The sequence below is a fragment of the Rattus norvegicus genome, chromosome X (genome assembly GCF_036323735.1).
Source record: "Rattus norvegicus strain BN/NHsdMcwi chromosome X, GRCr8, whole genome shotgun sequence".
NCBI classification, from domain to species: domain Eukaryota; kingdom Metazoa; phylum Chordata; class Mammalia; order Rodentia; family Muridae; genus Rattus; species Rattus norvegicus.
In genome coordinates, this window is record NC_086039.1 from 120,686,006 (window position 1) to 120,830,184 (window position 144,179).

The following is a 144,179-nucleotide window of genomic DNA, read 5'->3' on the forward strand; positions in this document are numbered from 1 at the left end:
GCATGGATAGGGAGGTGCTTCCAAAACACCACTCCGAACTACGCAGCTTTTTGGCAAATAATGAACATCTGAGCAAAAGCAAGCTAGTTTTCTTCAGTGGTGTCGCCAAAAGTAGATAACTGTTGATTCCATGGAAAACCTGCCAGCCATTCACATACATACAGTAATAAAATGAATAGGATCTAAATTCATCATATCTCTCTGTGAAATTGCCAAAGAATGTGTAATGATAACAAGATTATTTTTAAAAAGAACATTAATATCAGAATTCGCAAACATAAATTTTAGAGAGCAGATCTCAACTCTTATGTTCCACTCGCTCTTGAGGACCCTCAAGACCAGGCTTTTTTATATTTCCCATGTCATATGAAAATTTGACTCTGACATAAGTAACCTGGGTTTTGGAATGACCTAGAACAATCTTTTCATGGTCATCTTTCTTGCTTCATTTGCACAACATTGTGAACCTCTCCTTCTTCATTTTCTGTCAAACCATATATCCTGGAGACGGCTCAGTGGTTTAAGAGTCCTTATTGATTTTGCAGAAGCCCTGAGTTTGACTTCCAGCATCCATGGACTGACTTACACCCAAGGATCCAACACCCTCTTCCAGCCTCCATGGGCACTGGGTGCATAGACTACACTGACAAATATTCAGGCTAAATACCCATACCCATAAGACTGAAGTGAAAATAAATAAATCCTTAAGACAAGATACTATGTTGGCCCCTTTGTTCTGTCTACAGCCCACTAGAAGCGCCTGCTAATGTAGATGAATAATGCAGTTATGATACAGTATATGCTGGAGTTCACAAAGAAATAAACCAGAACTTTGGAGACACTAATATTGTTCTCTTTCAATTTCCATTTCTAACAGTCTTGAGGGAAAAAAAAAACCCAAAGCAAAACATTTGAGTATCTACTTAATTATGCCATTAACCAAACACAGGAAATGCAATAAAAAACAACAGGGACAAGGGAGATTCCCTTAGGCATACCTGGGAACGGAGGCAACTGCTAATCAACACCAGCCAGTTGCCAAACTGTAACAGAACATCAGATCCTTCCTCCCCCACTGTCATTTTGTTCTATCGAGAAGGGGTTTGTTGTGTTGTAGTTCGGGTTATTAATAAATAATTCTTCTGCCTCAGCTTCCCAAAATATTGAAATTATAGGTGTGGCCCAGCTCCATTTTTTTTGTCTTTTTTTTTTCTTTTCGGAGCTGAGGACTGAACCCAGGACCTTGTGCTTTCTAGGCAAGCGCTCTAACCACTGTGCTAAATCCCCAACCCCTCCATTTTTTAAGACATGGTAGAAATACAGGTTTGCTGAAAGGATCTAGTGTTTACATGTTTATATAAAGATGTCTCACTGCAAAGTATGCAACACTGCTATATTATTTGAAAGGAAATTACTTGAAAAGTGTAAGTTCAGGACAGGCCATTTGGCCATTCTTTTTTTTTTTTTTCAAAATGCAAGCCATAAATATTCTTTGAGAGTGCTGTGCATGGTGTTTCACACCTGCCATCCCAGCATTAAGAAAGCAGAGGCAGAAAGATGATGGTAAGTTCAAAGCCAATTTGGTCTGCATTCAGAGTTCAAGGCTACCCAAGGCTAGAGTGAAGCCTTTTCTTAAAAAGAGTAAAGCAAGGGCTAGAGGGATTGCTTAATAGTTAAGAGCAGGGCTGGAGAGATGGCTCAGTGGTTAAGAGCACTGACTGCTCTTCCAGAGGTCCTGAGTTCAAATCCCAGCAACCACATGGTGGCTCACAACCATCTGTAATGAGATCTGATGCCCTCTTCTGGTGTGTCTGAAGACAGCTACAGTGTACTCATATGCATAAAGTAAATAAATCTTTAAAAAAAATAGTTAAGAGCATCGGCTGCTCTTCCCGAGGTCTCAGGTTCAAGCCCTAGAACCCATATGATGACTAACAACAGCCTATAATTCCACTTCCATGGGATCTGACAGTGTCTTCTGATGCAGATACTGCACATGCAAGTCATGCATAGACATAAATGCAGACAAAAGACCGATACACATAAATAAAAAATTTTAAAGCAAAAGAAAACCAAAAAATATATTCTTCCAATATCAAGGTAAAAAAAAATAGCCTCAATCATCATAGACTGGTCACTGGGACAGCAGTAACTCTATTATAAATAAAGTTATAAATGAATAAGTTATATATATATATGTATTCCTAAATATAATCTGCTTACTCCATAATGTTTCTAGGGCGAACCATTTAGCATTGGACAACTAATTGGTATGCTCTTCCCTGGGAAGGATAATTTTTCCTGCTCCTAGCTTTCCTCAGCTTTCCAGTTGCCTATAGTTGTGTAGGGTTGAGGCCTTATGGGTATTTCAACATCCAGTGTGCCATGTCCATTGGTGTCATCTTTGTTTAGCACAAGTTTGGATTCTCATGTTAGAGAGACTGTGTGTGTGTGTGTGTGTGTGTGTGTGTGTGTGTGTGTACGCACGCGCGCGCACAATAACAATAACAATTAGTGAATAAACAGCCCATGAGTTTGAAGTAGAGGGTGGATATATGGGAGGGTTTGGAGGGAGGAAAGGGGAGGAAGAGATGTAATTAAATTATAATTTTAAACAAAAAAAGTTACTGAGCAGGAGAGATGGACTGGAGGTTATGCGTGCTTAGTGCTCTGCCAGAGAAACTGAGTTTAGTTCTTGGCACCCACATCAGACAAGTTATAATCCCTTGTACCTGAGGACTAACAGCTTCTTCTAGTCACCTTCCCAAGTGGAACTCTGTCTCTCTGTCTCTTTCTCCCTTTCCCCTCACCCTCACACAAATAACAAAAAGAAGTCTTAAATATTAAAAATAAAAGTTTTGTACTTTTTCCTCTTTAATCATCTCTTGGTTCTACTAGTTTTCTCTAGCTACAGCTAAAATGCCTGTAAAAGAAGCAAGGAAGAAGTATAGAAGATCTTTCTGTCCTCTCCTTTTAAATGGAATCTTTTTTTTAATTGAAAGAACTTGAAAATCAAATAAACATGTGTTTGATTCAGCCCTAACCACCAAAGCCAAGAGTTTTCACCCTTGACTTAGCACAGAGTTCAATGAGACTTGGAGAGACCTCTGCCCTATGTTCGCTCAGTGATCAAGTTCAACACCATTGATTTCAGCTACCACCTACACAGGCTCCTATTACCTACCTTTCTTCAATCCAAACCTATGCCTGAGACACAAACCCAAATATCTGCCTGCTACATTATTGGCTATCTTCACTAGGATGTTCCTGTCGTCTGTGCTTGGACAGCAGGAGTCTGTATGTGAGTCACCATTGTTGGTGATTCTAATTCAGTAGTTAGATATACTACATACAGCAAGGCCTTGCATCTCTAGTGAGTTCCCAAGCAAAGCCAATGTAATTGGTGGTCCAGGGCCCATGCTTTGGGGCATAGTTCCATTTAAATATAAAGTCTTGTCTGCAATTTTGCTCTTCCCTGCGTGCACTTTCTATGTCCTGTCTACCCAGCTCTGTAACATGTGCCTTAGCTATCATGGAATGTAGACCCTCACTCCCACAACCTTGATGTGAGCCCACACACCCATACTTTCTTCTATGGGAAGGCTCCACACTGACACCGTTCAGCGTCCACCTTTCTGATTGCAGCCTTAATGCTCCTGCCATTGCAATACTTCCAAAAAGGGAAAATGATCTCGAGGAGAGAGAGCGCAGGCTCTGTGTCCAGACTGCTAGATTTAAATCCCACTTCTATCTCTCATTAACTATGTGATTTGGGACAAGAAATTCCTCCATGTATAATTTTCTTATACAGAATAAGACGATAATGTAACTTGGCTTTTGAGAGGGTCTTAGAGAAACAAAGTGTTTGTAACAGTCAATAACTGCGTAATTCTCAGATGTTGCATCATTCCTGGCTATAGCATGGTTGAAATGTTGAGTGTGAAGAGATAGTAGAGGAGAGAAGTGAACAGACCAGATCAGAAAGGGCAGGGTTTCCTGGAAAATTGATGGAAAGTAGCATATAGGAGATTTTCTGATAAGTGCCCTTGGCATCTATACCCAAAGGGGAAGGAAAGCAAATACTAGGCAGTAGGAGAAGCTCGCCTGCCCTGTGTTCTCAGCTGAACTTCCACTCCTCTCTCTTAGGGAGTGGGGCAAGAGAAAGAAGCTTTATATCCCCGTATTAACCATTTACTACCTGCAGGTTGCACAGATAAGGAGGTGTGACTTGGGTAGGAAGGTCTGTTAAACCCAGTGCAATCTCAGACCATCTACTTCCAGACTCAGAGCTGCCAACACTTGAGCAACCAGAGACAGAGTGCTTGGATCCTGACTGGAGGTTGAAGGTGAAATCTGAATAGTGTGCCAGTTAGGTAAACCTTGCTTCAGACTTTGGACTTACTTTCGCTGTCAACAGGGAATAATTACAAGGCTTTTCTTCAGGATGGGGCAAATTATGTCATATCTCTAAGCCTTCACTCAAATAACTTCTAATTTCTTTGGAACCAAATTGGAATCATCTGAGCAGGTTTGTGAAATTGTTCGAATGGAGATAGAGGAATGGTAAACATTTAGATCTAGGCTGACTGTGAATTCTGACCTGGTTCTTTCCTAGCCAAGTAACATTAAGGAAGTTCTTCATCTTCTTCTCTCCTTAAGTTTCCTCAGTTGTGAAATGGGGGTAATATAACCAATATCCTTACGGAGTTTCATGAACAACACATGGAATTAATCCACAAAGTATTTAGAATATTACATGGCATAAATTCCATGCTCAGAAGTTTCAAGATTTCTCAGGTCTCCATTATTTCCTTCTCTGTTGCTGTGATGAAACATTGACCAAAATCAACTCCAGAAAAGGGATTATTTCATCTTACCACTTCCCAGAGGGAAGCTGGAGAAAGAACTCAAAGCACGAGCCTAGCAGCAGGAACTGAAGCAGAGGCCATGGCGGAGTATTGCTTTCTTGCTTGCTCTCCATGGCTTGTTCAGCCTGTGTTCTTAAACAACCCAGAGACACCTGCCCAGGGGCAGCATTGGCCACTTTACATTACACCGTCCTACATCCGTCAAGAACCTGCACCATAGACTTGTCTACAGGTCAATTTTGATGGAGGTATTTTCTCAGTCGAGGTTCTGTCTCCTCAGATGACTGTTAAATAACAACAAAAAAATTTTTAAAAAAGGGGCTGGGGATTTAGCTCAGTGGTAGAGCGCTTACCTAGGAAGCGCAAGGCCCTGGGTTCGGTCCCCAGCTCCGGAAAAAAAAAAGAACCAAAAAAAAAAATTAAAAAAAAAACCCTAGGGGTTGGGGATTTAGCTCAGTGGTAGAGCGCTTGCCTAGCAAGCGCAAGGCCCTGGGTTCGGTCCCCAGCTCTGAAAAAAAGAACCAAAAACAAAAAACAAAAAAAAAACAAAAAACAAAAAAAAAAAAAAACAAAAAAAAAAAAAACTAAAAAACCCCTAACCAGCTTTGCACAACATCCTTGGAAAGAATACATTTTTTTTTATTTTTTTTATTTTTTTTTATTATCTTGAGTATTTCTTATATACATTTCGAGTGTTATTCCCTTTCCCGGTTTCCGGGCAAACATCCCCCTCCCCCCTCCCCTTCCTTATGGGTGTTCCCCTCCCAAACCTCCCCCCATTACCGCCCTCCCCCCACCAGTCTGGTTCACTGGGGGTTCAGTCTTAGCAGGACCCAGGGCTTCCCCTTCCACTGGTGCTCTTACTAGGATATTCATTGCTAACTATGGGGTCAGAGTCCAGGGTCAGTACATGTATAGTCTTTAGGTAGTGGCTTAGTCCCTGGAAGCTCTGGTTGCTTGGCATTGTTGTACATATGGGGTCTCGAGCCCCTTCAAGCTCTTCCAGTGAAAGAATACATTTTAATAAGTGTCCTTTTCTGCAGACTCTGTTGATCTTCACTGAAGAGACTCCATCTTTACCCACCTGAGAGAAATGAATTCTACCCAAATGTACTTTTTCTCTATAAAATCTCTATAGGTCACACGCACCCAACCACATGTCCACCTCCATGTTACTACGTGTAATAACATGTCTCTGCCGTGTGCGGTAAGGGCTTTGCATCCCCGACCAGAGCACAGAGCCTCACCAAGACCTAGAACTGAGCAGAGGCTAGTAAAGTGGAAAGCGCTTTTGGGTGTCCGCCATGCAAACAACAATTACTGCTCCTATCTGAAGTCCCAATACCACGGCGCTAATCAAATCCTAATCAGAAAACTACTTGGCAGCTGTACCACTTGCTTTTCTGCTTTTGACACTTTAAATGCTTCTCCTTCCTTTTTTACGATAAGAAAAAAAAAAAATACGCTCATTCAAAAAGGAGAAAGCAAAAGCTACCGTAATCTCATACTCAAAGATAACTATTATTAACATTTTACTTCCTCCAGCCCCTTTCTCTTATGTGTGTGTGTGTGTATTTAGCATAGTGCACTTCCACAGTCAAATAAATTCAATTCCACAAATATTTACTGAGTGCCTACTCTATTTCAGGTGCTGTTCTAGTTTTTAAATTTTACTAATTTTATTTTGTATATGGCTGTGTTGCACATGTATGTCTGTGAACTGCTTGTATCCCTTGTGCTGGAGAAGGCATTGGATACCCTGGTTGTGAGCCACCATGTGGGTTCTGGGAATCCAATCCAGGTTGTCTGGAGGAGCAGCTAGTGGTTTGAACCTCTGAGCTATCTCTTCAGTCCCCAGGTCCTCTTAAATATAGGAGACGGAACAGTGAAGAAAATAGACACAATATCTGTTCTTGAATAATTTATATTAAAGTCAAGAAATTAACAAAAATGAGAACTAATAGTTATATAAGTTATACAGTAATATAACTTCCTAATAAGGAAGCAGTAAATGTGATAAGGAGAGTAAAATGGAAACCAGGGGTGATGGAAAACATGTCTAATTCCAGCACTGTAGAGGCTGAGACAGAAGAATAAAGAGTGCAAAGTCAGTCTGGGTGACAGAATGAGTACTGTAGCCTTGGCTACATAGTAAGACTGTCCCCAAATGAATGGATGGATGAATGAATGAATAGGCGAATAGAGAAAAGAAATGAGGAGTAGAATGCGATATTTCAAGAGTAGAAAGGGAGGGTGTGACCTGTGATGGAACCCAGAGAAGAGCATTCTGAGCAATAGGAATCATAAGTAGGCTCTGACTTGAAAATAAGCCTGATGAATGGCTGTCGGAGAAGTCACTGTACGTGGAGCACAAGCATCAGGTGGGGGGGCAGTGGTCAGTGAAGGCCTAAGGTTCTAAAGGGAACTGTGGGTGGGATGGAACAGATTCTCCTGAGCCTCGCAGGATACTGTCAGGGATTTGTTTTTACTATGTGGTTTCCATGTTTTTCCTATTATGTAACATTGTATGTAATTTTTCTATATCAATCTGTGTTCAGATTTCTGAGCATGTCCCTAGGAAAATTCCTTGAAGTTATTGTCCTCATAAAATGAATGTTAGGAATGATTTGAGGCATTTGTTGCATATTGCCAAGGGGCTTTCTAGAAAGCCTATGCCTAGTTACAACATAAGTGAGTTCAATAAATATTTGAGGGCCTACTATGTATCAGACATGGTCTAGGGACTTGAAATAGGTTAGTGAACAAAATGAATCTAGTATTCTAGCAATTTCCTTCTTGCCGGCATTTGCCAGAATATTTGTCACGCATATGCCTGCCAACTCCAAGTATTTCTGTTTTTAAGAACTCCAAGGGGAGAGAAAAATGTACTAATAATTGGAATGATGAAAACTGATACACTGCTCCTTTGGATTTGATTAGCACTGTGGTTGAATTGTCTCCTATACATTTTCTAACTAATCAGGCAATTGTGCTAGCTTTCTTGAAAAGCCTTTTAGAACCATGAAAGATTATTTAAGGGAGGCAGTTTGAAATTGATAAAAGACTTAACAGGTATCTTGGGTCAAGTAGATAGGATCTAGGGGTTACTTTCCAGCCACAAGTATGTACAATGAAAGTCTCATGTTGTGTGTCTGTGTGTGTGTGGGGGGGCGGTAAGTGACAAGGATCCTTGGTTATTTGAGAACTTCTACGGAGGATGGCACCTATCCATCTAGCATGAATTCTAAGAAAAACCAGACAGGTGGGATGCTTTTGAACAATCTCAGTGTCCCGCTGTTATCAGTAGCCCATTTCATTTAACATTAAATCAAAATATGTATAGTTTTAAACTGTATCACCTGAGGTTTTACAGTGCAGATTTTCTATTCTTCACATAAAGCAAAAGTTCTTTTCCTGGGTCTGGAAAGATGGCTCTGAGGTTAAGAGCACTTATTCTTGCAGAGGATCCTAGTTCGGTTCCCAACACCCACATGGTGGCGCACATCAGTCTGTAATTCCAATTCCAGGGGACCCAACACCATCTACTGGTCTCTGTAGGTACCAGGCATGCACATCCTGCACACACATAAATGTGGACAAAATACTCACACACATAAACTAAAATAAATAAATATTTTTACATTTTAAAAACTTCCTTCCCTTAAGCCATTCCCCTTCCAGAAGGACACTGATCTGAATAGCAACTCTCTGGCCCACCATGCAAACAGTTTCTACATCTTTAATAGTAGTTACCTTGGAGGAAACAGAATGAAGAGTGTGAAGAGAGGGGATTTACTTTTCTTTTGTGTTTTCCATAGTTTGAACTTTAACAGTCTTGCTATACACCCCAGGGTTATCTTGAACTCATATCCTCCTATTTCTACCTAGAAACTACTGGGATTAAAGTTATGTGCTGCCAAGACTAGTCTGTAAATTTTAACTTTGAATAAATATAACTTCAAAAAGTTTGAGCAGGAGTTGCCTGAGGAACCTAATGACTTCCTTTCTTTTTTCTCTTTAAAAATAGTATTTGTGCAACAATGCCAACCAACCAGGGCTTCCAGGGACTAAACCACTACCCAAAGACTACACATGGACTGACCCAGGGCTCCAACTGCATATGTAGCAGAGAATGGCCTTGTTGGGACACCAGTGGAAGGGGAAGCCCTTGGTCCTGCCAAGGTTGGACCCCCAGTACAGGGGGATATGGGGGGGGGCAATAAGGGGGATGTATAGAGGGAATACCTGCATGGGGGAGGGGGAGGGGAGGGAATGGGGGCTTATGGACAGGAAACTGGGAAGAGGAATAACATTTGAAATGTAAGTAAAGAAATATATCTAATAAAATATTTTAAATATATATAATATATAAAAATAGTATTTGTACTAGAAAAGAGTAGGTCAATATGTTGTCATTTGAAAGTACTTCTAGTATGATAAAATAAAATTTGTATGTGCCCAAGTTTCACTTTTGTTACTGCTTTTTTTTATTTTTTTACTGCTTTTATTATATACAATTAAGTACCTCTTCAGTCTGTAATAATGAACATATATGTCTTAGTCAGGGTTTCTATTCCTGCACAAACATCGTGACCAAGAAGCAAGTTGGGGAGGAGGGCATTTATTCAGCTTACACTTTCCATAGTGCTGTTCATCACCAAAGGAAGTCAGGACTGGAACTCAAGCAGGTCAGGGAGCAGGAGCTGATGGCCATGGAGGGATGTTACTCACTGGCTTGCTTCCCCTGGCTTGCTCAGCTTGCTTTCTTATAGAATCCAAGACTACCAGCCCACAATGGGCCCTCCCACCCTTGATCACTAATTGAGAAAATGCCTTACAGCTGGATCTCATGGAAGCATTTCCTCAAGGGAAGCTCTTTTCTCTGTGATAACTCCAGCTCAAGTTGACACACTAAACCAGCCAGTACAGTATATGTTTTATTTATTTATTTATTTATTTATTTATTTATTTATTTATTTATTTATTTATAAAATAAACCATCTTCTCAGGTGCTTAAAATGACTTGTGCATCTGGGCAGTGATGGCTCATGCCTTTAATCCCAGCACTCTGGACACAGAGTCAGGTGGATCTCTGAGTTCGAGGCCAGCCTGGTCTACAAACTGAATTCCAGGACAGCCAGAGTTACATAGAGAAACGAACAAGGAGGAGGAGGAGATAAAGACAGAGGGAGGGTAAGAAAGATAGGAAATAAGGAAGGAAGGAAGGAAGGAAGGAAGGAAGGAAGGAAGGAAGGAAGGAAGGTAAAGTGCTATGTGCAACTTGTGAAAAATTAATAACATTATCGTGTTTCCTTTCAGGCTTCCCTTTAAGTAATTTTAGGGAATTAACAATGTATATAGTTTTGTACACTATTTTCTCCCTGTATACTGAAATGTAAATATTTTCCCATGGTGTGTGCTGTTTGAATAGTCCAACTATGATTTTATCACGATATAAGTGAATTAATTAGCCACTTTATTTAAACTTGGACATTTGGGTTGTGTCCAGAGTTTCCATATTAAAAATGAATGTGTAACGAACATCTTCCTAATGAAATCTTGGTCCTCATTCTAAGCAGGATGGATTCCTAGAAGTGGATTACTGGGACAAAAATTCTATTTCTAGAAGTGGGTTTCTTGAAAACACTTATGGTTAACAAAAGCTTATGCCAATGTTGGTGTATGGGAGCATGCTCAGTTTCCTGCCAGCATGCTATCCCTTTCTGCTCTTTATTCCCGTCCTATAGAAAGATGGCAGATGACAACGTTATTTCTGTGTATTTTTAAATTGCGAACAAACCTGAACATTTTATATGCTTTTATTCACCACTGATACTTCCTCATTTTTTTTCCATTATGACTAGAGGATTTTACTAATGATTTTCTTTTCTTTCTTTTTTTGCTACATGTCTGTGCGTGTGGTCTGTGTTTGAGTGTGCATGTGTGTGTGGGGGGTACATTTGGGTGGATGGCAGAGGTTGAAGTATATAGTGTCTTCCTTGATTACTCCCACCTCAGTATCAGGGCAAAGGAGAGTCTAGCCTGCCGCTCACTCTCCAGCTCTGGCATTAAAGGCTAGCTGCCAACCCCTCCTGGCTTTTCTATGGGTGCTGGGGATTGGAAATCTGGTCCTCACACTTGCATGCCAGTGTGTTTTGCCCACTAGGCCATTTCCCCAGTCCCTTAACGATTTTCCTATCAATTGAAATGAGCACTTCAAGACAGAATTCTTTTGCCCTATTAGTTTCAAATGAAAATATTTTTTCACGAGCTTGTTATTGTTTTAGAAATGTCTGCTGCTCACAGGACTCTGTGAAAGGGATAACTGGATTATAACTGTACCTGAGTGCTCTCAGTTTGAGCTTGTTTCATGATGATTAAGTTGAAGAGTTTTGACAAAAGATCTGGAGGGGCCGGTTTAGCTAATCCTAAATTTAGCTCTGGAGAAAAATGTGTGGGCTGGATATAAAGATTGTTTGGCTCATTACATTTTAAGAAGATGGGGTGGGGGGCAGCAGGGATTAAATCAGTCTTTGCCAAAATTTTTCAGAATTTAGCCAGTATTCAGCACAAATCTCTTGCATGTAAATAGTGGTGGTAAACTATGCACAGACAAACAGGATTCTATGGGAAAGTAGTGCTCTGGTCTGCAGATGGTTGCATGGCTTGGTTTTAATTACTCTCCTTTTTCTTCTGTTACCCTCCCTCAATTACAATTTAAAGGGTGGGGTACAGCCAGATTAGGTCTCTGAAAAATAGGTGCAATTCTTGTTCCATAGAGGCCTGCTCCCAGGTAACCTGTTGGCATACCAGAGGCCTAGGTATCTCAAAAGATAAAACCTAGCATCCTTCCAAACTCCAGCATTTATCAGGGACTATGCTCAGGGTTACCATGACTCCAAAGGTAGTTTCCACAAACTTCAGATAGAAGAATGCTGTCAAGCAGAGAAACTTTCAACATTATTCTGGTATTTTTATAGAAAAAAAAGCTCAACAACAGAATGTCAGTGGCTGATTGCTGATGCCTTGTGACTAAGCATAATCGATGATTGCAAAAGGGAAAAAAAAAAGAACAAACTCAAATCTGGCTATCTGAGCTCCACGTTTTAAAGTGTTGGCAGGCCTGTTACCTGACTGGCAGTACTTCGGGTGTTAGTTAGTTCTGCAGCTTTGGGGCAAGAATTGGAGGAGAACCATCCCAAAATGGATATTTGAGTAGTCTAGGTCTGTAAGATGAAAAGGAGTTGAAGGCCTGATTTTTGAGTATCCTAAAACAGCTTCCTGGCTCTAAGGGTTCGGCCAGGAGAGAGACTATAGGGGCTTTAAAATGGAAGCAAAGCAACAGAAATGCGACCCCATTTTAACAAAGGAGCAGGCCCCCAGGAGCAAGCCCTAGAGGCAAGGCTCTCCCACAGGGTCGGCTGGAAGCTACCCACTGTACCCAGGAGACTGAACTGTGTGTCTGTGAACTGCACTACGCTCAGAGCGAGCCGTGAAACCGCGGAACAGGCCCAGCAGGTAGAACGGAGAGGTGGGCTGGGCTCCGTGGCCCACAATGACAGAGCTTTTGAGGGAGAAAGGCCAAGACCCCAGGCTAAGGAGCCTAAGCTGAGGTCGAGACTGCGGGAGCCAGCCCCAGCCAGTCCGAGCAGGGCGGGGCGCTTAGGTGGCCGCGAAGGCGTGGCGTAGAGGCTCCGCCCCTCGAGGCCCCGCCCCCTCTCGAGGCTTTTCTTGCAGAGCCACTGAACGCTGCGCGCCACTGTTCGCTTAGAGGGCGGAGGAAGCCGACTGTTCCGGATCTCTGCATAGCAGGGCCCAACCTTTGCTCCAGAGATCATGGCTGCCGAGGATGTGGTGGCGACTGGCGCCGACCCCAGCGAGCTGGAGGGCGGCGGGCTGCTTCAAGAGATTTTCACGTCGCCTCTCAACCTGCTGCTCCTTGGCCTCTGCATCTTCCTGCTCTACAAGATCGTTCGCGGGGACCAGCCCGGTGCCAGTGGGGACAACGACGACGACGAGCCGCCCCCGCTGCCCCGCCTCAAGCCGCGTGACTTCACCCCTGCCGAACTAAGGCGATACGATGGAGTCCAGGACCCGCGCATTCTTATGGCCATCAACGGCAAGGTGTTCGACGTGACCAAAGGCCGCAAGTTCTATGGGCCGGGTACGGAGGCAGGGCCAGGGGGTCGTGGAGACAAAAGAGGGGACCCTGGCGTGGGAGCGGGGCGGGAGAGAGACCGAGGGAGGTGGGGCGCCCCCTTGGGAGGGTCGGAGGGAAGGCGGGGAGCTCCGGGAGCGTGCCCGGGGCAAGAGGAGCTGGGGGTGGGAGGTGCTTACGGGGGGATGGGATGCCCGAATGAGGCTGAAGCTTGGAAACCGCGGGTGGGAGGGACAGCAAGGCTCGAAGGCCCGGGATGTTGGTGAAGTTTTCGAAGGTAGCGGGCTTTGGGCTTTGGATTGGGGGTCCTGAAAAGACGGGGAGGTTTCGGGTTTGAAAAAAAAAAAAGGAAGGTGTCTCCAGAGAGGCCCAGACACTTGAGAAGACGTGGAGGCCGATGACGCCGAAGGAGCCATGGTGGAATGTAAGGGTGTGCAAAGAGAGAAAGTGGAGAAGGGGATTAGTGTCAGGTAAAGAAGCATTGTTCCTGGTGGAGAATGTGTGTGTGTGTGTGTGTGTGTGTGTGTGTGTGTGTGTGTGTTACACTGTGCATGCGCAGTGAGTGTGTTTGGTGTACACCGTTTGGTGGGGGGGGTGCTTGGAATGTGACATGTGTTAGGTATGCCTTTGGTATGTGTTATATGCTTGTTATGTGGAGTGCACTGAGGCTGGATGATGACCAAGCAAACAAGCTTGATGGAGGGAAGGAGACTAGTTGAGGATGCATTAAGAAGAGCAGAGTGTGATGGACCATGGTAAGATGGTGAGATGGTCAGAAACATCATATTTAGTGTTGGGTTAGGGTGGGGAGACTGGGAGGTGGAAAAAAATAAAATGAAATTAAACCAGGGGCCGGGTTGGAAGGGAGGGTTGAGAGGGTCCTAAGAAACAATAGGGTAAGGCCATGAAGCCCGATGGGTGGGGGGATTTCAGGAAAAGCCAACCAGGGGATAAACAAGGCATGGACCACTAGTGAACTGTGGGAAAGGATCCCTAAAGATGTTTTTCCAAACTGGATTGCCTATCACAATCACCTACCTGATGCTTGTGAAAAGATACACATTCTTGGCCTGACCAGCCATAGTCACACTTACCTCTCTGGGGGAGGGGAGAGAGCTAAAAAATAATCTATGTTTTAGTACTCTCCTGTGGGGAAATCAGCCAGGTTTGGAAAGCCCTGCTTTCTAGAACATTTAGAGGGGAAGAAGAGGTTTTCGCTCTTCCAATATGGATTCCTCTAAGCACTAGGAACTCAGGGGGTGTGTTCACATGCTCATTGGTCTGAGAGGGAAGGCTAGTCAGCACTAATCCAAACCAGACATACCCACTCCATTAAGTCTCCAAAGTCCAGCCAATCAAAATCACATGTGCAGAAGGCTTTTAGCGAACACTCGCCCTTCATTTCTGCTTTCAGACATTTTAGAAAATCTATTTTCTGTAGGCATGTAACTGCAAAACAATGGGAAAACTGCTTGTCACTGTACTCGCACATTATCCATAAATAATCGTGTAAATACCCATAATTATTAAGCTAAACTCTAAGGTAATCAACACAAAGGCATGAGGCATCGGCATATGGTTGTAGTTTGCAAAGTCATCACACGGATCCTCGGTGCTTTCAGAGAGCACGGCTGGAGGCCATTCCATTCTAACCAGGTAGGTTATAGTTTGCAGAGTCATCCTGAGGGACATGGCTGTGTATACAGGGATAGCTCCAACTAGGAGTCAACCTGCACTCTACATTCAAGCCTAGATGTTGTCTGTCACTGACCAGCTGTGTGATCTGGCGCAACACATTGCTGTCTCAAGGCCTCACTTCTGGGAAAATAAAAAGGCAAGCACACCCCAATGTGAGGAGCCCGAGTTGCTACTCTCCATTATTGAAAGGGCTCAGGAACACTAATGACATCATAGTGGAAATATTTTCTGGTACAGAGCACACCTAAAATCAAGTCATTTGGGTGTCTAGTACTATGTGCACAGCACCATTGTGGGTGCTATGGAGTAACAGTGTGAGTTTAACAACATAGAGCTCTGTTCACCAAGCATCTAATTAATATGCTTTGTAGTGAACAAAATCTATTCTCTAAAGACTTAATATTTGCCTTCGATCTTGTTTAAGTAGGCATTACCAGTCCAGGAACTGTAATTTCTAAAATGGTTAAGAGTCCAAACCAAAACAGTTTGCTTGTTTCCAAAAGCACGAGGTGCTACTCTTTCTGTTAGCAGTATACATTTAGTGAAAAGCCTGTGAATGCGTTTCTTTTTAAATCTTCTCTAGTGGCAGTATGCAATGAGGAATGAAAACAGCCCCCATTTTAGAATCTTAGTTGCATTTACAAGTTGATCCCAAGGGCTTGAAGTATGTCTCAGCAGTAGGGTGCTTTCCTAGAATATGCAAAGACTGAGTCCTACAGAAAAGGGATCATAAAATTGAATATGTTAGAAAAGCAGTTGGGTGGACTAAAGTTTCAGATCACCAGATAGTAACCAAATACCAGGCACTCTGCTAGTTGACATAATGATTTTAAGGTCAGAGTTGCTCTCCAGCCTACTTTTGGGAAAACGAGGCATTGTTTAAAGTACCCTGAATTCTTTTCATTTGCTTGTGCCATATTTAACTAACACTAAATAAACACTTTAGGTGAATTCAGAATGATCCACTGCTCTCAGACAAAACCTTGCTATGATGTTATACGTACATAATAGCATTTTCCAGGTTTTATGAGATTACTTGAAGGCACCGATTGCAGCCTTTTTCAGGGAAGATTTTAGTGTTTTCACCACTGTTGGTTCTTATTTGTATGCTTATACTTAAAAAAAAAAAACAGTTCAAACCTGATCTCCCTTGTTCTTATTGATTGACAGTAAAGGTTATATAACGTGGGTAGGTTTTTGAACCACTGACATTTGTAAAATCATTGCTCCTACAGAAGCCTTACGGTTCATGTCTTGAAACCAAAGATCATTTAAAGCACATCAGAATGTGTTGCTAAGGAAATGTTTTCATTTACACATTAGTGTTTAAGAAACCGTAACTTTTGACTGCCTTGGCTAAAGCACCTAGAATAGAGCTAACCTGTAGATACAAAGTCTGAGCTGAATTCTAAACCTTGATGATTATACACTCAAGGCCACCCCCGAATGAATCACTTATGCTTATATTAGCTATGTGCAGGACATAGGAGATTTCAAATGCTACACGTTTTAATTTCATTTTACTTATTGAAGTGACAGGAAGTCTGTCAACATCCTTTATGTAATGATCAAAGCATCAGTATACATGTAGCTTAAGAATGGAATAGGAAACCAGGAAGTGATATTCATTTAATCCCAGCACCCAGGAGGCAGAGGCAGAGGCAGATGGACCTCTGTGAATTTGAGGACAGCCAGAGCTACACGGAAATCCTGTCTCAAAAAACCCACCAAACAAAAAAGAATTAAAAGGAGGCTTTCAGTGTTGAAAGCAAGGAAGCCATCTTTTGCATGTGAGACACAGAGGTGTATATATCTAGTAAATATCTTTGGTTTCATTTTGTCTTTGAAGAGGGGCCATACGGGGTCTTTGCTGGAAGAGATGCATCCAGGGGCCTTGCCACATTTTGCCTGGACAAAGAAGCACTGAAGGATGAGTATGATGACCTTTCTGACCTCACTCCTGCCCAGCAGGAGACCCTGAATGACTGGGACTCTCAGTTCACCTGTAAGCATTTCATTATATTTTGCCTGGATCAAATTTACACCAGTAGTGCAGGTTTATGATCAAACACTAGTTATTACTAAGCACCCTGAAATTGGGCGCGTTTTGATTAGGTTCCTGAATCTTGGAGGGGTCAAGTTCGTGGCATAAAGGAATGGAGGCAGTGCTGAGTCACTTGCTGTGATGGCGTATCGAGTTTAGCTTGTCCTCTACACATACGAGCTTTTGATCTTGATGTGTGCATTTTTGCATGAAGGTATATAGATTCTATACTACTAGCATTTGAGCATGTAGGGGAAAGGACAGTGGCCCTTTTGCCTACAGGAAGAAGGATTTTCATAAGCCCTCTCGTCCCACTTACTGTTTAAAAGCAGCCCACAGCTCTCTTGAAGAATGGGAAACCTGTGTTCTGCCAAACAGCTTCTCATTGACTCTGATGTAGCCTAACTATAAATTAGGCCTCATCTATAAATGCTGCTTATAATCTGACCAGCAAACAATGGTGTCTGCATTGTTTGTTTTTTTTGTTTGTTTTTTTTTTCCGGAGCTGGGGACCGAACCCAGGGCCTTGTGCTTCCTAGGTAAGCGCTCTACCACTGAGCTAAATCCCCAGCCCCAATCTGCATTGTTTTTTAAAGAAAAAAGAAGCACTTGTTTCAGGCTTTTATGTATGTAAGGGAGGGAGGGTAAAGTGTTTACAGTTGAGATGGAAATAAGGGGTGAGGGGTTGGGGATTTAGCTCAGTGGTAGAGCGCTTGCCTAGGAAGCGCAAGGCCTTGGGTTCGGTCCCCAGCTCCGGAAAAAAAGAACCAAAAAAAAAAAAAATAAGGGGTGAAATTCAGATCATGGAAATGCAAGAACAGGCTTCAGCCAGCCCCAAGTCCCAAGGGTTAAACGATCATTTTAAGATTACTTCCCTGACATAGATTTGAACTATAATAATCTTTTCCAGATTTTATGAAATGTATGTGAAGACCATGCCCACTTGGTTTAAGGAAAATGTTTTGGTGTGGAGGGGAAGCTTTTAATTTACCGATCCCCTCAATCAGTTAAATCGTGCACTCTGTTTTGGCTCCATCCAACTATCTTTTTCAGAATAGCCCGAGAGAGTTCTTGGTTAATGAGTAGCCAGATGTGACACTACCTTTTGAGTTTGGATCTTGAACAGACCAAGTACAAGTACAGCTTTCAAGCCAGGACGCAAATCTTTGGACTTTGAGAACAGCCTAGCTACCTAACATAGTCACTAACATTTGCCCAAGATGCCTGTGTAGTCATAATCTTCTGTACGAGACTAGTGAGTTATGATTTATAATCCACAAAGCTCTGTGCTCTAGAGCTTTCTGGCATCAGTGGGGAAAAAGTCATTCTTATTCTTTTGCCCACTACTCCTTTTGCCTAACCCAACCTGTTATGACACCCCAGCTATACTCAGATCATTGTGGAGTCCACTTAAGCAGGCTTCCCAGGTGCCGCTTGGCTTTTATTTATCTCGCAGTCCCAAGCCACCACCCCCCAACACACAAATACACTCTATACTATGTTCAAATAGGGAAGTTTCGGTTGCTCCCAGCGATTATTTCACAGAAAAGCAGCTTTAGTTACCTGTTTAGACAGGTTCCTTACTCCTCTCATTCCTCCCCATTTCAAAAAGGAAATGTGCATTAACCCTGGATTCACTTGGTTATAATGGAGCTTGCTAATCCTGACTTCACACCTCTTGGCTACATCTTCAGTCCCTTCCTAGTCCCTTGCCATTCCTTTAATTACTCATAGCTTTTTCCCACACTGGGGAACATGTCTGTCTCCTGCTGTCCTGCCTATGTACTTAACAGACCCCGACCCCTGTCATGGACTAACAGATACTCCAAGTTGCCCCTAAGCACTGCTTCAGCTTTCTATCCCTCCCGGATCCTTGTCTGGTACTAATTTCTCAATTCTGTCTCCTGCTCTGGCTCTCCTTTCATGTGGCCTTCTAGGGTGGCTCCTTTTTTGCAGTCCTCATTTTGGTTCGCACGCTGTCCAGATGCTGCTTCATTAATGGATCTTTCCAGGTTTCTTTGAAGCTGTCCCATATCCTTTTACTTTAATTCTAATGGTCTTACCCAACTCCTCTCTGTGGTTCCTTCATATCTGACTCTGCATACCAGGCCTCCTGGTCACCCTGCTCAACTGCTCTTACTGAATTCTGCCCTACATAGCTGGGTGATAACATTGCTGGAGTGCTATTTTGCTGTGTCATTCTTTCTCTTACAAACTTTCAGTACCTTTGCCACCTATAGGTGAAGTTCAGATTTCTCAGGATGGCTTTTCAGGTCTTTCCTAATATTCCCACACACTGATTAGCCAGACTTACCTCCTACTATTTCCAAATGCCAGTTCTGCTCCTGACAACATGTTCTCACTGTTTCCCAGATATGCCCTGTCTTGTCTGTGTGCCTTTGAATGTGTTCTCATTTTTCTGGAAATACCTTTCACCCAAATTCTGTCCATACATTTCCCAAAGCATATCTTTATTCCATGTATCCCCCCACCCCCAATTCATAGCAAGATCTTACTATAAATACTTCCTACATGGTTACTACTTTGTATTTTTGTCTTTTGAACAAAATTCTTAATTCCATTTTTGGCAAAGAGTATGATATAATAATCCCTTTATATCTATCCAGAAGCCTAAGACATTGCTGAGTATAATGTGTGGACCTCTCATAAATGCTTTAAAATGAAATGTTGTGATTTTTTTTTTGTAAGTCATGAGAATGACCGATTGTCTTTTCCTTTTCCTTTACCTCCAGTCAAGTACCATCACGTGGGAAAACTGCTGAAGGAAGGGGAGGAGCCGACTGTGTACTCGGATGATGAAGAACCAAAAGATGAGGCTGCTCGGAAGAGTGACTGAAGCAGTCAGTGGAGCATATCTATTTTTGTATTTTGCAAAATCATTTGTAACATTCCAGTCTGTCTTTACAACATGGTGATTTCAATATTTAGAGAAGTTTTGAACTTGTAAGTTTTTTAAGTAACATCACTAGTGACACCGATAAAATCAACTCGTCTTAGAATGCATGATGTGTTTGTACGTCACAAATCCAGAAAGTGAACTTCAGTGCTCTAATGCAAATGGTAAAGCTGTTTCTCTTCTATCTGTAGTTAAAACTGAATTACAATTTTATTTTCCTGAGAGGGAAAACTTGGGTTATCCACAAACTGGCCAAAATGGCAAGTGCACACACACACAGTGGCCAAAATGGTCAATGTACTAAGAATGAAGAGAGAAGGTCTTAGCCATGCTATAGTCTGAAAACAAGCCCATTTTACCCAACAGACTTAACTGCATGATTTTTGTTTTATCTACCTCTAAAGCAAAACTGCAGTGTTCCAAAGTCTGTGGTATTGATTCAAAACAGAAGTCCAGTAACAAAATGAAAACTCAATAATGGGTTTAGTTGGGGCAAACACATTGCCTGTGTTCATGGACTGATTTATCATCCCTGTCCCCACGTGGACACTCCCACACACAGTAACTCTCACACACCTGGTAATTGGCAGTTGGAACTACAACAGAATCTGAAAATTCAAGGTAGAACTTTGCAAAAGAAAAATCTGTTGCTTGTAGCAGGGCAATGGTTATGTGGTTATTGGCCAAATGTAAAATTTGAGAGCAATATACAGGACAGGAACAGGTGTGCGCTTTTCAAAAGCTTCCACTGACATCTCTGAAGAATGAGAAAACACTACATGGCACTAGCTGGGTGATTTTGAAAGGAAAATACATTCCTAAGGTAACAGTTAAATCCTTCTGTTGTTACAAAACTCGTAGTCGCTTCAAAAATAGTAGTCAGGTGTCTAGGTCTTGGATAATACTCTTGGTTAATACTAAACCTAGCTTAAGTAGACTCTGCAGTTGTATACATTTGTAAAAGTATTATCTGAACAACTAGTGAGGTTTCAGACTCTTGTAATTGTAGTTAAATAGTCATTGTATTTTCTTGTGAGCTGTGTTTAATGGTTTTACCTCAAATCAGAAAAAAAATGAAGTGCTTGGGTCAGTTAATAAAACGGTTTTGCCCAATATAGAGGCTAACTTGCTTTAATTTTTTTTAAACCTAAGAACTGGGGATGGGAGTAGTGCGGTACCATGGCTGATTCCAGTCATGACATGGCTGGTGCACTCAGGAACACACAGCAAGATGAAGCCAGCCAAACTCCAAGCCCCAACTGAAGAGCAGTTTATAATCCCAACTTGCTGAGGAGCTTTTGGTAGTGGATGGCAGCTACAGTGGGGCTCGTCAGTTTTCTTTGAACGTGGCTGCTAGTATGTTCCTCATGCTCCAGTACCTTGTACCTGTGTGCACATACAGGTAGCAATAATTACATGTAGTGGGGTAGCTTTTTAAAGACTACTGGGGACATGCTGGGAGGGTTCAGGAGAGCCAAAGTTTAGATATGATCATGACACATGGTATATATGTGTAAAATTCGCAGAAGAATAAGTTTAATATTCTTAATCAGATTTTGTCATTTGACTGTAGCTTAAAATGGAGTTTAACTTTTGGGTGTTCGATTACGTTAAAGGCCTGCCTGGGCTATGTAGTGAGAAGGGGAAAGGGAAGGAAATGGGAAGAAAAGAGGCAACAAGTTGAGAAAGAGAATGCAGAACTACTCTATTGTGAATTGTCAAATTCTGCCTCTGAGTCAACTTTCTAAACTGAAGTCTAACATTGTCATTGAGTGTTAGGAGAGTTTAGGGGGGTTATGGCAGCAGGAGTGTGGCTCTTCCCTATTTTTTATTTGGGAATTTCATACATACAGTGTGTTTTCATTGTACTCACTCCCCGCCTTGTTCTCTCAGACTCAGTCCTATCCCTTCCCAACAATATGTCCTCTCTTGCCATAACCAAGTTCAATTTATGTTGGAAATACACTTATAAGCAAGGGGCCATTCACTAGAATGTGGCCAACCTACCATGGGACACAGAGTGTTTGTTTTTTGATTCAGAACAAGCATTCACTTATTCCTTAATGTTTCTGAAATGAGTTTGTGGAACCCAAAAAGGAACATTTCAGCTCTAAAGTGCCCAGAGTTAAAGGTACAATCTGTCTTCATTAGAATACTTGGAAGCAGTTTACTACTTATTTTATGTACAAATACACTTAACTCTGGAATGATCCATTATGATTCTAAGCTCCCTAGATTAGGCTCCCCATTCTGTACCCATATAGTTTTGGACATCTATAAACTTTAAGTTTCACGCACAACTGAGAAGATGAAATGAATTCCTGTAGTATCAATTTTGCTACCATTTGGCAGCACTGATTACACGTGCTGTGTCAAACAAGGTGGTACACATATGCAGTCTGAGCATTTGGGAGGCTAAGAGGATAAGGAGTTCAAAGCCAGCTTAGGGTACAAGTGAGACCCTGTCTCAAAAACATGCACTGAGTGTTTAGCTCTAAATAGGACCTCACCCCACCCACCACTAAGGTTCAGGGGTCATCACTTAAGAGGAGGCAGAAAGAACATAAAAGCCAGAGGCAAGGGAAAATACTGTGAAATGCTGTCTTCTGGACATGAGATGGCTACTGCAGGGATTCACCGCAGCTGTGGTTACCTGCCCAAGATCAAGCCAGCCACAACCCCAGTGTAAATGGTATAGATGATCCCCCGGCCCTACCCTATACTGAGGAACCATTGGCAGAGATTGTTGCTTGGGAGAGGGGGAATCATTCTTTGCGATGTGGTCACTGATAGGTTTCCCATGCTTCCACACAGGTACATATCCAAGGCACTAACCAGATTTACACTGGGCTATCAGAGAAGGAAGACATTAAGTTGGAAAGGAGTGTTAGGAACACCAGGGAAATGGAGAAGAGACATGGAAGTGGGGGGCAGATAAAACTCTTTCATTGTATACATGTATGAAATTCTCAAAAATAAGTTTTAGATGTACCTAAAGAAGGATGATTTTTGAGTCTAAATGTGATTTCAGTTTATCCAAAATGAGTAAGAAACTGCTTTCGGTTCCTCTGAACCTGACAGACAGTTCCTATCATAAAGGAGTAGAGTTAAAATACTGATGAGTTGAAAATGTTATGGGTGTGCACTGATCTACACAGTACAGTGATCAGTCAATAGTCACTATTGTCACTACTGACAATTTTATTTTTAAATATATGAAAATTAAATGTGCGTCATTTATCTAACAATGCAAATAAGCAAAGCAGAGCGACATTAGTGTGACATACCCTACTACAGATAGAGACATCCTCCGAAAGTGGAAGTGATCACGTTTATTTTAAAATTAACACATTGAACAGTTTTGCAACAAAAACACATTGATTTGGTTGTGTTTTCAAAATGCCTAGGTTACATGGCTTTCTACCTGAGAAATTCAAACAAATGAACAAAGCACTTAGCAGACTTTTCCTTTACAGGATTAGCAGCACACACAAGGGAAGCATACGGAAACCCGTCTTTAAATCAAACAAGTTCAGGCCCTTTGTTTGAGAAGACAAAAAGAAGATCCGAGTAAACACTTTTCACAACTTAAATAACAACAGTATCAAGAACAAAAGTAGTCATAACAGTGTGTTCCATTACATTCTTTACAAAGCCGCCGAGTGACAAGCACGGAGTAAGCTATTATCTTTCTTGTGGAAGGCCTACACCAAAAGGGTTGACACAGATCTACAATGCATTGCCACAGACAGGTACAACACTCCAGGGGTCAGCGAAAGCAGTATTTTTACTTGGAAACCCTAGGTGAGCATTAAGCAAACAAATCCAACAGGACAAAGGTGCTGCATCAAAATGACTTAGCACTGTGTCTATTACAGGGAGCAAAGACCCAAAGTTCTGCACATGCTGCTTAAATCTGCAATTTTCTTTTCTTACTGAGCAAAAATGCCTAAAATCTTTCAAGAAAAATTGATCAAATGAGGGAAGAAACTGAGTGGGGTTTTTTTTTTTTGTTTGTTCGTTTGTTTCAAAACAGTCAGCTGCTTTCTATTACAAACCCATAATGTTTTCTGTTTCAATAGAATAACATGTGGGGAGGGAAAGGAGGCAGATTTTTATTGGAGGAGAATAATGTGTTGCCAGAAAACTCTCTGACAAGATCTGAGCTGTTAGTGATTTCAGAGGCTACTTCGGGCAACATTACTTTGAACAGGAATAGTCACTGCTAGTCCTCAAAAAGAAAACAAAAAAAGGCACTGTCACCACAGGAGCGATCTTTCGGAGTCACTAAGTCAAACCTAGTTTAAGAGTGAAACCAACTACTGGCTTCAAAGGGAGATTGTTCCTTTCTTAGTAATCATGTGGCTCTGTTCCATTCCTTTCTGAACTTCCAAGTGATTGAACGATCTCTTCATAGGAAGACGCAGATCAATGAAACAACCTGTGGCTTTTACTTCAGGTACATCCTAGTCATAACCACCGCAGACACCAGGTTGCTCAAGAGGCGGTTTAGGGGCACACAGTGTGTGACAGGATCGTAAGTAACCCCACAGACTGACATCCTACCTGCCTCTGCTAGCAGATGCTTTCCTGCAGAACGTCAAATTGAGACTGAACTGAAGTCGCCATGAGAATGCTAGCCTTCGCCAATTCTGTGAACTGGAAACAGCTATTCCTGTTGTTGCAGACAAGTCTCTGAACTTCACTACTCGCCAAATGCCAGGTCAGGTACAGCGTGGCTGGGAAAATGAAGGTCAACACGCTGCCCTGAGGTCTTGAATCCAATGTAAGGCAGAGTTGTCCAGGCTTTCTACAGAGCATGCGCTGTGCTAAGGGGTTAGTCTGAAGGAATCTACAAATATCTCGATTTAAAAACACATTTAAGAAGTCCAAAACGAGTCAGCAAAAAGATAAATCACTTATTTAACATCGTTTACAAATTCCGCAAACAGTTTTTCCACAGCTAGAAAACTGTGGCCTTTTCCTTCAAGTCTTCCTAACGCCATGGCATTGTTAAGGATTGAGGAGGCACTTGTTACTGTTCTATAAAAGTCAGTGTGGGGGATAGTCAGTGACTTTTTACAAACTGATGTCACCCAACCCTGAGTGAAAGGATTACATAGCCTGAAATAGAATACTGTCACAACTTTTCTTCCCAAGTGCCGTTACTGATGTGCCAGGATGTTTTTGATATTTCCTTTGCAAATCCCCCTGATTTTATAAATTCAATCCTGGTGCTTTGATGGAAAGATATGGGGTCCACAAAACAAACAAGAAAACTTCTAACGGTCCCAGCTAGTTAACCATTAAAGGGCAATCGGCCCCTTTTAGATTCTTCCTCTAGAACTGTCTGTAAATGAATGACTCCTTCAATACTATAAATATATCCATTTCCTTCTAGTGGGTCTTCATGAAATTCTAAAGTCATAAAATGTATTATATGTTCTAACCTCCAGAGCTCTTCTTTATCTAGAATTATTATGAAGTAAAATTTAGCAAGGTTTGTTACCATACATAGTGCTTCGGACAAAAGATGCCTATGTGTCCACTATTGTCCCTTTGAAGATAGATGCCAGATGATGTTATGACAGCAAAAGAGCCATTGAAGGCCAAATCAGCCATCTTAATGCTAATCTGCTCCTTTACTGGCACCAAATTAAAGCTTAAAGTAAAATGTGTCCTTGGATCAAGAAGTTTTGCAATTATGTTGTTTCACCAAGCTTTAGAATCTAAGGTTTTCTAGGTCGAAAGCTTGCTGACATACATACCTGCAGTCACTCTGACCCACACTTTCAGCTTTGGCAAGAGGAACAAGCTTTTGCACTTGACTCTCTTCTAGTTCTTGCTCTGTGGTTGCTAACAACATAGCTATATTTGGTTTGAAGTTTTCCTTTTTGTCAACTGTTTCTTGTAAATAAGGGTGTTCCTGATCAAAGTGGCCATCAGCACATTTTAAAATACAAGGAGCCAGAGTAGCTGTCTCCTAAGTACCTTCCATACTCAATGTGCTCCTGCTTGTCGTCGTGACTGACATAGTAATTATCAGGATCGAGCATGTAATCTTCAGAACTTTCATATCTTTTAAACCTTCTTACATCCTGGTTATAGTCTGACTTCCATGGATTCTGTCTTTTCCTGGAGAAATATCCCAAACAGAATGCTCTAGCACGTTTTGGCGGCATTAATGGCATAGGAAGGGGCCTGTATTTCACATTTTGGTCAAACACACTGCTACTAAGTCTCCTTCTCTTCCTCGTGGTGTTCTCTGCTTCATCACTGGAACTGGACTCATGGTAGTAACCTTCATCGCACATGTATTTGGGGGCTACTTTTCCCCTAGTTTTGCTTACATTCTTGTCGACTCTAACGGAATCACATTCATCCTCAAGCCACGAATATCTCAGTTCATACTTGGACCTTTTACCTGGTGCCCTAACTTTGTGTTTAGAGTATTTTTCCTCACTGTCATATTTCCACTCTGAACATAAGGTCTGCTGACTCGATCTGGTTTTCTGTTTGCCCCTACCGATTCTGTCAGTACCAAGAGGTCTTTTTTCCGGGGAGCTATTATAGACAGCCACAGACCTTTCCTCCTCTTCGTTCATGCTAAGAGTTTCACTGAAGCACTCAGAATCACTACTAATTTCCTCCAAGAAATCTGCCAGTGGCAAACCTACATCTACTGACCTTAATGATGAGGAAGCTGGACTTTTTCTGGTGTGTTGAGAATCTCGGACTCCATGACTATGGATCTTTTCCACAGGATAGTTCTCTCCCTCAGGCAGAGACAGGTGCTCATCAGATTCACTCGAAATGTCTTTGTAATGGTTTTTTAACTTCTTAGTAAATTCTTTGGCGTAATTCATCTTGCCTGTCTTCTGTGGCGTACTCTCAGGACCTTTCATATACATCTCCGGCCAGCCCTGCTCTTCGTCCAGTTCCTTCTCTTGCAGGCTCTCCACCTCACTCAGACTGTCTGAGTGGGACCTCTGTTTTCTTAAATAGATCTGAAACCCATCCCCCTTAGCGTAGACATCTCTCTGCCACTGACACGTGCTCGGTAGGTGACTTGCTTCAAGACAGAATCGGGCATACTCTGGAGTCTGATAATAGTTTAATAGATAGTCAATAAATTCATCTGTTTCATAGATCTTCTGTTTCCTGCCACGGTTTCTCACAACTTGTCTAGAAGAATGGGATTCATTAGCACTGCATTGGTCTTCCTTTTCAAGGGACTGATCTGGAGTCACTGTACTCTGCAAGGAATCCTGGTCAGAGACCAAACTGTAATCACACCCATCAGTTAACCCTTTTCCAGTTTCCTCTTTCCTAGCTGAATATCTTATTTGTTTCGCTCCGGGGCTGTGTGAGGATTTCTGTAACTGAGTCTTAGTTCTTTTCTTCACTTTTTGTTTTTGTTTACCGTCAGACTTGGGAATCTGATGCCTTGGCATTTCTTTCTGGTCCAGAAGATGCTGAGTGTTTGATTCTTCTTCCTCTGGTGATTTCACTGTGGTCCCTGGGGTATGATGAGCGTCAGACTCCATAGTATCAACCTCCTGTGGATTACACTGTGTGGATCCCTTTAAGAGAAAAAGATTTAATGATCTCCCATGAAAACTCAAATGGGGCCAGAAAGATGGCTCAGAAGGTAAAGGTGCCTGCCTCTAAGGCTGAGGATCTGAGTCCCAACCCAGAGACCTATACGAGAGAAAGGACAGACCTGACCTCAGCAAATTGTCCTCTGACCTCCCCACACACTCACACAGTGGCATGTGAGCCATCCCCATTCACACACAAAACAAACAAACAAAAATATACATAATAATTCAAAACAAAAGACAAGGAAATTAAAAATTTCCAAAAACTGGGCTGGTACTGCTCTGAAAAAAAAAAAAAAACCAACCCAGGATGGGTCCAAATTAGGAGTAATACTGTATGAGGAAACTACTAAATTAAAGCGTTTTGATCTAATAAGAGCAATTTTTATGACCATTCTTATGCCATGGCACTTAAAACACCTAACTTTTTATTTGCTCAAAAAATTGACAAGTCTGTTTTAAGTCTTGCAATGGCTGCTAGAGAAACAGAGGAAAACGGAATGCTTTGTAGCCCTCAGAGGAAACCCTAGTACAAGAAAAGACACATGGGTGAAACAAGTCCAACAAGGTAACTGACTTACTAAATAAACTGTCCCTCTATTTCATACTCCGATCTTTCTCTAGGGATTGCAAGTTGATGATGTCTCCAAGTGGAGCCACCTGGCCTGCCTCGTTAACAGGGAAGGCCTGGGGAACGAAGGTTCAGTTCAGTGGTGGAACATGTGCACCTTACAAAGACAGCAAAGAAGCCCCAAACGACGGGTAGAAAACAGCACTGTGCCCAGGAATCTGCCTCTGGTCAGCTCTGATACAACCTGCTCTGAACAGCTACAGAGTAAGGGGAAGATGATGCCTGCACAGCTAATCTCAGGAAGGTTTGCTGTGCATTCCCACTGAGGTCTGTCACACATCAGAGCACAGCACCTCTCTAGTAACTTGTAATCAGTGTAAATATTAATGGGTTTCAGAATTATGCTCCATACCCCTTTTAAACAGGTAGCTTCTACAAAAAAGTCACACTTGGACATTGTCTTAGTTACGGCTTTACTGTTATGAACACAACATGACCAAGGCAAGTTTTATAAAGGACAGCATTTAATTCGGGCTGGCTTATAGGTTCAGAGGTTCAGTCCATTATCAAGGCAGGAACATGGCCGCATCCAGGCAGGCATGGTGCAGGAGGAGCTGAGAGTTCTACATCTTCATCTGAAGGCTGCTAGCAGAATACTGGCTTCCAGGCAGTTAGGATGAGGGTCTTATAGCCCATGTCCACAGTGACACACCTCCTATTAGTGCCACTCCCTGGATCAAGTACATACAAACCATCACATTCCATTCTCTGTCTCCCACAGGAGACCAGCTGGGCAAACTCCAAACTCTGCATCTCCATGTCTGATGTCAAAGTGGTCTTCAGACCCCCACCTCCTTTTTCTTCTGTGTTGACTGCAACAAACTTCTTTCCCTGTGTTGGTTCCACTCCCTGTTAGCAGCTTTCCTCAGCAGATAGCCCACAGGTCTGGCATCTTTAACATAGGCAGCTTTGATGTTACAGCTTCTTGTTTCAATGTCTGGGATCTACCCATGATCTTCTGGGCTCCTCCAAAAGGCTGGTGTCACTTTCTCCAGCTCTGTCCTCTGTAGTACTCTAAACTCAGGTTGATCCATTCCACTGCCGCTGGTCATCATCCCATGGTGCTGTACCTCCAGTATGCTGGGGTCTTCCACTGTAACTAGGCTTCACCAATAGCCTCTCCTAGGCTCTCTTCATGGTGCCAAGCCTCAACTTCTTTGCATGACTCCTTTAGTCCTGGGCCATCAACTGCAACTGAGGCTGCACCTTCACCAAGGGCCTCTCACAGTGCCCAGCCTCAGCTGCTCTTCATGATCCTTCATGCCTTCAAAACCAGTACCACCTGGGTGATGCTTACACATTACTAACTCTAGCTAAAGCACAGGATACAACCTTGGCTATCTCTGGAACACAGCTCCTTTGTGCTCTCAGAAAACACTTCCCAGAAGATTTCACCTCAGTGACACTGGCCTCTTCTTAATCACCACTAATTTTTTCACTCCAGTTAATCAGCATCAACTGTCCCAGTAGACCCTTGTATTTTTCACTCTAAAGCCAGAGCTACATGCCCAAAGCTACCATGTTCTGCTGCTTGCTGAGGCTGGAACATGGCACCCCTTTATTCTATCACCAGCTGTCTGTTTCCTGTATCCCTCACTTCCTAAGCTTGGCTGTCCTGGAACTTGCTTGATAGATTGACCTTGAACTCAGTGATCGGATCTGGCATGTGTCTCCTGAGCACTGGGATTAAAGGTGTGGTACACCAAGGTTGGATTTAAGTTTTCTTCACCTAGAACTTGGTCTGTCCCTAGCTGGACTTGAACTCAGAGATCTGCTTGGCTTTGTCTCCTGGGATTAAAGGTGTGCACCACATGCCTGGATCTAAACTTAGCTGGGAAGGATCTTGCCCCAAAGTCCCACTCCCTTAGTTCAATTTAATATCCTTGAACATAGGACTCAGCTCCATTTCACTTCCTGGTGCCCCTTTAATACTCCAACCATATATTTTATATTTTCCCTTTCTTAGCTTGCCATATTTGTTCAAAATGCTCTTCGTGAGACTTAACCAGAGAACAAAGTCTCTGCTGGGCTTTTTTGAGACTTCTTTTGCCAATGCAATTAATATAAATCTCTTCACCTTAGCCTCAAGGCTTAAGACAAGGACAAAAAGCAGCCACATTCTTCACCAAAATACTATAAACGCAGTCTCTAGACCACATACTGAAATTCTCCTCTGAAACCTCTTGGGCCAGCTCTGCACAGTTCAAGTCACTCTCAGCAACAAAGTCTTCCATAGTTCTACTAGGACAGCCCATTCAGCCCCACTTAAAGAATTCCACTGCTTTCCAAATCAAAATCCACATTCTTCCCAGCAAAAGCATGGTCAGGCCTATCACAGCAATACCCCAGCCCCTTTTACCAACTTCTTAGGGTTTTACTGCTGTGAACAGACACCATGACAAAGGAAACTCTTAAGGACAACATTTAATTGGGGCTGGCTTACAGGTTCAGAGGTTCAGTCCATTATGATCAAGGCAGGAACATGGCAGCATCCAGGCAGGCATGGTGCAGGAGGAGCTGAGAGTTCTACATCTTCATCTGAAGGCTGCTAAGAGAACACTGGCTCCCAGGCAGTAGGATGAGGGTCTTAAGTCCATGCCCACAGTGACACACCTACTCCAACAAGGACACACCTCCTAATATTGCCACTCCCTGGACCAAGCATATCAAAACCAGCACAGACATCACTAAGGTAAACTAAAGTCCAGTCTAGCTGGGCTTGCTATATCAATAATTGAAGTATGAAATAGTTTTTTTTCTGATTCTGCTTTTACCAAGTTCAGTTATCCAGAAGATCTATAATTAACTATCCATAGTAACGAGCAAGAGCTTTCCATGGCAAATAGGCAGAAAATTCACTTGATAGAAGAGTGGCAGCAATCATTCTTCCTATTTAAATCTGCATATAGACTTTTAAATGAATATTTCAGAAATATCTCTGTCTATTATTCTAAGGTATCTGTGATTCTGGCTATCTCTAGGAGCCCACAGAAGGATAGAAACACCTTAGAGAAATGAAAAAAAATCTATGAAGAAGAAAATTTGTGAGTTAGGAAATTTCTTACCAGACAGTTCAAGAGAAGGCTAATGTGCGTTTGACAAGGCTCAAGGTTCTTCTCTTTTCTCATCCAAACCTGTTACAGATAGATGGATGAATGAAGTTACTGGAAGGCTACAGAGAGAACACCCTACCACACCCACCCTTTGTGTCTCCCTAGCATTTTTCTGTCATATCCATTCGGAACACAAACAAGAAGATGAAGTAGCTAAAGTCACTTAAAGTTTAGACACGGGAAGTGAGGGCCAAGTTAAGACAGTCCTGCTTTAGAGACTGGTTTTAGAAATGCATGGTTGGGATTATGGGAGAAACAAAAGGAAACCCCTATGAAAGCCACGAGTCTTCCACGCAGTTCGCTGTTGGTGGGACAGTACTTAGAGCCAAAGGGTTAGGCCTTGGAAAGACTAGTACCTACCAGAATTAAAGAGAATAGTTAGGAAACAGCCTTACTGCAATTTTCTTCAGAAGTACCCGAAGCAACCGAAGAGCTTCAACCCGCCTCCGAGCCAGCAAGTACTTCCGCTCCTCCCACTCTCCGGAAGACTCCTGCTCTTGGCGAGCCTCAGACTTGGCTTTCACTTTTTCCCTTCTTTGACGGTGTCTGTCTCTTTCCTTCAGAGCTCGCCTCCTGTCCCTGGCCTTCTTTCTCTTTTCTTGGGCTTTCCTTACTTCGTCTTTTCTTTTTCTGAACAACAATTAAGATTCACAATTCATTCAAGCAATAATTATTAGCCATTTGGTCTCACACCCATTCCCCACCCCGAAGAACTAATAATCATTTAGGCTTCCAGAAACCTATGTCTGATACCCTCAGGACCTGGAATTGACAACTCATGGCAAAAAAACAAACAAACAAACAAAAACAACCCGGGGGGGGTGTGGCTCCATCAGTAATGCGACTGTCTTGTACATACAAAGACCTGACTAAGCATGGAAGGGAAAAAGAAGGGAAAAAGCATGGTGTGTATAAGCATGGTGTGTATTCCTTTAATCCCAGTGCTGGGGAGGCAGAGACAGGATCCCTGGGACACACTGACTAGATAGTCTAGTTACAAGCCAGTGAAAGATTCTTTCTCAAAAACAAAAACAAAACAGGTGGACAGCATCAGAAGAATGACAACTGAGATCCTCTGGCCTACACACACACACACACACACACACACACACATGCACGCACGCACGCACGCACACTCATACATACATACATACATACATACATACATACATACAAAAGAAATAAAACACATGTCCCCTAAAATAAAAAATTAGTCAAGGGAAAAGACACAATTTTGTGTGTAAAATACAAATCTATAAGGGATACCTTATAGACACGGAAGGAAGGACAGAAAGAAGGGAAGGAGAGAGAGCTCTGGTAATTTTATATGATGTCCTGAAGAACAGGCAAGAAAATGAGCAGCAGTTCCTATTGTGAAAGCAGAAAAAGGGCTATAGTCTGAAATCACAAAACTAATTCTAAGACAGCTGAAAAGCTCAGAAAAACAAACAGGCCATGAAACCAGTTCACCCAGTTCCCTGGCAGGGGAGGGGAACCCAGAGTCTCAGACATAGTGTGCCCTGGTAAAACAGGACAGTCATCACAGTCACAGGAGGATGCCACAGTTCTCACAAGCCTTAAGTCCAAAGGGAGGATTCAGTGTGACAGTGATTCCTCCTGCATGCCAGATATATAGTAAAGACAAAATCCATATTGCCCTGCTTCATAATTTGGAAGGCTATATATAATCAGGTGTCTTCTTGAGTGGCACCCTATCATTTGAGACTGGACATTCCATGCTGAGAAGTTCAGGCAGCACATAGGCTCTGACTGGAAAGTACATTGTGATAGGTGGGCCCCATTCTTTGTGGCAAGGGGTAGTAGACTATCACCTACAGGTAACTGTGGAAACTCAAGGCCTGGGTTAGTGGGTGGCTACCTCTCTCTGCCATGGGTTTTGGTCAGCAGGACTGAGAACTGTGAAGCTCAGGTCTAACAGGCCTCTCTCAAATTTCCACAGCATCCTTCCTTTTATAGGAAGGATGTACATTTAACGCTGTACATGATTTGAAAGCACTGAGACCCATACATACTTTAGTAAGGATCTCAGCTCTCTGTTTGCTTCCCCACTGGGCTACACACTCAGAAGACACTCCTTGGCTTGGATATTAGCCCCTATGGGGTATACAAATTGAAGTTTTTAGAGCAAATGAGAATCTACCCAGTACACAGGCTGCAAAGTGGACAGAGATGGCTCCCGATATACAAAAAAAAAAAAAAAAAAACCAAAAAACAAAAAACAAAAACAAACCAAAAACAACAACAAAAACAGACACCCCTATAGTGACTGTAGATCCACTGAACAACTGAGCCTTGACAGGTCTGGGCTCAGCCCCTGTTTGAACAGTATGAAGACAGGAGACTTCAACTTTAACTGAGCACACCCTTCCACCTAGCCAGAAAGAAGCTGTTCTAATAAGTTCCTGCTATTTACTCACTCATTCAGTGTGCTTGGTGCCCTCAAAGGCCAGAAGAGGGAGTCATATTCTCTGGGAGTTACTGGCAGTTATGAGCTACCATGTGGGTCCAGAACATCTGGAAGAGGAGCCAGTGCACTTAACCACTGAGCCATCTCTCCAGCCTCCTCATTTATTAAAAATTTAACTGCTTGTCCTTTCTGTTTTCCCTTTTTTTACTCTAAGATTACATGTTTGTATGTATCTATATAGATATATTCTCAATGGAAAGAGAGCCTATGGAAGAAACGCTTTTCCAACTATGTATCCAAAGGAGTTAATAATACATAAAATATATGAACTTTCAAAACTATCAAAAATCAAATTATCCAATTAATAAGTGGGCAAATACATTAATATATAATTCTCAAAAGGTGAACAGATGGGAAATAAGCACATGAAACAGTATCTAATAGCTATCATCATGCAAACCAAAACTATACTAAGAATGGCGTAAAGACATGGCTTAGCAGTGGCGAGTGCTGGCTGCTCTTGCAGAGGACCCAGGCTCAGTTCCTGACACCCACGTGGCAGCTCACAACTGCCTGTAACTCCAGCTCAAGGGAACCTAACATCCTTTTTGGCCTCCACAGGAACTAAGCATGCTCAAACTACATGTAGTCAAAACACACACATAAAAAAACATTTTAAATGCATCTTAAAACTCCACCACGATTCATTCCATTTCATCTCTGTCAGAATGGCTATAATAAAGAAAACAAACAACTACAAATGCTAGAAAGGATATAGGGGCTAAGGGAACTAGATAAATTCAGTTATCAGCTCATGAGAACGTGAGAAGAAATAATGGGCTATTAACTGGATCCGCAGGTAGCCAGAGGACAAAGGATTATCTAAATGGAATTTTCAGCCTTCAGAACAAATAGTACCTTGAAGTGGCAGAAGCTCTGGCCAAATTGCCTACATGTGACCAGCTAAAAACGAGAGCCATATGGAAGAGTGTCCTTAATGTTTTTTTTTTTTAAATAGTGTGGTTTACATAAAAGAGAAGGGACCAGGAGGTCAAAACTGGATTTCCAGAACCCTATAACGCTGGTATCTGTCCTTTCTTGGCAAATGTTTGGCAATGGTCTAGGTAGGCAAATAATCTAGCTAGCTAGGCTGAAGCCCCAACATTGGTAGGTAATGTGGTGAGACTGAAGGAAGTAAATGGAGTACCCCAAATTCCCAGTAAGAATTCTGGCCAATAAGAAAAATGATGGCCCCAACAAATCCATGAGTCTCTTACTTTGATTCCTGATCATTTTAGAGACAGAAAGCTTTTCCATGTTATTTTTTAATTTTTAATTGGGTGACTAATTTTTATTGGCAAACTAATAAAGTTTCTAATTTAGTAGATCAGGATTATCACTATAAACTTTCAGCTCATAACTGTAGCCCACCAATGGGATGCTTGCCTAGCAAGTACAAGGCCCTGGGTTCAAAGCCCAGCACTGAAAAAAAAATTCCTCACTCTCTCTTAGAATCCTCTCCCCCAGACTTCCTAATCTGGCTGGTCCCATCCTTCTTACTCATTCTCACTTCCAGGCACACTGGTTTCTTCATTTTCTCTATTTTGACATCTGCATTGTATAAGACTGTCTTTGATAGAGTTTTTGATCTGTGCCAAAGCCTACCCCTCCCTTCCATACTGTCTACCAAATCTCACTATTTACCTAGATGAAATAGTCCAAAAATCAAAAGGAAAAACTTCTTCGATGATAAAAATCAGCCCACTTACCTTTCAGCTACTTCTTCTTCCCTCTTCTTTTCTTTTTTCCTCTCTTCCTCCAACTCCTGTAATTTTAGCCTTTCCTGATTCCTCCTCTGTATGGCTCCTTCACTGAAATGTTTGGTTGTATCAAACATAACCTGTCCCAAGACAAATTAAAGATTTCTTAGAAAGACTTGTCAAAGGCTAGATGAATCCCAGACCAGAGGGAGGAAGCTAAAACGGTACACCGCAATTCCAAACCAAATGAATGCGAAATGCCCTCTTCGAATCCCAGCCACGATGCTCTGCTGCTTATGGGCCCAGGGCTGGATGGTGCGTGTAGGCACTAGGATGTTCTTTGGCAAAACCTTTGAAATACAACATCAAATTACCATTTTAATTCTATATGACTAAACTTAAGTGTTTCACAATATTTGTTGGTTAATTTTTATTTAATTCTTGATAATTTGATACATGTTTTCACTGTATTGTGAATAGACTCACCTCCTTGCCCTCTCTGATTACACTCCCACTCTAACAAACCCGCACCTCCTTCCCAACTTGGTCCCCTCCTACTTTTATGTCTTCCATGTTTTGTGCAGGAGCTTACTTTACATATGACCATGGGAAGCATCACAGGGCAGTCTGGACATAGGTCAGGAATATATTACCTCTAGTAAGCCATACAAGTCAACCCGATTGATGAGTAGTAGTAGTTGTTGTTTTTTAAGTCAGCAGAGGTAAAAGTAATAGGCATGCCGTGGAATGGGTAGGCAGAAAGGAGACAAGAAAACTAACCTAATGCGATAGCAGATGAAATTACATGAATTATCTTGAAATATAATAAGTGGGATAAGGACGCTAAAAGAGGCAGATGCTCTGTTAGCTTGTCAGTATTCAGGAGGTCTTTGGTTTGATCCTCAGCACCATGAATAATAAAATAAACAGGAAAACTACTTATTGAAATATACACAAGAGGACTGGGGATGAAGCTCAGTGGTAGAGTGCTTGCTTGGCATTAGCAAAATCCTGGGCTGATCCCCAATGCTGCATAAAGGAAACAATAAACATGCATGAAAATAATAAATTCACAGCCATGGTTCCTCTTAACACAAGTAGCTACACACACACACACACACACACACACACAAATACACACACACACACGAGAAACTGAAAATGCAAATTCATGCCAATGCCAAAGACTGGCTTAGAGAAGAATTTAGCTGTCTTTTCCATTGTTGGGTTAGGCCTTCAGGGTGATAATCGATGGGTGACAAGCCTCCTAGAGAGAGCTACTCGGGTTAGCATGTGCTGATGCCTGTGCTGCCAGGCTAGTGTACGACCAACCCGGAAATGCAGAGTTCTTGCTTGAGTACCCCAGCTGGTCCAGGGGACTGAGCTTATTGGTTCCATGGGATGTATGCATCAGGCCACGGCCCTTGCTCCCAGCCGATGGTTTGCCATAAACCTGCCGGAAGCCTGCTGAATGTCTAAAGGCTGCTGTACTTCTGCCTAGGCCAAGTGATGCAAGGCTGTAGCTCCGAGCAGCTGGGTGTCGCCACAGCTAATTTTTTCCAGAACAAATTTCCAGTGTATGTGGTCCATTGGCACTTATGTTTTCTCTGGTGTTGGAAGTGGGAATGCCCATAAGATGGTGGTGAACACAAGGCTGGAACCCATAGTGCAAGAATGTGAAAAAGGTCCAAAGAATCACATATCACGTATACCTCCAAAGAGGACTTTTATGAGGAAATCCTCAATGGGGCCACTGTTGCCTACCTTGGCCCAGAAAAGAACTTTGATTTATTAGCACCACATATTTCAGTAACTCATGAGATTGAAGAAACGACTAAATGACTACAACATTTTCTTCCAGGTTTCTAAAGACAAAATTATGAATGGCCATGGATGAAAATGACCTTATTTCTTCATTCACTGTTTCCTAGTATTTCGCTGTTCATAAACTATGGAGTCCTCATCTTGATTGTATTTTTAAAGGCAAACATTTTTCTATAGCTGTGAATTAAACAATACGATGTAGTTACTCTACTGTGCTCCAGTTGGTAAATTCGGTGCATCCTATTGTAGTAGTAAACTATTCGCTTCGAATTAAGAGGTTATTAACGCAGTAAGTTGGTTAAAATGAATCACTACAAATATAAATATATGAAAATAAGATGATGTATACAAAAACCAAGTCAGTGATTTGAGACAAAAACCAAAAATCTTATGGTAAAATACCAGCCTACTTGTATAGCATATGCTACTAAGCAGGGCAAGCTTGAAAGTTTGATAATTCATTCTAAGCCTAAGGAGGAAAACCACCCATTTTTGCTATCTTGTGCATTGGTATATTGTTGCAGGCATGAGACTTTTATGAATTTTGTTTGACGGCTTTCCCATGTGAGGACAGTTTATTGTGCTGTGTTGTGTCCTTAATTCCAAGTGGCCTAGATTCCCTCTGCCTATCAAGGGTTTTTTGTTTGTTTGTTAAAGATGGTGTTTTTCTGTCCCACAGATCTCGGGGGGCTTTTGTGTGTATGTTTGTGTTTTATAATACATCATTCTCCTTTTCAAAACAGTAGCTATTCTTTTTCTTCAATACTCTTCTTCCTTTGGTTCTTTCTACCTTGAAAGGGCTGTCAGGTTTTCCCATTAGCAATGGTCTGAAATTGTACATTTAAGAGACTGCATCTATACTGTTCTATTCCGTCACAATAGGAATCGTGACTAAGTGTGCACCAGTGTTGTGCTCTTAGGGTTCTGCAGGATTTAAATGATACCTGCCTGAAAATCTAGCATTCAGGAGAATGAGGCAGGAGGATCATAAGCTTGAGGCTAGACTGAAGCTACAACAGAGTGAGTTTTGGACCACCCCATCTCAAAATAAAATAAATTAATTAAAACTAAAGGTAAATAAACGAAATACCCATCCATTTGTATGCTAGTTTCTTAACACGAAGTATTCTCCCCTAAACATACTAATAACTAATTAAAATATGAAACAATTAGAAGATTTTTTTAAAAATATATGATTATATGTTTCAGAGCAACCCTAGGTTATGCTGGCTGTATATGCCCAATATAATTTAATGCTAGACTAGAGGAGCTTTTTTTGTATTTGAGATATAGAGTTTTAGTCAAATACCTTGTATTTTTCCTCCTACTAAGTATAACTTTTGTCATTTGGGTCCTTTGGTTTGTATAAGCCGAAAGTAAAAATCTTGTCATGTTAAGGAACTTCAATTACAGATTTCTCTGGGTCTGTCAGATAGTTCCCTATATTCTTGTTCATTTCACGAACAGATTTTCTGGTGGAGAGTGAAGTATATAGAAGGTAATTTCTAAAGATTCCTCATTGTAAATCATTTCTGAGGTGTAGGAATTAATTATAATTACTGTGAACATAAGCACTTACAAAGCCTATAGGAGAACATTAAAACTGTCAGAGAAGGAATGGAGTAAAGGAGAAATTCGAGTGGATTTATATACATAATACATGCACAAATAGACTACAATCAGACTAGTTTGTATATGTGCAAACTGCATTATCCAACGTTCAGACACTAAAAAGTATAACAATCCACTGAATTTCTCCACAGAACCTAAGGCTTCGTGGATGGCAGGCACGCAGGCCACCAGCTCAGTTACATCCGCTGCACCAACTACTATTTTCTTGGAGACTTGAGTCTCAGAGAGTCCAAACTGTTCTTGAATTCCTGATCCTCCTGCTTCCGTATCATAAGCCCTGGCATAAAAGACATTCACTGTCATTCCTAACTGAGCATATATTTAATTGTTATAAATCCCATACGTAAAAGAAGGCTCAATTATGAGTGGCTTTGTGTGACAAAGGGAGCAGCTTTCTATTTCTTGGTAACTATATTTTCCTTTAGCATGTGGCACTTCTGTTATGTTAGTTTAGTTTATGTGTATGGACATTTGGTTTGCATGTATGTTCATATACCACCTGCATGCCTGGTAACCACGGAGGCCAACAGAGAACTTCAGATACCCTGGAACTGCATTACACAGGTTTGTGAGCCACTATGTGGGTGCTGGGAACCAAACCTTGATCCTTGCTCCTTGCTCCTTGCTCCTCGTTCCTCTGCAAGATGCTGAGAAGATGTGTCTCCAGCTCCAGTGTTTTGATATTTTATTGGCACCTTATCTTTTGCTAAATAGCCATTGCTCTTTTTGAAAAAAAAGTATATTATTTAGGTATTAGCTAATCGTGTGCATTTTCCAAAGTTTTTATATCGTGCTTATATATTATAGAAAAATTACAATAGTTCCATTTTGATAAGTCTAAATGCTTCCAGGCCTTGAAACAAATCTTGATGAGTGTAAAGAAAACATAAAGATGACCAAAGCAATCTCAGACATCAGTGAAGTAGCATGCCTACATAGACAGGCTGGATCTGAAAGCAAAGGTCACGGGCCTTTGGGATTTTGATTCAAGGCAATGAGGGAGAGAAGTGCTCTCCTTGTGATTTCAGACTTCATGACTCCCTATCCCAGCAACTTGTCAAGTACAACAAGCATACGTAATAGTTCCACAGGAGGCACGAAGAATCCTTTACTGACCTCTTAAAGCTTGGGCAGAGCCCCAGATGGTACGAATCACCGCTTTACAATCACAGCGGGTGGGCTACCTGGGTTCAGAAGCTTGGGTGTTCACATTAAGACTGTGTTTCTTCCTACACATACATGTATAAATGATAGCATGCATCTCTGCATCACCGATTGATCAGAGCCTAGTGGACCCTAAAGACATTTAATTTAGATGCTTCTTTCCAACACGGGCCCAGGATCAGTAGAATAGTGAAACTGAAGTCCGGATCCTTCTTACCTTAATATTACATGCCAGAGCTTTGCCATCATCTCCTTTAAGCATCAGCTTCATTCCTCGAAGGGATTCCATGGCTTTTATGAAGTCAGTTGACTCCTGGTATTGTATAAAGGCTTCAAATGTTTGCAAGCCAAAGTTAAAACCCCCAAAGCTCCCACCTGTCATCACTTCTCTGTAAGGGTCAAGCATGGGGATATCCACATTCTTGATCTTCCCAAAACTCTCAAAGACTACTCGAAGGATCTCTTCACAGGGCTTCTCTCCGCTGGAGCCTTTAGGTGCAAACCACTTACAGGGCAAGCCTTCAAAATAGATTGAATCAGGGCTCTTATCATGGTCTTGTTCTTCAGCTCCCTCAATCACTGAGGCCTCTTTCTCTTTTGGAAAGTGTTCCCACTCTCCCTGGGCATCTGTGGCTACGACTTTTAAGTCAGTTTTCAAGCCATTGAGCTTGATGATCTTCCCATGTAACTTCGCTTTCAGGATCTGAACCAAACTTCGTGTTTCTGCCTCACCCTCAAACCGGATGAAGTCTTTTGTACTCTTGGAGAGTCGCACTGTGGTGAACTGGTCAGGGCAAATCAGACTTTTCAGTTGGTCAAGAACTTCCCAGTTAGAGAAGGGCCTCACAGGTTCTATACATTCTGGGAGCAACACGTTGATCATTAATTTTGCTATAGGCTTGAGGTAGAGGTGCTGAGCAGCACAGAGCTCTGTTGCCTCAGAGTTATCATAAACCACTGTGACTGTCATGGTGTCCTCACACCACCTTAGAGGACAAAAGAGAAAAGTTTAATACAGATGGAGCAAAACACAGATTGGAACTGTGAAATGGTGTTACCATTGCTAGTCTTAGGTCCAACTGATGGAGGGAAAATATACTAAGAGAGTAGAATTAACATAGTACCTTATAGCTCTTGAAACTAATAAACAATTATAGTAGGGTTATAGGATACAAGGTTAAACAAAACAGCCAAGGGAGAGCCTATATGCCAACAACGCAGTTGAATTCGGTACTTGAAGCATAATGCCAATCCAAGTATGGTGTGGCTCCTGCCTGCAATCCCAGCACTCAAGAAACAGAGGCACCTGGATTGCTCTGACTTTGACTTCATCTTGACCTAAATAGTTCCAGATTATCCTGAACTACAAAATGGGACCCTATCTAAACTTCCCCTTTCCTCCAACAACAAAACCCAGAATGCATTTACATTAGCACCAAATCCATGAAATGATTAAGCAGAAATCTAACAAAAATATGCATAAGATCTATACAAAAGAAACTATAAAACTCTGATGAAAAATATCAAAGAACTAAGCATGTGCAGTAAGTCAATTCTTCCTAACTAGATCTGTATGTTAAACAGAATCCCAATAGAATTCTCGACAAGTTATTTTCTGGATGAAATATAAATTCTAAGGCCAGTACACGGTGGTCCACACCTTTAATTCTGCTTTCTGGAGGCAAAAGCAAGCAGAACTCTGTGAGTTCAAGGCCAGCCTAGTTTACACAGAGAGTTCTAGGCTAGCTAGGACTATATGAGACCCTGCCTCAAAAAAGAGAGAGAGAGAGAGAGAGAGAGTGAGTGTGAGTCTAAAGTTTAGGCAAAAACAAATACCTAAAATAATCAACTTAGTATTGGGGGAAATGTTAGACTTCAAAAGCAATATAACACCATAGTTGTTAAGATGGTACAAATCAAAGAAAAGACAAGTAGATTTATGTAACAGGATAGAAAACTCAGAAATAGATTCACATAAACTATGAAGAAGTTAGCCAAGGTAATCTTTTCAATGACTAATGCTAGAACAATAGACATCTAATCTAAATATGGGCCAAAATGGGCTGGAGAGATGGTTCAGCTATTAAGAACATGTACTGCTCTTGCAGAAGACCAAGGTTTAGTTGACTCAAAATGGCCTGTAACTCCACCTCCCGGTGGTATTCCACCCTCCTCTGGCCTATACAAGCAACTAGACCCCTTCATACATATCACCACACATGCCCGCACATAACTAGTAACAATTTTTAAATGAGCCTGTTGCAGGACATTTGATCACTTTGTGACCCCTGAGATTGTATTATTTATTGGAAAAAAACCTGTTTCTAATGTGGTGCATCTTAGCCATTAGCACACATTTAATCCTTCTGGCTGGAATACAGATATGCCCTTAGTACACAACGTTAATCCCAAACAGTAAAGGTAAATTTTATAGAAGGAAGCATCCATGTTTGAAAGTGATGTCTAATTGAGTGTCAAAGTGATGAATTAGAAAAATTTGATGGAGTAGGTTATGCCCAACTCTCACAAGAAGAGAGAGGAAAGAGAAGCTACTTCAGAGGCAATGCAGAGAGACGGAGAGCAAGCAGTTTTCCTGGGAGGGTTTTACAGAGACCGGGTGAAGAGAAATCAAACTAGACACAGGTGAAAACAGAATGAGCCAGAGAATGGGAAGGAGACAGAAGATTAGAACACATTGCCAAAAAATTAGCGTGAGGCCAAGCAGAGCAATTCAGGAAAAGCCAAGAGAAGCAAGTTTGAATCCGTTTGGAGAGCAGTTTTGACTCAGCCACCCAGAGCTCAGAAAGCTAAGTAAGAGCTTATTTAACAGTACGTCACAGAGGCTGAAAACATTGTAGGCCTAGATTAGATTGTATGAAGGCTAGAAGCTTTCCAAGGACTAGGCCTAGGTTAGCAGACAGAGGCAGTAAGCCACTGAGATAACAATTATCACAGGTCAATAATAATTATTTTTACATGAGGCAGCCAAACAGGTTTGGGAATGTAGCTAAGTGATAGAACATTTTCCTACCATGTGCATGGTCCTAAATTTGATTCCAACAACGACAGAAAAAAGGACAAAATATCTTAACAGATATCTCCCCCAAATTATACTGATGGAAAAATAATCTTAAATAGTGCCTCCCCAAGATTAATTTAAAAGTCTAGGCTACATTCTTTTAAATAGCTTAATGGAAATTAATTTCTAAATTCTTTTAGTACAATTTTTTTTGTGATGTCAGGAAATAAACCAAAGCCTTTGCACATGTAAGACTAGTACTTTACCACTGAACTACACCCTAGCACTTAGCTTTGATATTCAGAAATCATCAAAATGATCTCGAATCAAGAATGCTTTGGAGAAAAAAAATGAATTACTATAAAAGATAACCGATTTTCCTAAGACCTGATTGTCAATATTACAAATTTTTATTTTATTGATTTATGTGTATGGGTATTTTGCCTGCATGTATATGTGTTGCACCGTGTGTGGGCAGTACCCATGAATCCCAGAAGATAGAGTGAGATCCCCTGCAACCAGAGTTACACACAGTTGTGAGCCATCATGTGGTCCTGAGAATCAAACGTGGGTATTCTGGAAGAGCAGGCAGTCCTTTTAACTGGAGCCATTTCTCCAGCACTGTCAGTCATTTTTTTTAATGACCTCTGAAAATCTCAGCTAAGGCAATTAAGAAAGAGAAAGGAGATAAAAATCCAGTGGGAAGGGAGGAAGTCAAATCACCCTATTGCACATAACATTATCTGATCTACAGAGAAGCCTAAAGACTGTACCAAAATATGTTAGAACTGATAAACAAGTTACAGAATACAAAATCAATATATAAAAGTTAGTACTGAGGGCTAAAGAGATGGCTCAGGAACTCAGAACACTTGCTACTCTTTTAGAGGCCCAGGGGGGTTGGTTCTCAGTAGCCACATAGCAGCTCACAACCATCTGCAACTCCAGTAACAGGAGATCTCATGCCATTTTCTGGTCTCCACTAACACCGGGCATGCATGTGCTGCACAGACATACATATATGCAAAACACTCATACACATGAAATTAAAAATAAATATTGATCTTCTTTATTCTTGAGAGAGGGGCTCACTGTGCCCACCAGGCTGGCCTGGAATTCATTATGTAGACCATACTGGCCTTGAACTACTTGAACTCACAGAGAGTCACCTGTCCCTGCCTCCTGAGTGCTGGGATTAAAGGGATATAGTAACACATCTGACTTATATTCCTATACAACAATGAACAAATGGAAAAAGAAACCAAGATCATTTGCAACACCTATAAAGACACCTAAACATTAATTTAACCATAAAGGTTAAAGAACTCTACAATCAAATCTATAAAAGACTGGTAAAAGAAATTGAAACACACATAAGTACACACAGAGGGGGGAGGGGAACGACAGCCCGGAATGCTCCTGGACTGGAAGAATTCATATTCTTGACATAGGTATACTGTCCAACATCATCTATAGATTCAATGCAGCATCCATCAAAATAGCAGCAACATTCTTCGCAGAAACAAGAGGGAACACTCTTAACACTTGTATGGAAGAACTGCAAAGATCCTGCCAAAGTAACGAGCAAAATCCAATATAACAAAGCTGGAGACATAATAATACCTGATTTCAAAACATGTTGTATAAAACTACTGTAGCCAAAACAGCATGTTACTAGCGTAAAGACAGACACATTGGCCAATACAGAATGAAGAACCCAGAAATAACTGATTTTTTTTTAAAAAGGCACCAAAAATACATTGGGGAAAATCTCTTCAATAAATGGTGCTTGGATATTACTGTATATATAGTAGAATATGAATATATATATATATATATATATATATATATATATATATATATATATTCTGACTCCTCAAAACACTCAAAATAGAACCAGAGGGAGAATGCGGCACAGATGTCTCTTAACTAGTTGGGCATATGTCCAAAGAAATGAAGTCAGTATATCAAGAAGACGTCAGCACTCTCATGCTTACTGCAGCATTATTCACAACGGTCAAGGTATGGAATTAACTTGGGTGCTCACAGAATAGAGGATGGATACAGAATATTCAGTATATAAGCACGATGGAATATTATCACGCTCTAAAAAGAATGAAGTCCTGTCATTTCCACAACTAGGAGGAGCTAGGAAATATTATGTTAAGTGAAATAAGCCAGGAATACAAGGAAGCTAAAACACTCGCTTTCATAGAAACAGAGAGAAGCCTGGTAGTGCCACAGGCTGAGAGGAAGAGAGGAAGAGAGGCTGAAGAGAAGATGGTTAGTGTACATACAGTACAGCTGACTAGTGTACATACAGAACAGCAGGGCAACTAGAGAGAAGAAAAATTAATTGTATATTTCAAAATACCCAGTAGGTCAGGTTTTAAATATTCTCCACCTCAGAAATGATGCATGTCTGAGGAGACAGACATATCGTACTCTAATTTGAGCATTACACATTGCATACATCTGTTGTCAAATTATGTCCCTTGAATACTTATAATTGTACGTTGAGCTTTAAAATTATGTGCCAATTAAAATTTTTAACTTTTTAAATGCTCCCTTTCAAAGCATCACAACTCGGATTCTCAAATTCCAATTTCCCTAAGACAGCAATAACAAAACCAGTTGTTCTCACCCCTTAGCTAGTCATAGACTTTAGATCCTAAAATTAAATGCACATGGATTTTCAATTACTTTCCGGGAATAGAAAGCTAATTTTCAATTCTTATTTAAAAATCTGTCAAGGGCCTAGTGCATATCAAGTAATTGGATTTTTGCATCTATCAGAGTTTCAGTGCTGCAGCAATGCCATGGGAAATCAGTGTAACACCTGGCCCAGAGTTACAGACAATCAAGTCCTCTGTGGCACCTGTTGTTGAAGGGCGCCTCAGACATGACTGGGGGGAGCAGAGAAAGAGACAGACACACACACAAAGAGAAACGGGGAGGCAGAGAGACAAACACACACAGAGACAGACAGACAGAGAGACTGAACGAGACAGAGAGATGGAGAGGAGGAGGGAGAAAGAGATCATAAAGTTGAGTGGTTAGGGACAAGGGGAGGATCTGGAAGGAGTAGGGATAGGGAAATATAATCAACATGTATTGCATGAAAGGATTTTTAAATAAAAACTAAAGAAAAATAACAAGGGGGGGGGAGAAAGAGAACAGAGGAAGATGGAATAAGGAAAGGAGGAAGGAGGTGGAAGGGAAGAGAGGGAGGTGTATTTGCTGATAAGATGGAGTACCCATGATAGATTCAGAAAAATGTTGCAGAATAATTAATATTTTCAAAAATGAAATATAGTAAACTCATAGAATAATGTAAACATGTATGTATGCCTACAAACACACATACATAAAATTTAAAGTTACATACACCAAATTGTTAGCAATATTTCCTCTAGAAAGTAGGTTGGAAGTAGAGGAGAGGCACTTCCCCCTTTTGCCTTGCAGACTTTAACTATTTACTATTTGTTTCTTCATTCAGTTGTGCTAGAAATGGAACCCAGAACCTCAGACATGTTAGACAAGCAACCTCTCATAGAACAATTACCAAGAAGTAATTGACAACTGCAGACACACACGTGCCTAGGACAGGGTCACAACAAACTAATACAACAGTCCCCTTTCCACCTCCAATGAAGCACTCTATGTGTCCTCACTAGCATCTAATGCCAAAATTGAAGGTTGTATGAGTCATGACGGAAGCCTGGGAGACTGCAGTACAATTCTTAGAAACAAAGGGTCACATGCCAACTGTGTTACTGGCCATATCACAGGTTGTGCAGGTGATTTTTAGAAAACTGCTTGATTGATTTGGGTTGGGAATGAGGCACAGTGGTAGAAAGAAAGCTTGTCTGCATGCAGGCGGCCCTGGGTTCCATCCCCAGGACCACAAAAATATAAAGACTGTTTGATAGAGACATGGTTGATGTATAATATCCATTTTATAACATAAAGTGAACAAATGTTGTCAGTGTACATTTTAGTAAGTCTTGACACATGTATACAGACCATGATCACCATAGTGGAAATAACCATTATTTTCACAAATGTTCTTGCCTTTTGGAATCCTCCTGCCATTGGCAATCACTCAACTATCTGCAAAGTGTTTAATTTACAACCTGTTTAAGAATAGGCATGTCTTAAAAATATTTATATATTAATACACTAGCAAGTACTTTCTTCTAAACCAGAATACTTTCCCAGCTCCAAAAGGTCAATGTGCCAATCCTTATTTAATTAAATCTGTTAAGGAACCCTATAACATTCTTAAAAATAGGTCTATAAACGTCTTTAGTTTTCTCTTCACATGGTCTCTGCATTTTTAAAAAAGTAATCTCTATTTTATGTGAGCTTTTAAAAAAGATTTATTTATTTACTATGTATACAGTATTCTGCCTACATTTATACCTGCATGCCAGAAGAGGGCATCAGATCTCATTTACAGATGGTTGTGAGCCATCATGTGGTTAAGATCCCATTACAGATGGTTGTGAGCCACCATGTGTTTGCCAGAATTTGAACTCAGGACTTCTGGAAGAGCAGCCAGTGCTCTTAACCACTGAGCCATCTCTCTAGTCCCTGCCTCCTTTTTTTGAGATAAGGTTTTTCTGTGTAGTCCTGGCTGTCCTGGAACTCAGGGATCTGCCTGTCTCTGCCTCCACAGTGTTGAGATCAAAGGCTGCCACCATCTGTAAATGAGATCTGATGCCCTCTTCTGGCATGCAGGTATAATGTTGGCAGAATATTGTAATACATAGTAAATAAATCTTTTTTAAAAACCTCACATAAAATAGATTACTTTCTATTATATATATATATATGTTATATATGTGAGATATATACAGATGATATAGATATAGATATATTAGGATTTGTTACATATTAGCCAAAATATAGATACAACTGGAATTTCTAACATCAGGTTATTAGGCTATGACATAAAATTGACTCTGAAAGCCAAATTGCCTTCCAATTTTGTGTTTAAGGAGGTCATGCTTCTGTATATTCTAGGATTAACTGACCACTTGCCAATTGCATTGAAGGTTGGCTCAGTAAGCTGAAATCCATGCTTGGTACTGTTAACTGAGCCAAAAAACTGTAGCTGGGTAGACCACAGTACTTGGGTGAACTTACTAATGTTTGCTAAATCAACTGCCTCCTATGTTCTTACCTTTATATCCATAGATTAGTGCATCTCTCGACCCTCATCAGAGAAACTCCTTTTTTTGCAATAGATGGTGATTAATGAAGAGATCTACAAGAAGTCAACGTGCAAGGAAGAGACTGGTGTTTTCTGCTCTAAATGGTACCTCTATATCACACACCCTCCTCTCAAAGCTCAGAAACTGCCGTGGAAGACGACTAGAAAGATTTTAAGAGCTAGCTACAATGGAGTTCTGCAATGAGACCATATTTTCTGTACAGGACAGCTTTATTGCACACATGAACTCACAGCCGTTGCAATAACACACACAAAACCCGCATAAGCCAGACAAACTCCCAGCGTGGAATGGGAAGGAGGTCAGTAAGCCATCATTATCTCCCTTAGCTGAGGAGCTAATAGCAATTGCTAGCTTCTAGGAAATGCTGAGTCAGTTTCCTTAAGAGATGTGGCCCCAGAGAGGCTATTCAAAATGGTCCTATACCCATGCACATACCGGCAGCACTGAGGACACTCAGTTAGTTTATAAGAACCACATGAAGTTGGAGGGGGATCTGGGTGGGATAACTCAGAGGGGAAATGCATGGAGGATGGGAGTAGATCTGATGATTTACCTTTTAAAACACACACATTAAATTTAAAAATAAATCATGCATTGAACAAACACAAGAAGTCTTGCTTCATTTGGCAGTAGCAGTAGAATGAATTACCACTAGTCTCATCCTTTTCATCAATCACGGTCAAGCTCATAGACCAGTTTACTCAAAAAGGTTTAAGAGTCTAGTAGAAACCACATCCTCGTATTTGTCTCCAAGATCTCATGTTAATAGCCTAAGATAAAATACAGTACAACTTTAAAAGTCCTCTAGTGCTTAAAATAAATGCTAAATGCTTTAAAAGTTCAAGGTCTCTTTTCTGTGGGCTCTCATAAAATTAAAGACAATTTAAGAACTTACTCCAAAAAGGAAGAACTGTGCACAAGGGCAATCATACTTAAGCAAGACTAACGGCCCCAGTGTAGCTCAATGGCTGACATCTGAGACTCCATCTTCCGGGCTTCAAAGGGCTTGGAAAACCAAGCTCACTTCAGGTCTGTTGTCTGCAAAGCACACACCTCGACTTAGACAGGCTCCACTTCACACCTCCCACTGTCCCTAGTGGATATCCCACGATCCTGAAATCTCTAATATCTTGGCGTCTCCACTGCATCTGAGGCTTCACCAATGGCCTCTCAGAACTTTTCTGGGGTAACTCCAAACCTGCCACAAGGCACCAAGCCTCCACTGCTCTCCATGGCCCATTCATGCCTTCACACTGGAACCACATCGGTGCCAGTTACACACTGACAAGTTCAACTGCGGGCTTGAGATGCTAACATGGCTCCTCTAATTCGTAGCTTTTGTGTTCTGACTGTGAGAAAACACTTCCCCGAAGATTTCACCCTGAATGTGCTCGTCTCTTACTACCCACAACTGATTCTTCAGCCCCAGCTGATTCACATCCACTGTCTTAGTTGAAACCCAGTTTCACCTTAGTGATGCTGTTCGATCATTAATCATGGCTGACTCCTCAGCCTCAGCTGACCAACAATCATAGATTCTTAATCCCAAATAGAACACAAATGGTCTCAACAGTCTTTGCTTCCTTCTCAAACTTCACCATCGAAACGTCTACTGTCCGCATGTCTCAGTCTTCTAAGCTCCCAGTAAAGCAGCCCATTAAGCTCTGAGTACACAATGTTTTGGGTTTTTTTTTTTTTTGTTTTTTGTATTTGTTTTTGTTTCTGTTTGGTTTAAAGTGCCCAAATCCCCTTCAATCCTCTAACAAAAATAGTCCAAAAGCATAAAAAACATCTGGTAAGTTTCATAATAAAACCAACACCACTCCTGGTACAAGTCTGCATTCCTGCTGCTCTGATAAACCACCATAAACAACTTGGGAGGGAAATGGTGTATTTGGTTGACATTTCCAGGCCACAGGGAACAAAGTCAGGACAGGAACTTAAATCAGTTGTGCAATGTCTTCATTTGTGAGTTAATTAGAATTAAATTATTTTATTTATGGCCCATTTATAAAAAAAAGTATGATTGCTCCACAGTGCTTACACAGCATGCACTCTACCAGTATTCTTTTCTTTTTGTTGTTGTTTTGTTCTGAAACAGGGTTTTTCCATACAGCCCTGGTTGTCCTAGAATTTGCCATTATAGATGAGGCTGGTCTCAAACACACGGCCATCTGCCTGCCTCTGCCTCCCGAGTGCTGGGATTAAAGGTGTGCATCACCACAGCTGGCTTCACCAGTATCTTGTGTCTAGCGCTTTATTGGAATATTGCACACAACATGCTTCAACGTCAGAAAGTTGCTGGGAGATTCCCAGGAAACATGGCTGCTTCCATTACTTATCAAGTCATTGGCCTTCCACCATCTGCTCTTGCCTGCTGATCTACCTGGTAGCAAAGCTGCCTAGAAAACAGAAGAATAAGAACTTAGAGACAGGGCTGGAGAGATGGCTCAGCGGTTAAGAGCACTGACTACTTTTCCAGAGGTCCTGAGTGCAATTCCCAGCAACCACATGGTGGCTCATGACCATCTGGAATGGATTTTAAAAAAAGAACTTAGAGATAAGGAAACAGACTGGAGATGTTCACAACCCGAAACAGGTTTTTTTTAATTGCAAGGCCAACTTAACAAATCCTACAGAGCTGACATCCAAAGTCACTCCAATGCTTTCTCTCATTTCAGGACAGAGAAATTCATCAGCTACTTCATGGATTGATTGATTGATTGATTGATTGAAATTGGCCTTGAAAGATTAAAAGCAATTCTGTCATAGGAAAAGTACCCATCAACGACCACCAGTTGTTTTTCTCACTCTCTGGCATCTGCAGTCAGTATATCAGCAAGGACATTTGCATGAAGGACACACAAACAGTAACAACAGGAAAAAAAATGGGACAGTCAATGCAATCAGCTCCTGTCTGAAAGCAGCCCTTTGTTGCCTTTCTTTCTTCTCCAGGCTTCGTAACCTTAAGGTTGTCATTTTGAAAGCATCTAAGACATACCAAATTCTACCAACACATTATGGAAGTCAGCAAGGCAGCCAACGTTTATTTGGGTCAAATCGACCTAGCCAACGGCCAATCTTCCGGCAAACACAGACTCTTCAGTAAGTCTTGCTCAAATACAAGTATTCCAGACCTCTTCAGTGAAGATGCTCTCATTATCTGGGCATATCATTAACCTAAACATCATTTCAAAAACCAACACTGACCATGTGCTCAGATCTTTGAATAACATCAAAATCACATCATTAACTTAAGCAACAGTCAACTTTGCAATAATAGCCAATTTATGACTTTTTGTGAAATCCCCAGATTCTGATGGTCTGAAAGAACTCAAATAAGACACTGAGACTTTCTGGACAGAAAAGAGGGGGATTTTAGAGACCCCATAGCCATTCAGGCACAACAGATTGGCAGCAATGAAATACTAAGAGAAGACCTCTTCTGCCACTCACCACTCAGATGCAGCTGTAAGGTAGAGTTCAGTGTGGGGAATTTTAATTGTAAAACTAAGACAACTGACCAGGCCTGGTGGCACATGGCTTGTTATCCCAGCGATCAGGAGGTAGACACGGAAGGATCACTAGATCAAGGCCAGCATAGGATATATAAGATTCTGTCTCAAAACCAGAACCCAAACAAAAGGAAGGGAACCCAGGAAAGGAGAAAAACAGAGCCATTAATTTATCTCAGTACAAATTAATTTCCTGTTTTCCTTATGCACAAAACCCTGGGTCCCATCCCAAACACTACATAAACCAGGCAAGGTGGGCATGGACCTGGAATCCCAGCACTCAGGAGATAGAGCCAGGAAGGCCAGAAGTTCAAGGCCATACTTGAATACATAGGGAATCTAAGGCTATTTGAGGCCAGCCTGGGAAACATGATAATGTCTCAAAAAACAACCAATAAACAAATAAAAAAGAAAACAAAATAAATAATGTGTTTATATAACTCTGCATGCTATGGTGAATCCATGATAGCAAGGAAGGCAGCTAGTTAAAAACTATACGCACAAGCAGCTGGCAGACCTGTCCGACAAGTCCTTTAGTCGTTTTCTTCTCTTCTTTAGCACTTTATTGGGAAACACCTTTTCTCAACACCTCCAGACAAGAAAGCTGCTGTCTATCTTGGATTAATTTCCCATGATGCTGCAGACGTACTACTTTCTCTTATTCACATGAAAAAAAAAAGGTCATCGGGGATTTAAAGGAATGTGTCTGAGTATCTGCCAGGCTCTTACTTCACTCCTTGAATAATCTGAGTATTATTCGTGGGAAATGCTTATCACAACATCGCCAGTGTTTTGCAGCTTGTAGCTTTGGTCTGAAAATTACCAGCAAAATTCCTGTCTACCAGTCGCCACCTACAGGGGAAATGCTATCTTTACACCAGAGTGTACTCACTGGGTTTCTGAGAGCTTGTCTCTCAACCTTTCTAAAACCCCAAGGTGAACTTATTCAAATCCAAGTCTCAGGGAATAGGATATATTACCCAATACCTTATGCCGAAAATGTGTCAAAGAAGAAAATATCACAAAGGCCACGATTCATGGGAACTCTTCATGTTGAGCACTGTGCTGTAGCATCCTAAGCAAGGGACACTGTCAGAGAGAAACAGGAACAAAGTCAAAAGTGAAAGAAGTGATTTACAAATAAATAATACAAAGGTTTATCATTTTTACCATGAATGGCTTGTAAGGTTTACACACTTGTACCTACACATCGACGCTCTCCAAGATTTGCCCCTGCTTTATTAACAGTTCCAGATATGGATGTATGAAAATTATATATAGGGAGATTCTATATGGGGGTTACTATAACTTTGGTTAGTATCTTAATTATCTTTGACTGTCAACTTGCTATACAACCTAGAGTCATTTAAGAGGAAAACCTTAATTGAGGAACTGCCTAGATTATACTCACGTAGGGGTTTGCCTTGATTACTAATTGATGCAGGAGGGCCCAGTCCACTGCAGGCAGCACCATCCCTAGGCAATATGACTTGGTTTATGTGAGAAAGCATGAGCTTGTGAGTGAGTTAGCAAGCAGTAGCCAATTATGGTTTCTGTTTCACATTCCTGCCTTGGAATCTGGCCTTAAGTTCTCTCAATAACAGATTTCAACCTGGCAGTATAAGCCCAATAAGCCCTCTCCTCCTCTAAGTTGCTTTCTGTCATAGTGTTTCATCACAGCAACAGAATGAAACCAGAATGGTTTCTTCCTTCTCTTTAGGGATTTGTGTGTATTTTTCTCCCCCCACCCCCTCCCAAGAAAGAGTCTCCCTACGTAGCCCTGGTTAGTCTGGAATTCACTAGGGAACCCAGCTGGCTTCAAGCTCACCATCCTCCTGCCTCAGCCTCGTAAACTATTGGAATTGCAGACCAGAGCCATCATGCCTGGCTCTGTTTCTTTTCCTAAAAGGACGCACTACCCCTTTTAAAAGAGCCTTACCCTAGACTATTATTATAAGAATGGACACTCAGCATAAAAAGCTCTGTATAAAGCTTTTAAAGATTGTTTCTTCAAAATACACTATGTCAAAGGTTAGGAATAATTGTCTCCAGCTCATTACCTATTGTCAATTTGGTCTCCTGGAGCATTAAGGCAAAGAATCAGGCCATCAGCAGTGTCCCCATGCCTGATTTCTTCGCAGCCCTGATCACACTGGATCATTATCATTTTATGTGTGATGTCTATGCTAGTATATTTTGACACCCCAGAGCACCTTTAATTTGCATTTAATTTTATGTGTTCTCAAGCTCTGCCAACCTGAGATTCATATTCAACTGCCTATTCATTGTCTCCAGTGGAATTTCTCCTTGGCATCTCAGCAAGCAAAGAGCACCTTAATTCCCATCTCCCAATCCTGCCCTCCACTTCACACCAGCTACTTCCAACCCAATAATTTTCATTTCCCTAAGTATAGGCACCTCCACTTAGGGCATCAGCCTGAAAACCTAGGAGTTAGCTAGCCCTCCCTCCTCAGTTTCAGTCCCTTCACCTTGAACCCATTTCCCATTTGTTGCTACCTCCTAGGCCCAATCTTCCACCACCCTAACCTGAATCATTCTGGAAGTTTCCTAACTAGCCTTTCTTCTTCTATTCTTACCCTAGATAAGTGCCAACATGATTTAAAACAAAAATTTTCACATATTTTTGAGGCAGGCAGACACACCAGAGCCCAGGCCAGTCCAAAATTCAGAATGTAACTCAGGCTGGCCTCAAACTCACAGCAATCCTCCTGTTCACAGTAATGCCTCTTGAGTGCTGAGATGAATGAACACTGAGAAACTCGGGCGTACCTACCAATCACCTACTCCGTTAGACACATTGGGAGCTGTAGTAGTGTGTTATAATGAGATCACCCTTGAAGAATTGAGTCAAAAAGAGACAGAAACCAAGACAAGTAACTAGAACCTGATGTGTGTGCCACCATGCCTGACTTAAAATACCCTAAACCAAATCGTGTCAGATACCTGCTCAAAACCCTCCAGTGGCTTCCAACCATGCTTTAAAGGAAATCTGAACGTCTTACCTTCAAAATGTGGCTTCTGCCTGCTTTGGTCAATGCAGCTCACCTCGTCTCTCCTGAATTTCCTCTCCACCCCAGTCCCATGGGCCTCTTTACTGGACACAAGACATTAGGCACACTGCTTATGGCTTTGCCTGCCTCTTTTGCTTTTCCGATTTGACTCAAATGTCTAGTCTCCTGCTCTGAGATGCTATCCCTGAACAGTTAAAAGGGCACCGTTCTTCTGACACCTAGACTAGTGTTTGTAACTCCTTTCCTTCATCCCTTCATCTGTAAGTTCCATAAGAGCAGGGAATGTATGTCTGCTTCACCAGACAAGAACAGCTTACCCCAGAGCCAAGAACAGCTGGGAGGCAAGAGAAACTCAATAGGGACAAAGCTAAGTTAAACAGCGACTTTGCCTGACAACTCCTTTCCAAAGGTGTTACTTCTGTATTTAGAATCCCACACCAGCATCTCAAGGCCAATTGTGCAATGGTAATGCAAGGCTAGCATGCTTTTTTAGACTAGAGCTATTAGCACTAATGAACACTGAGAGTAATTCGGGTGTACCTACCAATCACCTACTCCATTAGACACATTGGGAGCTGTAGTAGTGTGCTATAATGAGCTCACTCTCAAAGAATTGAGTCAAAAAGAGACAGAAATTAGGACGAGTAACTGGAATCTGATGCAGAAAATGCCATAAGAGGACCAGAATACTTTGCACCACAGATTAGCAATGACACCATTAACATTTCTCCACATGAAATGTTAGATTTCTTGAGGATGTGCTTGTAGGTGTTAAATGTGCCACTATTATTCCCCTCAAGAGCAACGGAATGTGTAGCAGAACAACTTTAGTTATCAGAACAATTGTGCTAGGAGGGCACCTCATCACTATTTGGTAAGCAGGGGCCACTAATGCTAAATGCCCTGCAGTTCCTGGACAGACTTGTATAATGTTGTCCAGTGCTAACACAGCAGGGACTTATATCTAGCTAGAACACAGAATGCTTATGGGGCTGGAAGACGGTTTCATGGGTAAGGCACACAAGTGGCAACCACACTAGTGGAAGGATGTGAATTCAGATCCCCATAACCCATTTATACCTGGACACAGTACGGCGTGTCTATAACCCCAATATTCCTATGACGAGATGGGAGATATAGGCAAGAGATTCTTCAAAAGCTCAAGGACCAGTCAGTGTGACAAATGCAATATTCAATAGCCTGAGACTCTGTCTTAAAACAAGGTAGAAGCTAAGGACTGATACCGGAGGCTTTCCACTGACTGCCACATGTGTGATGTGGCATGCATGTACCGCCTCTCACACACATGACCATATATACACATCACACATATACACACAAAAAAGATTTAAATGCTTGCAGAGATTTCTAGGTTAATAATTTTAGCATGCTACTCTTTAAAATATTTTTTGAGGGAAATAATACAATTATATCATTCGCCCTTCTTTTTCCACACTCTAAGCTAGCATGATATTTTTAATTGTTTTCCTTCTGTTTTTTTTTTTTTTTAGCCCTGAACTATTTTTTAACATCTTGACCCAGATCCTATATTCATTCAGTATGTAGCAGCAAGAAAACTGGTGTCTAAGAAAAGAATACAGATCCAACAGAATGTGTCATAAAATAACAGGCTTTCGGTCCCAGGCCCGAGAAAAGAAGCTGCCTAGAGACGCTGCTCAGTCCCTGGCAGGCAGCTCTCCCTTCCATGGTGATATCTGCAGCGTGCCAGCATGCCAGGATTATGTTCATTTCACGAAGACAGTGCTATGGGAAGTTGGCTGACAATTTTCTGATTGTGTGATAAGGCAAGAAGGGAATCTGGGATTGGAATCTTCTAGATGGGGCCTGGTCCCCTAGGTCCAGTGTCCAGAGGCTCCAAGGCCATGAGAAAGGAGGTGGAGAGGCTGAAAAAGAGAAGCAATGCTCAGCTGCCCCGGCTAAAGGAGTTCATTCTGTGAAGCTCAGTCTTGTGTGTATGAAGCCACCCAGACCTTGTAGACTTTCAAGATAAGCTAAAGGTCTTGGTTTGTAATGAAATCTTCAGGTTTTCAATGCTGACCTTTCCCCAATTCAATTGCTTTTTTTTTTAAGTAGTACAGGCTACTGGGCATGGTAGCTCACACCATTAATCCCAACAGTGAAAGTCAGAAGCAGATGGATCTCTGTGAATTCCTGTCTCAAAAATAATACAGGGGTTGGGGATTTAGCTCAGTGGTAGAGCGCTTGCCTAGCAAGCGCAAGGCCCTGGGTTCGGTCCCCAGCTCTGGAAAAAAAAAAGAAAGAAAAATAATACAGACCAGAAATCAAATCGTATAGGCTAAAGCCTACTCATTAGGGGCTGACTTTCACACAAGGCTCCTAGCTTCCTTTTCCTATATAGCAGACCCAAGAACCCACTCGGTTGCATGCATTTCGTACTCCCTTGGGGGTTTAGAGATATCAAAAACAATAATTAAATACACTCACACCTGAACAAGATCCTCAAAAAAAAAAAAAAGAAAAGAAAAGAAAAGAAAAGAGGAAAGAGACATAGGCCCAGAGACCCAGGGAACTCACACCAGTCTTTACTTTTGTCATACTGTTTCTTGCTCAAAGATTTTGAACATGCCAGACTGACAATATGGCTCAGTGAGTAGATAAACATTTGGCATGCAAGTGTGAGGCTCTGAGTTCAGATCTCCAGAACCTACATGAAGCTGGGTGTGGCAGCACACACGTCAGTAACTCCGGTGGACCTGCAGTGAGATGGTCCGTGGCAGCGCTCAGGCTAGCTAGCCTGACATACCCAGGATGGAACAACAAAAAGACCCCAGCTCAAACAAGGTGGAGGTGAGGTCAGGTAACTGAGGTTGTCCTCTGGGCACCACACACTTACTGTGACATGCGCACATATACACACTCAAGGTAAATAATTTCTCAGCAGCCTCGAGGTATTACTGCATCAAATCCCAAATTCCCCTTAAGGCACTACAAACAAGACCGTTCCCACCTCAGCATCCTTAATATATATCATATTTCTATGTTCATGTCCCCATGCTAGTTGAGCAAGTCTTCCTTGAGGTCTTCCAAAGGTGAAGATTCCCCTAGCCAAATATCCCCTTTCATATAAACCTTACCCACCCTTCAAAGTCTTCTTCATGGAACCTTTATAGTGGCAGAAAAACAAAATCAACAACCAAAATCAGTCAAGCTCAAGTAGTCCTGGTTTTAAATGCCATCGAGCAGCTAGGGGATTTTCTTGGGTCTGTTACCTGTTTGAACTGTAGGCTATCCCTTATCCAGAAGGTTTGAGATCATAACTGTCTATATAAGGAGATAGCTTGAGGGTGAAACCGAGTTACAAACACAGAGCTCATTCATGTTTCACTCGCATGTTTTATGCATAGCCTCAAGGTAATTGAATACAATATTTTTAATGCAGCTTCTATCACAGGAGGGCATATGTGAGCTTTTCCACTTGTGGCATCAGGACAGGCTCCAGATTCTAGAGTGTTTTAGATTTCAGATTTTTGTATCTCAGATACTCAACTCCAAATAGTCACCAGTACCTACCTTAGAGTTACCTCTTTCTTATCATTGCTGTATACTTAAGACAGAGTTTTCCACAGCTCTGCTAGACTCCAATGTAGCCAGGAAGGACCTTAATCCTTCTGTCTCTACCTGAGTGCTGGAGTAACAGGCCTAAGTCACCATGCCCAGTCTTAATCCTTCTGTCTCTACCTGAGTTCTGGAATAACAGGCGTAAGTCACCATGCCCAGTCTTTGTGTGTGTGTGTGTGTGTGTGTGTGTGTGTGTGTGTGTGTGTGTGTGAGAGAGAGAGAGAGAGAGAGAGATTTGAAGAATCGCATGAAATGAGCAAATACTTAGCTCCAAGTAAGCATAATTAATATAAGCCATTATTATTATTACTCCATTTTCACTGGACCTCCTTAATATGTTCCAGTCCTACTGTCTCTTCTGAGAAATATCCCCTATATGCCATGCAGTCTGTTTGCTTCAACTGTGACCTGCCTCCACCAGCAACTGAGCTTTTAAGCTTCTTAAAAAGCCAGGAATAAAAAAAAAAAAAGGGTTGGGATTTAGCTCAGTGGTAGAGCGCTTGCCTAGCAAGCGCAAGGACCTGGGTTCGGTCCCCAGGTCCGGAAAAAAAAAAAAGCCAGGAATATGTTGGAAACAACAAAAACAACAGCAACAACCAAACAAAAAAAAACCTCTGTAGACCTGAATGGAGATTGAATCTGAATTCTTAAACTACTACCACCAACAAAACTCTTCTCTCAACTACTAATAGCTAATGGCTTCTGAGGGAGGAAGAGTTGGCTTTTGTTAAAGGTCCAGCCTGCTGCAGTGGATGGCCCCCAACCCATGAATATATAGGCAGCCCAAATTGGACTCTATGGGTTATTTTTTTTTTAAAGAGAACGTGGTGTTGGGAGGTGTCTGAGAAGAATTGGGGGGAATAATGGGGATAAATATGATTAAAATACTTTGTATGAATGTATGAAATTCTCAAAGGATTAATAAAATATTATTTCTTTAAAAAGATCCTATAATTATAATTAAAGTAAGATTGTTTTTCCATCCTGAAAAAAAAGTTCTTTTATCTGGCAAAGGCAGGGGTGCATGCTGGGAAAATAAAAGGCATAGCTAGCCTCAGCAGCAGAGAGCTTCTTCTGTCTCTGTCTCTGTCTCTGTCTCTCTCTCTCTCACACACACACACACACACACACACACACACACACACACACACACATCACCACCATTTGTATTGCCTGATCTTCAAATCCACATTCTCTAAGCAACAAGCCTTACCATTTCTTCTGATGCTGGAGATGACACATGGATCTAGTAAGAGGCTACACTTGACCTGAGTGTATGATATCGAAAATAGACAAATGAGCCACACTTTTTCGTGTGATATTTGGTTAAGAAGAAATGGGAGACCCTGAGTCCACCTACTTCAGAAGATCTGCATGCCCTACCCTCTACCTTATGATTCCTCTTCAAGTCAGGCCCAGCCATCCTCTGACGTGTCCAGCAGCTGCTATTCTCTGGGCACCGGTGCCCAGAGGCTTATTCCACTTTCCCGTGTGCTTTACAAGGACTGAAGTTAAAAACTACTTTCGTGGAAGTTACCCCATGCTTCAAGTTACTCCATCCTTTTGAGAGGACACACTCCCCACACAGTAATAAAATACAGAACCCAGAAATAGGTGGCTACTAGAATCTCACATGCTTTAAAAAATTCTTTAAAAACTGAATTTGAGAGATTCCCACTACATTTTCACAAATGAAAAGGCATCCCTATGAATTATACTGCACAAACTTACAGTATTTCAACAGTATGAGGTTTCAAAGCTAGATGTGAGACAGGAAGAGCATCAGGCAAAATGGGCACCATCTTTGAGACCCTGCGGGAAATAAAAAGACCAAGGGGGTCCCCATACTGGAATCCAGGGTCCCAGGGTTCCAATCAACACAAGTTTAGAGTTAGTGACATTCAAAAGTGCTCAGGTAATGACAGGTTTCAAATAAAATCACAATAAGCAGATGATAAATGTAAAAACAGCACTAGTCCCAGTGACCAACATGCTCAGAGACAGCAGTACCACTGCATGAGTCTCCCCACCTTGCTTCCTTTCCGATACTTTTGCCCATCTACTCAAAGCTCAAGACTATGCATTCCATAGGCTTAGAGGTTTACCCTGCTTTCTTGGTCAAATTAGAAGCAGTTTAATTCCACCTACGCTAGGAACCTCACAAGGCCCTTGGTGGTCATCAGTGGGCAGAGGCAACGGACCCTTGGTAGTGATTAACTGGAATGAATGTCACTGAAGCAGGTTGAGAACTAGAGCCCTTGGCTTTTGCATACAGCAGGGAGGACATCCTTCAGTTTTCCTAAGCAATCTAGTACACCCTAAGGAAAATCTCCCAGTGACCTCAGCTGCAGCAGCAGCCACAGCGCCCCCTAGTGCGGCACCAAGACCCAGGAGAGCAGCCGAATGGATCCAGGGGGAAAGCCTAGGGGCATCTCTAGAAAACCTGATTCCGCCTAGAGCAGGCCTGGCTACCTGGGTTCTCTGCAAAACCCCTCCCAAGTCCTCACTCAGGGTCCAGCGTGACCCTGTCTACCAGGCACCCAAGACTCCCGTAGGCCAGGGCGGCCGGCCAAAGGGGACGCAGAAGGACGCAGCCGCCGGGTGGATTCGCAGAGCTGGGCGGGGAGGGGGGGGGGATTTACCCGGCGCCTCAGCAGCTGCTGTACCTTCACGCTTGGTTCCGCTGAGGTAGCGGGACCGCCACCGCGCCTGCCGCCACCTCCCTCCAGCCGCCGCAGCGTCAACGATCAACCCTCCTGGTCGCTCTCTGAGACTGCTGCGGGCGAGGCCAGCTGTTGAATGGTCGCGACACTGAATCCTCCTCACCGCATCTGAGACAGCGACGCAGGCGCGGGTGCTGTGCCAACGCCCCGGGCACCACGAGCGCCACGAGCGCCACGAGCGCCCCTCGCCCCCTGCAGGCCTCGTGAGCTTCCGGGTAGCTGCCTCCTGACTCCCGGCTGGGGGCTGCAGGGTGCACGTTTGCACGCCTGCCAGCTCCTCTCCCTTGGTGGGCTCCTGCGGACCAATTGACTCCCTCGTGAGCTCCGCCCCCTTCGCTGCCATCCCTCGACTTGAGGGCAGAACCAATGGCAACCACCGACTAGACCCGCCCCTTGGATTTCCCCAGGGCCAATCGCCTTCTGAGCAAACATTAAAGTAACCCCGCCCCTCCTGTGTAGCAAAGCTAAGGCCAAAGTTAATTCTGTTGCAGGGTTCTAACTAGCCCAAGATTTTGTCCAGGTTACTCACCGCCTACCCCAACCGCCTAATTATGTGATTTAGAGATTGCAGACACCACCACCACCATCACCACCACCACAACCAACACCACCACCACCCCACACCCCCACACACACACTCCCCCACACGCACCATTTCTCTCTTCTCTCAAATAAACTAGTATATGAAAGCTAGTCCAGCGCAGTGTCACGAGCCTTTTAATCCCAGCGCAGGCAGAGGCAGACGTATCTCTGAGTTCGAGGCCAGTCTGGTTTACACAGTGAGTTCCAGGACAGCCAGAGCCACACAGAGAAACCCTGTCTCAAAAAAGAAAAAGAACAAGAAAAAGGAAAAGAAAAAGAAAGAGAGCCAAAACTGGGGGGAGGTGAGCAAGAGGAGCCAGATCAGATTTGTAGCACAGATGTAAAAGCTAGAATGTGGCGGGGTGAATCTGCAGTACCCATTGCACGGGAATGGGGGTTGGGCCAGGGGTGGCGATATTACCGTGGCTTTTGGGACCTTTCTGGTCAGCCAGGCTAGCTAGCCAATTGGTGAGTTTCAGGTTCAGTGAGAGACCCTGTGTCACAAATAAGAACAGAGCAATCAAGAAGACACCCGATGTTGACCTGTAACCTACACACACTTGCACACACATACAAATTTTTTTTAGAAGAGAGAAAAAAAATTACAGAGAGATTGTTACCCACCATTGTAGCTGAGAACTAGCCATTCTCACCCTGACCAGATCTTCCTCATCAAAAAGTCAGCAAGAGCCTGAGAGAACAACCCCTGGTTGTGTGTGTTTTTTTTTTCTTGTTGTCCAATTTCCGGTATAGGAGCTTAGACCTTGTAAATTGGGATGCTTCCAGGGACCAAGACTGCCTGGCTCTGTGATGGTCACTTAATCTCTGGCCTGAGGATAAGCAAAGCCAGCCTTGCCTCTCCTTCTCCTTGATTATCTAACAATTTAAAGACCACGTTCTCCTGGCTCGCTGTTCCAGGCTCTGTTGTTCAAAGACACAAATTGAGGGTCTTCTTTGAACATGAGCCAATTGCCTTAAATCTTTGCAAGCAGACACCAGGAACTGAGTGGCCCTCCTTCTTTAGCTCCACGCACAGAGAAAGCCAGGTTGATCTCAATCCTTACCCAGATGACCTTTCTTTGAGTTCGACAACATGGAATTCACTTTCTCAAATGGCAAATCACAAAGCTGACACTTATTAGATTTACTGTCAACTCTTTCCCTGGGGAGGTTCTCACAGCAGCAGCTGTCACAGGGCTGGTTTTGCTTGATTACCTGGTGTGGAGGTTAATGATAATTTCACTCACTTCCGTCTAGACCCTTGCCACTCGCTCTGACCTAAATAAATCTTCCCCTCTGCTCGATGGTCAGACCCCCATCCTCTTTGCACAATTGCCACGGAGGCCCTGAGCAAGCCATCTAGCCTCCATATTTGTATGCTTCTGGCTGAGAGGGTTCCCAACATTGAATGTTGTTCTTGTCCATTTCACAGCAGAAGCCACAACTATGGTTCTAAAATATAATAGGGTCCCCACACTGCATCCCCACTTAAAGGCCCACCACAGCTGCTAATGTTTTTCCACTCCCCTCTTGCCTCCTCTGCTCTTACAATAAAGCTCCAAGCTACTGCACTATGTATAAAACCCTTGGTAATCTGGCCTCTCTGCCCAGCCACATTCCTAGCTACTCTATGGCCATCTCAGAACACGTTATACTTCTAATATACTGAAATTCCTATTGTTTCTCCAGTAAGGTACATTATCTCTCATGCCTATTATACAAAGTCTAGAATAAGTTGATCCCTATCCACCTCTGCCTGGCCTACAAATCACGGACGTGTCTTTTTTATTAACAGTGCAAATATATACAGATATGTAAGTATGCGAGATGTGCTCTCACTATGTGCCAAGTCCTTGGGATATAAAATGTGTAAGATTAAAATAATGTATAATATCTAGAGTTGAAGAGGAATGGATACAGAAAATGTGGTACATCTACACAATGGAATATTACTCAGCTATCAAAAACAACGGCTTTATGAAATTCATAGGCAAATGGTTGGAACTGGAAAATATCATCCTGAGTGAGCTAACCCAATCACAGAAAGACATACATGGTATGCACTCACTGATAAGTGGCTATTAGCCCAAATGCTTGAATTACCCTAGATGCCTAGAACAAATGAAACTCAAGACGGATGATCAAAATGTGAATGCTTCACTCCTTCTCTAAAAGGGGAACAAGAATACCCTTGGCAGGGAAGAGAGAGGCAAAGATTAAAACAGAGACTGAAGGAACACCCATTCAGAGCCTGCCCCACATGTGGCCCATACATATACAGCCACCCAATTAGACAAGATGGATGAAGCAAAGAAGTGCAGGCCGACAGAAGCCGGATGTAGATTGCTCCTGAGAGACACAGCCAGAATACAGCAAATACAGAGGCGAATGCCAGCAGCAAACCACTGAACTGAGAATAGGACCCCCGTTGAAGGAATCAGAGAAAGAACTGGAAGAGCTTGAAGGGGCTCGAGACCCCATATGTACAACAATGCCAAGCAACCAGAGCTTCCAGGGACTAAGCCACCACCTAAAGACTATACATGGACTGACCCTGGACTCTGACCTCATAGGTAGCAATGAATATCCTAGTAAGAGCACCAGTGGAAGGGGAAGCCCTGGGTCCTGCTAAGACTGATCCCCCAGTGAACTAGACTGTTGGGAGGAGGGCGGCAATGGGGGGAGGGTTGGGAGGGGAACATCCATAAGGAAGGGGAGGTGGGAGGGGGATGTTTGCCCGGAAACCAAAGAATTATTATTAAGTATTAAATAAATTTAAAAAAATATATCTAGAGTTGAACACTCTCATGGCTTCACTTGTGACCACCAACCACTTAAATACACACACACACACACACACACACACACACACACACACACGGGAAGGGAGACAAGGGTAAAAGGAGAGGGAGAGGGAGAAAGAGAGAGCACACAGGTAGATAACTTCAAAGATTTATATTTCCGATATGACCAAATGAATGAAGGGTTGGGAAAAAGTAACAGGCTTTCCTTTCTCCCCTGTTGAGTATCACTGGGTGATTATTAAACTCATCTCACTAAGTCTGGCAACTTGAAGGCTAAAGATTATGGCCTTTTGCTTTCACATTCAGTTTAAAATTTAAAACCCAAGGTAGGAAAATGTTTTTGTGTTGCTTTTTCTCCCTCTTTTTGTGTATCGGACCAAATAAGAAATTGAGAGCATACCGTAGCTGTTAATGATCCAAAGAGCAAAGGCATGAACAGGAGGATATGTTGTCAAAATGAATCAATTGCAATCCTAAAATTACAGGGCTTTGGTATTAAATAGGATTTTTTAAATTAATTTTATCAAATGTTAGATACTTAAACTACCACTGTGTGGGCAGATTTTCATGTTCCTTAGAAAACTCTTAGTTCTTTGGCCTCTAAAAGCATGCTTCATTGTTCCCATTAAAAGGAGTGGTGTCTACACAGCTGACTTCGCTGCATGTGGAGTAATTTGTGGGGTGCACTGGATGTTCCTCTGTACATTCTTATCTTATCCATAGTTCAGCATGTTCCCTTTCCAAACACTAATTGTGCTTGGAAGAATCACATATCATATTTGCTAATTGTTAACACCTAGCATAAGGAAAAAAACATGATTTTAGTGGGAAAAAATTAAAGCAGTTTTCAAAATGTTTTCATTTCTTTTAGCATATTTGACCCATATAATAACCTCAGAAAATACCTTGCTTTTCATTTTGACCGGAGAAAACGCTAATACTTGTGTAGGTTAGACCATTCTACAGGGTATTTGAACTACAATTCTGCCATTAACCTTGGAAAGTGTGAGCATGCTATTCTAGGATACGGTGTTTCGACAAGAATCTTTTCAGATTGTCTACAATCCCTTCACTTCTGCTCCCTGAGATAGGGACCTCGGTTGTGGGGTGGTGAATAGGCATTTTAATGGAGACAGGAAATCACTCAGATACCAGCACTATTTCTTGATAGAAGATGTTCTAGGAGAATGCCAGTGCAGACAACACAGAAAGAATGAAAAGCAAAAGTAGGGCTGAAGAGACGGCTCAGTGGTTAAGAGAACTGACTGCTCTTCCAGAGGTCCTGAGTTCAAATCCCAGCAACCACATGGTGACTCACAACCATCTGTCATGAGATCCGATGCCCTCTTCTGGTGTGTCTGAAGACAGCTACAGTGTACTTATAATAAATAAATAAATAAATAAATAAATAAATAAATAAATAAAGTCTTTTAAAAAAGAAAAGCAAAAGGATTTCGTAAATAGTAATCTCAGACAAGAAGCTCTGAATGCAAAACTCAGCTGTCTCTCCCACTTGAGAGCTGAACAAAAAAACAAAAAAAACCCTACAATGTAGTTTCAGTTTCTTTGCTGACTGAAGAGTCTTCTAAGCAAACTGAGATTAACGAGAGTACTTTGGCGAGAAAAGTGCAGTGAAGGCAACTAATCATGGACCTTCCTCCTCCTTGGCCCTGCCACCTTTGGCTCCTTTCCCGTTTGCCTCTGTCTGCAGCTGGAGGGCAGTGTCCCGGGTCGTCTGGTTTTCTTACTAGAAGGGAGTAAAGATAGTTTGACATATTATAAGGTAGAAGTAGAAAAGAAGAAAACTCAATTTCTAAAAGAACCTTAGCAATTGTGATGGAGTGGCACTATTAGAAGGTGTGGCCCTGTTGGAGTGGGTGTGGCCTTGTTAGAGTAGGTGTGTCAGTGTGGTTGTGGGTTGTAAGACCCTCATCCTAGCTTCCTGGAAGCTAGTCTCCCACTAGCAGCCTTCAGATGAAGATGTAGAACTCTCAGCTCCTCCTGGACCATGCCTGCCTGTATGCCAACCCCAATTAAATGTTGTCCTTATAGGAGTTGCTTTGGTCATAGCAGTATCTATATGTCTATGTTGGTGTCTGTTCATAGCAGTAAAACCCTAAGACAGCACTCTAGTGTGCCCTCGATAGAGGATGCCTGCTGTCATGAGTTTGTGGGCACAGACTGACTGGCTTGAAAAATTTGCGTGTGGATTCTTCCTACTCTGTAGTAGATTGCCTTCAATGGTGTAAACTTATGAAACTTTTGCAAAACATTTATCGTACAAGATAACCCACAAATTGTAGACTTGTTCGGATTTTTTCCTGTTTCCTCACCTGAGTAAAAGTTGTATTTATTTGTTTTTATTTTTTTTAAAAGAAAAAAAAAGAAGAGGGCTTTGGCATACCATTTGATCACATTTCAACAAAGTAAGCAAAATAATTCCATTTACCTATCTATTGAACATTGCTTGCTTACTCTGTATAGCCATAAGTACAGGTGAGGAATCGTGGTCTAAGTGGCTAGTGAGATGTCTCAGTGGGTAAAGACGCCTGCTGCCTCAAACCTGAAGACCTGAGTTTGCATGGCTCACGTGGTGGAAGGGGAGCACCCACTCCCATGAGTTGTCACATCGCACACACACAAATATAAGAAAAAGTCTTTTTTAAAGAAAAAGAAGACACTGCAACCTCAAGTCTCCGTTTGGAAGGAATACCAGTCGGTCAATGTTACTTTATCTAAGTTTCCAGGTGATAGTTATTTCCTCCTCGACACTCATTCATTTACTGAGAAGGTTGTAGGATCCCCAAGATGCAGCTAATCAAACACACTGTATTTACTTAATCTTACTAAGAAAACACAGGCTTTATGCCTAATACAAAGAACCCATGATATCGGGTGAGAAGTGATCTTCAAACTGGTTGGACCAGAAACTGAAAGCTAATTCCTCAAATAATAACCCTACTTAATAGTCTGTTCTTTTGAGAGTGATTAAAAACTTGTTTAATTATAGTGGAATCAGTTTTGGCTTACATACATTTAATCACTTTGCAGTAAATGGCTCTAAAGTCCGAACAAATAATGTTAACCTACTTCACTGAGTTGTTACAGGGATTACTTAATTAAAATTGAGGGCTTCTTAAGTCTTCTATAACAGTGGCCTAGAACTCTGGAGACTTACACAGTAGTCCAGCTTCTGCCTTCAGAGGCTGTGTAGCCTACAGTGACTCATTTAGTTTCTCTGGACTCAGTTTTTCCAACTGTAAACTCACTCCTCCTTCCAATCTCAAAAAGCTACTAACACTCTCATCCCCATCCACCCAAAAATTCTTAGAGAGACTAGAACACAGTGTCATGAAAATACAAACAAGGGGAGTATAATAAAGATACAAAAGCATACGGTCGAGACTTATATTACCTAACAAGTAAACAGCAGGCTCTGATTATCATTGTAAGTCCACTCTTCCTCCTTCCAACCCATTTTTGCTGTGCTTTTGTTTTTCAAGGATCTCATTAAACCATCTCTTCTCTAAAACGGATCAAAGATCCTCATTACCAGCTCCAGAAACAGTGTGACTATTTATAACAGGACTGTTAAAAGATTTTTTTAAAGGAAATGACATTATATTAGGTAGAAAGAAATAGATAACTTAAAGGAAGCTAAAAATAATAAATATACCAAAAATGCAATGGCTACACGCCAAAATTTCAACAGTAGTGGTGATTAGATAATAAACTGTCCTTTCACTTTAGCTTATTAAACATATGTGCTAATGTAAACTAGTGGTGAGCATCTGTGGTCCCAGCTACCCAGGAAGCTGGGGCAGGACAATCAAATAAGCCTAGGAGTTTGAGGACACCCTGAGCAACATTGCAAGATCCTGTCACTAATAAACAGATAAACAAAACAAAAAATGATGGGCAGGTATCTGTTTAATAATCAGAACACACATACATACACCGTGTTTATTTTGGTATATTTTTATACATTTTTATTTTAATTACACAAATGCGCGTTTGTCTTTTAGAAAAAGGAAGTAGTGGGGGCGGGGCGCAAAAAAAAAAAAAGAAAAAGGAAGTAGTAGTGGGATCCCTAAACATTATTTGCTATTTCCAATGCTCTTGGTTTCACTCCAGAATGTGACAATATGACCTGATTGCTGAAGATACCACATACTTGAGTCATAGGACATGGAGAAATGAAAATTTAATCGATACTGGTTAGCTTTCATAGTGCTAGAGGTGCTATACAAGCTACTGGGGGTAGTAATTATCAGTTATATCTAGTAGTGAACCCTTCAAGCTACACTAACGACTGATCTGGCAAGATATGCCCACTAGTGCAATAGTGGTATGAGCATCATGGGGGGAGCCAACCACTAGAAATTCAATTGTTAATTGGGTTTAAGTCCTCTCCACAAGACAAAATCCACGCCTGACACCATTATTGAGCATAGCACTTATGCCTAAACAGGTCGTAGGCCCTGTGGCAGAACATACTACTGCTATGCTGCTAAATTGACATAATATTAAACTGACTTCTAATAACTTATCATTATAACTGTAAACTAATGCATCTTTCAACCTGCAATGGAGAAGTTTCTATTTACAGTAGATAATGATGAGCACAGAGGCCTGTAACTGGCCAAGGTGCGGAGTAGAAGAATGTACAACCTAAAGGAGGTGTCTGTGTGTGTGTGTGTGTGTGTGTGTGAGAGAGAGAGAGAGAGAGAGAGAGAGAGAGAGAGAGAGAGAGAGAGAGAGAGAGACTCCCTCTCCCAAAGCTCAGGAATCATTGTGGAAGAGAGGCAAAAAGAGTATCAAAATGAGAGGTGGTGGATGACTATGAGTAAAGTGCCCTCTGGACAGAGCAAGGGCAGTTTCATTTGCATCAGGATGCACAAAACCTTAAGACAGACCAAATTCCGTTTGGAAAGGAGCTGTTGGGCACATAGCATATTTCTAGCTTTGGCACTATTTACAACTGTTAGCTGCTGGGGAAAAGAGAGTTTTGTCTAAGAGTGGTAAGTCATTAATGCTCCAGTGGAAGATCATGCATCCAAGAAAACTAATTGGTCTGGAAGGACTCTTCAAAAGTAAGACATGAAGTTCTAAAGGTATGGAAGGAGTGCATATGAGAAGAGTTAGGGAAGGGGACAAATATAAAAAACGATCAAAATACATTGCACAGGGGTTGGGGATTTAGCTCAGTGGTAGAGCGCTTGCCTAGCAAGTGGAAGGCCCTGGGTTCGGTCCTCAGCTCCGGAAAAAACAAAAAAACAAAACAAAACAAAACAAAAAACCAAAATACATTGTACAAAACTCTCAAAGAACTAATTTTTAAAAGATGGCCTCCAGGGTCTCTGCTTCCTACTCTACATCCACTTGCATGATCACCTCTTTTTAAGTGTGCGCTGAATCTCTAAATTTACTTCCAATCATAGAATACAGCAAAAATATATGGGCTATCATAAGACAATTGACCTTTGTCTAATCCGTCTCTCTCCTTTTTCTCCTTCTCCTCCTCTTCCTCCTTCTTCCCTCTCTATATTTCCTCCCTTCCTCCTTCCCTTATCTACCCTTGTATAAGGATCTGTAATGGGTTTCTAGCCAACAGCCATTGAAAAGCTTGGATCTTCCATTAATAGCTCTTGAAGAAGTAAGTCTTACACCTGCAGGAAGAAGAGCCTCTCTCAGTTCAACTTTCAGACTGGAATTTCCTGAGAAACTTTAGTAAACTGTGCACAGACTCTATACACACACACACACACACACACACACACACACACACACACACACACACAAGCAAGCAAGATAGTAAATGTGTCTTGCTTAAAGATGCTAAGTTTTGAGATGTAGAAAACTAATACAGAAACTAATGTTCCATGTCCATGATCACTTCTGCCTGCTCGAAGCCTCTGATTCTTTCTAAGAACTGCTCCCCTAACATGAATTTCCTCACCAGTCTGCTCAGGCTTTGGTTCCCAACATTGCCAGCGCTCCCCTGCCCACCCCACCCCCCAAACACAGAGATGCCCTCCGCATCCAGCTCAGACTCCAAGAATGCAGGCCAAGTCTTTGTCAGTCTCCTCACTAGATTGTCATTCCATAGGGACACCTTCATCAACCAGCTTGACTCTAACTCCTCCTAGCAGGCACCTTCAACAAAAACACCCTTCTCTCTCTGCTTGGTCTCTGACATTTTAATCTAGTTGCCTGTCCCTGATCCTATACCTGACCCTGACCCTGACCCTGACCCTGACCCTGACCCTGACCCTGACCCTGACCCTGACCCTGGCCCTGTCCCTACCCCCACCACTGTCTACCATGGATGGCTTTCTTGCTCTGCTTTATCTAATGGCTTTAAGACTGAATTGTCCAAGAAAGAAAGGGAAATTGACTCTGTATGTCACACACACATACATTTAATGTTGATACTTTTGTGATATATAAGACCCTCTGAGGATCTTACTTGTGTTAACACTCTAGTACCCCTCCTCCTTCCATTGTCTTGTTTCCATTGTCTGATAGATTTTCCTATTATTGTTCCTAGGTTTCTCCCAAATGAAATGTCAAATGCCATAACGTTCTAAGACATATCCTCTGAGTTTTATTGGCATATCCAAACAAGGAGAATTCCTTCCCTTAAAATGCAAATCTCTTTCATGCTCACCGGAAGACGGAGCATTTATATTCTTGGTCTGTAAGCTCTAATATTGAGAAGTATAAGAAGGGAAAAGGTGATGGCTGGAGAGATGGCCCAGCAGTTAAGAGCACTGGCTGCTCTTCCAGATTATGCTGGTTCAATTCCCAGGACCCACACATGACCACTCACAACTGTCTGTAGCTCTAGTTCCAGAGGATTCCACACCCTCACACAGACATACATATAGGCAAATTACCAATGCACATGGAATAAAAATAAAAATAATTTTTAAAGAAAGGGGTTATTAGTTTACAAAGACCATCAATACGCCATCCTATCTTTTGTGATGAATACTTCAATTGTGCAAGTACAGGAATTTTTTTTCAAAATGAGTTATCTTGCCCTGTGTTACAGTCTGGATCACTAACAACATAGCCTAGAAGGAGTTTGTTGTTTCTTAGCCCATCATCTCGTTTTTCAGGTTACAATCTGTGCTTAAGAGTGTGTTTACTCCACATGATGCTCTAAGCACTCTGGCCTTTTGTTTCTGTCCCTTAGGATAAGACTTACTATTTAACATTCACCAAGCATATTGTGGGCCTATTTTAACCGACAGCCCCCATAACAACATTATGCTTTTTTTTTTTTTTTGGTTCTTTTTTTTTTTTTTTTTTTTTTTTTTTTTTGGAGCTGGGGACCGAACCCAGGGCCTTGTGCTTCCTAGGCAAGCGCTCTACCACTGAACTAAATCCCCAACCCCCATTATGCTTTTGATATCTCTGCCCTTATATAAGAACCTATAAGGAAGATCTGCCCTTTCTGGTTATGATTTACCAGGGTAAGGGAGTAACTTGAGGCTGGACTACAAGTCTCCTAATGCTGTGAAGTCTTATCACTGTTTCTGAGTGATTGTCCTTGAACCCTTTAGATTCAGTCCCTCAGTAAACCTAGAATAGCAAGAAACCTCTGACCCAGTCTGCCTGGCAGGCTTTGTCCAGACCAAACCAGCTCTTTAAAAGCGATTTGCACTTGAATTTCCATATATCTCTTTATTGTGTCATCAAAATACAGTCTTTAAAAAATGTCTGGGAGAATACAAAATATTCAAGCATGCTTACTAGAATAAAAGTGAAAATTAGCTAGTATGCTCATCAAAAGAAAGTATCTGCAATTCTCACACTGACACTGTGTTGACTGATAATTTTCCTGTTTACTAACCTCTAAGAAGATAAACTAGATGCCAGGAAACAAATGGGCTTTAAATTTTTTAAAATAAATTGCAGTACTCACAAGCAAAATATATGTTCAAATTTTAAAGACACAGAGCAGATCAATACATGCTGATAAGTATCTTCTAAGCCACAGTGTTAAAAGGATCCAAAGAAGATTTAAAAAACACTGTGAGCAGCATCGTGTTATTTATGAAATGCACACAGGTATACACAATTGCATGAATGTTCGTATGTGCATAGGGTAGTGGACTGTCTCTGGAGGGACACACAAAGCACTGAATTAGTGGATGCTCCTGTGAAGTGAGTAGATGACAATAGTGAGGAGGCAAATTAGTCTCCACCAACTATCCCTTTTCATCAATGCTCAACACGTTTGGAATTTTCATATGCTGGTATTTTCTGTTACAATGTTTTACCTGTATAGCATTTGGCACTCTTTAGAAAATTTTCATATCACATGAGTTGTGGAACATACCTGCAACCATATGTTCTGTATATATGACTAATGGCTATATGTCTTAGACCATTTTTGTGCAGATCTTCAAACTGCCTTCCTTTCTGCCTCTCCACTCGCTGCAAGTTCCTGCCACACCTTACAGAAGATCAATCTGTTCTCTCTCTCTCTCTCTCTCTCTCTCTCTCTCTCCCTCTCTCTCTCTCTCTCTCTCAGTAGGGCCTCCAGCTCCACTCTCTCACTCCCTTCTAATTAATGTAACTAGGCATTGTGTTCCATAATTACAGGGTTTGTCAGTGAAATCAATAGTTGCCTCCCTTGTGACAATGACATTTTAGCTCCATCAATCTCCCCAGAGCCCAGTGGCTTCTCTGAGCCAAGAAAACTCCCACGATGACTAACATGTGTATTTGTTCTCACTCATCTTAATGTATGAGTAAATATCAGCAGATTCTCAATGCACATAACTTTATATAGCCAAACTATTTGGAGACAAATTGATAGGTATATGTTTTAATGGTTTTATCAAGGTATACTTTATACACCACAAAGCCCACTATGTATGATTCTGTGATTTAATGTAAATACAAAAAAAACTCTGAAAGCTCAAATATGTTTGTGTTGATCTTAAGAATCTAACTCAATGTATCCAAATATTCAAAATCATAATATATTTCTGATACCACTTATTTCTCTCCTCTGATCTCAAATTCAAAGAATTCTGCACTCTCCTCGTTAGTGGAAGAGTTCTAGCATCATTGTGTCTCTAGAACAATAGGATGAGCAAGGTATGGTGGCACATCCCTGTAATCCAGCATTTGAGGGATGCAAGTAGGAGGATCAGAAGTTTGAGGCCAGCTACATAATGAGACTCTTTCTCAAAAAGAAAAAAGAATCCTGGGGGTTTGCTCTGCCACCGCCATTCACCTGTTACAGATCATATAAATTGTATGCCCTCGCTCGATCAGCTTTTCACCTTCAGCTCATTTCCACAGCCCCTTTAAGACTTACATGAAAGAGTTCTTCTCCTTTTTCCTGGTTATTGTTTGGAAAAGGGGTCTCACGCTGTAGCCCAGGTTGGTTGGCCTAGAATTCATGGCAATTCTCTTGCCTTGGCCTCCCAGAATACTGAGAGTACAGACATAAGCAAATATATCTGTCTAAAACCAATCTAAACTTCACAATCTAAACTTCACACACACACACACACACACACACACACACACACACACACACACACACACACAATACAGAGCCTCTGCTTTCAAGCATTGCTGGTGTGTCCTGGAAATCACTCAGTCAACATCCATCAATCAATTTGCCCAGCTACATCTAAAGGTCTCCTAACAGGACATGGCCTTGGTTTGGGGGTGAAGCTAGATATCACCTAGGAAATAAGAACTATTTGTTTTACAATCCTTTCTCCGGTTTTAGCATAATTAACTGAGAAGAAATGTTTTTTCTTCCGTTACTAACCAATAGTGTACACCATTATTATTACCTTTATTCTTGTACTATTTTAGCATTTGTTAGCAAGAAGGGAGGTGGCATGAATTGTAGCAGATGAAACCAGTTGTATAGGCACTGCTTTCTGCTTTTGACAAAAAAATTGCACTAAAATTAGTCCCTATTCCCTGGGGATTTGAGCCAGGAAGGCAATTTAAGTTCTCATCTTGTTTTTCTAGCAATCAGGATGTAACCATTAAACAACTGGAGACAAAGAGAGTGCACCTTATGTGGCTGTGTGAGGAGACCAGAAAATGCTCTCTGCCATCAACTGTAGTGGCACTTGGTGTCACTGGAGTCAGGAGGGGCAGGTCAGAAACAGTTTTGCAGTGCTGAATGTGCTATTCTGAACTAAACATTAAAATCCCCAAATATTCAGATTAATGTGGAATCTCTGTCAACCAGTTCCATGTTTTTAACGAGCTAATGTACCTTTCCCTTTAAAAGGCATCATTTCCCTCAGTAACTGTCACTGTAAAAATATTTCTTCTAAAAAGGCAGAAATCCATGGCCACAGATATTTGTCACCTTGTTTGTTTGTTTCAGACAGGGTTTTTTCTGTATAGCTCTGACTGTCCTGAAACTGCCTTTGTAGACGAGGCTACCCTAGAACTTACAGAGATCCACCCGCCTCTGCCTCCCGAGGGCTGGGAAATAGTTATTTATTATTATTTTTATGTGTATTTTGCTTACATGTATGTGCATACACATGTGTACCTAGTGCCCATGGAGTCCAAAAGAAGACATCAGATATCTGGAACTGGAGTTACAGAGAGTGACCCGCTGTATGGGTTGTGGGAATCAAACCTGGCACTTCTGCCATTAAGCTATATCCCAAGCCCTATTTGTCACATTCTTTTAAAAGAGGTAAACTTGGGGCTGGGGATTTAGCTCAGTGGTAGAGCGCTTACCTAGGAAGCGCAAGGCCCTGGGTTCGGTCCCCAGCTCCAGAAAAAAAAAAAAGAAAAAAAAAAAAAGAAAAAAAAAACCAAAAAAAAAAAGAGGTAAACTGTGGTGATAATCAAAAAAATTGAGGGGATTACATAAAATATAATAGTCCACAAAAGAGAATTTTATGCAGACATCAAAAAAATCACTTTTTAAGAGTTTTTATTGTTCGCTTGTTTTGCTGTTGCTGTTTTATCCTTTCAGCCTTTCTGGGATATAACGTATTTACATCCCATAAAGTCTCTTTTTGAGCTATAAAAATTGAAAAGGTTTTCATATATTTTCAGCATCAAGAACTGTCCCTATGTGTTAGTCGAGTTTGCATTGTTATAATGAACTGCCTGAGGCAAGTTGCTTTTGACAAAGTGAGGGTTTTATAGCTCAAAAGGATTTGGAGGCTAAATGTCTGAAACTCAGGCAGCACCATTTATTTGGAATCTGGAACAGACTTAACAAAAATCATAATCATATCACAGTGGTAGAAGAGATCACATCTTTAAACAGGAAAGCAGAGATCTGGATGGGACCAGGCTTACTATTTGTCTTAGTTAGGGTTTCCATTGCTGTAAAGAGACACCATGATCAAGGCAACTCTTATAAAAAACAGCATTTAGTTGGGGCTGGCTCACTGTTTCAGAAGTTCAGTCCATTATCATCATGGTGGGAAGCATGGCAAGGTCCAGGCAGGCATGGTGCTAGAGGAACTGGGAATTCTATATCTTGTTCCAAACAGGAAAAGACTGGTCTCCAGACAGCTAACAGAAGGATCTCATAGCTCACCCCCACAGTGGCATACTTCCTCTGGCAAGGCCACATCTACTCCAACAAGGCCACAACACCTAAAAGTGCCACTCCCTGGGCCAAGCATATTCAAAGCCACCATACTGTTTATATAACAACGCTATAGTGATGACTAACTCATGACCTCAAAAGAACTACCTTGATCCAAAACCCTCCTACCAAAGAGGTGGAGAGAAGGTTCAGTGGTTAAGAAGACTTTCTGCTTTGCCAGAGGACTTGAGTTCATCTCCTAGCACCCACTGTGCAGATCATAACTGTAGTACCAGGGAAACCCAATGTCTCTGGCCTCCATGGGCACCTGAACATGTGCACACACGCATACACATAAATATAATAAAAATTAAATGTAAGCCCTGCCTCTTAAAGTTTCTACCACTTTGCATCTCACCAACTAACCATATATCTTACACATACACACTTAGGGGGCACACTCAAGCACATTATAATCCAATCTAAAGACACGATCACATCCTCAAAAGAGAACTTGCACCCATCTAAACCCATTAACAGTCATTCTTCATGATCAAAACCAACAAAGTAGTTTTTAAAAGACTCAAAAGATTATAAAAAGAGAAGGCAACTCACAAAGAAGACATACAAATTAGTACACACGGGGAAAGATGCTCAACTTTGTAAATAAAAAAGGAAATTGAAGTCAACATAATAAAATCCCATTTCCCACATCAGACTAACAAAAAAATTAATTACTGGCTTACACACACACACACACACACACACACACACACACACACACACACCAGTTGAGGGTATGAATTGTTGCAACCATTTTACAAAATAATCTGACACTATTTTATTTTTTAAAATGTATTAATTCCTATTTTATGTACATCAGTGTTCTGCCTACATGCATGCCTGTGTGCCAGAAGATGCCAGAAGAAAGCATCTAATTCCCTAAAACTGAAGTTATAGATGTTTGTGAGCTGCCATGTGGGTCCTAGGAACTGAATCCAAGTCCTCTATATGGGAAAGAGTAAGTGTCCTTAACCACCAAGACAACTCTCCATCCCTATTTTAATTGAAAGCAAGTAACATTTGAATCAACTAGCTTTGGGAATATACTCTATAGACTATAAAGGGTCCCTGCCTGGACCCTGCCATGCTTCCCACCATGATGATAATGGACTGAACTTCTGAACCAGTAAGCCAGCCCCAACTAAATGCTGTTCTTTATAAGAGTTGCCTTTGTCAGACTATACATGGACTGACACTGGACTCTGACCCCATATGTAGCAATGAATATCCTAGTAAGAGCACCAGTGGAAGGGGAAGCCCTTGGTCCTGCTAAGACTGAACCCTCCCTTGGGGGGAGGGCGGCAATGGGGGGAGGATGGGGAGGGGAACAACCATAAAGAAGGGGAGGGGGAGGGGTTAGGGGGATGTTGGCCATGAAACCGGGAAAGGGAATAAAGATCAAAATGTAAATAAGAAATACCCAAGTTAATAAAGATGGGGGAAAAAAGAGTTGCCTTTGTCATGGTGTCTCTTTACAGCAATGGAAACCCTAACTAAGACAAACAGTAAGCCAGGTCCCAGTACAAGTCATTTAAGTTTATGTATGCAAAACTGATTTTTGCCCAAATAGGTTACAGAACAATACATATAATTCGATATCGTATTCATACAAGAAACTTTTCTTGGCATAAAAAAATATATTCCTGATTTTGATTCTATCAACCCAATGAGTAATCATTTTCAAAGAGGAAACTTGGCCTCAGAGTTGTATACACAGCTGCCAAGTTGCTATTCCTGTCCATTTAGCCCCCAAACCCAGATGGATGATAACTTTCAGATTCTAATACCCCAAATCCCATCAGTTTTGTTTTGGGGGTCAGCAATCTTGGTATATCATTTTGACAGTTCTTCACAAATCCCCAGGAAAAGGCATGCACCATTAAGTTCCCAGTCAAGAACACAAGAGAACCAAGTTCAGAAGGAGAAGTTGGACTGTTTCTGCTTTAGGCGCTAAGCCATGCAACTAGAACTAAACCACAGGTGTCTTCCCCTGACCCTGTCATATTGGAGTGGTGTGCCTTTTTGCTACAGTAGTATTGCTCCTACTGTGAGTGAAGAGACATGTAACTGACATCAAGATGTCTGCTCAAAAGGAAAGCCAGGGTGGAAAGACAGAGGGGAAAATCCCTTGGAAGCCATTTCCTTATACATTTTACATCTTATACATTGCATATATATATATACACACACACACATATATACACACATATATATACATATACATATATATACACATATATATACATATATACACACATATATATATACATATATACACACACACATATATATACATATATATATATATGGGGATAAAATTCCTGGATGAACATGCTCTGCCAAGAATATGGGGATATCTTGAAAATGGCTCACACACAAACAACAGAATATAATTTAATCCCTTCAAGTATCACTGTGGTGGTTTAAATAAGAATGGCCCCCATAGGTACATATTTTCAAATGCTTAGGGAATGGCAGTATTTGAAAGGATTGGTAGACATGGCCTTGTTGAAGGAAACGTGTCACTAGAAGTGGACTTTAAAGTTTCAAAAGCCCAACCCGCCCAGTGGCTCTCTCTTCCTGTCTCCTGCAGACCCAGATGTAGGACTCTGAACTACTTCTCAGCACCATGTCTGCCTGCATGCTGCCATGCTCCTCACCACGATAACAGATTAAATATAAGTTTTGCCTTGTACTGACTTGCAATTTCATATGTCTCAATGGGGAGTCATATGCAAAAGAGTACAAATTTATGCTATATAGACCCTCCCGAGATCAAATAACTTGGAATTCAGGACAGCAGTGGGATAATGAAGGAGAAAAGGGGTAGAAATGATAGTGCTGAAACTGGTCATAAGAGGTGGTATATAATGCAAAGGTCACCTGGCCAGACAGGACTGTGTTTACAGCAGAGCGCAGAAAGAAGCTCAACTCAAAAGGGATGCCCAGGTTGGTATGGGGCTTTTGTGGTATGAGCCTCATGGTGGATCATGATCATTATTGAGGTAGGAGAGGGTCTGGAAGATCTGAGTGACTTATCCCACTATGTATATTTGATGTATAATGTGCTAGATCAATCCAGAGGAGAGGAGAAGAGAAGATAGATAAAGTGGCCTGTCCAGGTCGCTTGACAACAAATGTAGCAAGATTTATATCAAGTCAGGTTCCTAGGCAAATAATTTATAGACTTTCAAATGATGAGCTTCTAAGCTTCTGGAATGCCTTGATACCTGAAGGCAAACCTTCACCAAAGGAGAGGATAACAGGGAGATACCAGTTACTGTAGAAAAAAGATTTTTGTGAAGTGGGAACCACTTAGCAGCATCCCTAATAGGATAGCCACAGTTGTCTGCAGGTCAGGATTATGCAGAACAACAGAGGTATAACCTGAATTGCAGATTAATTTGTCCCTCCTTAATCTGCAGCATATTTGTTTCAGGAAGGTGATGGAGTCAAGTGTGTCTTAGTTTCTGGTGACCCCAAGAGCATTGGGGACAAAGGGTGTCAATGGATTGGATATTAATATAGAGCAGTGTTGGTTAAAAGGTTTGAGATTTCCTAGGGTACACTGGGTACATTTCTCCCATGGAAGTAGAGATTATCCACCCAGCCTAGGGCTCTTTCAGAAGTTAGCTGAGGTCAGTGAAGAGGAAGTGGCCAGAAGTGGCCAGGAGTTTATCAGACATGAGGAGCCTGCAAGAACCATGCAACATGTGCAGCAGGGGAGAGTATGGCTGTGATACTCCATAGCCATAGCATGAACAGAGAAAAACTACCTGGCCCTTCTGAGCCATGGAAGATGCATGTCATGGGAAGATGCATGTCAACCCTATGGCAGTGCCCCAGAATGACGAATCAGGATGGATTATAGAGAATTATCAATTGTAGAGGTTTAAATACAAACCACTATATTCATTCTTTTTTGCGGGAGCAACTGATAAAAGTTATTGAATTGTTTCAGGCTTTTTAAATTCTAAGATAGTCTGTGCCTGTCAATATTAAAACAATGGTTAAAGACTTTGAATTTAGGTATTCTGTGTGGGTAGAAAAAGACATTCCCAGAAAACATGATTATTGTGGTAGTCTGAATGAGAAATGTTCGCCATTGGTTCAGATATTTGAATACTGACTTCACCTGATGGTACTGTTAGGAGAGGTCATTGCATGTAGTCCTGATGGGGAAAGTATATCATTGAAAGCAGAATTTGAAACTCCTTAGCCTTTTCCTTCTTTCAGTTCACGGTCTCTGCTTTATATTTGAAATTGAGGATGTGATCTCTCACATTCTACTGCAATATCAGCTGCTCGTTGCTATGCTCTACCACCATAATGGATGGACTCATCCCTCAAAAACTATAAGCCAAAATAAACTTTCTTCCTTAAGGTGCTTTTGGTCATAGGATTTATCACAATGACAGAGAAGCAACTAAAGCAATTACTGAACAGAAATCCTCATTTTTTGTTCATAGTCTAATTACTTAAGAGTTGCCTGGGATAGGGTGCATCTGAAGCTTCCCCTCACCCCATGCAACACAGACTCCTGCCACTGCTACTAACCCCATACTGGAACGGCACTGGAACCCTACTGCTGAACATGCTGCATGTTTTAGTTTCAAGACATGGAGACTCAAGCCAGAACTGAACTAGATAATTCCCTGCTGAGGCATTCCTAGTGTAGATCACCGACAGTCCTACTTGGTTTGGACCTCTATACCACACTGTAAACATGCCAGGAAAGATGTGCTTTAATGGTGCAACAGTGACAAAGCTATTACAGGCACAACCAAATGTTTCACAAGGAAGGAATCCACATCTGGTGCTGTAACCCAAAAATTTGTGGTTAGAAAGGTCATGGGCCTAATGGGGAAAATACTGCTGTTGTTAAATGAATAAAACCTTCCAAAGCACCTTCTCAACATTAACATTTTCACCCATAGGTCATTGCTACTGTTGGTCTTAATCAGAGATCAACAATAGCAGCAGGCGTTATCACAGAGACAGAATTGATCAGATTGCTGAGAATAGAGACCATTACTATGTAGGCATGTTGGCCTAACACCCATTTACAAATGGAACAAATAACAAGATATCTATATCACTTCCTCTGAGGTTCAGGAAACATGGCCGTACAGGAAGTGGAAAGAATATACAACATGGAGTCAGGAGTAGAGTATTGGGGAACTTCATCCTGTCATAGCCAGTACCACAATAATCAGAGAGAATGCGCCTACCTGAATGAGACAGGACATGATCAGACCTGTTAACATTCCCTCATCAAAGCAAAGTGGGAAGGATCATTAAACCTTTACCTAGGATTCTAGCCACTGGCTTCCACCTGCATCCCAAGTATATGTAATTTTGCCTCACATAATTCAGGAGGCACTAGAGGATATAGGAGAAGGAAGATTAACTGAAGTGGAGATTCCATCTATGCAGCTTTTGGGTTTTTTTTATGATATAGTTCTTTTTAGGTCATTAACATGCCTATGGGGTTGGGGATTTAGCTCAGTGGTAGAGCGCTTGCCTAGCAAGCGCAAGGCCCTGGGTTCGGTCCCCAGCTCCGAAAAAAAAAGAAAAAAAGAAAACAAAAAACAAAAAAACCATTAACATGCCTATAAGTAAAATTAAACATATCCTTGTGAGTAGGCCCAATAAATTCATCAGTCCACCAAGCTGCACTTGGATATAATTTACTTCTTTGGTCTGTTATATACACCACATCTGGGATGAATAGACATTTATTCACATCTCCCCAGGAAAACATCCCAAGGCAAGAGTGTAGAGTAAATTCGTTTCAATGAAAAGGGTATCAGTTTCTGATGGACATGGTAAAAGGACTATTAATAGCGAAAAGAATTTGGTTATAGGGAACAAATAAATCGTGTACTTCTTCATGTGACAAATATTTATTACTACTTATTATGTAACAGTCACTGCTTAAAGCACTAAGGGATTTGTCACTGAACAAAACACATGAAAATCCCTACCCATAGGGATTAGGGAGCAGAATGAATCAGACGAGTCACAAACTAGATACAGATATATTATGGCAGATGGTGAGTAGTACTATGTACAAAGCAGTCTCCTTTCACCCTTGCATGATTATTAGCAGCTGTAGAACTCTTGGAAGCTTGCTTCTTTAAGGCCAAGAAAAGAGAACAGTTGTCTGTTCTCTAAACTCCCTTGTTTTATTGGTATATATAATAGTGATGGTTCTCGTAAAGCTAATTTCAAGCATCCAATTCCCTTTCCAAAGAGGTATGATTCATTCACTTTGTTGGGTCAGGCTCACTTCAGATAATTTCCCCATGGATTAACTCTAAGTTATCTTTATATTAGGCACCTTAATTAAATCTAAAAGTAGTTCTTGAGCTCTTGTTTGACCAAGCCTTATGGGGCAGTAGGAGGGTGGAGGTAGGCTGGGTCATGTAATTTGTCCCAGATAATTAAAAAATGGTGCCCACGGCAACAACTTGAAAGCAGTGGTTGGGAGGCACTTTTCCCTCATGCTGGCATCACGACAGTGAGGGCCTTGTGTCATGCCATGACTAACCATGAAGAATCGCCTGCCTGAAGCAGTAGCACTGCAGTCAGTTGCCCTGGAATCCCCCGTATGTACATTTATCATCTTTAAGTCAGAGGATGAGACTCTGAAGGTACTGAGATGATTCTTAAGTTGATTTAGAATTTCATGTATGCATATAATGTGTTTTAATCAAGTCCATCCCCATTCCCTCCCCTCTAATTCTTCCCTGTTATGTCTAGTTTTAGGTGAACTTGATGTAAGCTAGAGTCATTTGGGAAGATAAAACATCAATTGAGAAAATGTCCCTGCCAGATTGGCTTATGGGCACACTGTGTATTTTCTTCATTCTCGGTTGGTGTGTGAGGACTAAGATCGCTGGGGTTTGTCATCCCTGAGCTGGTAGTCCTGGATGCTATGAGAAAGCAAGCTGAGCAAGCACAGGGAGTAAGCTAGGAAGTGGTGTTCCTTCATGGCCTCTGCCTCAGTTCCTGCCTCCAGATTCCTGCATCCTTGGATGATAGACTATGAGATGTAAAATAAACCCTTTCCTCCAAAAGTTGCTTTTGGTCGTGGTATTTCATCACAGCAATAGAAACCTTAAGACACACTTCCCTTCCCATCCCCACTACCCCTTCCCTAATTCTGTGCTCTCTTCTTTAAGAAAGAGACTATTTCGTGCCAGGATATGCACGGGTACAGGACCATCTCCTGGAGCATGAATAGACAGACTCTCTTCAACAAGAGCAGCCTATGGCACATCTCAATCGTTGTGGTTGATTCCAATGATTGCCCTTGCTTACCTGCTGAGAATTATACCAGTTGATCTTTCACTCAACCCTCAAGTCCAACACTGCCTATCTTCAGGCTTGGAAGTCTGCGATTGAGCCAGCTGCTTCCCACATTTTTGTGCTTCAGAATCACCTGAGACTTTTTTTTCTAGGCCCAATCTCCTGAGTATGTTATTCAAAATTTGGAGGCAAAACCCAAGAAGCTTGCCTCACACTCGCTGGTAATGGCTGCACTACTGATCTGAATACCATACCTTAAGAATCTCAGGTATAATTTTCCTCTGTCACCCATTCAGCAAACACTCCTGCTTTTGTCTAGGAGTCTAGACAAAGTGCTATGGGGCTGGACAGATGGCCCAGAAATTAAATACACTTCCTGATTTTTCCAAAGGACCCAACTTTAGCTCCCAGCACCCACTACAAGTACTTGGAACTTGAGCTCCAGGAAATCTGATGCTCTTTTCTGGCCCCCCACGGTATGTACACAAACATACAAAGACACATACATATAAAAAACAAATACAGTAAATAAATCTTTTTTTTTTTTTGGTTCTTTTTTTTCCGGAGCTGGGGACCGAACCCAGGGCCTTGCGCTTCCTAGGCAAGCGCTCTACCACTGAGCTAAATCCCCAGCCCCAGCAAATAAATCTTTAAAAGTGTGATAACTTAGTTTGTGTTCTCACGGAGCCAGCTGCCTATGGGAAATCATGGACAAGCAAGCTTGTTGTCTTAGCTGTCATCAGGACTTTGGTGGAACAAGCAATAGGGACCAGGGATAAGAGAAGAGGATCCTACCCTGCCAATCAGAAAGGCTTTCTGGACAAGAATATCTCCTGTATGCATTTAATGACATGATAAAAATACCTCTAGCACTTTGTTAATAAGGAAATGGAGAATTATGAACAGGTGCATGTCATGAGATCCAGACCACACGGACACAAGTATAACCCTTGTTCTATATGTATATGACAGGCGTAGAGGGGCAAATGCCAGGAACTCTACCAAGATAGTAATAAGACTTCTCAATATATGCTACTAATATTTTTAGCTTTCAAAATGTCTTCACTTTTGCTACATTAATAATCTAATCATCACAGTGGTAAGATATGTACAGGTCCCATTTTCAACGAAAGGAAATGAATCATGCAGGGTGCAGTGCAAAGGGGCAAACATCACAAGGCCTATAATAGAATTCTGTCTACCACAATCTCTAAGAGCAGATGTCAATTAAGCAGGTGAGCATATGAGTCTGGAGTTCGGAACAAATATCTGGATGGGGACATGCATATTATGATATCATCAACACATAGATGGTACTTAAAGCTATAAGATTGGATGAGGCCTCTAAAAGAAGAATGCTGATAAATATGAATTCTGAGTCCTGAGCCCTGGAGAACACTGATGTATACAGTTTGAATAGATTAAATGAAAACAACTGGCTTTGATCAAGAGCAGCCATAGGGTATAGTGTTGCACATCTTTAATCCCAGGACCCAGGAGGCAAAGGCAAGGGGATCTTTGAGAGTTTGAGGTGACTCTGATCTACATAGCAAGTTTCAGGCCACACAGACCTATGTAGTAAGACCCTATTTGAATCTTGTTTTCATTTCAAACATTACAGAAGGCTAGGAAGAGTGGGATGCAATACCCACAGTGAGATACTTCTGTTGAGTCATGGGAGAGGATGATTGAAGGCAGCCCTGACAAAAGCTGTTAGGTACTCTATTAGTCAGGGATCTTTAGGATCACAGAACTTATGGGTAGTCTCTCTATAGTAAGGGAAATTGTTGATGACTTGCAGCCTGTAGTCCAACTCCCCAACAATGGTCAGCAGCAGCTGTGAATGGAAGTTCAAGGATCTAGCAGTTGCTCAGTCCCACAAGGCAAATAGGCAAAGAAGAGTCTTCCTTCTTCCAATGTCCAAGATCTCCAGCAGAACGTGTGGCCCAGATTAAAGGTGTGTAGTAACACACCTGGATCTGGGACTTTCCTACAGGTACCATGGTTGGAATAATAGCTTATCTAAATTGTGTTTAAGAGCGAAAAATACAAGAAGAAAAATTGGAGTTGTCAAATACACAGAGGTCTTTCAAGGAATTTGGTTAGGGAGGAGCCAGGAAATACGTGCAAAGGTTAAAGGGGGAAGTTGGGTGAAAAGACTTTTTTTAATAATAGAAGAAATAACATCATATTTTTATGCTTATGGAAATTTTCAAGTAAGAGGGAACATTTTTAACTCTATATATTTTTAATTGCATTTTTATTTACATTTTAAAAGTTACCCCTTTCGGGGTTGGGGATTTAGCTCAGTGGTAGAGCGCTTGCCTAGCAAGCACAAGGCCCTGGGTTCGGTCCCCAGCTCCGAAAAAAAAGAAAAAAGAAAAAAAAAGTTACCCTTTTCCTGGTTTCCCCTCTATAAACCCCCTGTCCCATCCCCCACCCCCTTCTTCTATGAGACTGTTCCACCACCCACCCACCCCTTCCCACCTCTCTGCTCTGACAGTCCCCTACACTGGGGGGTTGAGTCTTGGCAGGACCAAGGGCCTCTACTCCCATTGATATCTGACAAAGCCATCCTCTGCTACATATGCGGCTGGAGCCATGGGTCCCTCCATGTGTACTCCTTGGTTGGTGGTCTAGTCCCTGGGAGCTCTGGGGTGTCTGGTTTGTTGGTATTGTTCTTCCTATGGGGTTGCAAACCCCCTCAGCTCCTTCAGTCCTTTCTCTATCTCCTCCATTGGGGACGCCATGCTCAGTTCAATGGTTGTCTGCGAAGAGGGAACATTTTTAACTACGTGTTGGTGACAGAGTTGGGAGGAAGTGGAGCATGATACCGAGTAGGAGGAGTGACTAGGAATAGACTACAGAATCCAAGTGGAAGGGAAGGGTCATACAGGTAAGGTATGGTTAGAAACGTGATAGAGGACAGCGTATGGGCAAAGATGCAGGCAGGTGAGCGAATGGGATTTGAAAATCTGTGAAAATTGTCTCCTTAGACTCCATTTCAGAGCCAACTGGAAATGTCCCCTGAAATCTTCCATGTTGCCTAGAGTGTCAATATGCATTTCCTTGCAGATGTTTGCCAAAGTATGCCACTCTACTATCTACACCACTGTGGGGAGGATTCTAGAACTTCTGTGCTTATTTTATTATCTACCATTAGAAAACATCTCCAGTACACCTAGTCAAGATTTTCAGATAGAATCCAAATGTAAAATATAAATGAATTAAAAGGAAAAAATATAACTAAATTACAGGGGATACTGCAAACCTTGTAGATCATTTGCAACTGACCTTTAAGACAAACCGATTAAGGCATTGATTCTGCTGGAGGGCCTTTAAGAGCAACATGTCTAAGCTAATACATCTAGCTGGCTCTACTTCCGAAATTCTCCTGTCAGGTCCAGGTATCTGAGGATTGAAAGAAGTGCCCTCTCCTGTCGTCAGTGATAGCAAGTTCTCTATCTCTAAATATAAAGTGGCATAACTGCTTACAACACGGTAGGGAGGATTCTAGAACTTCTTGTTTATTTTACTACCTACCATTAGAAAACCTCTCCAGTACACCTAGTCAAGTGCTGCTTTATATTTAGAGATAAAGAACTTCCTATCACTGAAGACAGAGAGGGTTACTTTCATCCTGAAGAGCCTCTGAATAAATTGTAGATAGTGGCTCTATGTTGTTTGAAGTCCCTGCATTTGTGATAATTCACTAAAGCAGCAATGAAAGATCACTGGAGAAATAATGGCAGCTTTGAGCATAAGGCAGGAAAAGGCTCTCTGAGAAAGCCCTTAGCGTCTACCTAGTCTCTGTATTCCTGGAACACAGGAGTGGATGTGATCTGAATCCATAAGCTACTTTCTATACTGTTTCTATGACTCTTAGCATGTATTTTCTATATTAACATTAATTATACTATAGAAAGCACAAGGCCATGGCCATTCAACAGTCAAGAGTAATAGTACTCGGCTACTGCAAAATGTTCTGGAGTTCCTGTAAGGTTTTCACATATGACACAAACGTCAACATAAATGGAAAACAAGACAGCAGGACTCAAAAGAGATGTCATGGGTTAGAGAAAGGAGGACTTCAGAAGAGACTGTAAATGTGACAGGCTGAAAGAGAAAGAGAGGCAAAAGACTCCCCAGGGAAGGAAGTGAACTGTCATCCCTAGCCAAGAAAAAAAATGGTGTAGGCTTACATTGAAAGCAAGCCAAGAAAGCGGTGAAGTGCCAAGGGAAGTCACAAATCATTATGTGATCCATGGAAGTAGAAGAGGTCAGTTCTCAAAGGTCTCACCTCGAACACTGACCCCAGGCATTGTGAGCAGCAGGAGTTGAAAATGGAAAACCTACTTGCCTCAACATTTCGTGGTTCCTGTGTTAGGCAGCTGCCTTGATCCCAACCAAGGGAAAGCCGCATAACATACTTGGGCTTTTGAAGAGAGCTGAAGCCGCCTTCTGAAGCACATTGCCAGGCAATCTTGTCAGAACTTAGACAGGTGGATCACTTCCTCAAGCTCAAAGGCTAACTAAAGGGGAGAAATGGTGTTTACCTAGGATAATAGGCAAGCTGATGGGGGTGTGTAATTTTCAAGCCAGCTGGTAATTCTGCAACTCCAAGTGTTCAAGTGCAGTCCTTGGGTGCCCTGGTATGTTGTACCCTGTATAAGTATTGCCAGCTAACCTAATCACTAACTTCTGAGACAGTTCCTTGTTGTAAGAGGTGTGGCTTTGTTGGAAGAAGTGAGTCACTGTGGGTAGGCTTTGGGGTCTCAGATGCTCAAGCCAGGCCATGTGTTACTCTCTCTTCCTGTTGCCTGCCAATCCAGATTTAGAACTCTTAGCTCCTTCTCCAGCATCATTGCCCTGCTTTTCACCATGATGATATTGGACTAAACCTCTCGACCTGTAAGCTAACCCCAAATTATTTTTTTCCTTTTTAAAAGTTACCATGGTGGGGGGCTGGGGATTTAGCTCAGTGGTAGAGCCCTTACCTAGGAATCGCAAGGCCCTGGGTTCGGTCCCCAGCTCCGAAAAAAAAAAGAACCAAAAAAAAAAAAAAAGTTACCATGGTGGCTGGAGAGATGGCTCAGCCATTAAGAGCACTGACTGCTCTTCCAGAGGTCCTGAGCTCAATTCCCAGGACCTCCCAGCCACATGGGGGCTCACAACCATCTGGAATGGGATCCGATGCCCCCTTCTAGTGTGTCTGAAGGCAGCTACAGAGTACTCATATAAATAAAAAAAAAAGAGTTACCATGGTTATGATGTCTCATCACAGCAATAAAACCCTAACTAAACAGATACACACACACACACACACACACACACACACACACACACACACACACACACATCCCCTAAGACAGATATATAGTTATATATGAATATATGTTCATCTTTAAACTTTTAACACAGGTGGATTTCTGATAGACAGCTTTGTCATGCTTTTTTAATTTTGTAATTGATTTATTTAATAGACACTAAAATTCTATATATTTATCACATACAACATAATGTTTAAAAATTCTTAATGTTGTGAAATGGCTCAAAGGAACTAATTAACATATATTACTGGGGGGTTTAGGGAGATGGCACAGTGTTTAAGAGCATTTGCTGCTCGTGCAGAGGACTGGGGTTCAGTTCTCAGCATCTCATCGTAGTTCATAACCTTCTGTGACTCCAGTTCTAGGGGTGTAACCTGTTTTCTGACCACTAAGGGCACAAGACATAAACATGTTGCATATACATAGAAGCAGGCAAAACATTTATACACATATAATGAAATAAGTTTAAGTGTTTGAATAAAATCAAAATGTATTACTTCATGTGTTAGCTAAATTTATGGTTTAAACACCTAAAGTTTACTCCCTTGGTAAATTTTATGGGTATATTATCATTAACTAGATCACCATCTTGTATAATCTCCTAATGTTACAACTTTTGTACATTTCCCCACCCTATCTTTTTTTTTTTCTTTTTTTCGGAGCTGGGGACCGAACCCAGGGCCTTGCGCTTGCTAGGCAAGCCCTCTACCACTGAGCTAAATCCCCAACCCCTCCCCACCCTATCTTTATAGCTCTTCTTAACTAGAATCATACTCTTTACTTCTTTGACTTCACATTTTTACTCTTTTTTTAAATAGGAAGGCATTTTTAATGATTTTTTTAAAGATTTATTTGTTTTATGTATGTGAATACACTGTAGACACACCCCAGAAAAGGCCATCAGATCTCTTTTACAGATGGTTGTGAGCCACCATGCGGTTGCTGAGAATTGAACTCAGGACCTCTGGAAGAGCAGTCAGTGTTCTTAACCTCTGAGCCATCTCTCCAGCCCACATTTTTATTCTTTACATCTTATTTTTATTTACATTAATGTGTGTGTGTCTGTGCTCATGTGTCACATGAGCGCAGATGCCCAGAGAGGTCAGAGGGCACTAGATTCCCTGGATCTGGGGTTACAGGCAGCTGTGGGCTGCCTGATGTGGATGCTGAGAACTGAATGCTTGCTACTTCTATAACTCTTATAAATATTCCTCCTTTCATCAGTATGAAATTAAACTTATTTCAGTGTGCATATGCTTTTACTCTCTGGTTAAATTTATCCCTTAGTTATTTTTGTAACTATGACTTCCCATTCTATTGTAACACTTACTGACCTAGAGATGGGCAGATTCTTTCTGTCACAAGCTCCCTGCTCTTGCTCTCTAGCTACTACTATGAAAAGCCTAAAGGTAATAGGCCTTGACCAGTCATGGACTAGAACGTCAAAAGGAATTTCCAAATCAATCTCTTTGCCTCTCCTTTCTCTGTTTGTTCCCCAAACTGGCCTCGAACTTTTAAGGTAGTCTTCTTGCCTCAGCCCTCCAAATGCTCTAACTTCCAAGTTCGAATTACAAAACCTCACTAAACATTTTGTTCTTTTCAATTTTCTTAAATTTGTGTGTGTGTGTGTGTGCGCGCACGCGCGCGCGCGCGCGCACGAGAGAGAGAGAGAGAGAGAGAGAGAGAGAGAGAGAGAGAGAGAGAGCGCTCGTGTGTGCATGCCATGTATGTGCAGGTGATGTCAGAGGCTAGGAGATGTCATATTCTATTCCCTGGAGCTGGAGTTATAGGCTTCCCAGTGTGGCTTCTAGGAACTGGACTTGGGTGTCCTAGAAGAGCATAAAGTACTTTTAACCACTGAGTCATCTCTCTAACCCATCTTTTCTCCTTATAATTATCTCAAGTAGTTTGTGTTAGCGTTATAAAGCTGTCTAATAAATATATTTTTCACTATCCTTTTTAAAAATCATTTGCAGATTCTCCTGGTTCTTGATTCAACCAAAGATTTTCTAATGAAGCCTTGACATTTTGTATATGTTTGAATCATATTTAAGCCTGAGAATTTAGCTGCTTTCCTGTGATAGCTGTGTCACAAAAAAAAAAAAAAAAAGGAGAAAGTAAACGCAGTGTACTGCTAATTTGTGGTGAAAGTCCAGGTTATCCTCTTGACTCCCTTCCACATCTGAGGAAGAACCTACTGAGTAGGAATGAAGGTTGTGGGCCTTCCCTGGCTTATACAACACTTTCTCAACTCTCCTTTCTATAAATTCTAAAGGCACCACAAGGCAAGTTACTACTTTCCTTTTTGGCAGCATTCAAAGTCCTGACTCTTTCCCAGGCCTCTTCAGATACCACTTAGTGGGAGGACTGGAATGTGTTGTTATAACCTTGTGTGGGTAGAAGTCTAGGCTCCCTGCTAGAGCGTTTCTGTGGTGTTTGGCTAGAGTAGAATGCTGTCTAAAAATATGCCCTGCGAGGCAACCCTTTACTGATCTTTTGGCTAAAGAGAACAGCCTTTCGATGGCCCTCTTTTCTCTTTGTCTACAATCATTAGCAATTCCAAATAGATGCCTTCTTAACTCAAACTCTAGAATACATAACCCAAAGAGAAAACCCAGGGAAGCTACATCATGACATTTCTTAGGCTCCAAGATTGCTAAATAGTCTACTTTCTCTCCATTTATCACAGTATTCTTATTTTTGTCTTATTAGTGTCAAGAGTTTTTAGTGTCATTTGTGGAAGAAATAATAAAAGGTGTGTGTAGCCTATCTTCTCAAAAGCAAAACTGTGCACATACACACACACACACACACACACACACACACACACACACACACACAGCCCATGAAGACCAGAACATAATGTTGGAACCTGTTTAGCTAACATTACAGACAGTTGTAAGCCCCTGTTACAGGTACTAAATATCAAACTCAGGTCTTCTGGAAAGACAGCACATGCTCTTAACCAATGAGTCAATTCTCTTGCTTCCTGAACTTCTTTTTAAAATAATTAATTAAAACAATATAGATTGACATAATTTGAGAGTGTCCACCAAAAAGTTCATGTGTTGGAACCTATTGATCTTGTATGGCAGTGCTGAGGACTGTAGCCTAAGTGATGATCCAAATACCTCATGAATGGATAGTACCCTTCCTACACAAGTTCTCAGTCTTGTGGTTGATTATTTACTCTAAGAGTAGATCATATAAGACAAGATCACCCCTTGCCCTTGCATTCTCTCTTCTGTGTGCATTTGATTCCCCTTCTTTTTGCCTCCATAAGTTGAAACACTATAAGGCCTTACCTGAATTCCAGAAGACTCCAGTACCACGCTCTTAGATGTCCCATCCTTTAGAACTATGAAATACAGTAGACTTCTACTCTTTACAAATCAGGTGCTCTGTTACAACAACCTAACATAGACATGGACCAAAGTAAATATTATATATATTATATATACATATACATATATATATACATGCACGCATATATATATACACATATATAAGCTCAGTGATAAAACACTTGCCTAGTATGCATAAGGAACTAGATTCTATCCCAACATTGCAAGAAAAGAAAAAGATTATTGCCCTATCCAGAACCTGAAGAAAACAGAGCCGAGGATTAGAAACATGAACCGTACATTTCTATCAGTCACGCCCTTTCCACCAAGATATTCTAATATACTCTAATCTTTGAGGATTCCTCATCTAAGTCATTAATAAAATTGTTAAGAGCAAAGATTTGTAACAGGACTTGAGGTTACCCCTTGGGAGCTTGTCATCATTAACCAGAGCTATCTGAGCAGGCTTGAGCAACCAGCTACTAACTCCACTCTTAATTATCCTCACAACCAGTCCCTGTTGTACTGTTTTGTACACATTAAAAAAAAAAGGATGAACGTCCTCAGGTAGTGTTCAGCAAATGTCACTCTAGCAAACCTATGACAGATAATGAAACTAGTCTGACAACATTTGTTCCCAGGGAGTCACAGTGTACATAAGCCATTTTATTAGACTGTCTCCTGAAACTGTCAAGTATTATTGATCTATCCATTAACACTTCCTCCTCTCCTTTCCATTTTAAAATCTATGATCCAACTTGTATGCCCTTGGCCTTTTAGCGCTTTTCCTAAACTCCAAACTAATGAAATAAAATTTGTCCAATAGTAGCTTAGCTGTCACATTTGCTTCTCAATGTTTGGAGTGATGTAATTTGTACAGACTATAGACTTACACCTACTTTAAGCAATGGGACACTTTTTTGATGAGCATTTTACCCAGTTTGGACTTTCCTTCCTGTCATTGTCTGACCTAGACTCTCACTAGTCAACCTGTAGTTAAGAACTACCACCACCAGCAGGAGAAGCAGCAACAGTGTCACTGGGAACTTATTAAGGATGTAAATTCTTCAGACCCACCAAATCCTCACGTATGGCACATACATGTTAAATTTATGTAAACACTAAGCCAGGTGTTTGGTATAAAATTTTCTTCTTGACAGAAAATATCCAAAGAAAGTGGAGTTGGAGGAAGGGGTTCTGTACTTTTATCAACCATAATTATGCTATAGTCAGGCCCTTTCGAGACATCTTTTAACTTACTGAAATTAAAATGCAATCATAGCTTGGTGGGGGTGGTTCATGCCTTTAATCCCAGCACTTGGGAAGGAGAGGTAGGCAGATCTCTCTGTGAGTTTGAGGCCAACCTGGTCTACAGAGTGAGCTCCAGGCCAGCCAGGATTGTTAAACAGAGAAACCCTGTCTCAAAAAAACAAAAAGAAAAAAAAAGTAATCACATTATTTTCCCTTCCCTCCTCCAACCCTTGGGCACTGTTTACCCAAGTTGACACTGCTTACACAGGCCTTCTGAATTTGTCACTTGTCTTTGAAGATCCTTTCCAAATTTAACCTGCTGCGAGATTACCGTAACTGGTTCTACTAGGGTCAAGAATCAATATGTTTATTCTCCATGTAAGGAAATGATTGAAGTCCAGGCAGCAGTGTGCTGCTTGGGTCTCTCTCTGACTGTTTCTCTTTGTGTGTCTCTGTCTGTCTCCCTCCCTCCCCATCTCCCGCACCCTCCTTCCTTTCCTCTCCCCTCCCGCCGCCCAGGCTGTCAAACAATTAATTTGTCAGGAGGTCCTTAGATGTACCTGGAGAACATTACTCCTTATTTTAGAAAAGTAGAGCATTCTACTTCTGCCATTACTAATTTATTTGTGGTTAACAGGTAAATATCTATGAAGTATTGAAGTCAGACACCACTTTAAAGTGACCCACCCCATTCCATTGATTTCTGGGAATCTCACCCTGATTTTTCACGCAGTCTAGTTACCACCATTTCATTTTTCTGCTTGCAAGTGTATTTGCAAAACTGTTCCAGGTCTACCATGAGATGCAGAGTGCGAAGCTAACAGTCCTTGGGATGCCCACAATTAGCAACTTTCTGTCATATGGACTTTGAAGCTTCTGTGCTTTTGCTCCCTGTTGTGGTTTGCCCTGGAGTTATCTGTATGTTGATGCTAATTCCACTGCCCCACGGACAGCTGCCCTGTTACGTACTCAGGAATCAGGTGACTTCACCAGAAGCCACCTCCCCATTGAATTTGTAAAGTACAGGAGTGGGGCAGGTACAGGATAAAGGAGGCCTGTCATTGGAGGAGAAGGAAGGATGGGCGGGAGAGAAGTTTGAAGGAAAAGGAGGAGATGGAAAGAGAAGGAGAGACAGGAGATGGAGAGAGGGGAGAAGCCATGGCAGGTGATGTTAAGATTCTGCTCTGTGTATTTACAGGTTGTTATCAATGTTCCTAAGGGATGGATGGTACCGGGCTTTGTATGTTAAGTGGGCAATTATATCTTACCAATTGGGTCAAAGATTATTGTGTTGTGTGTTCTTTTATGTGAGGGTTTGAGTGTAGGAAAGTGTGCGACTGGGATGTGTTTCCGCCAAGATATCTAGCAGATATCTTGGGGCACCGCGGTGCGGACCTAGCAGGGTAAAAGACAACTACTCTTTTTTATTTTTATAATTTTACAACAACAGCTCCCCCCATTCTAGAATGTCAAACATTGAAGAAATACCCTTAAGGCTTTCAGAGAGAGGTGGGGAAGATTTACTCACAGAAACTGAAACACCTCACTAGCACAAAAGGTCAGCAGAGAAATAGAAACTCCACAGTAACACCTGCAAAGTCAGAAGGAAAATAACTTTAACCTGTTCTATATTAGTCAAATACAAGAATGAAAATTAAAAGGGCATTTTCAGGCATGAAAGAACATGGGACTTACTTCCCAGCTATCTGCTCTGGAAACAAACAAACAAACAAAAAAACACATACAAAACAAACCAACATGATTTAAGGATGCACTCCAACAAGCAATCCTTACAAAGTCAAGAAAGAAGACCTGAGGTTTGAGATACAAACAGTAACCCAGTGTGCTGGTGAATTTTTATGTCAACTTTCCACAAACTACAGTAAATTGGGAGGCAAGAAACTCAATTGAAAAATGCCCCCACCAAATTGGCCTATAGGCAAGTCTGCAGCGAATCTTCTTAGCAATTGATGTGAAAGGGTCTAGCCCATTGTGGGTGATTCCATCCCTGGGCCTGTAGCTATCCCTGGGTTCTATAAGAAAGCAGGCTGAGCATACCATGTTGAACAAGCAGCAGCCCTCCATGACCTCGACATCAGCTCCTGCCTCCAGGTTCCTGCCCTGTGTGAGTTCCTGCCCTGACTTCCCTCAGTGATGGACTATGACTTGAGAGTTGGAAGCTGAAATAAGCTCTTTCCTCCCCAAGTTGTTCATGGTCATGTTTTATTACAGCAATTGAAACGAAACCCTATCGAAAACACCCAAGATTGAAATAGAGTAAAAATTCTGAAATGACAGCTATATAGGAGGGAGACTTATAAAAAAATGTCAGAGCATTCAAAACTAGTCTATGCCAATGATTGGAAGACATAACACAATGATAAAGGCATGTTTTTATCTATAAAAAAAGATAATTTAAAAAGGAACTCTCCAAAAAGTCACAGTACATATATAAAATGGGACATGAGAAGCTAGGACTATAGCTTATCAATAGTATGTATGTAGCATTTGTGTGGCCATAGATTCCATTGCTATTACCAAAACAAAATTAAATGTAACATGAGCAAGCAATTGATAGAGCATAAGAAAAAAGAGAATCCAATTGAACTTGAAAGGAGTAGAATTCCCCCTGCAAGTGGCCCAGGTATATGGAGATATAGGATTACATCTTCTCCAGAGATCAAATGAAACACTCTGTACACAATGATGATTGTAATGTCATGTTTGCTAGCTTTGAATGTCAACCTATAAAAGTGTGAAATATCAATACAGTTACAGATTGGACTGTAAATATAAAAGTGACATAAGCTTCAGCAGCATATAAATGAACCAAATAACTGGCAGTAGTTGGGAGTTATTTGTAGATTTGAAGTGTAGAGCCTTAAGATATATATATTACTAGTATGTCCACCACGCTCCAATGGAAGGTCGCGCATGCATGAATATGTGGGTAGTAGAGTCGATGGGGGGAAAAGAGAGAACACAAAGTTGAGTGGGTAGGGAAGACGCATGGATCTGGAAAGAGTTGGGTGGATGGATGAATATGGTCAAAACTCACTGTACAAAGTTCTCAGCGAACTAATCTTCGATTGAACTTTAAAAAAGAAAGAGAGATATAAATCCCTTATCTGACATGAAGAGGAGTCAGTACCACTGGTAAGTAATGAATTGATATTTTGAAATAAAAGTGTCTTGATAAAAATTATGGAACCCCCCCCCCTGGCAGTGGGCAGAGACACCATGTTGGTGGTGGTGTTCTTATGTCAGTCAGGGCAGAGCAGAAGGCAGTCCTTTGTTCACCCTAGCTTGATGCCTGGCTTGGTGGCCAAAGCTGTCTTATGCCTAGGACACATAAAAATCAAATCAAATCCTGGCAGCACAGCAGGGGAAAAGGAAAACAGAGACCTGCAGACCAACCACCACGCCACTCACAGATGGGCCACAGATACCTGTTTGCTGCCACGCCTATGCCACAGCACAAATAGAGGATGTGACCCAGGGGATTTCCAGTCACATGGCCAGCCTGCAGTGAAAGACACCACAATGTGTGAGTCTGTGGTGTCAGATGGAGAAAAAGAGAAGTGGAGTAGCTTGAGCATTATGAAGAGAGATAGAACTGGAGCCTTGAGGGAGGAGAGGAAAAGCCTGTTGTGAGTGGCCAGACCCGCCATCTGAGGGTCATGTCTGAGCCTGTGGCTATGCACTGACTGGGGTTGATGTGGATGTCATGGCTCATATTACCACTAGAGAACCTAGGGATGTCTCTGGTCCGGACGGCCATGAGAGACCAAGTGGCTGTCCGGGGGCTCTGCATAACTGGCCCTGAGCCTCACTCTATGCACTGCTCTAGAGAGCTGACCCCATCTCTCCACAGCAGCACCAGAGAGAGCAGGCCCTGTGCCTTGCTCAGGCTGCACAGTGGAGCTGGCTCTGGTGGTGGGGACAGAGGTAAACCGGCCCCAAGGGTGTGAGCATGGGAGAGCTGGCCCTGCCACTCATATGCCTTGTGGTGGCATAGGTGCAGGGATGATGCCTTCTACCCCATGCCCCTTACCACCTGCTGTAGTCAGGAGAGCTGCCCCCCACCCCAGGACATGAGAGCAGGACAGTGGGCCCTACACTTCCCCTGACTAGTACAGTAGAGCTGGCCCTGGTAGAAGGGATGCAGGTGAGCCAGCCCCAAAGGACAGAGTAGAACTGACCCCCCCCCTATTCATCTGCCTTGAGGTGGTATGGATGCAAGGGTGATGACCTTCTCCTCCCTCTCACCACCTGCAGTAGCCTGAAGAGCTGACCCTGGAGTCACGACAGTTGGAGAGCTAGCCCTCTCCCATCACTGGCTATAGCACTTGGGAGAGCGAAACCTGCACCTTGCCTGGACAACACAGTGGAGCTGGCCCTGATTGCAAAGGCCTCGGTGAGTCAGCCCCAAAGGTGTGAGGGTGGGAAGGACAGACCCAGCCCCTTGTAGGCTTCAGCACTTGGGAGAGTGGGCCCTGGGCCGTGACTGAGTAGCACAACGATGCTGATTCTGGAGGCTTGAGTGTGGGTAAGCTGGCCCCTGGGGGCATGAGAGCAAGAGAGGTCTGTGTCCTGTCACAGGTGGCCTAACCAGAGCAGTGGAGCTCTCGAGACCTTGCCCTGGAGGTGCAGATGAGGGAAAGCCAGCAGCCTAACCAGCTCAGCTACAACCCAGGCCTAGATTCAGAGCCCACCACAAAATCTTTATCATCTGCAAATGGTTGGGATGCATGAAAGGGTCAGTCCTGCTATTCCAAACTGCAGGATCTCCATGACACAGGGCAACAACAGGATAACTTGGAGGAGTCCCAATGAGGATTGTTCTTAGGGTTGTACTGCTGTGCACAGACACCATGACCAAGGTAACTCTTATAAAGGACAACACTTAATTGAGGCTGGCTTACAGGTTCAAAGGTTCAGTTCATTATCATCAAGGCAGGAGCACGGCAGCATCCAGGCAGGCATGGAGGAGCTGAGAGTTTTAAATCTTCATCCAAAGACAGTCAGGGGCAAACTGGCTCCCATGTGGCTAGGAGCAGGGTCTCAAAACCTACCCCCACAGTGACACACTTCCTTCAACAAAGCCACGCCTCCTAATAGTACCACTCCCTGGCCCAAGCATATGCAAACCACCACAAGGATCTAAAATTGATGGTGTCACAGAAGCCAAAGATCTCGAACCAGACCAAGGACTCATTGCAATGATCATTTGCAAGTGAAGATGTGTGGACAGAGGGGTATACTGTGGGACACAGCGGGACATACCTACCTTTCACAATGAGATGCTTTCTATGCTTTGTTGTTGTTGTTTGTGTATGTGTGTGTGATTTATTTTAGGAGGGAGGTTGCAAGGGTGAAGGGTAGGTATGAGGGGATGGGTGACTGGGGTGCATGATGTGAAACAAAGAATCAATAAAACGTTTTTTTAAAGCAAATGTGAAACAATTGAAAAACTATGGAAATAGCCAACTGAATGCAATCAGCAAGATTTAAAATAGGTCATGTTAAGAGTGAACTATGGGGGTTGGGGATTTAGCTCAGTGGTAGAGCGCAAGGCCCTGGGTTCGGTCCCCAGCTCCGAAAAAAAAGAAAAGAAAAAAAAAAAGAGTGAACTATGTAGGGCTGGAGAGATGGCTCAGAGGTTAAGAGCGCTGGCTGCTCTTTCAAAGGTCCTGAGTTCAATTCCTGGCAACCACATGATGGCTCACAACCATCTGTAATGGAATCTGATTCCCTCTTCTGGTGTGTCTGAGGACAGCTACAGTGTACTCACATACATAAAATAAATTTTTTTTAAAAAAAGAGTGAACTATGTAGGGCTGGAGAGATGGCTCAGTGGTTAAGAGCACTCACTGCTCTTCCAGAGGTCCTGAGTTCAAATCCCGGCAATCACATGGTGGCTCACAACCATCTGGGATCCAATGTCCTCTTCTGGTATATCTGACAGCTACAGTGTACTCATATAAATAAAATAAATAAATCTTATGAAAAGAGTGAACTATGTAAGAAGCAGATAAGTTTGTCTTTTCACGGTGTCACATTTTATTGAATAAATAATTTATCGAACAAAGTATGTCAATCATTGTCCTCAATGGCCAGATACTCTTACTTTCCTTAGCAGGCCTAACCAAAGCAAACACAGGCTTCTTTATGCCAATATCAACTTACTAGTGCTAATTTCCATAATGCATATTGTACGGTGTGTGTGTGCGTGTGTGTGTCTGTGTGTGTGTGTGCTTTACAAAATGAATATAAAGGGCTAATGAGGCAAGAAAATTCAAAAGGCCTAAGAGGAAAGCTGATATGGATGTCAGTTCTGGAGAGATTTTGTTAGAGAAGCTGTGGTTATCTGTAGAGTCAGGCTACAGTTTGCTAAAGTCGACTCAAGGAAAAAAAATAGAGCAGAATTATGATTATTAACAAAATTGAGGCAGTGGTTAAATATATTAACCAGTAGGGCTGGTGAGATAGCTCAGCAGGTAAAGGCACTGGCAACCAAGACCGAGTTCCATCCTCAGGTCAAACATGGGGGAAGGAGAGAACTCACTCCCCTAAATTGTCATCTAACCTCCGCGCTTATGCCATGGCACAGGCAGAGAGATGCTATGTGAAGCCCCTGGGCTCAGTCAGGAGCTCCGAGACTATCAGTCCTTGATGCACACACCCGGTGGTTGGTTGAGAGGTGGATGGGGCTGTTGTCACAGTACTGTGTGCTCACTTCCTTGTGGAGTCTAGGTGAAGAGTTCACACTCTTTTCTTCTTAGATCTGGTCTTCTAAAACACTTTTAATATGCCCAATGTACCTTGATACATTTATAGGGTAGCACCCTTCATAATCTCAGGGAGAAGACATTTATCAGTCTGTGCTTCATAGGTAGAGTCGGAGAGATGGTGCTGTCCATACGCCCACTCAGATACTCATCCTCAAAACTGCTTAAGAAAGGAAGTCTCTCAGGTCAAGCCCCAGTCTGCTAAAACACTGTTTTACTTAGGGCCCGGCACAGCCTGATCTCAAAGGTCAAGGGTTTTAAGAGTATCACATGATCCTCTCGTGAGGGAAGTTGGAAAAGAAGCATAAAGATTCCCCTGTACTTTCCATTGTTGTCTCATGGCTGTTTCATTCAGTCAGTCACTCTTCCTACACTTAAAGTGTGTCTACCTACCACCACCCCAGGTGTGATTCCAAGCACAGGGATAAGAGATGAAAAATGCAAAGAATCTTCCTGCCCTCGAGGAACCACATTCTAGTGGAGGAATGTAGAAAATAAACTTGAAATCTCCTCCTCAAAAAGGTAAGTATAAATAATATTGTGTGCAAAGAGGATTATAAGACAAGATAAATAATAGTCCTGAGGGGTGAAGAAATCCTCTATGAAAAAAATGAGCTATGAGCTAAATTTTTTTTTTAGAAAAGTTAGTTTCTTCCTAGGAGGCTCCATAGCTGCTATGCAAATTGACCTAGCTCTCCCCAGCAAGCAACTCAACAAACAAAGAGATGGAGAGAGGAAGTCACAACCAGACCACAGGCAGTCTTTCTACACCCTGAGCCCAGAGCAATGATTGGCCTGCTTCCTTAGAGTCATCAGGGGACCTTGTTTCTAAACAAGGAAGACCTGTTCCAAAGTGATTCGCTGGGGAAAACTCAGAAGGTATTTCCTTTCTCCAGTGTGCTCCTAACCTGTGTCCCATAGCATGGCAAAAGGCCCAGGCTTATGGTCAGGGGCTTCTCTAGAGAAACACAATGGAGAGAAGTGTTTCATATAGAAACAACTGCCTACTGCTTCCTGAGAGCAACACGGAGACTATACCATATTGTGTAACTTGCTACCGAGACTCTTTTTGGTTTTATCTTTTGTCTGGGTAGTTTTGTTTGTCGCTTTGTTGCATCCTGTTTTGTTGAGACCAGTCTCACTCTAGCCCAAGCTAGCCTGAAATTCAGTCTGGCTAGCCTGGAAATCACAAAGATTCTCCTGCCTCAGCCACTGGAGTGGTAGCAGTGGGGGTTTCCAGGGAGACAATATTAAACACTTCCCTTTCAAAGCCCAATGTTGATTTACAAAGCCTTTATTCTACAAAAGATGTTTATCTTAAAGGGAATACATATTCTCACACATATGTCCTAAATGTAAAAGGACCTCATATATTATATGTGACAAGTGCGGCGTAAGTACTTTAACTATCTTCTACTCTCCCTCGTGCTTTCTTATCCTTGATAGCAGGGGTTGAGGATTTAGCTCAGTGGTAGAGTGCTTGCCTAGCAAGCGCAAGGCCCTGGGTTCGGTCCCCAGCTCCAGGAAAAAAAAAAGTATTTCTTATCCTTGATAGCAAAAAAAAAAAAGCGTATTACATATATATGATATATGTAATACATCATATATATGTATACATATATACATCATATATATGTAATGTAACTACGGAATCTGTGTGTTTTCGATTTGAAAAGCCACTCTCACTTTAACAGATATTTAAAGCATAAGAGCCACCTGATTTGTGGACCCTAATTATGTTTGAAAATGGAGTATCCTCTATAGGCCCTTGTACTAAAGGCTTGCTCAACACCTGGTGCTGCTATGTAGAGAGGTGGGAGGTGTTTGAGGAAGTTGGGCCTAGTTGAAGGAAGCGGGTCACAGCGGTGGGGTTGAAGGGCACGTTGTCTGCCACTTTTACAACTGTTTCCTGTCTGCCCTATGGTGTGATTCTGCTATGCTCTGCCCTGTGCTCCCCAGCAGACTGTGCTGTCTCAGCAGAGCCCAGAGGCAGTGAAGCCAAGTGTCCACTTATTGGAAGTTCTGAAAACACGAGTCAAAGTAAATCCTTCCTCCTTTAAGTTGATTCTCTCAGGTATTTGTCTTGGCTTTGAAAAATTGAGGATGTAGTCAATGGCCCGTAGCACACAGAAGCATGCTTGGACTACATTAAGGCAGCACAGCATAGAAGTACATGCTTGTCATCCCATGATTTAGATGACTAAACTAGGAAAACTAGACGTTCAAGGCCACTCTGCCCTGTGTTGTGCCGATAATGATTTTAAAAATTGCTGTCTGAGTTGCTAAACCCTCATTAAATGGATGTGGAGTTAGCATTAGGACAAATCCTGAAAGGGATCCTATATATACTATTACCATCTTGTACTAAGTACTAACGCAAAGGGGTGTTTTCAGCATTGATATTAAATAGAACTGATAGGGCTAGGCCTATATCTCAATTGGTAGAGTATTTGCCTAGCATGTACAAAAGGTCATAGTTTGCTGTATCCTAGATCAGAGGTACTTAAAGATTTTCCTTTGGTTTTGTATTCCCTTTTCTAATTTATTTTTGAGGGTTATTTTTTCTAAAAGTCAAAAAAAATAATAAGACTTCTTCTCAAGGTTATATAAGCATTAATAATAGTTTAGTGAGTGAGTTTATGAAGGTTGCTTATAGAAGTACTGGTAATGAACCACAAAGAGCATGGATAACTCAAAGACAAGTGCATCTCTGAAAAGCCATGTGAAAGCTACATCTCTGGAGCTCCATGTTTGACTTAAAGGCAGCTTCTCTTGTCAGAATGTATCTTTCCCCCACCAACTGTTAAACTGCTTATGTAATATTGGGGAAGGGCTTTGTGGATCTTGGCACTTTCAGGGGCTTCTTGAGCCTTCTAAGTTTCATTTACATCCTTGACCTTATATGTTTCCCTTACTTCCAGTGTCTAGGTAGGTGTGTGTGTGTGTGTGTGTGTGTGTGTGTGTGTGTGTGTGTGTGTGTTGGTATACATGTAACAATATGCACGTACATGTGTACACATGCATTTGGAGGCCAAAAGGCAAACTTAGTTGTTGTTCCTCAGGAACTGTCAAACTTGTCTTTTTTGGTGAGACATGTTTTGTCATTGGCCTGGAGATCACCAAGTAAGCGAAGCTGACTTACCAGTAAGCCCCAGGGATCAGTGTGTCACTGTCTCTCCAGTGCTTAAATTATAGGTGCACACCCAACTTTTTTACGTAGGGTGGAGGGATTGAACTCAGGTCCTCCTTACTGACTAGTCCATCTCCTTTGTCTCCTTTATGGGTCTTATGACCTCTCCAAGAGGAAAGTTTCCATTAAGAGCAAACAGATGCACAACAGCAACTCCTGTTCTAGACCGACAACTCCGCACCAGTGCTCATATCTCAGGACATATACTGAAGGCTGGATTTTAGCTGTTTCTCTCTTTTTTTTTTCCGGAGCTGGGGACCGAACCCAGGGCCTTGCGCTTGCTAGGCAAGCGCTCTACCACTGAGCTAAATCCCCAACCCTTTAGCTGTTTCTCCAAAAGTCTCCATCCCAAATCCTTGTTCACCAGTCCATGGCACTATTGGATGGTCCTGGAACCTTTAAGAAGTAAGGCCTAGTGAAAGAAAGTTAGACCACTGGGGGATGCCCATGAAAGAGATATTGGGACCTAAACCCCCTGTCTCTTCTTTGGTGTCATAAGGGCAGCATCCTACTCTACCGCATACAGTCTATGATAGACTGTACTGCCAGCAGTACAAAGCAACAGGATGAACTGCTTGTGGCCTGAAACCTCTGAGCCTGAGCCGTATAAGCCATTTCCTTTCTTTTCCTTATTTTATAATTTTAGCACGGACACATGTAACCCCAGATGACCTCGAATTCACTGTAGCTGAGGATGACCTTGAATTTCTCATTGTCCCGCTTCTACCTCCCTAGTACAGGGATTACAATATATGCCTCCACACTAAGACTTTTCATCAGCTTTGCACAGTGGCATGTGCCTGCAATCCCAGGACTTGGGGAAGCAGAGGCAAAAGCATCATGAGGTCTAGACCAGACAGTGCTGCATAATAAGACACTGTCCCAAAAAAAAGCTTTACCAGGTATTTTGTTGAGCCCATTCCCTACTGCACCATCCATCCAGATGTCTACATGCAATGAATAATTGTACCAACCAGACCTAGAGGGTTTCAACAATAAAGTTTCATCACTGACTAAAAACATTCTAGGTTCCAGAGGACAGCCTATGAGGCAAATACATTTGCCTGAGTCTTATCTGGCTCTCCGCAGCTACCTGCCCCTAAAGCATATTTAGAGACTCTTCTTTTGAGCCAATCACAGTCTCAGAGACTGTTCACCCAGATACCTTTCCTCCCAGCTCCCTGCTTTTCATGCTACCTACCTCATCTTTCACTACTCCTTGCTAGACACAACTGATCTTAACCCCAGCTCATACCTTCACCCTTAGCATGCAATGAGAACCTGGAAAATGAAAACAATTGGGAAATTTGGGGGGCAAGCTGCTAACCCCAGTTCTGATCCCATATCACACCTTTTATCAGATAGAGAGTGAAAGGCAGAAAATCAAGTCCAATCCTCCTGATAACCTTAGGCTGATAATAACCTCAGCAAAATCGCCAAAACTCGGGGTTAGGGATTTAGCTCAGTGGTAGAGTGCTTGCCTAGGAAGCGCAAGGCCCTGGGTTCCGAAAAAAAGAACCAAAAAAAAAAATCGCCAAACTCGTTGAGAGTGGCCCCCAATCCCCTGCCAAAGACTATGCTCTCTTTACTTCAGCTATAGATCCAATCAGCTGAGATAAAATCCAGTTCTTCTATATAGGGTCAGTTGTGAATGACTGACAGTTTATTAAATATATAACAAAAAGAGTAAATTAAAAACCAAAAGTGGCCAGTAGCAGATACAAGAGATGTAAGAAACAGCCAAGCATTCAAAGACAACCAGCAGAGATGCCTGGAGTAGCTCAATTTAGAGAGCAAGCTAAAAGGTAACGATATCAAATCAGGGTCTTACAAACATCCTGCAGAAATCAACTCTGGTGGAATGATCCAGCTGGTGTTTCTGACTGAGAATCCTGAGTAGAACAGAGTGTCTCCCAGGGCAAGGCTTCCAAGTCAAAGAACAAACAGCAGCAGAAATGGTAACATCAAACAGTAACATCAAATGGGACACTTAAAATCAGCTAGCACAAGCCAACTAGGGAAGCCCCATAGAAACAGCTCTGCTGGAGTTCTGGATGGAAGGTTCTAGGCAAAGCCAACCATGGACAAGCATCCAGCTTCTCTCCCCAGGTTAAGCTGTTTTATGTCTCAAAACATTCAACAATAGTTACCTCTGTTAAAAGTGGAGGTTTGTTTTAGCTGTTCTATGGGCACATGTGTTTAGTCCTTTTACAGCTTGCTGGTTTTTCCCCTTTCCCATTAGAGAACCAATGGGCAGCCTGACTCAGGACAGGAGATTTGAAGGACTCGATATAAACATGCTTGGGTCTAAGCTTCAGGAAGTGGAAAACTAATTTCAGAATCACCTTCCCGGTGAGCTCAAACAACATATGACAACTTACCAAGATAATGTACATGACACTAGTGAAAGCCATCTTTGTCACAATTAAATCGGAGAAAATTAGTGTGGCCTCTAAGGAAATTTGTGTGAAGGTTCCTCAAAAAAAAAAAAAAAGAAAAGAAAAGAAAAGAAAGAAACCACCTAAAAATAGAGCTACCTTATTAACATAGGTAGCCCACTCCAAGTCAGATTATAATAGAAATATGTGTACATTCTTGCTTATTGTGACACTATTCACCATAGCCAAGTTATGAAATCATCCAGTACTAATAAAAGAGCATTAGTCAGCCACTAAGAAGAACAAAATTAGGTTATTTTCAGGAAAATGGATGAAAGTGATAACCACGTTAAACAAAATCAGTCAAACAAGGCCCAGAAAGACAAATTTTACATGTTTTTCTTTCATATGAAGAATATAGGGCTGGGGTGGAGATGGGGCAGAAGACTGTGAGGAAGAAGGAGGAGGAGGAGGAAGAGGAAGAGGAGGAAGAAAAGGAGGGAAGGGAGAAGAGGGAGAGGAGGGAAAAGGGAACAAATGGAAGGGGTTGGGGCGAGAGAAGGTAAAGGAGGAGTGAAAAAGATCAAAGTACATGATATGCCTGGATAAGAATGTCACAAGAAACCCCACCATTCTATACAAATGGATATCCACTGATAAAATAAGGAACATTAAAAAACTCTGTCTGGGGTAATGACTCATTTGCTTCTAAGCACAAGTATCTGAGCTCGGTCCTCATGACCCACAAAAAAAAAATCCAAACAAACAAAAAACAATAACAAAAACAAAAAAACAGGTCCTAGTATGTAATTCCCAGCACAGGAAAGGCAGGTGAGGCAGAGACAAGCAGATTCCTTAGGAGTCTTTGGCCAGCCAGCCTACTCTACTTGGCAAGATCCAGCCCAGTGAGACTCTCTCTTCTCTCTCTCTCTCTCTCTCTCTCTCTCTCTCTCTCTCTCTCTCTCTCTCCACACACACACACACACACACACACACACACACACACACACACTATATATATATATATATATATATATATATATATATATATATATATATATATATATAGACACACAGAGTGGGGGAGGATATATTTTGATATTTTTTTTCTTTTCCTTTTTCCCTAACCTTCAAGGTTTCTTCAAAGACTAGGGAAAAGTAAGTAACTAATCCATAGATGGCCAAGGGCTTTCACAGAGATTGGGCAGGTTTGCTTTGCTCCCACACAAAAGTCAGATCTTCTGCTAAAAGCCAGGGAAACAAATTTAGGAACCAAAGCAAACAATCAAGTCCCTGTAGTCTTTCATCTGCTCTGCACTCAGCCCACTTTAAAGCGTGTGCATCGGGAGGAGATTCCTGGGGCTTTGCTTACACTAGAAGAGCATAGACATTTACAGTGCCTCTCTTCTGCTGACAGAACTGTGAGAAGGCAGGGCTCCATTCCACAGTTTAAAGACAAATCATGGTCACTCTACAGTCAATTCTTTGTGTAACTATGTATCTGCCCTTAAGGAAACCCTAAAATCCTGGGAGCTTGGGGCCCTGTCAAATGATCCAGGTTCAAATCTAACCCATGTTGCATTAACTAAACAAATATGTGTATTCATACAGTAGTGGGCACCAATGACAGACCTAAGAAATGATCCTATCCAAGTCCAGTCTGCTATATCAGTGACTTTAACTAGGGTTACTTTCAGGGGTGTAGCGAAGGGTTACTTCAGGAGCTTAGGGAACTTACAGGAAACTACACCACTGGGAAAAAAGGCCACCTTCCCCCAGCTATTGTTAACTGCTTATATATTCTAACAGAAGGGAGGAGCCTTGTGCCTGTCTATGAAACCTAGGGATCATCCCTAATGAATTGCTTCCAGATCCCATATAAAGTGCCTCATGACCTACTTGTATGCTGCCTCTTGAGCCACTAATGTGCTGCCTCATGAGCCCTGTCACCCTCTGTATCTCCCCCACCACACACACACACACACACACACACACACACACACACACACACACACACACAAATAGAAGGCCAAATCTTATAAGGGTCTTATCTGGGTAATTGTGACTGCAGTGATGTCAATGCAGCAGTGGCCACGTCATGCCCAGAAGACATCCCACAACTCTATAACTTACAATTTGAACTACAAAACAACTTGTGATTATCCTGGGGACTCCCTGGGCTCTAGAACAGTTTTCCAGCTCAATTTAACTGCATCCGTGTCCTTCTCTATAGCGACTGTTCACTAAATCTCAGTCACTATTGTTATTCCATTATTTCTCATGCTACAAAAATGGAAAGAAAAATAAAGGAACGGGAGCGCCGCTCCGAGTAATCATATGAGGAGTATTGATCCCCTGAGGTGGGGAAGCCAGGAGTAGGTCTCTTATCCCCCACACAGCTTTAGACTACACCCTCGCTCAAAATCCACGTTAGCTCCCTGTTCTTAAACTGGGTATGACAGTAGGCACCTGTAACCCTATCAGTTGGGACGTATAGGCAGGAGAATTGGAAGGAAAGATGGAGGAAGAAAAGAGGAGAAGGAATGAGAAGAGTCAAGTTTGAGCTATGCAGCCAAACTGTACTACTCAGTGAAAACATTAAATGCAGATTCTTATGGCTAATGTGCCCTTATATGTGTGTGTGTTTGCATGTGTGAGAGATACACACGTGTCACATACTTGTAAATGAAGCCAAAACTTCCAGAAGGATAAACTATATAAATGGTAACTATTTTCCTCCGGGAAATAGAGTTGAGGAATACAGTTAATGGAAATTTTTTACTTTTGAATTATATTTCTATTTTAGCTCATTTTCATGATGAAACTAGTTTCTCTGATTTGGGTATGCATGTATTCTTTTGTCATATTTTAACTACACCACCCTTGTATCATGCCCAAATACTAATGTTTCATATAGCCTCATGTCAAAGCTCAAAAATTACTATTGATATACCATTGGCCAGCTGAACAGCTCTTATATGAAAGCTGTTAAATGCTTCTTTTCTGCTCTTTTCATGCTCTGAACTTCGACCAAGGGACCCATGCAGTATTTAGTTGTCATGCCCTCCAGAAAGGTAGCTCCTGGGCTGTCCTTTTTCTCCTGATCTTGACTTTTTACAAAGTAATAGCTATAGATGCTCTGTGGAATGATGCTAAACTTGATTTTGGCTGATACTTTCTCACCACTGAATTCAAATTCAGATTAGAACAAAAACCACAAGAATCATACCAGTCATTTTCTGTTATCGTTAAGAAGCACACAGTACGGGCTGGAGCGATGGTTGAGGGGTTAAGAGCACTGACTCTTCTTCCAGAGGTCCTGAGTTCAATTCCCAGCAACCACATGGTGGTCCGATGCCTTCTTTTGGTGTGCATGAAGACAGTGACAGTGTACTCACATAAAATAAATAAAAAATCTTTTTAAAAAAGATTTATTTCTTTAGTTTATGTACGTGAATACACTGTCACTATTTTCAGACACACCAAAAGAAGGCATCAGATGGTCGTGAGCCACCATGTGGTTGCTGGGAATTGAACTCAGGACCTCTAGGAAGAGCAGTCAGTGCTCTTAACCACTGAACCATCTCTCCAGCCCAAGAAATAAATCTTAAAAAAAGGAGAAACACACAGTATAACTATGTCCTTGCTGCTTGTGGTAGCTTGCATCATTTGCTTTAGGAGTGTCTTCTGGGTTTCCCTATTCAAAATGTACTAGTTTTTCTTTTAGAATTAATGTTTTGTTTGGCGATAGTTTCAGGCTATTTTTCCTCCATATTTTACCCACTAATCCTTTGATAATTCTTACCAAAATTGATTAGTACTGTCATACTTGCTAAATGATGACTTCCTACTTCTGACCCTCCTTCTACATGTATTAATGAGTATTCTATTGTGAGGAAGACTTTTCCCTTCTTTTTGAACTGGTGAGATACCTCAGCAGTTAAAATGCATATTTTCTTTTTTTTTTCTTTAAGATTTATTTATTATATATGAGTACACTGTAGCGGTCTTCAGACACACTGGAAGAGGGCATCAGATCTCAGTACCGATGGTTGTGAGCCACCATGTGGTTACTGGGATTTGAACTCAGAACCTCTGGAAGAACAGTCAGTGCTCTTAACCACTGAGCCATCTCTCCAGCCCAAAATGCATATTTTTTGCAGAGGACACATGTGTTGTTACCAGCACTCACTTTGGATGGTTCAGAATGGCCAGTAACTCCAGCTCAAAGGGACTTTTATGCCCTTTTCTGGCTACCTTATACACCATGTATACCCACACATGATCTCTAATAAAAATAAACTAAATACAGACCATTTAAAAAAGTTTTTCTTTCTTCTGATATATGAAATCAACTATTTATTTAAATAATCATGCATTTGATAAAAGAATGTATTGTCACAATTTTAAATTTGAATGTTTCACATTAAATGTGGTATGGAAAGGTAATGGCTGTTTATATATGATATGTCATGTTTTTCACAAATCTCTCCATATTTTTATTTGGGCTTTGGAACCTTTCTCCAACAGTTTGATGAGCTCTTTGCATGGTCAGAATTCTAATCTATCTGTCATGCAACCCGCACATATTTGCTTCCTGATTTAGTTTTTCTTTCTTTTGTTTGTTTGTGGTTTTTGTTTGGGGGAGAAGGCTGTGTTTTGCTACATATCTCCCAGGTGGCTTCAAAGTCAAAATCTCCTTGCCTGAGTCTCTGGAATATTATAACTGCCCAGTTTTTTAAACATTGATTGTAATGGGGCTTTATATCATGCAAAATTCACAATGATAGTAATAGTTATTTTCCTTTTACATCATGTGGACATTTTTACCAATGATACAAAGTAAGAATATGGCTCCAGACCTGTAATTCCAGCACTGGAAGACTCATTCATTAATTTAGGTCTGGAGAGATGGCTCAGCTGGTAAAGGCATTCAACACAAAGCCTGATAACCTGAGTTCCATCCTTGATATCCACAGACCTCCACACACATGTCACCTCCACATGTATGCTGTCATGTGTACACACACACACACACACACACACACACACACACACACACATGCACTTACATGCAAAATAAATTAATAACAAAAAGCAAACCTTGCATAAAATCAGACAGTGGTACTAATTTTTTTCTTTATTAACTTGAGTATTTCTTATTTATATTTCGATTGTCATTCTCTTTCCCGGTTTCTGGGCCAACATCCCCCTAACCCCTCTCCTCCCCTTCTATATGGGCTTCCCCTCCCCATCCTCCCCCCATTACCGCCCTCCCCCCAACAATCACATTCAACAGTGGTACTAATTATACTGGTATTCACCCCACACTTTCAGAGGAAGTGAAGACCTTGTTCACGTCATAAAACCAATTTTTTTTATCAAACTTTAATTACTAATCGACTTTTAAAATTATTTTCCCTGTGAAAAAACAGGAAGCACACATGATCTATGTGCCAGATGCCCACATACAACGATTGTCTCACTTGTAAGCTGAAGTTGGCACTTGGACCCTCAGTGCAGGGGAATGTTGGGGGTGGGGGGCGTTAAAGGGGGTGGATGGGAGGAATACCCATATGGGGAGGGGGAGGGGAGGGGGGCTTATGGACAGGAAACCGGGAAAGGGAATAACATTTGAAATGTAAATAAATATATCTAATAAAAAAGAAAAGTTTTAACTTAATTTTTTATTTTATGTGTATGGGTGCTTTGCCTATATGTATTTCTACAGCTTGCTTCATTCTTGGTGCCTTCATAGGCCAGAAGAGGGCATCAGATTCCTAGAACTGGATTTTACAAACAGTTGTGAGATGCCATGCGGGTGCTGGGAATCAAAACCTGGGTCCTTTGGGAGAGCAGCCAGTAGTCTCAACTACGGAGCCAGGTCTCCAGACCCCTATTTTTTGTTTTTAATTCATGCATCATAACTGTGCATATTAAATACCATTTTGTTTTGTTTTTGTTTGGTGGTTATTTTTCGAGACAGGGTTTCACGGTGTGGTCCTGGCTCTCCTGGATGGCATTCTGTAGACCAGGTGGCCTAGAACTCACAGAGATCCACCTGCCTCTTCCTTCCAAGTGCTGGGATGAAAGCCATGCATCACCACTGCACAGATGAAACATTATTTTTTTTACTCCATTTAAATTAAGTTAATTTCATTTTTATAAGGGAGAGTTGGAATTTTATTAGGAGTATTTCAATATGTAAATAAAATTGAATTTCTCTCCTGTGAAGAATACACTGGGCAAATGCAATATACAAGCTATAAGTACAGTATAATTTTTCTGATGAGAATCCCATTGAACAGAATGTATCTGAATCCTATATTTTTACTCTTTTTTAAAAGATTTATTTATTCTATGTATGTGAGTACACTCGCTTTCCTCAGACACACCAGAAGAGGGCATCGGATCTCATTACAGATGGTTGTGAGCCACCATGTGGTTGCTGGGATTTGAACTCAGGACCTCGGGAAGAGCAGTCAGTGCTCTTAACCACTGAGTTAAGCCCCCGAATCCTATATTTTTAATTTTTAAATATTCACTTCACATTATGCCCTCTAGGTTTATTCCATGTTGTCACAAATGACAGCATGCCATGCTTGTGTGGTTGAGTGGCCCATTGTATACATGTACCATGGTTTTCTTATCAAACTGAAAACCTTTTTACAGGAAAAGAATCAACAGAATGAAGACACAATCTACAATTAAATATTTGATAAGGAATTAATATCCAGAATATTGAAGGAGTTCGAAATGCAAAGTAGAAAAAAAAAGAACACAGATAACTCGATGTAAAAGAAAAAATATGTAGCAGACCTTAACAGATATTTTTCTAAAACCAAAACTGCTCAATGTCACTACACATTAGGGAAATGCAAATCAAAACCACCTTGCACCAGATAGAATGACATTATCAAAAGGGCAGGTACAGGTCAAGTGAATAAAGACTTCAACTGCTGGGACTGAGCAACTAGGAAACAAATTAGTGGCCATTCTAGGAAACGGGCTAATGTGTACATTGCCAAAGGGAATGGCAATGGATGAGATGGACACTGTTTATAGAGCGCCTGACAGTCCGCCTCCTCTGAAGCCACTTTGCCCTTTCCTTTGTGTGTATTATCGTACTGCCTAATTGTAACAGGACTGCAATTAAACAAACTCTGGGTAAAAGAAACTGCTAAAGAATGAAAAGACTACCATGATTACTTAAATATTTACGATTCATTTGGTATTGAGTTTCTCGGAGTAAAATATTAAAATCGAATATTAATGGGGAAAACAGCTGGTGCTGAATATTCAAGCTCCCAGAGGAACATATTAATGAATCATTTCTAAAGCTAGACAGTTTCGTGCTTAATCTGTTCAAGGGATAGGAACACAGTCTTTTCTCAATTATAGTTTTCTAAAATGAATATAAATACCTCATTAGTCTGTTCCCAAAATGGAAATGGCCCTTTGACATTACAATAATAAATGTTTGTTGGAAGAAATTTAGGCATTAACCTAGTCTGGAGAGGAGAAATGAGATATGGAGTTTCAATTTTGCAAGATTAAAAATGTTCTAGCAGGGAGATGAGTTGCAGCTCAGTGGCAAGGAACTTGCCTAATATTCAGGCCATCAACACTGAAAACACCACAAAAGCAATGCTCTGTGGGATTGATGTGATGATGGTTACATACGATTGTGGGAATTTAATGGCATTAAACTGGGCACTTACAATGAATAAATTAGTAAAAATTTTGTAGTGCACATTTTATCACAATTTTTAAAACATTTCAAAAGGACCAATAGTTTGTACGTTGCAGCAACAGGACCATAACTTTGAGGCCAATCTAAGCTATTTAGCAAACCCCTAGTGGGAGGAAGGAGGGAAAGAGAGAGGAAGACAAGAGACACACTGAAGAGTGGGGAGGACAGAGAAAGAAACAAAGAGACAAAGACAAAAATATCACCCTCTGGCCCCATTACATATGTTATCATGTAGAATCTCTCCGTCCATCGATCCATCCATCCATCCATTCAGCAGGTAGTTACCAAAATGCCAGCAATATGCAAGACATATCTTGGTGCTAAGAATAGAACAAAAAGCTCTTTTGGTGCTAACTCCTATTTTTAAAGATTTATTCTCTTTCTATTTTTTTGCATGCATATATGTCTGTTTGACTCTCTGTCACATGTGTGGAGGTGCTTTTGGAGAGAAAAGCTCAGGTCCCCTGGAGCTGGAGTCACGGGTGATTACGAGCCGCCCAGTGTGGGTGTTGTGAACTGATCCTGGGTCCACTGCAAGGGCTGCAAGTGCTCTTAACTGCTGAGCCATCTCCTCATACCCTCTGAAGTAAGTTTTAATTGGAGAAACAGAATATACATAAATAAATAATATACAAGCATGAAATATTTTCAGATAGTAGTAAGTGATGTAGAAAATAAGACAGAGGGTTGGAGAGATGGTTCAAAGGTTAAGAGCACTGACTGCTCTTCCAGAGGACCTGAGTTCAAATCCCAGCAGCCCCATGGTGGCTCACAACCATCTGTAATGAGATCTGATGTCTTCTTCTGGTGTGTCTGAAGACAACTACAGTGTACTTAAAGATAATAAATAAATAAATATTTTTAAAAAACTCAACTCATTTTAAAAAAGAAAATAAGAAAAGAGATGTAATGTGATGGAGAGATTATATATTTTTTGGAGTTCTGGGAATCAAATCAAGAATGTCAACTACTCTAGACAAGTACTTTAACAGTAAGTTATGTCCTCAGCCCAGGGGCCTCCAAATCTGTGGGCTTCAAACAAACGTAGATCAAAAGTATTTCCAAAACATTGCCTCTAGCTTGGCATAGTGATACACACACGTGTCATCCGAGTCCTGGGTAAGTAAATCAAGAGGATCACAAGTTTACAAGCCATTCTGAACTACACAGAGAGACCCTGTCTCAAAAATAAAATATTTCGGTTGTGAGCCTAGCCTTTAACAGTTGAGCCATCTCTCAAATCCTTCCAAAATGAAGTAAAATGAAATGAAAAACAAAACAGAGAGGAGAAAACACTTGCATTGCTACTAAAAAAAAGGGCACAGTTATTTTGCTGTTATTTTCTAAGAAATCTATGATAACTACTCTTCAACAAGCAGTTACATTACACTATATTATAAGTCACTGGAAGGGGTTTTGAAGTACACAAGAGAATATTCATACCTATATGCTGATACTATGTTGTGGGACATTCAAGGATTTGGGTGTTCTTGGAGAGTTATCCAACCAGTCCAGTGCATACTAAGGGATGACAGTATGACAAATGATTCTATGATTTTTTTTTTTAAAAGAGCATTTGGATACAAGTGAAGAAAAAGCGAGAGCAAGCCATGTGGACAGCTGGAAGCACAAGTGGAAAGGCAAGTCATATGACTTGGGCTCAAGAGCAACTCTCTGGCTGCTGTGTTGAGATTAGACTAAAGGAGGTCAAAGAAAGAAACGGGACAAAATTAAGACGCCATTACAATAACACAGGTAGAAAATGGAGGCAGCTGAAACCACGGTAGTGGGAGCGAAAATGCTATGTATATATTGAAGGAGAAGAGAACGGAATTTTCTCAAGTGCTGTGCTTAGACAAGGGCTGATTTTAACTGGGTGTGTCCTTCTTATACAACTTATGAGTTCTTTCTTTTTTTTTTAAAGATTTATTTTATTTATTATATATAAGTACACTGTAGCTGTCTTCAGATATACCAGAAGAGGGCATCGGATCTCTTTACAGATGGTTGTGAGCCACCATGTGGTTGCTGGGAATTGAACTCATGACCTCTGGAAGAACAGTCGGGTGTTCTTGACCACTGAGCCATCTCTCCAGCCCATGAGTTCTTTCTTAACTAGACTCCAAAATTGAGTAGAAAGGTGAGTATTTGGGAGTGAGTAGCTGAATGGTAGAATCCTTGGGTAGCTTAGCATATATAAAGCCCTGAGTTTGGTTCTCAGCACTAGAAGAAAAGGGGAAACATAATATAGTATTGTTGTTTATTTATTTATTTATTTGTTTGTTTGTTTATTTAAGCTTCGAATAGGGCTTAGACATGGCTTAGTGGTTAAGAGCAAACACTAGTCTTACAAAGGGCCTGAGTTCAGTTTCCAGTTCTCATGTCAGGTAGCTTACAACTGTCTGAACTCCAGCTCTGAATGACCCATCTTCTTCTGGCCTCTGAAAGCACCCCACAAGTGTGTCATATGCAGAGAGAGAAAGAGAGTCAGAGACAGCAGGAGACAGATACAATCACAAAACTAATTTTTTTAAAAAAACGTTTATATCTGTGACAAATATCAGAAAATCTTGAAAAATGACCTAAAAGCCCTGTCCTGGCACACCCACAACAAAACATTTCTACAGTTTGGGGTGCATACTATTTGTTCCTCTGGACATGTGATAACTTTATAATCTGTTTAAATAAAAAGAACACAAAGGGGCTGGAGAGATGGCTCAGCGGTTAAGAGCACCCGACTACTCTTCCAGAGGTCCTGAGTTCAATTCCCAGCAACCACATGGTGGCTCACAACCATCTGTAAAGAGATCCGATGCCCTCTTCTGGTGTATCTGAAGACAGCTACAGTGTTCTTATATATAATAAATGAATAAAATCTTTAAAAAAAAAAAAAAAGAACACAAAGGGCTGGAGGATGGCTTAGTGGTTAAGAGCAGTGACTGCTTTTCCAGAGGTCCTGAGTTCAATGTACTTACATATAATAAATAAATACATTTTAAAAAAGAATACAAAACTAATTCTATTTTTCTTCTGTCATAGCTTACCAAACTTTGTACAAATAGTACTTTGGTCTTATTTTCTTCTTTGGTATGAGGAAGTTTTTAATTAATGTTGCAATAATATGACAAAGTTTTGACAAGCTCTTCTTTTTGTTTACATATTTGGCTTTTTCCTCTCACATTTACATTTTGGTTCATCAATAATTCTGAAAAACAAAATACAAAATTGATCTGAAAATAAGACATATAAGAATTGCTGGATGCGAGGGGCGCGGGGCCGGGGGTGGCGGGGGCTCCGGGGCCACTCTGGGGGCCCCCGGGCTAATGCTGACGAGGCCCGCCATCCTCAGGACGTGTTTCTCATGATCCGGAGCCACAAGACCACCATCTTTACGGACGCCAAGGAGTCGAGCACCATGTTTGAACTGAAGCGCATCGTTGAGGGCATCCTCAAGCGGCCGCCAGAGGAGCAGCGGCTGTACAAGGACGACCAGCTCCTCGATGATGGAAAAACTCTGGGCGAATGTGGCTTCACCAGTCAGACAGCAAGGCCACAGGCCACAGCCACAGTGGGCCTGGCCTTTCGAGCAGATGACACCTTCGAAGCGCTGCGTATTGACCCCTTCTCCAGCCCTCTGGAGCTTCCTTCCAGGTGTGATGAAGCCACAAGACTCTGGAGGCAGTGCCAATGAACAAGCTGTGCAGTGAGAGCCCCAGGCCTACCCCCTAGAAACCCATTCCCCCATTAAAAATAGATTTGGCTGTCAAAAAAAAAAAGAATAGCTGGATGTATTTAAATTGCATTATATTAAGCTATGCAATAATATAAGAAAGTTGCTATTAATAATTCATACAATGAGTTGATAATATTTCTAGGCCTTTTGTGCCTTGAGCATTTGGTTTTCCAGACTGTTTTTCTGTGTCCATGATAATTTTATCTACCATTTAATCAGAAGCTGACAGATTTCATTAGAGTGAGTCAGATACACTAAAATATAACCTAATATGCTCAAATATATAAAACATGCAAGATCACAGACAGGCAAGAATTACTATTTGACAAACTCTTACTGGCTCTGCTCTGTAAACACAGGTCTCTAATAAATTGTATTTCATGAATTTCCTAGAAAAATGGTACAGTGATTATGAAAGGTTTTTAAAGTAAAAGAACTACCATATGATCCAATAATCTAACTTCTCTATATTTATCCAGAATAACTGACATTGGGATCTGAAAGCAATATTTGAACTCCCATATTCATTTTTGCATTATCCATAACAGCTAAAATATAGAAACAACTGTGGCTAAACAGATTAAGAAAAGGTGTTGCCCATCTCAAAGGTTTTTTTTTTTTACACAGAAATGTTCCTACCCAAAGGAAGAACAGGGACAAAAAATGGAATAGAGACTGAAGGAAGAGCCAACCAGGGACTGCCCCACATGGGGATCCAGCATGTCCGCACACCAATCCTTACACTGCTGCGATGGTCAGGAGGCTGTTGCTGACAGGAACCTAGTGTGGCTGTTCCTGAGGAAGTCCAGCCAGCAACTGACCAATGCAGATGTGGATGCTTGGAGCCAACCATCAGACTGAGCTCAGGGAGCCTGGTGGGGGAGCTGGCAGAAGGACTGGAGGAGCTGAGGGGGATTGCAGCCTCACTGGAAGATCAACATAGGCTAGCCTGACCACCCAGTTCTTCCAGAGTCTAGACCTCCAACCAAGGAGTGTACCGGGAGGGACACATGGCTCCAGAAACATACGTAGCAGAGGAAGGCCTTGCCTGACAGCAATGGGAGGGGAGACCCTTGGTCCCAGGGAGGCTTGATGCCCCAGAGTATGGGGATGCTGGAGCAGTGGGGCAGTACAGTGTGGGTGGTTAGGGGAGCACCCTCATACAGGCAAAGGGGAGGGGGAGGGCAGATGTGGAATGAGGGTTGGTGGAGAGGTAACTGGGAAGTGGGGTATCATTTGAGGTGTAAATGAATGGAATGATTAATAATATTAAAAGAAAGAAAGAAAAGGTGTTGTATGACATGGTGAAATATTATGCAGTATCAAAGATAACACCACACAGGTAACAACAGGGCTCAACCGGGACATTATGCAAAGTGAAATAAACCAGCCACAGAAAGAGATATACTGCAGGATTGTACTTTTAAAAAAAGATTTATTTATTTATTTATTTATTATATATAAGTACACTATAGCTGTCTTCAGACACACCGGAAGAGGGCATCAGATCCCATTACAGATGGTTGTGAGCCACCATGTGGTTGCTGGGAATTGAACTCAGGACCTCTGGAAGAGCAGTCAGTGCTCTTAACCACTGAGCCATCTCTCCAGCCCCAGGATTGTACTTATATGTGGATTTTAAACTATTCAAATGCATAGGAGTAAAGACTAGAATAATGGATGTCAGTAGCTAAGACGAGTGGATGCCAGGGACTAGAAGGCAGAGAACATGGAGAGATGCTGTTTAATGGCTATAAAGTTTCAGCTATGCAATAGAACTGAGTTATAGATATTTGTGTGTGTATATATATGTATATATGTGTATATATATCTGCAATTAACAATACTATACTATGTGCTTAAAATTGATTAAGTGTTACATCTCAAGATCAGAAACCTCTCATCCTTACTAGGCGTCACTGAATGCTTCATGTATAGTTTTCCATGCCCAGTGAATAATTTTCCACAGACTAGTTTCTAGCACTGTGGCTTCTGGCCCTTATTTATCTTCAGTTACACATTGGAAAATTCTGGCTGCTATGTGCTTGTTAGATCAAGATCTGATCTTTGTCCTGCACCATTAGTCAGCACATTGAGAAGCAGGAGGATTCCTGGAAGCCATTTCTATGCTAAAGTGACTGGCTATGGTACAGAAGTAACTGCCAGTAATGTGAATGTATCTCATTAAATCCCTCATAAATGTAAATAAAATTCAATCTCTCCTCTGTATGGCCACAAAAATGTCCACAGCCACGTCAGTGCTAACCTCACCCTGAGAATGAGCAACGGAGAAATTGAAATGAAGAGAGAATTTTGTTTTGTCTGACTTCATTTTGTTTTGATCAAAATTTTTTGTTTATTTGTTTTGATCTTTTTTGAGACAGGGTCTTGAATAACTTGGTCTCACTTCAAACTTACTTTGTAGCTGAGGATGACCTTGAAGTCCTGGCTCCATCTCCCAAGTGCTAAGATTATGTGTATGCACCACTACATCTGCCTCTGCTGTGACTGATTTCAACAGAATTACTTGATTCTCGCACATAGCCATGTTGGTGCACTACCAGGACCTTGTAAGGAGCTGCTCCCGGTAAAGAGCGATACCATTTAACTTCGTTAGTTTCACATACAAATCTGGTGCTAAAAGTGGGATACAAAAGAGAACAAGGCAATGAGTGTAGCTCCATGGTAGAGAGCACTTGCTTAACATTCGTAAGCCCTGTATTTGATCTCCAAGTCAAAACCATAAAACAAAGAAAGCAGTTGAGAATAATACCAAGGTTTTTGGTCTGTATAACTAAGTGGGTAAAGTTACCATTTACTGAAAATGTAGAAGATTAAGAAATCTTCGGTTCAGATCCATTCTGAAATTTCCTTGAAGTATAGGACATCTTCAATGAAGAACCAATAACCAGCCCTGATTGATATTCATAAAGGTGCAGTAGTGGCACTCATCAACTTAAAACCTGCTCAACAGCAGAGAAACCATGTCTGATACTGAAAATCTAACCTACTACCCAGGGCTACTGAGGTCATACATCTTAGAGGAGAATCCACTACGGAAACATTACTAAACTAGAATAACTCTTTTTAAAATATTTATTTGTTTGTTTATTATGAGTATATCGTAGCTGTCTTTAGACACACCAGAAGAAGGCGTCGGATCCCATTACAGATGGTTGTGAGCCACTGTGTGATTGCTGGGATTTGAACTCAGGACCTCTGAAAGAGTAGTCAGTGCTCTTAACTGCTGAGCCACCTCTCCAGCTCCTGGACTAACTCTTAACTGCATTCTAAATACCCATCCTTATACCCACATATAAATATATATCTAACACCTTGTCTTTGCAGCAGATGGAGTCCATCTCAGAAAACTTCAACTAATCTAAATATGGAGAACAGGTGGTTATGGGGTGCCTGGCCCAAACGGCAACTTCAACAATTTAACTCCTGCAAGTAAGGCTCAGGAAAAATCACAAAAGAGAGGATGGAAAAAGCCAGAGCCATGGGACTACAAAGTCTGCTATAAGATTGTACCTCATAGAAATTATTGGGAAGCTATGCCCATGCTACCTCTACAATATGACTGCCTAAACAAGACCTGAACAATGGCAACACTACTAGACGTGTTAAAGTGGTAGGGGGAAATCCCAAGGGACGCCATCTCTAAAGAAAGAATTATAGGCAACTGAGAGAGGGAAAATTAATCTTCATCATAGATGAATCCCCTAATTGATTATTGAACACCAGGTGGTCAGCTCTGAAATCATACCACACACACGCAACAGTAAACAGACTCGGCAGCTTATAGTTACATATTTATGCAGACATGGAACAATAATTAAACAAAAATAAGCCATAAATTGGAAAGGTAGCGAGGGAGCATGGGAGAGGTTAGACAGAGAGGACACTAAAAGGGGTGCTGAAAGAAAGGGGAAGAGGGAAACAGTGTATTTTAATTGAAATTTTAAAAATTGTTTTTGAATATTTATTTAATGTATATATTATATGCATATGAGTGCTTTATCTGCATGTATGCCCGAAGGCCAGAAGAGGGCATCAGACCCCATTATAGGTGTTGTGAGCCACCATGTGGTTGCTGGGATTTGAACTCAGGACCTCTGGAAGAGCAGTCAGTGCTCTTAACTACTGCTGGGCCATCTCTCTGGTACCCCCCCCCCCGCTTTTTTTAATTGTTACCAAAAAAAGTCTTCAGAATCAAAATGAGAAGGTCAGTTTTGGAAGTGATGGTGCGTGCCTTTGATTCCAGCAGTAAGTAGGCAATAGCAGACAGATCTCTGAGTTCGAGGCCAGCCTTGTGTACAGAGTAAGTTCCAGGACAGCCAGGACAACGCAGAGAAAGCATGTCTAGAAAAACAAAAGCAAACAACAAGCAAACAAACAAACAAAAAACTTAAGGTAGGGACTGGAGAGATGGTTCTGCAAGTAAGAGCACTGACTGCTCTTCCAGCAGCTGTTCTTCCAAAGGGCCAAGGTTCAATTCCCAGTACCTACATAACACTATGTAGAACACCGTTTCCAGGGGATCCTATCTAGCTTCTGGCCTCTGGAGGAACTATACATACTGGGTACTTAGACATACACATGGGCAAAATATTCATCAACATAAAATATAAATAAATCTTTCTTTAAGAAATTGAGGTATTCCGGCCCGCAGCACCTCTCTGCTCCCAGACCCCGTGGGAAAGAGACCTCACCGCCTGGTCAAGTGGGCACTCCTGAGGCTGGTAAGACCAACTTGTATGCTGCAAGTGACCTGCCTGGTGAACTCAAGACACAGGCCCACAGGAACAGCTGAAGACCTGTAGAGAGGAAAAACTACACGCCCGAAAGCAGAACACTCTGTCCCCATAACTGACTGAAAGAGAGGAAAACAGGTCTACAACACTCCTGACACACAGGCTTATAGGACAGTCTAGCCACTGTCAGAAATAGCAGAACAGGGGTTGGGGATTTAGCTCAGTGGTAGAGCGCTTGCCTAGGAAGCGCAAGGCCCTGGGTTCGGTCCCCAGCTCCAAAAAAAAAAAAAAGAACCAAAAAAAAAAAAAGAAAGAAAGAAATAGCAGAACAAAGTAACACTAGAGATAATCTGATGGCGAGAGGCAAGCGCAGGAACCCAAGCAACAGAAACCAAGACTACATGGCATCATCGGAGCCCAATTCTCCCACCAAAACAAACATGGAATATCCAAACACACCAGAAAAGCAAGATCTAGTTTCAAAATCATATTTGATCATGATGCTGGAGGACTTCAAGAAAGACGTGAAGAACTCCCTTAGGGAAACACAGGAAAACATTAATAAACAAGTAGAAGCCTACAGAGAGGAATCGCAAAAATCCCTGAAAGAATCGCAAAAATCCCTGAAAGAATTCCAGGAAAACACAATCAAACAGTTGAAGGAATTAAAAATGGAAATAGAAGCAATCAAGAAAGAACACATGGAAACAACCCTGGATATAGAAAACCAAAAGAAGAGACAAGGAGCTGTAGATACAAGCCTCACCAACAGAATACAAGAGATGGAAGAGAGAATCTCAGGAGCAGAAGATTCCATAGAAATCATTGACTCAACTGTCAAAGATAATGTAAAGCGGAAAAAGCTACTGGTCCAAAACATACAGGAAATCCAGGACTCAATGAGAAGATCAAACCTAAGGATAATAGGTATAGAAGAGAGTGAAGACTCCCAGTTCAAAGGACCAGTAAATATCTTCAACAAAATCATAGAAGAAAACTTCCCTAACCTAAAAAAAGAGATACCCATAGGCATACAAGAAGCCTACAGAACTCCAAATAGATTGGACCAGAAAAGAAACACCTCCCGTCACATAATAGTCAAAACACCAAACGCACAAAATAAAGAAAGAATATTAAAAGCAGTAAGGGAAAAAGGTCAAGTAACATATAAAGGCAGACCTATCAGAATCACACCAGACTTCTCGCCAGAAACTATGAAGGCCAGAAGATTCTGGACTGATGTCATACAGACCCTAAGAGAACACAAATGCCAGCCCAGGTTAATGTATCCTGCAAAACTCTCAATTAACATAGATGGAGAAACCAAGATATTCCATGACAAAACCAAATTTACACAATATCTTTCTACAAATCCAGCACTACAAAGGATAATAAATGGTAAAGCCCAACATAAGGAGGCAAGCTATACCCTAGAAGAAGCAAGAAACTAATCGTCTTGGCAACAAAACAAAGAGAATGAAAGCACACAAACATAACCTCACATCCAAATATGAATATAACAGGAAGCAATAATCACTATTCCTTAATATCTCTCAACATCAATGGCCTCAACTCCCCAATAAAAAGACATAGATTAACAAACTGGATACGCAACGAGGACCCTGCATTCTGCTGCTTACAGGAAACACACCTCAGAGACAAAGACAGACATTACCTCAGAGTGAAAGGCTGGAAAACAATTTTCCAAGCAAATGGTCAGAAGAAGCAAGCTGGAGTAGCCATTCTAATATCAAATAAAATCAATTTTCAACTAAAAGTCATCAAAAAAGATAAGGAAGGACACTTCATATTCATCAAAGGAAAAATCCACCAAGATGAACTCTCAATCCTAAATATCTATGCCCCAAATACAAGGGCACCTACATATGTAAAAGAAACCTTACTAAAGCTCAAAACACACATTGCATCTCACACAATAATAGTGGGAGATTTCAACACCCCACTCTCATCAATGGACAGATCATGGAAACAGAAATTAAACAGAGATGTAGACAGACTAAGAGAAGTCATGAGCCAAATGGACTTAACGGATATTTATAGAACATTCTATCCTAAAGCAAAAGGATATACCTTCTTCTCAGCTCCTCATGGTACTTTCTCCAAAATTGACCATATAATTGGTCAAAAAACGGGCCTCAACAGGTACAGAAAGATAGAAATAATCCCATGGATGCTATCAGACCACCACGGCCTAAAACTGGTCTTCAATAACAATCAAGGAAGAATGCCCACATATACTTGGAAATTGATCAATGCTCTACTCAATGATAACCTGGTCAAGGAAGAAATAAAGAAAGAAATTAAAAACTTTTTAGAATTTAATGAAACTGAAGGTACAACATACCCAAACTTATGGGACACAATGAAAGCTGTGCTAAGAGGAAAACTCATAGCGCTGAGTGCCTGCAGAAAGAAACAGGAAAGAGCATATGTCAGCAGCTTGACAGCACACCTAAAAGCTCTAGAACAAAAAGAAGCAAATACACCCAGGAGGAGTAGAAGGCAGGAAATAATCAAACTCAGAGCTGAAATCAACCAAATAGAAACAAAAAGGACCATAGAAAGAATCAACAGAACCAAAAGTTGGTTCTTTGAGAAAATCAACAAGATAGATAAACCCTTAGCCAGACTAACGAGAGGACACAGAGAGTGTGTCCAAATTAACAAAATCAGAAATGAAAAGGGAGACATAACAACAGATTCGGAGGAAATTCAAAAAATCATCAGATCTTACTATAAAAACCTATATTCAACAAAACTTGAAAATCTTCAGGAAATGGACAATTTCCTAGACAGATACCAGGTACCGAAGTTAAATCTGGAACAGATAAACCAGTTAAACAACCCCATAACTCCTAAGGAAATAGAAGCAGTCATTAAAGGTCTCCCAACCAAAAAGAGCCCAGGTCCAGACGGGTTTAGTGCAGAATTCTATCAAACCTTCATAGAAGACCTCATACCAATATTATCCAAACTATTCCACAAAATTGAAACAGATGGATCACTACCGAATACCTTCTATGAAGCCACAATTACTCTTATACCTAAACCACACAAAGACCCAACAAAGAAAGAGAACTTCAGACCAATTTCCCTTATGAATATCAACGCAAAAATACTCAACAAAATTCTGGCAAACCGAATCCAAGAGCACATCAAAACAATCATCCACCATGACCAAGTAGGCTTCATCCCAGGCATGCAGGGATGGTTTAATATACGGAAAACCATCAACGTGATCCATTATATAAACAAACTGAAAGAACAAAACCACATGATCATTTCATTAGACGCTGAGAAAGCATTTGACAAAATTCAACACCCCTTCATGATAAAAGTCCTGGAAAGAATAGGAATTCAAGGCCCATACCTGAACATAGTAAAAGCCATATACAGCAAACCAGTTGCTAACATTAAACTAAATGGAGATAAACTTGAAGCAATCCCACTAAAATCAGGGACTAGACAAGGCTGCCCACTCTCTCCCTACTTATTCAATATAGTTCTTGAAGTTCTAGCCAGAGCAATCAGACAACAAAAGGAGGTCAAGGGGATACAGATCGGAAAAGAAGAAGTCAAAATATCACTATTTGCCGATGATATGATAGTATATTTAAGTGATCCCAAAAGTTCCACCAGAGAACTACTAAAGCTGATAAACAACTTCAGCAAAGTGGCTGGGTATAAAATTAACTCAAATAAATCAGATGCCTTCCTCTATACAAAAGAGAAACAAGCCGAGAAAGAAATTAGGGAAACGACACCCTTCATAATAGACCCAAATAATATAAAGTACCTCGGAGTGACTTTAACAAAGCAAGTAAAAGATCTGTATAATAAGAACTTCAAGACACTGAAGAAGGAAATTGAAGAAGACCTCAGAGGATGGAAAGATCTCCCATGCTCATGGATTTGCAGGATTAATATAGTAAAAATGGCCATTTTACCAAAAGCAATCTACAGATTCAATGCAATCCCCATCAAAATACCAACCCAATTCTTCAAAGAGTTAGACAGAACAATTTGCAAATTCATCTGGAATAACAAAAAACCCAGGATAGCTAAAGCTATCCTCAACAATAAAAGGACTTCAGGGGGAATCACTATCCCTGAACTCAAGCAGTATTACAGAGCAATAGTGATAAAAACTGCATGGTATTGGTACAGAGACAGAAAGATAGACCAATGGCATAGAATTGAAGACCCAGAAATGAACCCACACACCTATGGTCACGTGATTTTTGACAAAGGAGCCAAAACCATCCAATGGAAAAAAGATAGCATTTTCAGCAAATGGTGCTGGTTCAACTGGAGGTCAACATGTAGAAGAATGCAGATCGATCCATGCTTATCACCCTGTACAAAGCTTAAGTCCAAGTGGATCAAGGACCTCCACATCAAACCAGACACACTCAAACTAATAGAAGAAAAACTAGGGAAGCATCTGGAACACATGGGCACTGGAAAAAATTTCCTGAACAAAACACCAATGGCTTACGCTCTAAGATCAAGAATCGACAAATGGGATCTCATAAAACTGCAAAGCTTCTGTAAGGCAAAGGACACTGTGGTTAGGACAAAACGGCAACCAACAGATTGGGAAAAGATCTTTACCAATCCTACAACAGATAGAGGCCTTAGATCCAAAATATACAAAGAACTCAAGAAGTTAGACCGCAGGGAAACAAATAACCCTATTAAAAAATGGGGTTCAGAGCTAAACAAAGAATTCACAGCTGAGGAATGCCGAATGGCTGAGAAACACCTAAAGAAATGTTCAACATCTTTAGTCATAAGGGAAATGCAAATCAAAACAACCCTGAGATTTCACCTCACACCAGTGAGAATGGCTAAGATCAAAAACTCAGGGGACAACAGATGCTGGCGAGGATGTGGAGAAAGAGGAACACTCCTCCATTGTTGGTGGGATTGCAAACTGGTACAACCATTCTCGAAATCAGTCTGGAGGATCCTCAGAAAATTGGACATTGAACTGCCTGAGGATCCAGCTATACCTCTCTTGGGCATATACCCAAAAGATCCCCCAACATATAAAAAAGACACGTGCTCCACTATGCTCATCGCAGCCTTATTTATAATAGCCAGAAGCTGGAAAGAACCCAGATGCCCTTCAACAGAGGAATGGATACAGAAAATGTGGTACATCTACACAATGGAATATTACTCAGCTATCAAAAACAACGACTTTATGAAATTCGTAGGCAAATGGAGGGAACTGGAAAATATCATCCTGAGTGAGGTAACCCAATCACAGAAAAACACACATGGTATGCACTCATTGATAAGTGGCTATTAGCCCAAATGCTTGAATTACCCTAGATGCCTAGAACAAATGAAACTCAAGACGGATGATCAAAATGTGAATGCTTCACTCCTTCTTTAAAAGGGGAACAAGAATACCCTTGGCAGGGAAGAGAGAGGCAAAGATTAAAACAGAGACTGAAGGAACACCCATTCAGAGCCTGCCCCACATGTGGCCCATACATATACAGCCACCCAATTAGACAAGATGGATGAAGCAAAGAAGTTCAGACCGACAGGAGCCGGATGTAGATCGCTCCTGAGAGACACAGCCAGAATACAGCAAATACAGAGGCGAATGCCAGCAGCAAACCACTGAACTGAGAATAGAACCCCCGTTGAAGGAATAAGAGAAAGAACTGGAAGAGCTTGAAGGGGCTCGAGACCCCATATGAACAACAATGCCAAGCAACCAGAGCTTCCAGGGACTAAGCCACTACCTAAAGACTATACATGGACTGACCCTGGACTCTGACCTCATAGGTAGCAATGAATAGCCTAGTAAGAGCACCAGTGGAAGGGGAAGCCCTGGGTCCTGCTAAGACTGAACCCCCAGTGAACTAGACTGGTGGGGGGAGGGCGGCAATGGGGGGAGGGTTGGGAGGGGAACACCCATAAGGAAGGGGAGGGGGGAGAGGGATGTTTGCCCGGATACCGGGAAAGGGAATAACACTCGATATGTATATAAGAAATACTCAAGTTAATAAAAAAAAAAAAAACAAAAACAAAAACAAAAAAAAAGAAATTGAGGTATTTATTAGGCAATTAACAGGAAATATCAGTAGGTTATCAGTCTAGACAGAGTCCAAAATGGAAGTTGATTAAAGGGGGAAAATAGCAAGACTATAGATGGTAAACTGCTTTTGATAACATGCAGTAAGATATGGTAGAGTTAAGAATGGCGGCACATACCATAAACCTAGCATTGTGGTAACTGAAGCAGAATCACAAGCTGAACTCCATAGACTCTCAAAAAGTGTGGGGCGAGGGAGATAACTAAACTGATGAAGTATTTGACACACAAGGTTCTGAGTTTGATGCGTCCCCAACACCTGCATTAAAATGCAAGACAATATAATCTGTATAACGTCTATAACCTTAGTGCCAGGGAGGCGGAGACAGGAAGCTCCCGGGACTCACTGGCCTATGAGTCTAGCTCAATCCAGGAGCTCCAGATTCAGTGTGAGACCTGGTCTCAAAAAAGGGAAAAGATGGATAGCAATTTTTTTAAAGATTTATTCATTTATTATATATAAGTACACTGTAGCTGTCTTCAGATACACCAGAAGAGGGCATCAGATCTCTTTACAGATGGTTGTGAGCCACCATGTGGTTGCTGGGAATTGAACTCAGGACCTCTGGAAGAGCAGTCGGGTGCTCTTAACCGCTGAGCCATCTCTCCAGCCCTGGATAGCAATTTTTAAAGGCATCAGTGTCAGCCTCTGCCCTCCACATGTGCACCTGTGCGTACACAGGCACACATACCCACTCACTCAGGACAACAAACAAACAAACAAACAAACAAACAAACAATATACGTATGAGGGAATGAGGAAGAGAAAAGGAGTGAGGAGGAATTCCATTAGAGAAGTTGGAAAAAAAGATGTAAGGAGGTCAAGAAAAGAAGAGATAAAGTCAAAAAGAGCCAGGAGAGTACTGGTGTCCAACAAGCCAAGTATAAGGTTTCAAGTTGGATGGAGCGATCAACTATTTCCAATTGTGTGAGGAAAGATAGTTGAACACTAGGATCAACCCAGTTGTCATACAAAAGAAGAAATACAAACGGAAATAAACATGAAAAACTGTTCTGTTTCCCCAGTGATCCAAGTGATGCAAATTGAGAAGCTGTTTTAAAATATATCAGATTGGTAAAGATTAAAAGATTATTACTATTAATACTATTTGATTATTGATCAAAGAAAACAAAGATTAAAACTATAGAACAGTAATCATAGCTCATGGTTTGGAACCTGTTTCTCTCCCCTGTAATTCTTCTCTATATTAGGTTATTTTAACATAGCGATTGTAAGTGGTCCCCAGTCACCAACACCAATCCCTGTTTTAGTACTGGGGGTAGACTGAAAGCATGCTAGGCAACCACACAGTACCTTAACTATAATCTCAGCTCCACATCCAGTGCCTTCTTGATTAACACTCAGGCTCCTCCCTTCTTGGTAATTGTAAGTGATGCTGTGATAAAGATCTCCAAAGATGCTCTTTGAGTGCAGATTACATTTCTGAATTCTGGAATTGGTAAATAAAAACTACAGGTATTTTCAATTTGGGTGGGCATTGCCATATTGCCTTCGATTTCTTTTCTCATTGATAATATATAAAAATGTCTCTCCCCCATCTTCCACCCACAGTCTTTGAAGCACTGAATAGTAATAATCTTTTAATCTTTACCAATTTGATATATTTTAAAATAGCTACTTAATTTGCATCACTTTGATCACTGGGGAAACAGAACAGCTTTTCATGTTTATTTCCGTTTGTATTTTTTCTTTTGTATGACAACTGGGTTGTTTGCCAAGATTTCCATTTGAAGATGTGCCTTCCTTTTATTTTAATCAATTTGTTAGAATCATGCTACGTAAGTTGAAAATCTTTCCTCTGAATATATTGTCTGGGTTTCAACATTAATTACAGTGTCTTTTAATAGAAGCTTTTAAACCTGTGATCTAAGCTTTCATTACTCCCTTTTAAGGGCTTCTGCCTTCAATGTCCCATCTGATTGTTTTTTAACAAGAGCTACAGAAATGGACTTTAGGATTATTAACCCAAAGCTTAGAGAGAACACGTTTTCTTTTCATAGCTAATCAGGCGTCTGCAACGGGGACAAAATTGCTTTTCTCCACCCCCAACTTTATATTATTGGCAAAAACCATTACCTAATTGAGACTTCTGTGTATTCAATGGATGCTTCTGTGTATTTGGCCTGACAATGCCCAGGGACTAATGGGACTATGTGTTCTCTCTAAAGAAAAATGAGTACAAACATCTGAAGAAGGCAGCCTAATTGTGTATGTCTTTTACAAAATATAGCATTTTCAGCATATGAAGTGCATTAATTGGTAGCAGCACAATTGCTTTAGATACATTTTGGTTGGTTCCATTTAAAAAGCCCTGTTGAAATAAAGCAATTCTGCTCCAGAGCATTTATGGACATGAGTTCTTTGAAAGCTCTTTAGGGAAGATATCTCTTCCTTGTTTGAGTCACTAGGAATCCATGAAATGAAGTAAATCACACAGTATCTGTATTCTATAAGTTGATTGTTTTTTTCTTCTAAAAACTCACAAGCTTCCATTGCCTGTATCCCATCCTTTCTCATCACCTAATATTTACCCTTTCTTGTTCTCCTTTCTACATATTAGACTTCATCCCCATGCACATTTGCCTGTATGTATATATAATAGATACATACAGCTGAGATCCCCACATGAGGGAGAGCATGTGGGCTTTTTCCTTTCACACTTGAGTCATGAAAGAAGATATAAAGATTATTTTTCTGGTTTTAACTCTGTAGTGGATTTTGGGGTAGTAAGTGCATAAAAATGCGTTGGATGGTAAAAATATAAAGCCTATTGTGAAGCCACACAGCTTCAAAATGGCTATTCTCACTGTATAGAAAATTACTGAGATGTTTAGAGCTTAAGGTACTGGGTAATATTTTTATTTCCAAGTTTTTATAATAAAAATTAAATAAATAAACATAAAAGCATGCGCAAGAGACCTTTGCTATGAACTGAATATAATGTTTTTAGTAATTAAGATGTCAATATTAAAAATGTGGTAAATTCAAAAATATGTGGTCAATTTCCTACGGAGTAGAGATCTCAGTCTTTGTTTTCCCAAAGTAGTTGGATTATTTAATACATAAATTTTGAATTTGGTAAATGTTCAAAATAAGGCAAATCAAATAGTGTCTGGCCTTCACATACTACAAAAAGCTTACAATTTAAAAAAATGTTAAAGTATCACAATGCTGAAAGAGTGAGTAAGTGTGCTTCCTATGACTTAACTTCAACCTTCAAGAATCACAAGGTGGAAGGAGGGAACTGACTCCCACAATTTTCTTTTGGACCATCATATGTTCACTATGGTACACGAGCACACACACACACATACACACACAGAGAGAGAGAGAGAGAGAGAGAGAGAGAGAGAGAGAGAGAGAGAGAGAGAGAAACAGAGACAGAGAAAGAGACAGAAAGAAAGAGAATGAATTGTAAAACTTTTAATTCAGAGACATTTTAAGCATTCCTGATAGAGAAGCAAAACAATTTGGGACACTAGAATTGTAATTGTTTCTTTTATCCTTAATACTGGAAATGGAAAGTTATGAAATTATCATAACATGAAACTGATAATCATCTAGAACGTATGGCAAAACAAATTATCCCATTCATAAAAATAATATGCATCTAGAACAAAATAAGAAATGTACTTGGGAAGCTTTGTGAAGAAAGCATCTATGTAATTCTATATGGATCCTAGATGTGTGTGCATATATATGCTTACATGTAAACTATAAAACACTATTATAGAACTAAAACAAGTCCACACAAATATAATCTTATAGAGATAATTGTGGTTGTTTTTCTTATATGAGACAAAGGTCTCACCATGTTGCCAAAACTGACAACAAACTCTTATGCTCAAAAGATCCTCTATCTTATTCTCCCCAATGGTTGGGAATATAGGAATGGCATACCATGGCCAGTTAATGATGTATCTTAGTCTTAAATAGGAAAATTCTATGTGATGTCAGTTCCCACAAATTGATCTACAAATCCTACACAAACCCAACCAAATTATATAGAGGAATTATCTGAAGGGCAAGATGAGTAACTTGACATAATTAACATATTATGCATTGGGAGGATGGGGAGGGGAACACCCATACAGAAGGGGAGGGGGAGGGATTAGGGGCATGTCGGCCCGGAAACCGGGAAGGGGAATACCAATCAAAATGTAAATAAGAAATACTCAAGTTAATAAAGATAAAAAATGAAAAAATATGCATTAATTTATGAAAACACAAAGGTAATAAGTGGGAACTGAACCTATCTCTCAGTGAAATGGGAAACAATGCCATCAGCTGAGAGAGCAGGTACAGGAGTTTGAGAAGAAAGCAGATGTTGTGAGGGTCTTTCCCACAGGTCTGGAATAACAGGAGCTATCTCACTATTTCCTGCTATTACTATGCCAGGCTGATTTCTGCACGACCCTTCACCAAGGCAAGAAATATAAGGACTAGTGATGTTCCTTTGGGGGTAAGATCCCATCCAGCTAAATTTAGATCCAGGCATGGTGGTACACACCTTTAATCCCAGAAGACAAAACCAATCAGATCTCTGAGTTCAAAGCCAGCCTGGGATAAAGCTTAAATACAGGCGTGGTGGAACATGCCTTTAATCCCAGTATTACAGCAGATAGAGCATTGCAGATCTCCGAGTTCAAGGTCAATCTGCAGAGCAAGATCCAGGAAAGCCAAGCTTAGGCATAGAGGGAGTTGCAAAATAGAGAGCTGGTAATAGAATAAAGGGGGCCATGTTTCAGCCCCAGCACACATCAGAACATGGTAGCTTTGGCCAGGTGGCTCTGGCTTTAGAGTGAAAAATAGAAGGGACTACTAGGACAATTGATGCTGGTTAGTTAGAGCTAAGAAATCAATGGTGATTAAGAAGAGACCACCGGGGGCTGGAGAGATGGCTCAGTGGTTAAGAGCACCGACTGCTCTTCCTGAGGTCCTGAGTTCAAATCCCAGCAACCACATGGTGGCTCACAACCATCCGTAATAAGATCTGATGCCCTCTTTTGGTGTGTCTGAAGGCAGCTACAGTGTACTCATATACAGTAAAATAAAATCTTTAAAAAAAAAAAAAAGAAGAGACCACCGGGGTGAAATCTGGGAAGTGTTTTCTGAGAGCACAAAGAAGCTGTGTTCCAGATATGATAGCCAAGGTTGTACCTTGTGCTGCAGCCGTACTTGGTAATGTGTAAGAGTCATCCAGGTGGCACTGGTTTTGAAGGCATGAGGGGGTCATGAAGAACAGCTGAGGCTGGGCACTGTGAGAGGCCATGGAAGGCCATTGGTAAAGGTGCAGCCTCAGTTGCAGTTGATGGCCCAGGACTGAAAGGATCATGCAAAGGATTTGAGGCTTGGTAATATGAAGAGAGCCTATGAGAGGCTATTGGTGAAGCCTGGTTGCAGCAGAAGACCCCAGTGTATTGGAGATGCCAGTACCATGGGATGATCACCAAGAAAAACAGCAACAGTGGAGTGTGGATCAATCTGTGCTTAGAGTGCTACAGAAGGCAGAGATGGTGAAGTTATGCCAGCCCTTTGGAGAGGCTCAGAAGATCATGTGTAGATCCAAGACATAGGAACAAGAAACTGTGAAGTTGAAAGTTTCTTGGTGACCCAAAGATGTTAAAGATATCAGAGCCATGGGATACCAACTGAGGAAAGCTGCTAACAGGGAGTGGAACCAGCCCAGGAGAAAGAAGTTTGTTGCAGTCAACACAGAAGAAAAAGGAGTTGAAGATCTGAAGATCGCTTTGACATCCATCAAACATGGAGATGCAGAGTTTGGAGTTTGCCTAGCTGGTTTCCTGTCTTGCTTTGGGAATTACAGTTAAGTGATTGGATGAATCTCAGAAGAGACCTTGAACTTTGGACTTTTGACATTGTCGAGGCTGCTATAGACTATGGGAACTTTGGGAGTTGGACTAAACATATTTTGCATTATGCCATGTTTAGGTATGGCCCCCATAGACTCCTATGTTTGAACAGCCTATGGGGGCCAGAGAGTGGAATGTTATTGTTTGGTCCAGGGAGTGGCACTATTAGAAGATGTGGCCCTGTTGGAGTAGGTGTGTCACTGTGGATGTGGGCTATAAGACCCTCTTCCTAGCTGCCTGGAACCCCGTATTCTGCTAGCGGCCTTCAGATGAAGATGTAGAACTCTCAATTCCTCCTGCACCAGGCCTGCCTGGATGCTGCCGTACTCCCACCTTGATGACAAAGGGCTGAACATCTGAACCTGTAAACCAGCCCCAATTAAATGTTGGCCTTTTAAGAGTAACCTTGGTCATAGTATCTGTTCACAGCAATAAAATCCTAAGACACCATTCAAACTACCACACTCCCTTAAATTGCTGCTTGTCAGGTCTACTGGCATAGCAATTAGTAAAGTAATTAATACAGCAGGCAAGTAATCTTCCACTATGGACTCAATTCCTGATGTTGGGGTTTTGCTCACACAGACTTGGCCCTTCATATAGCATATGGCCTGATATCTTGCACTTCATAAGGAAAACCCTGACACCAGCCATTTGCTCTGGTCACTCTGGGAAAAGCCAAAATCCGAATCAGAGGTATTTGGTTCTCAGTAACAGGCTCCCTAGCTCTGTTTTGCTACCACTTCCAAATATTGCGCTCTGGTCACAATGTTCTGGCAGGTGTTTTTCTCAATAAAACTTCCCCAGATAATATTTCAGATTAACAATGATCTGCTCCGGGCTGGAGAGATGGCTCAACGATTAAGAAAGAGCATTAACTGCTCTTCCAGAGGTCCTGAGTTCAATTCCCAACAACCACATGGTGGTTCACAACCATCTGTAATGGAATGCAATGCCCTTTTCTGGTGTGTCTGAAGACAGCTACAGTGCACTCATATACATAAAATAAATGAATATATCTTTAAAACTTTAAAAAAAAACAATGAACTGCTCATACATTTATTTGGGATCATCCCAGCTCCTGGGAAAGCCAGATGAACAAAGTTTCTAAATTCTCAAATGAGATAAACAACCACTGGACCCTTCTACAAAGAGACCCAATGCCTGGGAGACCTTGCTCAAGCAACCAGTGATTTTCTTTAACATTTCAACCCTGCAACAGAGGCCAAGATGTGATTACAAAATTGAGGGCCCTGTCATGGAAAACAGGCTATAAAGGCTCCAGAAAGGATTCTAGACAATGCATAAAAGGTGTGTGATCACACATGGCTGAGAAAGGGGGACATTGAAAAGGAGGCAGGGGTGCAATAGCACAGCAATTAAGAATAAGCTCAACTACTATTGACACCACTATAGAACTTCCTCCGAAACCTAAGGATGGGTCCTGGAGAGACCTCTTAGCTGCTAAAGGCACTTGTTACTCTTCCAGAGGACCCAGGTTCAGCTTTCCACATGGTAGCTTACAATAATCTATAACTACATACCATAGACATTTACTCATCCATGTTTATTGCTACACTATTCACAATAACCGAGCTATGAAATCTAGCTAAGTGTACACGCACGAGTGCACGTGCGCGCGCGCGCACACACACACACACACACACACACACACACACACACACACACGTACAGAGAGGGAGAGAGGAGGGAGAGAATTTTAAGCAGTCCTAAAGAGCAAAATCATGTCATTTTCAGGAAAACAGAAAAACGGATATAATTAGACTTAATTGTGTTAACAGGGATATGCCAGGCATCTAAGTTTTGTTACTGTGCGTTTTTCAAAATCATAGCTCCATGAGAGGTGAGACTGGGGAGAATTGTACAACAGAGCAGGAGATGGAATCCTGCTCTGTAGTAAACCAGCACTATGTTGTCTCATCATGGATGTCCTACTGCCCCATAAACACATTTACCTTGTCCTGCTGAACTGTCGTTTCTAACGATTTTACTTGCTTTTATATGTCCACTTCAATTAAGGAAATTTTAGACATGACACTCCAGCTCCCTGTTTAGCAATTTCCTTAAATGATAAACATTAATGTGTGATTACCAGATATTTGGAAAATATGAATTACCAGAAGATTAATAGCATCATTCACACTAATTAATGTATCTTAGGAAAGGCCATGCATATTTATCAACTAATTGGGATTGTACAATCAAAGGAATAAAGAGTACTTCCTTGGGGAGTATAAAATAAATAAATAACTACAATATTTTCATTAGCATTGACAATGTTCCTTTGAGCATCTTTGGATGCTAGAAATTTATGTATAAATTTAATGTCCTTGGCATTTATGAATTCTAGATCATTAGAAGTATTTTCTAATATACTGTGTGGGTGAGGAAGCAATACCAGTGCTCATGTTAAAGATGTATCAGGCCTAGGTCCAGTTCTCAATCTTCAGCATAATACTTTTATTATTTTATTCATTTATTTCGATTAATATACACTTTAATAAGAACGGTTTCCTCAGTAACTGCATCTGTGCGCTGAATCTGTGTGGCATCAGGACTTTGCTTCCTGCTCCACAGGCTTCAGATGCCACTGCACCACCAACTCCCCAATGCTCCTGAGGCACATGATGGACATGGTCTCTTCTGTGGGAAGTCCCTGTGGCAGCTTCAGGGGCTGGATGTGTATCAAGTGTTTAACCACTTTCTGCTTTGTATTCAGTGATGGGAATGTCCTCATGAATTTGAGAGCTCTGTGCCTTCTGTAGTCCAAGAAACCTTGATCACATGTTTTTCCCAGTATGGCCACCTCTTTGTACTTCTTATTCTTGTAACAGTATGCAGTTTATAAGGGGTCTTGGGGTCCCCACAATATTTTTCATGATCTTTAGGTCTAGGCCGAAACACTGGAATTATTGATCTGATAAATTTGTGACGAATCCACTCTGTACCCATGAGACATTCTGCACCTTTTTTCACAGTCTGTAGGCTGCCTAGAGGCCTCTCAAATTCACAAATACTGAGCGCAGAACCCCAGCCATAAATGTGGTGATTCTTCTCTGTAGAAGCAGCAACTGCTGTATCCACTCCTAATATCACAGCAATACTTTTAAAACACGTGTGTTTGGAAAAACCCTGTGATGTTTACAGTGCTGTCTGAAGAAAATGACCTATTACTTCATTCAAATCCTGAAAAGAGTGTTTGAAAAAGACTAGTCTCTAGATTCCTGTGAGAAATGAAAATTTCATAAAAGTCCATAAAAGGTTTGGCCAAATAAAAAGACACTAAATCTTAGATCAGGAGTGATAAAACTATTAGAACAACTCAGAGTCTGAATCTATTTTACCAGGTTTTTTTTTCAACCCATGAGCTAAAAATAGCTTTTGTATATGTATTAGACATGACGGTTTTCTAGAGTAATAGAATTTATAGAATCAATATTCCTTTATATATATAAAGAGGATTTATTAGAATGACTTCCAGGCTATGGTCCAGCTAATTCAACAATGATTGCCTGTAAACAGGTCCAAGAATCCAGTAGTAGGTTAGTCTACGAGGCTGGATGTCTCAGCTGATCTTCAGTATATGCCAGAATTCTGAAGAACTAGGTCCTCATGCCACTGAAGGAATGGAGTTGCCAGCAAGAGTGAGAACAGCAAGCAGAGAATAAGCTTCCTTCTTCCATGTCCTTTATATGGGATGCCAGCAGAAGATGTGATCCAGATTAAAGGTGGACCACCTCAAATGACTTGGATTAAAGATGGATCTTCCCACCTCAAAAATCTGGATTAGAAGTGTGTCTTCCCAGTTCAAAAGATTTAATTAAGAAAAACTTCCTCACAGGTGTATCCAACAATTTGGGTTTTAGTTAACTTCATATGTACTCAAATTGACAACCAAGAATAGCCATCAGAGTATATTATGGTATACTTAATGATTCGGGGGGAGAAAGACAGAGGTTTTATGGCCAATAAACAGCATATGAAATTCAAATGTAATGTCCATATATAAATAAAGTTTTATCAGACCACAGCCTCCCTCAGCATGCACAGGGGCTGCACAGGTCTACTACACCAGTTGGGATCCTAGAGCTGAAATGAGAAGTGGACACATATCCTCATTAACCCAGAAGCAATCCCTCATTGATAACCATTTGCAAATGAAATTGTAGTTCCTTCCAAGGTAGTCTCACTGGGTAAACAAACTACTCTAAGGGTAGGTTGCAAGCCCTGCAGTAGATGGCCAACAGAAAACTAACTCAATGGCAGCTTTAGAAGTTCCTCTTTTCATGATATCATGTCAAGACTCTTACTTTTTTCCCCCCCATCTTTATTAACTTGGGTATTTCTTTTTTTTTTTTTCCGGAGCTGGGGACCGAACCCAGGGCCTTGCGCTTGCTAGGCAAGTGCTCTACCACTGAGCTAAATCTCCAACCCCGGGTATTTCTTATTTACATTTCGACTGTTATTCCCCTTCCTGGTTTCCAGGCCAACATCCCCATAACCCCTCCCCCTCCCCTTCTTTATGGGTGTTCCCCTCCCCATCCTCCCCCCATTACCACCCTCCCCACAACAATCACGTTCACTGGGGGTTCAGTCTTGGCAGGACCAAGGGCTTCCCCTTCCACTGGTGCTCTTACTAGGCTATTCATTGCTACCTATGAGGTTGGAGTCCAGGGTCAGTCCATGTATAGTCTTTGGGTAGTGGCTTAGTCCCTGGAAGCTCTGGTTGACTGGCATTGTTGTTCATATGGGGTCTTGAGCCCCTTCAAGCTCTTCCAGTCCTTTCTAAGTTTCCTTCAACGAGGGTCCCGTTCTAGTTCAGTGGTTTGATGATGGCATTCGCCTATGTATTTGCTGTATTCTGGCTGTGTCTCTCAGGAGAGATCTACATCCGGTTCCTGTCGGCCTGCACTTCTTTGCTTCATCCATCTTGTCTAATTGGGTGGCTGTATATGTATGGGCCACAGGTGGGGCAGGCTCTGAATGGGTGTTCCTTCAGTCTCTGTTCTAAACTTTGCCTCCCTATTCCCTGCCAAGGATATTCTTGTTCCCCTTTTAAAGAAGGAGTGAAGCATTCACATTTTGATCATCCGTCTTGAGTTTCATTTGTTCTAGGCATCTAGGGTAATTCAAGCATTTGGGCTAATAGCCACTTATCAATGAGTGCATACCATGTGTGTTTTTCTGTGATTGGGTTACCTCACTCAGGATAATATTTTCCAGTTCCCTCCATTTGCCTATGAATTTCATAAAGTCATTGTTTTGATAGCTGAGTAATATTCCATTGTGTAGATGTACCACATTTTCTGTATCCATTCCTCTGTTGAAGGGCATCTGGGTTCTTTCCAGCTTCTGGCTATTATAAATAAGGCTGCTATGAACATAGTGGAGCACGTGTCTTTGTTATATGTTGGGGCATCTTTTGGGTAAGGACTCTTACTCCTTTTAAGTTTATCTTATTTTTTATTTTATTTGTATATTTTCTTTTTACCCTATAGATCCTTTGTATGTGTATGATGGCTTTGAATTCTGTGTTTTTATGGGATTTCTGAGTGTATGAATGAGCGATTCTGTTTCTTGGGCCTTCTCTTGGACTCTTTGGTTGTTTGTTTTATCCAATTCCAGTGTTAGTTTTTGTTTTATCTTATTATACTTTATTTTTTTATTATCCCATAAAAGCCTATTTCTAATAAGAGACACAATGAGGGTAGAACTGGATGGGAGGGGGGTGGTAAGGACCTGGGAGGGGTAGCAGGAGGGGAAATTGTAATAGGGATATACTATATGAGAAAAATTCTATTTTTCAATAGAGAGGGGACCAAAAGCCTCCCTGACTCATTCATGTCTTGCTGGTGGCTATTCATATCCATTTTCTATAGTGTAACAAATTATCACAAATAAGTGGCTCAGTACCACAGAGTTTATTATCTCATTGTTTCTCTTGGTCTTGGCATGATTCAGCAGAGCACTGCTCTTAGAGTATCACCAGGCTAAACTTAGAAGTTTAGGCTGGAGCCTGAACAGTCATTTCATCTGAGTCTCAAAGTATTCCTTTCCCTCTTCTTTTCTTTTCTTTTCTTTTCTTTTCTTTTCTTTTCTTTTCTTTTCTTTTCTTTTCTATGTTTTCTCTTTCTTTCATTCCTTCATTTTCTTTTTATCTACTTTTTGACACAGGGTTCACACTGTATCTCCAAGCTATCCTTAAACTAGTAATCCTCGTGTCAGCACACCCTCAAAATCCTCTTAGAAACTCACGTTTACATAAAGTAGTACCTTGCATTGGTACAACTGAGATGCTGTCTCATTCTGGACTTCAGCTCAGAGATACTCTTTTCTTTTTTCTTTTTTTCTTTTTTTCGATGCTGGGGACTGAAGCCAGGGCCTTGGCTTGCTAGGCAAGCGCCCTACCACTGAGCTAAATCCCCAACCCCAGGGATACTCTTAATAATTAAAGGCTTCCTAGCTTCCTTGTCATGAATCTGTCTTATCTTCTTTTTTAAAAAATTAACAATTTAAATCTCTCTTCCTGGGAGGAAGAGAAAGTCTGACTTACTTTAAGAATTCGACGATTTTAAGCCTACCAAGGACAATGTGCCCCCTACCTTAAGGGCAACTGATTTGGAACCTAGTCACATTTCCAAAGGATCTTTGCAGCAGTATCTAGATTGATGTTTGATTGAACAACTCAGGAGCCAGACATCTGGGGAATCTTCCTAGAATTATGTGTAACACACTGCTTTACCATACAATGACAACCATAAGTAAGTATAATGAAGCCCGTATTAGTTGCTTTTCCATTGCTGTGATAGAACACCAGGACAAAGGTAACTTATAGAGAGAAGGCTTTATTTGGGGCTTACAATTCCAGAGGGATAAGAGCTCATTATTCTCATAGTAAGGAAGCATGGCACCAAGCAGGCATGGCAGATGGTCCTGGAAGCTGAGAGCTCACATCTTGAGCCACAAACAGGAAGCAGAAAGTAAATTTGAAATAGTGAGATTTTTTAAAATCTTTAAACCTGCCTCCAGTAATGTACTTCCTCCATCAAGAGCATAAGTCCTAAGCCTCCCAAACAATGCTACTCACTAGGAACCAAAGGCCAGAACCTCGGAAGACTTTCTCATTCAAACCACTCCAGACATCATGTAGTCCACTTGTCATCTGCTCCTCTACAATATGTTCCCCTCCTTCATGGTTTGTGAGTGTGTGTGTGTGTGTGTGTGTGTGTGTGTGTGTGTGTGTGTGTGTTCATGCGTGGGTCATGATGGACTAGTGGAGGTCAGAGAACAACTTTAAAGATTTCTCTCTCTTTTCACCATGAGGGTACCAGGGATAGAACTTAGCTAACCAGGCTTCGCAGCAGGCAACTTTGCCCACTGAACCATCTCACTGACCTATGCATGTTTTCTGACCCCTGTTGCAAATTAAACAGAAATTTAAACTAAAGAATTGTGTGATCCCTATTGCGTGAATTAAAAATAGCACTATCCCATGCTAATGCCGGCTACTTTCTGGCCCCGGTGGTCTTCCTGCCTCCGTGGCTAGCCCCATGCAGCAACCACCCATCTCGAGGTTCTCTTGCAGCAGATCCTGCTCCACATTCCCAGTCATCTACCCGCTGTGGTGAGCTGTCACAAATCCCCATAACCTGGTAAAATCAAAACTCTAGAGGCTTATAATTTATCAGTCAGATTTATATTAGTAAATTCTCAACCCACAAAATGAACTGAAAACTCCATTGATATAAACACAAACTACACACCTAATGGGGCAAACACACCCGACTTATTATTTAATCATCTATCTAAGAAATCCCAATACTTATGGCTCCCAGGACTGTGTGGTTCTGGCTCCTGCTACTATAGGCTCCTAGGTTCCATCTTGTCTCCTCCTCTCCACCTGTTTCTCTCTCTCTCTCTCTCTCTCTCTCTCTCTCTCTCTCTCTCTCTCTCTCTCTCTCTCTCTCTCTCTGTACTTGTTTCTAAAATTCTCAGCCCGCCTTCCTTTTCCACTGCCCAATCACATGCTCTCGCCTTATCTTGTGCCTGCCTTCACCTGTGTGCAGACAGCAATCCACATTTCCCCCTTTTTGTCCAGTTAAAAGACTCTTTCCTCTCAAATATAAATTGAACACAACTATCACCAGTTTGTAAATTATAAAGTATAAGCTACACCTAATATCCAGTGCATCAGTTTTGTCAATTAAATAGAACACTGTTATCTATCCTAAGTTTAAAAAGGCTTATAAATCCACATGTTATGTGCTTGTTTTAGCATGTATACTATCTGAAAACTCTCTTCTCAAATATATTCTCTCAATGCTAAATAGCCTGGGTTAGCCATGAGACTATAACTACTCTTCAGTCCCATCAAAAATCTGAGAATAACCAATATTATCTGAAAAATATAGGAAGTCTAACACAACTTCCAGAACTGAGACTGTAAGACTCTTAATTACCATGAGACTCCTGTGAATGAGACGTGAGACCAGAGACCAATGCAATACCATGAGGATTATTATTATTCCAACAAGCTGGAGTCTGCCTACTTCGAGAGGAGAGGCAACCTTGAACAATCTGTTAGTACAGTTTTATACATTCTGTAAAGGATGGGTTACAGCGATGGAGATTGGGCATGCCAGGGCTTTGGTGAGGTCAATCAACCCTTAAGTTGCTACAAAGCAGGGCAGTGTCAGGGTCCTTGAAATGCATTCCTTCAGAAAAGGATGAGATAGTCCTGCTGTGAGGGCTCCCTGGTGACCTCCCAGGAACTGCCCAAGACAGATGAAATTGATGTACTCCCTTCTGGATGGGAGGGGCTTAGGCTGGTGGAAAAATACTAGCTCTCACAAGACACTAAGTTGTAGAGACAGAGACCTACCTATACAGTTCCTGTATGTCAGGAAGTTAGAGCATCAGTCTTCAGCTTTCTGGCCCAGGATCATCTGACAGACCTTTGAAACAAGAAATATTAAGGACTAGCTTATTCTGTCTCAGCAGAACTAAGCTGTCCTATCCTGTACTTGTGTCCTCTCATGAAGAGTACGGGTCTGCAGAAGAAATAGGCAATTTCTGCCCAGGAGCTGTCTCACCACAAATGGAGCAAATCCACTGATGCTCAATTTCTTCTCTGAATGCAAGAAAGGGATGTTGTCAGGAGCAGACATATTTCAACAACAAATGAATAAATAGCATTAAATGTCACATTCTGTGGGTTTCTGACATTTTTGAAAACTATGTAAATAGAGACTGTTCTCTGTTAATTACTCTTAGCTATTTCTAAATAAAATATCTTGCAAATACCCTATCAACTCAGAGCCAAGAAATTGCTACCTGGCCTTTCACTCAAAGGCTTAATCATCTCAGATAAGTTTATAATAACAGTTATAGAAGGACTAAGTCTAAGTCTTGTATTCTTAAATGTGTTGTGTAGGCACAATGTCTATATGAAAGTAAGAATATTAATCCCAATTTTATATCAATAAGAAATTCATACCAATAAAAACCTTGATTCTGTTTCAAAACAAATTCTGTACCAATATGAGATTATGGGCATTGAGATAACTTTGAAGCAGGGGAGGGTAGTCTCTGATGATGCCTATGTCCTGACTGGATCTGGCTGAAAGTCCCTGAGATCATGAGGTCAAGCAGGTCAGTTCAGTATGTCTGATGATGAGACTCACCAAGGTCGTGTAGTCTGTAATATACAAATTTCAAAACAAAATTGGTTTGTATTAGTCTGTGTAAAGTGTTCAGAATAGTTAATATGAAATTCTGCTCCAGTCATAAGTCTTCATTCATGCCATGTGAGGGATGACACAAAGAATATTTTTGTTTGATTCATTGAATTTATATTCAGACAGTCTGCCTCTATTAAAACTGATCTATAATTCTAGAAGATGCGTAGACACTAATCACCTTTTCTAAACACGAAAACACAAAACCTTTCTCCCACATCAGCCTATCCTTCAGTCGGCAACCAAGAAAGCTTGTGTCCTGTCTTCTCTTCCAGAGGAATAATAAAGCAACCAAAAACTCATAATCCCACTCCTTTTGATAATAAAAACAATGTAAAACAAATGAAGTACTGCTTTAGCCTATTTTAGACCTGTTCTAATTTGTCATGCCAGGAAATTAACCCAAAATTCCCATGGAGACCATGAACAAAGAGCATGAGTTTCCTGCAGACTGTATTATACCATCTATCTGCTGTGCTCTCTGCCTGGAGCCACAGATGCCTATTAATTAAGACCTGTTCATAGCAGGCAATTACCACTGCTCTCTACTTAGAGTCAGTAATTTTCCGAACTGCGGGT

At 41.4% G+C, this 144,179-nt stretch overlaps 3 protein-coding genes, 1 non-coding gene and 1 pseudogene across 12 annotated transcripts; 3 read left to right on the forward strand and 2 right to left on the reverse strand.

Moving 5' to 3' along the window:
- The first annotated feature begins 12,604 nt into the window (after positions 1–12,604).
- Pgrmc1 (progesterone receptor membrane component 1) lies at positions 12,605–20,800 on the forward strand. The gene is made up of 3 exons (NM_021766.2): positions 12,605–13,032; positions 16,574–16,729; positions 19,522–20,800. Exons 1-3 carry the CDS (start codon positions 12,705–12,707, stop codon positions 19,623–19,625), a joined length of 588 nt encoding a protein of 195 aa, NP_068534.2. The 5' UTR covers positions 12,605–12,704; the 3' UTR covers positions 19,626–20,800.
- A 2,202-nt stretch (positions 20,801–23,002) lies between these two features.
- Akap17b (A kinase (PRKA) anchor protein 17B) lies at positions 23,003–61,321 on the reverse strand. Of its 9 annotated transcripts, XM_017602378.3 has the most exons (8): positions 60,911–61,321; positions 59,976–60,056; positions 52,600–52,701; positions 40,056–40,824; positions 35,228–35,358; positions 31,426–31,660; positions 30,983–31,051; positions 23,003–27,268 (listed from the first exon to the last, which is right to left on the reverse strand). In XM_017602378.3, exons 4-8 carry the CDS (start codon positions 40,806–40,808, stop codon positions 25,628–25,630), a joined length of 2,829 nt encoding a protein of 942 aa, XP_017457867.1. In that variant the 5' UTR covers positions 40,809–40,824; positions 52,600–52,701; positions 59,976–60,056; positions 60,911–61,321; the 3' UTR covers positions 23,003–25,627. The 9 variants fall into 9 exon arrangements, with proteins under 9 accessions (XP_017457867.1, XP_063136051.1, XP_002730229.1 ...); XM_063279981.1 differs by lacking the exon at positions 59,976–60,056 and having other exon boundaries at positions 61,071–61,321; XM_002730183.7 differs by lacking the exon at positions 59,976–60,056 and having other exon boundaries at positions 60,887–61,321.
- A 35,102-nt stretch (positions 61,322–96,423) lies between these two features.
- LOC120099476 (small nucleolar RNA SNORA48) lies at positions 96,424–96,564 on the forward strand. The gene has a single exon (XR_005498649.1). It is a non-coding gene; the product is annotated as a small nucleolar RNA SNORA48 (small nucleolar RNA).
- Positions 96,565–116,664: 20,100 nt separating this feature from the next.
- On the forward strand, positions 116,665–117,027 carry Elobl6 (elongin B like 6). Its single transcript, XM_039100394.2, has one exon. It carries the CDS (start codon positions 116,683–116,685, stop codon positions 117,010–117,012), a length of 330 nt encoding a protein of 109 aa, XP_038956322.1. The 5' UTR covers positions 116,665–116,682; the 3' UTR covers positions 117,013–117,027.
- Positions 117,028–136,414: 19,387 nt separating this feature from the next.
- Mrpl30-ps4 (mitochondrial ribosomal protein L30, pseudogene 4) lies at positions 136,415–136,901 on the reverse strand (annotated as a pseudogene).
- Between the last annotated feature and the right edge of the window lie 7,278 nt (positions 136,902–144,179).

Bases quoted from the DNA above. Each gene is read 5' to 3' on its own strand.
- Akap17b (XM_063279981.1), bottom strand. From the start codon at position 40,808: ATGACAGTCACAGTGGTTTATGATAACTCTGAGGCAACAGAGCTCTGT. The intron at 35,359-40,055 runs GTAAGAAGGATC...GTCTTGGGACAG, and splicing joins CTCTGGCATGTAATATTAAG to GTTATGTTTGATACAACCAA. The intron at 27,269-30,982 runs GTAAGAAATTTC...TTTCTCTTAAAG, and splicing joins GCCTTCTCTTGAACTGTCTG to GGATCCACACAGTGTAATCC.
- Pgrmc1 (NM_021766.2), top strand. From the start codon at position 12,705: ATGGCTGCCGAGGATGTGGTGGCGACTGGCGCCGACCCCAGCGAGCTG. The intron at 13,033-16,573 runs GTACGGAGGCAG...TTGTCTTTGAAG, and splicing joins CCGCAAGTTCTATGGGCCGG to AGGGGCCATACGGGGTCTTT. The intron at 16,730-19,521 runs GTAAGCATTTCA...CTTTACCTCCAG, and splicing joins CTGGGACTCTCAGTTCACCT to TCAAGTACCATCACGTGGGA.
- Elobl6 (XM_039100394.2), top strand. From the start codon at position 116,683: ATGATCCGGAGCCACAAGACCACCATCTTTACGGACGCCAAGGAGTCG.